Here is a 124141-nt window from a genome sequence, read left to right as displayed (position 1 = left end):
CTTGTATAAAAGTCCTCTTTCTACAACAAACCTGGATCGATTAGAAGAGCTGAGAGGCGGTGGGTTGCTCCGTGCCGCCCTCCAAGCTCTCTGGAGGCTTTCATCTGCTTCCTGTTCGGTCTGGAACTGTTCCCTTGATGCTGGAGACATCAGTTCCTCATTGGATTGGGGACCTAGGCTTGGTCCCTCTGGAAGCGATATAGGGGATGGAGCTGTTTCTGTTGACTGTGAACCACGCTCCGCTGGTGCACTATGTTGGGATTCAGGCTCTGGCTGAGCCTCTTGTGTAGGGTTATCGGCTGCTGCCAGTTCAGGTTCGGTGGGGCCCTCTGGTGTTGAGGTTGCAAGTACTGGATTCAGTGCTGACACTGGGTCTGGTGTTGGTTGTTCGGCTGGTTCCGGTTCTGGGACTGGTTCCGTCTGGGTCTCTGGGACTGGATCCACTACTGCTGTTGCAGACATTGGCCTGGGGTCTGGGTCCATCACCTCTGACCGGGTCCTGATAGAAGTTTCCGGAACAGAGCTAGGCCTTATGGCTTGTTTAGCCTGGCTGCGGGTGACCATTCCCACCCTCTTGGCCTGCTTCACATGATTGGCCAAGTCTCCCCCCAACAGCATGCGGATGGGATAATCATCATAGACTGCAAAAGGCCACGTTCCTGACCAGCCCTGGTACTGGACAGGCAACTTGGCTGTAGGCAAATTGAAAGAGTTGGACTTGAAGGGTTGAATCATCACTTGGATCTCTGGGTTGATTAAACTGGGGTCCACTAAGGAAGCATGGATAGCTGACACTTGTGCTCCGGTGTTCCTCCACGCGGTGACCTTCTTCCCGCCCACACTCACAGTTTCCCTCCGCTCCAAGGGTATCTGGGAGGTATCTGGGCTTGCGGACCTCTGGTGTGATTCCGGTGCAATGAACTGTAATCTGTTGGGGTTCTTGGGGCAGTTGGCCTTTACATGCCCCAGCTCGTTACATTTAAAGCATCGTCCAGCTGACAGGTCACTGGGGCGTGGTGGGTTGCTGGAGAATGGGGTGGTGGGACGATAAGGGGTCTGGAGGGTTCTTTGGGAGGTAGGTGGGGCCTTGGGCGGCCCCCGGTAATAGGGTGTGGTCTGGGGTTGTCCCTTCTGGTCTCCGCTCCAACTGCGACCAGTTTTCTTCTTCTCTGCCACCTCCACCCATCTGGCTCCAATCTCTCCTGCCTCGATTACAGTTTTGGGCTTCCCATCTAGGATGTATCTTTCTATTTCCTCAGGAACACCCTCTAGGAATTCAGAGTAACAGCCGTGTTAGTCTGTATTCGCAAAAAGAAAAGGAGGACTTGTGGCACCTTAGAGACTAACCAATTTATTAGAGCATAAGCTTTCGTGAATTGTTCCATTTGCATTAGGAAGGGCAAATTTACTGGAGATTCAACACTTGCTCCTGATATCCAGGCATCCCAATGTTTCACAATGTGGTAGGCATGTCGGGTAAACGACACGTCTGGTTTCCACCTTAGGGCTCGGAACCTCCAACGAGACTGCTCGGGTGTTTTCGCCATTCTGACTCTCGTCTTGGATTTAAACAGTTCATACTTGTTCATGTGTTCTTTATGCATTTCAGCTGCCACCTCAGCTAAGGGTCCACTGAGCTGCGGCCTCAGCTCTACCATGTATTGGTCAGTAGAGATGTTGTACCCAAGGCAGGCCCTTTCAAAGTTTTCTAGGAAGGCCTCAGTATCATCGCCTGCCTTGTAGGTGGGGAACTTTCTGGGATGGGAAGTGGTACTTGGAGAAGGATTACTAGAGTTTGTTGGGATATTCTGCTGAGCCTTTATCTTCTCCATCTCCTCCACATACTTCCTCTCTTTTTCCTTCTCCTCCAGTTCTTTGTCCCTTGCTTCCATAGCTCTCCTGTGAGCAGCCGCTTGGTGTTGTTCTGCCTCTCTCGCTGCCTCCCTTTCTTGTTCCTTCTCCTCCTTCTTCAGCCTCATGAGTTCTATCTGTCTTTCATGTTCCCTTTGTCTTTCCGCAGCCTGAAATCTGGCTAATTCCAGCTTGTGTCGAGCCGTGGATTTTGTCATTCTAACCTCTCTGTTTTAACTAACTTTACACCCAAGGTTTAGAAATAAACAAAACTTGGCTGTAAAATTTTGCTGTGCTGGAATAGAATACCTATTCTCTGATAGTGATTGTCAGCCTACAGAAAAAGACAATTCCCTTGTCTCTGCTCTGGGCCCAAATCAAAGCAAAACACCTCCAACTACTTGGAAACCTGCTAACCAGCAGCCCAAAGGAAAAAAAAAATTCCTTTTTAAACTTGTGCTCCTTGTAAAAAATCAAAATCCAAAAAAAAAACAAAAAAAAAAAAACCAACCCTGCCCTTTTTGTCTCCAGGCAAACGGGTAGAACACCCCCCTCCCTATTTACTTTTAGGGGAAAAAAAGAAAAAACTCTGGGTTGGAAGACTGAATTTCCCTGCAGGAGTTAAGTACCCTGCCTTCAGGCAAAGAAAATGTGCAATTCACAAAGATAATCCCCTTTTGTCTCAGCTCTGGCTCCAAAGCAGAGAGAAAACAAGCTGCTTTTCTAGCAGCTCCAAAGGAAAAAAAATCCTTTTTAAAGTCTGTATTTCTAGTTCAAAAAATCTCAAATTGATCTCAAAATGATTTCAGGTTAATCCCACCACTATGCCACCATGTCAAGGTTCCTCCCCCACTCTGAACTCTAGGGTACAGATGTGGGGACCTGCATGAAAAACCTCCTAAGCTTATCTTTACCAGCTTAGGTCAAAACTTCCCCAAGGTACAAAATATTCCACCCTTTGTCTTTGGATTGGCCGCTACCACCACCAAACTAATACTGGTTACTGGGCAAGAGCTGTTTGGACGCGTCTTTCCCCCCAAAATACTTCCCAAAACCTTGCACCCCACTTCCTGGACAAGGTTTGGAAAAAAGCCTCACCAATTTGCCTAGGTGACTACAGACCCAGACCCTTGGATCTTAAGAACAATGAACAATCCTCCCAACACATGCACCCCCCCTTTCCTGGGAAATGTTGGATAAAAAGCCTCACCAATTTGCATAGGTGACCACAGACCCAAACCTTGGATCTGAGAACAATGAAAAAGCATTCAGTTTTCTTACAAGAAGACTTTTAATAAAAGTAGAAGTAAATAGAAATAAAGAAATCCCCCCTGTAAAATCAGGATGGTAGATACCTTACAGGGTAATTAGATTCAAAATATAGAGAACCCCTCTAGGCAAAACCTTAAGTTACAAAAAAGATGCACAGACAGAAATAGTTATTCTATTCAGCACAGTTCTTTTCTCAGCCATTTAAAGGAATCATAATCTAACACGTACCTAGCTAGATTACTTACTAAAAGTTCTAAGACTCCATTCCTGGTCTATCCCCAGCAGAAACCAGCATACAGACAGACCCACAGACCCTTTGTTTCTCTCCCTCCTCCCAGCTTTTGAAAGTATCTTGTCTCCTCATTGGTCATTTTGGTCAGGTGCCAGAGAGGTTACCTTTAGCTTCTTAACCCTTTACAGGTGAGAGGAGCTTTCCCCTGGCCAGGAAGGATTTCAAAGGGGTTTACCCTTCCCTTCACCCACCTTGTCTCTCTAATATCCTGGGAATAACCTAGCTACAACAACACTGCATATAAGAGGATGACTGTCACTTTTTGGAACGTTTTCTAATATTCTGTCAGGACAGCATCTCTCAAAAATCGCTTGGTGCAGAAACATCACAGTTCCCGTATGTGTTTGTTCTCAGTGATATCTAGTACCCAGGGCAGTTTGTAGACAGCTTATTATTTCTGGAATAATTCTGAATGGGCGCAATCCTGAGTCCTTTATTCTGTTTCTACTCAGTCTGTACAAAGCAAACTCACATCAAAGTCACTAGCCGATTGCCTGAGTAAGGAACCCTGGTTTGGTCCTATGTCCTTGCCCTTGCCCTGCACCTCTATCAGGGAAGATGGGGCTTAGCGACAGGAATGGACATAACTATATGGGCCATGGAAAGACTCCTCCTCTCCAGCCTCCAGCTTGGGGATGGGGAACAACCCTGACTTTATTCCCACTGCAAACGTGCAGCTCCAGCTGAGACGCAGCAGCCGTTTTACAGAAAGGTGCAGAGACGGGACGTCTGCTCTGATACCCCTTGGTTCGTGTGCAGCTCCCTCCTCCTGCTGAGGTTAAGAAGAGAGGGATGCCCTGCTGGGCACTTGCTGGGTGTGCAACACCAGGCATTGAGCAGTTCTTATGACCAGAATAGGGGGGTTACATCTGCAAGAGACAATATATTTTAAGTCTCTAGAGATTCAAAGTCCTGGCAATGAAGCGCCTTTTTACTAAGTTCTTTTCTCCGATCTTTTTTATTTATTTTTAAAGACTAAAAAAGTGCATAAAACACCCTCTGCTTCTGCCCCTCTCACCATGTTAAGAGAATTTCAAGGTTTGTCATTGAAACACTCAAAATCCAAGAAAGGGCCAAGATTAAACACAACCTTTGGCTCCCATTGCAAACAGCAGCTGCTAAAACTTTTGGAACTATAGGAAAATATTCTCTCTTCAGTGTGCTATATTCGGAGGAAGATATTATTCCGACCAAATATTAAGAAGAGAAGAGTTTAAAATAACTCATAATGGGCCTGTAGTTGTAAGGTTAACAATTGAGTCACAACAAGTGTCTCCATGATATGATATTCTCTAGGCTAGATCTACAGGGTATCAGAGATTTTGTAATTTTCTGTTAACTGGTTGGTCCAAAACATGAAAAGTAACAAAAACAGGCTGGGGTCAGGGGGGTGCTTTGGGCTAACTCTAATTCCGGTCAAGCCAGGAGGATCCTCCCATTCCCTGGTCATGCTATGAGGGGGGGCCAGGGTTTATATAAATGCCCCACCCTCTATGCACCTTCCCTCTCCCTTGGCTGGGTGCCTAGGTCTGGATTTGAGTCTAAGGGTAACATTTTCAAAAGTGCCTCAATGACTTAGGAGTTTATGTACTATTTTCAAAAATGACTCAGGGCCAGATTTCAAAGGGCATTCAGCTGCCTGGAAATGCACAAAGGTGCCCAGGGGGATTTTCCAAAACTCCTGGGAGTTTGGCACCAGGCACATTTGAAAATCCTACTGGGCACCTATCTGCAGCTTTAGACACCTAAATATCTTTAAAAATTTGGCCCTAGGGCACTTATGATCAATTGTCTCATTGAAAGTCAATGCAAGTTGGACACCAAACTCTTGTTGACTTCTTTGGAAATCCCAATGGAAAATCATATACAAATTTTGAATGCATGTTTATCTATAACCATTAACTGACGGATTATTGGGAAACAGGCAAGTTTGCTAATTCAATGATTTTGTTTTATTTTTTCCCTGACAATGACAGTTTCCCCAAATATTTCCCCCAAAAAATGGCAGCTGCCAACCGCAGCCACAAGGCCTTGTGGGGCAGGCAGCCCCAGCACCACTAGTGCCCTAATGAACAACTGCATCATAAAGAAACCTTCAGCCCTGCAGAGTAAGAAAGATGTGGCACTGGAACAACTGGAAATGACAAAATGAAAATGCTTCACAGTCACACAGGGGGATCCTCAGTGGCCGGTGACATGCTTTGGTTTTTGTTCATTTCTAATTCATGTCACAGGATGCCTTCTGGGTTCAAGCCCTTTTGTCTCAGGGGATTTGCCTTTTAGGACTGAGCTGGCTGATTCTTACCTGAACAGGTCACTCCAGCATCCTCTCCATGATAGCAGTCATTCTTACCCCTTCTCTTGTTCCCACAGTGCCAGAGAGCAGACTCGGTACCATCACAGGCAACTTCATCCAGCCAAAATTATTCCAGATCCTGGTCCAAATGGAGCCAAGCCAGGGGCACTGACAGCAGCTCCACATCTCAACAGCTTACAAACAACCCCAGCATCTGCCATGTCCCAGGCATCATCACACACCGTCCCCCACTGATCCTGGTGTTTAATCTCCACTCTCCCGGCACAGGGGCTGCCTCCATCCACCAGCCTCAGCTCCTCAGCACCTTCAAAGAGAGACACAGAGCAGGGTCAGAGCAAGCAGGGAGCTCCCTCCCCAGTGTTATCACAGCAAAGTCTGCACCTGGCAACGGGGGCTCCGCGCCCAGAGCCAGGAGAATGGGACACACCCAGAGCTGCCTCATGGTGCCACCTTCTCACATCTCAGGGCCTCCCACTCGGGGCTGTCAGTGCTGCAGCTCTCACCATTTTATCCCCACTCTGGTGATTTGGGGTGTTTTTACCTGTCTCATGAGAACACGATGAAAGGAGCCAACTCACTGAGTTTCCCTTATTCCAAATGGTGCCATCTCCTGTCACTGTCACTGGGGCTGTGATAAATAAAGTGGGGGGATAGTTCCCTTTGATGGACACCCAGCCAGCCAGTTAGTTAGCTGTAAAATCCCTCTTGGGAGAAAGAAACTTTCCCTTTGTCCGTTGCTCTCCGGGAAAGATGGGAACAAAGGGCAGAGGGAATGCTGTGTAAAGCTTAAGCCAGGTATGATCATAAATCATCAGATCATACCTAGAACTACTTATCTGAACTCCAAATGTGTAAGTAGATCAGAATGTTTAGCTAGATGTGATCAGGATTATTTTGGTTTATTTTTAAGGCTTGTGGATTTCCTCTGTGCTAACCCCTGATGCTTTTGTTTGCTTGTAACCTTTAAGCTGAACCCCCCAAGAAAACTGTTTCTGGTGCTTAATTTTTGTAATTGTTTCTTTTAAGATCTAGCAAAAAGTCTGAATTCCAGATGTATTTTTCCCCTTTTTGTTTTTAATAAAATTTACCTTTTTTAAGAGCAGGATTGGATTTTTGGTGTCCTAAAAAGTTTGTGCGTGTTGTTTGATTAGCTGATAGAAAATAAAGGAAATTAGCTTTGGCTTTCTCAGCTCCCCCCCGGAGTTGGGGGTGGAAGGACTTGCGGGTACCCCACAGGGAGGGATTCCCAAGTGTTCCTTCCTGGGTTCAAAGGGGATTTTTTGCATTTGGGTGGGTGGTGGCAGCATTGACCAAGCCAAGGTCAGAGAAAAGCTGTAACCTTGGGAGTGTAATACAAGCCTGGAGTGGCACATACTAATTTTTAGAATCCTTGCAGGCCCCCACCTTCTGCTCTCAGAGTGACAGAGTAGAGATTCAGCCTTGACGGGGCAGAATCCAGTGAAATGCCACCATCTCCCTACAGTCTGTGGGCATGTGGGAGTGAGGCTGCCCTGAGTAAATCTGGCTGCCACCTCCCACTGTTTTCAGTGAGACAGAAACCCGCAGGGAACACAGCTGCCCTTGTGTGGCTCAGGGAGCTGGACAGGACCCAGGGACTGTGATGGGCAGCACAGACCCTGTGAAAGGACAATGGAGAGAGTGAGGGGAGCAGGGCACTGGGGAGGGCAGGAGGCAGAGTTAAGGTGTGCAGGGGGATGGGGTGTAGGTGGTGTGCGGGCAGGAAAGAGGAGTGGGGGGCAGGATCTGGGTGAGGAGAAGACATGGGGAAGGTAATGTCTGGAGCAGGGGGGCAGGAGGGAGGGATATAGAAGGGAGAGGATCTGTAGTGGGGGACAGGAGGAAGAAAGGGGAGGAGGGTCTAGAAAGTGGGATTGGAGGGAGGCGAGTGGGGTCAGGGACAAGAGGGTGCAGTGGAGAGGGAGCAGGAGGGAAGAATGGTTTAGAGAAGAGGGTCAAGAAGGAGGAGTGGGAAGAGGAGGAGGTCTGGAATGGGTGGCAGGAGAGAGGAATGAGGAGGGGAGGGGAGAGGAGTTGGGGGCAGGAGGCTTGACTGGGGAGGGGAGAGAAAGCAGAGTGGGGGTTGGAGGGAGGGATGAGGAGAGAAGGGGATCAGGAAAAGGGGGAAGGAGGGAGATAGGGTTGGGGAAGAGAGATCTTGTACAGGGGGCAAGAGCAAGGGGTGGTTTGGAGACAGTGATCAGGAGGGTAGGGGGGATTGGAACGGGGCCAGGAAAGAGGAGATATGATGGGAGGTGGGGGTATGGAGCAGGGAGACAGGAAGTGGCGGAGCTGGGTCTGGAGTCAGGGGAAGGAGGGGAGGTAGAGTGGAGTGCGGGTGGGAAGGAGGGATAGGGAAAGGAGGGGATATGGAAAAGGGGGAATGAAGAAGGAAGAGTGTGGAGGGGGAATCTTGTGCAGAGAGGGGAGGGGAGTCTGGAACAGGGTCAGGAGGGAGGGGGTGTAGAGCAGGGGGTGGGAATGAGCAGAAGGGGCCTGGAGTAGGAGGGTAGAATGGAGGGATGCATGGGGAGGGGAAGTGGGGATCTGTATCAGAAGGAAGGGGAGGGAAATGGGATCTGGAGTATGAGGGCAGGAGGGAGAGATAGTGAGGGGAGGGAGGTTTGGAGCAGGAGGCAAGAGGGAAGGAAGGGGATGGGGCTCTAGAGCGGAGGGATGGAAGAGAAGTTGAGGCTCGGAAGAGGTCAGGGAAGTGTTGCTGTTTGCAAATGGCTAAACTAATCCTGGTAGTGTTTATGGTGACATTATAGTTGATGTCAATGGTTGATGTCAGTGTGAAGATCTCCAGTATCTCTGTCTGTAACTCACTTCTCAACAATAACAAAAGTTCTGTGTGTGAGTGTGAACCTTGCTTCCTTAATTAGCTCAGTGGGTCTCAAGCTCTTTCCCAGCCAGCCCTTCTTCTGTCAGAGGAACTGAACCAGGAGGGGAGAGCGAAGGCAGTGCTGGGCAATGGACGGCAGTTCCCAGTCTCAGGCGTGAGGGGAGGGTAAGCGCAGTCTCCAGCTGAGCAGCCAGGGAGAGTCATGCAGTTTGGGTGCTGTCACGGTTCCTTCCCCACTCTGAATTCCAGGGTACAGATGTGGGGACCTCCATGAAAACCTCCTAAGCTTACTTTTACCAGCTTAGGTTAAAACTTCCCCAAGGTACAAACTATTTTACCCTTTGCCCTTGGACTTTTGCTGCCACCACCAAACATCTATTATTAGGAAAGAGTCCATTTGGAATGGTCTTCCCCCCAAAAAAATCCTCCCAAACGTTACCCCCCCCCCCGTTTCTGGGGAAGGTTTGATAAAAATCCTCACCAATTTGCATAGGTGACCACAGACCCAAACCCTTGGATCTTAAGAACAATGAAAAAAGTAATCAGGTTCTTAAAAGAAGAATTTTAATAGAAGTAAAAAGAATCCCCTCTGTAAAATCAGGATGGTAAATACCTTACAGGGTAATTAGATTCAAAACATAGAGAATCCCTCTAGGCAAAACCTTAAGTTACAAAAAGATGCAAAAACAGGAATCTACATCCCATTCAGCACAGGTTATTTTCTCAGCTATTTAAAGAAATCAGAATGTAACACATATCTAGCTAGATTACTTACTAAGTTCTAAGACTCCATTCCTGTTCTGTCCCAGGCAAAAGCATCACACAGACAGAGAGAAAGGCTTTGTTTCTCCCTCCCCCCAGCTTTTGAAAGTATCTTGTCTCCTCATTGGTCATTTTGGTCAGGTGCCAGTGAGGTTATCCTAGCTTCTTAACCCTTTACAGGTGAAAGGGTTTTTCCTCTGGCCAGGAGGGATTTTAAAGGTGTTTACCCTTCCCTTTATATTTATGACAGGTGCATTAAATGGTGACTTTTCAGCCTGCAATTCTCACTCCCACCTCGGCAGAGGAGTAGAGGGGGGTTCTAAAGCCCATAGACAGGCTGAATAACATGACTAGATGGTTTTTATAACCTCATCATTTTTGTTCTGTGGCTCTTGGCATTACAGCCTTGTGCTCCTCATCCCCAGGACAGGATGTGAAGACCCAGGACTGTCCTTGCTACTGGGAGCATGTACGGGTATCGTTACAATGACCTTGAGCTATGGCTACATGCAGAGTTCTTCTGTGACCCCTGGAACGGGCTGGTTGCAGCAGTGGATGGCTGAGCTGGGGACACCATGTTTCTGGAGCCTCCATGGAGCTCAGAAAACAGTGCAGTTCATTGCATAACACCAGTACATGTCCAGACCATCCTGTTCCTTTAATGCCAAGCAAATATAAATCACTTGCTTTGCTGCACTCCAAAGGGAAGGTTATTCAGGTGTGGTTCATTTCAATCCAGTCCCAAAGGAAATCCCTTGGGCCTGGTCTGCACTAGGAAAAAAGGGGCTTTCTATCCAAGACCCTGTGATGGCAGCCATTTAGGGTGACTAGACAGCAAATGTGAAAAATCGGGATGGGGTTGGGGGTAATAGGAGCCTATATAAGAAAAAGGCCCCAAAATCAGGATTATCCCTATAAAATAGGAATATCTGGTCACCCTACAGCCATCAGCACCTTTCAGAATAACAGTCACATTTACATACTGTACCTATCATATACTGGCTCCACTTCTCTGGCCCAACTTGGAATAATGACCCCACCCAGCACTCTGAACTTTGGGGAAGTTCAGCTCTGGATCTGGGGGTGAAACCTGAGGCTTTGGTCCATCCCTGATATTTTCTCATTTGTTTGCCTGAACCCCACATCATTTTACAAATTTGCTTTCCTGTTTAAACAGGTCAAAAACTGTGAAACACGATCTTCTGGCAAAGATTGACCTGGCCTCTACTCAGGGCTCAAGGAGGAAGATTGGGGCATGGAGGGAAAAGTAGCTACATGGTGATATCCCCTGCCCTGTAAACTCCCCAGCGTCAATGTGTCTGCATCATGTGAAGCAAACTCAAATTTCCCATAGAAAATTGAATATATCTAGGGGTCAATGCACAAAAATATATTCGAGCTGAACATGTGCTTGGCATCACTACATGACACTATCTCACAAATAACTGTGCAGTAATTTATTGCCCATCTCCTGCAATGTCACTCTGATCACCGAGGCCTCAACACAGAATTATCTGCTTTTCGGTCATGGGCTCTAACCCCAGCACATTATATCTGAACTTCTTGAAAATCTGAAATATAAACTCCAAGTAACCTGCTAGACAGTTTGGTTTGCTCAGGATTTTCTGGTTATCAGCCCCCTACTCACCACACAGTTACTGAGCTGTTTGTGAAATATACATTAGGGCAGGTTTTTCTCTCAGACAATAATTTAAACTGCTATTTTTGATGAGCAGTTTCAGTGTCAGTTTCTTCCATAGGTGCTGGAACTAAGGGTGCAGGGGGGTGCAGGGGTGCAGTAACACCCCCTATCCACGCTTGCCAAGTAGGCTTAAAACAAGCTGTCATAAATATAAAGGGAAGGGTAAACTGCTTTAAAATCCCTCCTGGCCAGAGGAAAAATCCTCTCACCTGTAAAGGGTTAAGAAGCTAAAGGTAACCTCGCTGGCACCTGACCAAAATGACCAATGAGGAGACAAGATACTTTCAAAAGCTGGGAGGAGGGAGAAAAACAAAGGGTCTGGGTCTGTCTGTGTGATGCTTTTGCCGGAGACAGAACAGGAATGGAGTCTTAGAATTTAGTAAGTAATCTAGCTAGATATGTGTTAGATTATGATTTCTTTAAATGCCTGAGAAAATAGCTGTGCTGAATAGAATGAATATTCCTGTCTGTGTGTCTTTTTTGTAACTTAAGATTTTGCCTAGAGGGATTCTCTATGTTTTGAATCTAATTATGCTGTAAGGTATTTACCATCCTGATTTTACAGGGGTGATTCTTTTTTTTTCTTCTATTAAAAGTCTTCTTGTAAGGAAACTGAATGCTCTTTTATTGCCCTAAGATCCAAGGGTTTGGGTCTGCGGTCACCTATGCAAATTGGTGAGGATTTTTACCAAACCTTCCCCAGGAAGTGGGGTGCAAGAGTTGGGAAGATTTTGGGGGGAAAGATGTTTCCAAACAATGTTTTCTCAGGAACCAGATAAATTTGGTGGTGGCAGTGAAAGCCCAAGGGCAAAGGGTAAAATAGTTTGTACCTTGGGGAACTTTTAACCTAAGCTGGTAAAAGTAAGCTTAGGAGGTTTTCATGCAGGTCCCCACATCTGTACCCTAGAGTTCAGAGTGCGGAAGGAACCTTGACACAAGCCAATTTCTGGACTTGGCTTGCAATATTTTTGAGTTGCTTGTTGTTTGCCTTTGGGCTTTTCCGGCTCTTTAAGTGGCTTGTTGCTTCTTGCTTTCAGTGGCTTATTGAGTGTTGTTTGTTTGGGCCTTCCAAAGGATTGGCTGCTGCTTTTTTTTTTTTTTTTTTTTTTTTAAATTTCACACTGGAGAGCATGATTAGCTCCTGGTTGCACAGTCCCTCTAACAGAAAAAAAGGATCTGGGAGAGACTGGCAGTCCACAGGGCCAATGGGGAGAAGCCAACGCTCCAGGTCAGCTTGATCGACAGGGCACTACAGGCCAATGAAGGAAGGGAGTCAGGGAACCAAGAGCCCAGGAGACACGGGATCCTCCTGCTGCAGCTCAAGGTTTGATTTCTGAACCATGGATCTTCTCTCTCCCTAGATCAGCTTGCTTTCTCTAAACTTGGTTGGTCTTGCAGCTAAACTACCTCCTGCTCACACTAAAAGGCATGTCCCTCTTTTCCTTTCTACTCTCCTTTTGTCTCTCTGTGACTTTCCCCCCGCAGTGAGTCCTTTTTAAACCCTTGCTCTGTCACTTCTGTCTCTCTGTTCTGTTTGGGAATTTTCCATTTTCCAAATCCCAGCCCCTTGTTTAGGGTGTGGAGAAAACTGGTTCTCCTCACTTCAACCAACCTCCTTAGCATATCTGTTATGTAATCAGAGTAAGTTGTTAAGGTTAACCACTCTCCATTGTCCTTAGTCTAGTGGGTAAATGCTACAGGCCCTGAAAGTCCATTGTGGATTCCACATTTACATAGAGGCATTCACATGATACAGTTGTTTTCATAGTGACAACTTCATAATATCAACCAGAATTCTTTAGTTGTACAGAAAATTTCCCCAAATTGTCACACTGGGAAAATACATTTAGTTTTCAGATAGTGAATTCCTACTTTCAGGATGCATATCCCCTTCTCACGTTGGCCATCTGGAATCCCTGGGACTTCACTAAATCCAGGCCCCTCCTTGTAATCAAAATACATCTGAGGATCATCAGAGGGAGCTACCCTTGTAACAGCAAACACCACACTCAGCCCATATCATCCTGTGCTTCTCTTCAACGAAGGTGGCCCTTATAATTAGAGCCGTTGCTCATGACATTTTTCAGGGAAAGTCAGAGCGACCATGGTGAGAAGGGCACTAGTTAGTGACCTACAGTAAGACAGTAGTTGTGCCACCATTATTTCCACATAAATAAGTAGGGGTCAATCCTGTCCCTGCAGAATCCAACAGCAGCTCTTTTATGTGTTTCATTGGGAGCAGGAGTTTGAATTTTCCTGTTTACAGTGGGGAGGGGGAACCTCCGCTCTGCGGGAATTAAAGCTCCTGCTGGGAAGTGACCGGCCTGATCCTTTGTGAGCTCCTGCTCTCCACTAGCCTCTCAGGCAGCCCAGGGATGAGCTTGGCAGTTGTGACGTTATTGATTTGAACTGGGACCATATAGATCATTGTTGCAACCAAGGACCTGTAGTGGCACCAAATCTTATATGAAGTGTGACAAATGAGGTGTCTCAGACAAGGTTATGGTTTGCTGGTATTGATTATGCTGTCTATATGTGTGTATCGTTTTTGTAGTTGAAGTTATGAATATTGGCTCTATACTGTCTGAATTTCAAACTTGTGCTATGCTTCTGGGTGACACCCCAGACAAGTTGGTGTCAGCTCTGCCTAGCCTGCTTGATGGCCCATTAAGGACCATCAGCCACACAACTGACCCATTGAGAGAAGGCAGACACACCTTGCGACTCAGCAAGGTATGCAGGGACCTGCCTATGGACAGAACTCTGAGGTTTCTCCATGCCATGTGATGGACAGCTTGTCTTTGGAACAAAGAAAGAAAGATTACATGGCAAGAGAATATAAAAAGCTGCAGCAGCTCCTCCATCTTGTCTTCAATACTGCTTCATACCTCTGGAGGGACTTGGCTACACTGAAGCTTTGAACCAAGGACTGAATGACCCATCCCAACTGTGGATGTTCTCCAGAGACTTGATTTGAACCTGCAGTTTATTCCATCACGGCTGCAAGCCTGAACCAAGAACTTAGCCATTACTGTATTCCATTTAACCAATTCTAACTCTCATCTATATTTCTTTCCTTTTATGAATAAACCTTTATATTTTAGATTCTAAAGGATTGGCAACAGCGTGATTTGTGAGTAAGATCTGATTTGTATATTGACCTGGGTCTGGGGCTTGGCCCTTTGGGATCGAGAGAACCTTTTTTCTTTTACTGGGGTATTGGTTTTCATAACTATTTGTCCCCTTAACAAGTGGCACTGGTGGTGATACTGGGAAACTGGAGTGTCTAAGGGAATTGATTGTGTGACTTGCGGTTAGCCAGTGGGGTAAAACCAAAGTCTTCTCTGTTTGGCTGGTTTGGTTTGCCTTGGTGTGCACAGAAACCCCAGCCTTGGGCTGTAACTGCCCTGCTTTTAAGCAATTTGTCCTGAATTGGCACTCGCAGTTGGGTCCCGCCAGAACCAGCCTTGTTACAGTGCCATAGTCACGCTAGGATCCACAGAACCAGGTCAATTAAGCTTTGGGTCAGAACCACACGCTATCCAAATTTGAATTTTGGGATTGAGAGTTTGGTTGGTTAAAAAGCAGTTGCAATGGGTGAGCGAAGAGCATATGAGGACCTTAGCAAAAAAGCCCTGGAAGGTTTGTGTTCAGAAAAGGGGACAAGCTTTAGAAAGAAAGCTACAAGTCAAGAACTGAGAAATCTGTTAGTGGCCAGTAATCAGGAGGCAGGAGCACAGCCCTTACCTGAGGCTACAGAAGCTGCAGAAAAAATTAGAGTGCAAAAGGCAACAAATAAACTGCAACTGGAGCATGAACAGAATCTAGCAGATCTTCAATTGCTGGAAAGGCAAAAATAGCTGAATTAGAAAAAGAAGCCAAAGAAAGGCACGCTGAACTAGAAAGAGAAGCTGCTGAGAGAGAAAGAAAGAAGCTGATGAAAGGAAGAATAAAGCTCAACAGATGTAGCAGGAGACGGCCAAACTTCAGTTCCGAGTATTAGAAGAGCAGAGAAAGTCGCCACCTCCTGGTGCTCCACTTCCCCACCACCACGAGAAACTGGGAAAGGATGTGTCCCATTTACAATGATACTGAGAATATAGAGGAGTTTTTGTCTACCTTTGAACGCCTCTGCAATCTGTACCAGATCCCCGATGATCAGCGAATGCCTGTCCTGCTGACCAGACTGACTGGGAAAGCCAGGGAAGTATTTAATGAACTGGGGGAACAAGAAGCCTTGGATTATGAGCGGTTTAAAGATTCTCTGAGGTGGTTCAAGGTTACTCCTGATTCTTACAGTTAAGTTTAGAAAGTTTAAAATGTTCAATGATTGTCCTTTTGTAGAATGTACTCATAAGCTGATGGGTTTTGTTAAAAAGGGGGTTGTGGGAGCAAAGGCGCAGGGGAGTTTTGAAAACCTGATGGATTTAATAACTTTGGAACAGTTCTTAGACATTGTGCCTGACCACGTGAGAGCAGCTGTGTGTGACAGGGACCCTGAGTCAGTCCTACGGGCTGCAGAGATTGCAGATGCCCATACCCAAAACAGGGCTCGGGAGGGGTATAAACCCCAGGGGAGAAATTAATCACCGTTCTCCCCAGCTCAAGAGGAGGGAATGATTTAAAAGTAAACCTGGCAGTGATTCTTATAAAGGAGCTCATGGGGGCCCAGAGGGTAGGGACTCTTACCACAGAATAAACAGGTTGAATGCTATCTCTCTGGTGTGCTGGGCCACATGAGACCAGATTGCCCAACCCTGAAGGGCAGCCCAAAACCAGCAACCCCAAATGCCATGGCAAATGCTAATCCTGTTATGATAAACTCACAGGCAAGCCACAAAGAGCCCAGCGCTGGTGCCTTGTGTGCAAATCCTGTTTCTGTGGTCTCTAAAGAATTTGACCTTAAAACTCCTAGTAAAGCTAGATATGGGGAAAATTAATGCAGATTTTATTAGCAGTGCAGAAGTGAATGGAGTAAGGTGTATGGCATGGAGGGACACTGCAGCAGATATTACTTTGGTTAAAGCAAGTCTAGTCAGGGAGGAAGATAATTGGCAGATAAAAGCGTAACTTTTGTAGTCCTATCTGAGTATTTTGTCAGGGTGCCTTTGGCTAAAATCCACCTTAAATGGAAGGGATTTGAGGGCACCATGGTTGTGGGAGTGAAGAACACAATCCCTAAGGATATTATGGTTGGAAATGATATTTAAAGCTATGTTTAATCAAGTTAACACAAACCAGGCACAGGAGAGGATTAATCCTAAAGTTGTGTCTATGGAGGGTTTTTCCAAAAACTTATCTTTGGAAAGTAGCTGTTTGTCTGTGAATGAAGTTTCTGACTGTCTAATATCTGAGAAGTGAATCTGGAATTAGATCAAGCACAGAAAGAACTCATTGGTCAGGACAATGTTTCTCAGGAGCAGATTAAAGTGAATGGTCAGGTTGACGCCCTAACTGAGGAAGGAAAGGGTAGAATTTTGATGGGTGGTGGATTGTTGGCTAGTACAGCTTATAAAAGTGAACCTGAAAAGGATAACTGTGATTTTGCTGGAAGTAGCTTAGGGTAGTGAGAAGAGCAGCAGTTTCTGTGGGGAGTGGCAATGTGCCTGGAAAGGAAAGTTTGGATGAGCCTAGGCAGCCTTGTGAGCTGATGGCTTTATCTAGTCAGCAGTTTGGGAAGGCAAGGACAGTGGAAGGAGTGTCCCTATACCTTACCTGTTACCTGTGTGGAGAAGTGTGACAGTGAAAGAAATGTGCCTGTGTCTGTCAGGGGTATTGACTTGCCTGTGGAGGGAGCGACCCCAATCTCCAAGCAGTTGTCTGTGAACAGCCCTGTGTGCTGGGACAAGGGAAATGAGATCCCAAGCTGTGTGTCTGGGAAAGGAGAATGTATCTCTGGCCCTTCTTTGTCTGTGGAGCAGACAGAAGGTGCCTTTCAGCCTGTGATGGTTGAGAGTAGTGCAGTTGTCTCAGAGTTGGTTCTGGATTCAGTTAAAGTTCAGGAAGGGAATGGTCCTAAGTTTGTGTTTGCTAGGAAGAATGGCACTGTAACTAGGGTGTATCCACTTAGGGTCCTAGCAAAATCCCAGAGACCAGACAATTCTGGTGCTTGGATTTTGCCTGTTGCTAATGTGTTGTTGGGAAAGGGTGTAGCAACTCTGTCTAATCAGGGTGATAGGCTAGCCAGGGCACAAGGAGAGCAGAAAGGTGATTTGATTGTGTTACCTACTGATGGTGTGGAAACTTGAAGCAAGAAGGAAAAGATTCCTGAGCTTGTGTGTGGCAAAGGGAAGGTGAATGCTTCTATCTAGGAAGTCTAGAAGTTTGCCTGAAGGGGGATTGTGTAGGAATCCATCCGATGGGCCAGAGGTGATTCTGGATGTAAGTGAGACCTAGAAAGAGTCTGTTGTTGTTCAGGGAAGTGTTCCTTTAGAGCAAGCCCTAGGTGAAGAGGGTAAAGGCAGAATTTCTGTGAGGGGTGAATTTCTGCTTAGACAAGCTCCTGGGGAAAGGAATCCTCATGGTAGTCTTTGCAAGCAGTTTATGGCAACTGAAGGTTGTGAAAGTGATTTAATCAAGAAAGCTTCAGTTTCTAACCGCCAGACATTTTCTTTTACTGGGGTATTGGTTTTCATAACCATCTGTCCCCAAAACAAGTGGCACTGGTGGTGATACTGGGAAACTGGAGTGTCTACAGGAATTGCTTGTGTGACTTGTGGTTAGCCAGTGGGGTAAAACCAAAGTCTTCTCTGTTTGGCTGGTTTGGTTTGCCTTGGTGTGCACAGAAACCCCAGCCTTGGGCTGTAACTGCCCTGCTTTAAGCAATTTGTCCTGAATTGGCACCCTCAGTTGGGTCCCACCAGAACCAGCCTCATTACAGCAGTGCTTCAGCTTCTCAGCAGAACTGGCTCATCTGTTCAGTGTGTCCTCCCCCCAGCCACAGGCTAAACTCCCAGTGGGCCAAAATTCATGGACTCCCTTGAGAGCAACTGGGGTAGAAATACTACCCCGTTTACAATTAGAGATGAGCCCAGGCCAGGAAGTTCAGATCCAGAGTTCTGGTTCAACTTGTTATAGTGACAGGTGCCAGCTGCATAACTGAGATCCAGAATCTGTGAATCCTTCCTTCCCCAGAGTTCTGGTGGGTTTAGATCAGTGAGTTGGGCTGAGCCCATCTGTAATTAAAACACAGGACAATCTTCCTCTCTTTCTCAGGGGTGTAAGATGAGCCCTGCTGGGCACTGATGCTTCCACTGAAAGAGACTGACCCATCTCCTCCTGCTGCTCACCTGGGGGGGTCACTGGGAGGCATTCCCAGGGATCTGTGCTCATGAGATGGTCACATGTTCCCATCCTGAGATTCTGACAGAAATCCTGTTCAATGGGATTAGACCTGACTCTGTAAAATGGGAATTGTGTGAGGGGAAATGGCTGTGATTGCAGAAAGTATGATAGAAATTCTGTTCTCCAGATTTGGGTCTTTTGGCCTGAGTCTTCCCCTCCCCTTTTACCTTGTTCTGATCCAGGATCATTTTCCCCCTTGCTGTCCCCAATGTAATACTGCAGCTTCATCATTGAATCATCTGAGTAGGAGACTGGAGAAATGAGAACCAGAAATTCATCACAGTGAGAACAGTTGAACTCCGGGACTGGCAAAAACATTTGGGTCCTGGAACAGGATTTCCAGTCTGTCTATTCCTTCTTCTATAGGAGATGGTGACTCACCCTGACTCTGAGCAGTGAGAGGGGACACAAACTTTCCAAGAGAAATCTCCATGTTACTGTGGTAAATGTGGCTGCTACAATCTGACCTGAAAGATGCTGGGAATTCCCATACCCTGTGGGGTGAGTGGATGACAAGTCTCTGGCTGCTGGTCCAGGGAAGTTCCACAATGGTCCTGGCCTTCTCAACCACAGAGAAGGAGGAGGAGTCCCCAAGGGTAAATACCCGCCTCCCCCATGAATTAGTTGGTCAGCTCTCTGTGGTGTTTCCAGATTAGGTCAAGACTGTGGTATTGGGTACTGTATCTTTTTGTTGTTCACTGTTCCAGATAGCTGTGGGGAGGGGCACTCCAGAAGCCCATAATCTCTAGCAGAGACAGTTTGAATTGGTGATTTAATACTAAGGATCTTTTTACAGGCACCTGGGGCTCAAAGTGACTGCTGAACACTACATCTGCCATGGAGCAAGGAACCTAAAATCCCTGAGAAGCCCAACTCAAGCCAGAGCTCCCAGGGATTCCAAGCCCAATGGATCCTCAGCAGGGATCCTGAAAGCTCTGGGGTTCCCGATCTCAGGCAGTCAACTGGCCGAAAGCTACAGATCCTAGAAGCCTGGGCTCCCGAGGAGCCCACCAGATGAGCTGGCAAGAAACCAGAAAGGTTTGCGATGGATTCCAGCCCGGGGGGGGGGGGGGGGGTTCCTTCAGAACCAGCCTGTATTTCAGTCACAGATTGTCAGAACCAAGGAAGTTTCCATAAGACATTTTGGTTTCATTAAATTGGTGTCTTCCAGTGAAAACCATCTAATCGAAAAATTCCCTGGGAGCTCTAGTGCTGTTAACCCCAGCCAAACAAGTTCTGACCATGTATTATTTAAATCATATCTGGGTCCCACATTAGATTTTAACCTGATTTTCAATATGTTTTGGAGACTTGGGGCCAGATTCACTCCCTGAGTTGCACCAGCACTTGCTGTTGTAACCTATGTTCTCCCTCCGCCCCCCAACTGGTGTTAAATCTGCTTGGAGCTGGGACACAACATGGCAAAGAGCCTGCAATCCCTCCATACTGAAAGAATCAGAGCAGCCTGAAACTGGGCAGGGGCGGCCTTGAGGGAATGAAACCAATGTGGCCGTGAGAGGCCCTGCTACAGCACCTCTGCCATGCAGCTTGTGCTGGACAGGCTTCTCTGGACTCCAGCTAGGATTCAAAGCTTCTCTGCTCCAGCAGAAACCCTGGGTGAGGGAGGCAGGGCTCCTGCAGGATAAATCTTCCCACTAGCACAACTTCCAGTACCCTTGTGGGTAAAGGCCTTGCACGTTGCACCCCAACACATGCACGCACACACATCCCACCCTCTGCGGGAGGAAGCAGCTCAGGCCTTATTTGGGTCAAACCCTGCTCACCTCACACTTGCAAAACTTCTACTGGCTTCAGTGAGTAAATGGGGGAGTGATGAGTCAGGATTTGGTCCTTGGAGCTGTTGGATTTGGACCAAACAAATATTTCTGTTGGAGCCCAAATTATTGACACATTTATTTGGATTTAGAATACTAAAGTGATACCTAGCGAAGGCTCTAGGCTCCTGGATGGCATTGATAACACATTCACATCCCAGAAGCATTAAGTGACCGTTTCACCAGGAACCCAGCCAGACTCTGCAGAAACTCCTTCCACCCCTTTCTCGCTTTGTGAAGAGGATCCTGGGTCATCTCCAACTGCCCCATCACACAGGGCATGGGGGCGGGGACTTACACCTATTAGCAAAGGATATAAAGAGTCGAGGTGATCTCCTAAACTGCTTAGTCCTACCCAAGTAAAAGGCTAAAGCCCTGTAATGATGCTGGTATTGGTGGGACCCAACTGAGAGTGCCAATTCAGGACAAATTGCTTAAAAGCAGGGCAGTTATAGCCCAAGGCTGGGGTTTCTGTGCACACCAAGGCAAACCAAACCAGCCAAATAGAGAAAACTTTGGTTTTACCCCACTGGCTAACCACAAGTCACACAATCAATTCCCTTAGACACTCCAGTTTCCCAGTATCACCACCAGTGCTGCTTGTTATGGGGACAGATGGTTATGAAAACCAAAACCCCAGTAAAAGAAAAAAGAGTTTCTCTATCCCAAAGGACCAAGCCCCAGACCCAGGTCAATATACAAATCAGATCTTACTCACAAATCACGCTGTTGCCAATCCTTTAGAATCTAAAATATAAAGGTTTATTCATAAAAGGAAAGAAATATAGATGAGAGTTAGAATTGGTTAAATGGAATACAGTAATGGCTAAGTTCTTGGTTCCGGCTTGCAGCAGTGATGGAATAAACTGCAGGTTCAAATCAAGTCTCTGGAGAACATCCACAGTTGGGATGGGTCATTCAGTCCTTGGTTCAAAGTTTCAGTGTAGTCAAGTCCCCCCAGAGGTATGAAGCAGTATTGAAGACAAGATGGAGGAGCTGCTGCAGCTTTTTATATTCTCTTGCCATGTCATCTTTCTTTCTTTGTTTCAAAGACAAGCTGTCCATCACATGGCCTGGAGAAACCTCAGAGTTCTGTCCATAGGCAGGTCCCTGCATACCTTGCTGAGCCACAAGGTGTGTCTGCCTTCTCTCAGTGGATCAGTTGTATGGCTGATGGTCCTTAATGGGCCATCAAGCAGGCTAGGCAGAGCTGACACCAACTTGTCTGGGGTGTCACCCAGAAGCATAGCATAAATTTGAAATACAGACAGTATAGAGCCAATATTCATAACTTCAGCTACAAAAATGATACATATAGACAGCATAATCATAACCAGCAAACCATAACCTTGTCTGAGACACCTCATTTAACCCACTTTATATAAAATTCGGTGCTACTACAGAACCTTGGTTGCAAGCATGTTCTATTACGTCCCAGTTCAAGTCAATAACGTGACAGGCCCCTCTAACATCCAGGGTATGGAAGCAGGATTCCTGCTGAGAACTGAGAGATTTTGGAATAAATACTGGTAGATGGATCAATTCGCTAAGATGGCAGGTCCAAAGCAACCTTGGGCAGCAACCTGGGATGTGGGACATAAATAGACCTTATCACAAAAAACATGTGGTACAGAGTGGATCCACCATCAAAGACCCCCCTACTCTATGGGCTGATGTGTTGATAACTACAGAGGTCACCTTCACAGACAAATGAGGAAGGGATCAGGTAGCCATTGGTTCACATGGGGGCCTCATGAGGTGGTTGAGAACTTGATTGAGGTCCAAGAAGAAATGGGGTGTTTAATGTGGGGAAAGAGATTAGTCAGACCCCTTAATAAATCTGGACCATATCAGGTGAGCAAAAATGGAAACATCACTTGACCGGGGGATGAAAGGCTGATGCAGCCAGGTGTACCTCAATGGAAATGATGGATAACCCAGATGTGTTCAGATCCAGCAAGTAAATCAGGATGAGGGAAAGGGGAACCCAACTCAGGCTGAAGATAACAATGACCGCACCAGTGGGTGAAACTCTTCCACTTCTGCAGGTAAGTCGTGTGGGTTGATGTTTTTCTGCTGAGCAATAACACCTGCTCTATACCAATGGAGCAGGAGTGTACTGCCGAGAACCATCCAGGAGCCAGACTCTGAGATGTTGAACTGCCAGGTTTGGGTGAAGTGCATGACTTGCATCCTGAGACAGGAGATAGGGAATGGCTGGGAGCTTGATCTGCTGTTGGACACAGCTGAAGCAGGTAAGGGTACTGTGACGGATTGCCCCCCTCCCCATACACTGCGAGGTGCCACCTCATGTACTGGGAGTCCCTCTGAGCCTGCCCATTCCAGCAGCCTGGGCTCCCTTACCCTGTCCTGCTGTGCCAGGCCCTCAAGCCTCCTCTAGCACACACACAGGTAGGGACACACCCAGCTGCAGAAAGACACAGACACTGAAATCAGCTCTGCATGGGAAGACTCAGCTAGGGGATTGCCCGGTACTCAAGTGCGTATCCCCTCCCCCCAGGGTGCAAACCTAAAATTACACTGTCTTGCACTGCACAGAAAACTATACAACATAAGCTCTTCACTCCCTCCCTCAATGTGGAGGAACATATGCACAGATTTTGCCCCCCAAAACAAAACAAGTTTATTAATTACAAAAGATAAATTTTAAGCGATTATAAGGGTTAGCAAACAGAGCAAAGCAGATTACTGACAAAATAAAACAAACACAAACTAAGCTCAATACACTAAAGAAACTGGTTACAAGTCATAATTTCTCACCTTAAATGTTGTTTTAGGCATTTCTTTCACAAGCGAGACACCTTTTCCAGCCCGGGCTCAGCTTTTCCCCCCTTCCCCCGCCCGCCTCTCCCCCGAGTCCTTTTTTCTTAGATGTTGTCAGCAATCATCCTGGGCAGGGATGAACCAAGATTAACTCACTTACCTGCCTTAAATAGGATTTACTTATGGTGGGAATCTTTTGTTTCCCAGTTTGGTCCCTACCCCCTATTAATGGAAAAATACTAGTAGGCCAAAATGGGGTCCAGTACCAAGTGACACAATCACATGACCCTGCAGTGACAAAGCAGCATCCCAGGAAACTTGTCAGGAAGGTGGGAGATTAGCATCTTCCATGTTCCTATTGTTTTCCCTAATGGCCTATTGATTAACCAGACAGCCTGATTGCATTTTGTCTGGTGAGCGTTCCTCAGGTGCAAACACTTTTGTAATGATACATAGTCCATATTCCTAGCTTCAGATACAGAAAAGATAAATGCATACAAATAGGATAATCATATTCAGTAAATCATAACCTTTCCAATGATATCTTACATGACCCATCTTGCATAGAACACATCTTAGTTATACCATATTCATATCATAACAATATCTCTATGAATAATATATGGTGTAGGGTCACAGGTACCAAGCTTGTCTTGGCCAGGTAGGTACCATGAGAATAACTCTGGCCTTGTCCTGCCTGATCCTGTTCATCACCCTTAGAATTAATGACATTGAGGGAAAGGCATAGAACAGATTCCTCTTCCACAGTAGCAGGAAAGCAATCCCCAAGCAGCAGTGCCCCCCATGCCCTCTTGAACAGAAGAGAGGACACTTCCTGTTCTCGGAGGTGGAGAAAAGATCAATCTCTGGCCATTCCCATCTCTGGAATAGGTCCTGGAGGATCTGAGTATCCAGCTCCCATTTGTAGTCATGGGAGAAGTGTCTGCTGAGGGCACCAGCAGTGGTATTCCAGATGCCTGGAAGGTCGGCTGCTCAAAGCTGGATGTGGTTGACTATGCACCAGTTTCAGAGCTTTATAGCTTCGGAGCACAAAGAGGGGGATCTTGCGCCTCCCTTCTTGTACATCATTATCCAGATCACTCTGCCCCGATCAAGGGCAGGAAACGGAGACAAATGTCTTTGGCCACCTTGAGCTCCAACAGGTTGATGTGGAGACTGGACTCATAAGCTGTCTATCCACCCTGAACTGTGAGGGTGCCAAGCTAGGTTCTCGACCCTGACAGGGATGCAGCAGCTGTTATAGTCACTAATGGGTTTGGGTTGCAGAAAGGGATGCCTACACAAGTGGAGTTACTCCTTCTACCAATTCAGGGAGTTCTTTATATGGAAGTGGATGACCACTTGCCTTCCCAGGGCATCTTTGGTCAGAGAGTTCTCAACCAACCTTGCAAATAGCAGGTGTGTAACCTTCCATGATTGGTCACAAAGGCGCACTCTGCCATGTGGCCTAGGAGTTGAAGACAGTCCCTAATTGATGTCCAAGGGCTTCCCTGAGTTGTTCTTACCAGACCTGACAGAATCACAAATCTGTCTAAAGGGAGGTATGCTCGGCTGTCACTAAGTCCAAGCATGCCCCTATGAACTGAATTCTGTGCACTGGTACTAACATGGATTTCTTTATGTTTAGCTATAGGCCCAACTCTTGGAATACTGCAAAGGCATTCTGAGTGGATGACAACACTGCCTCAAAAGAATAGCCTTTGAGAAGCCAGTCATCAATGTATGGGAAGATGAGAATCGCTTCCTGTCCATGGTAAGACACCACTACCACTAGAACCTTCAAGAACACCCTTGGAGCCTTGAAGACCAAAGGGAAGCATTCTGTACTGGAAATTATATTGGCCCTCAGTGAATCAGGTGTTTCCTGTGTGTGATGGGTGAATGGCTATATGGAAGTAGACATCTTGTAGATCGAGGGATGAAAACCAATCCCCTTCTTCTAGAGCAGGAATTATAGTTGTGAAAATCACCATCCTGAACTTCTGGGGCTTCGCAGACTTGTTCAGCTGTCTTAGATCTAAGATCGACCTCCAACCTCTATCCTTTTTCGGTACTAGGAAGTATAATACCTTGCCCCTGTAAGGGAAAGGAACCATCTATATCTCTCCTAGCCAGAGGAGAGAGACCACTTGCCTTAGTAGAAGCTTGTGAGAGAGGGACGGGGAAGAGGGATGGGGAAGTGTGGTGGAAGGGAGGGAGTATGTCAAAAACTAAACTATGTAGCCCAAAGTTATGACCTCCAAGACCCATTGGTCCATGGTAATCTGCTCACAATCCTGATGGAAATGGACAAGGTGATCCCCAAAGTAAGGGAGATGGGCTAAAGGGTTCAACTGTAAAATCAGAGGAGCAGGAGGACTTGAACCCTTGACCAATCATCAAAACTGTTATTTAGATTATGTCTGGATGTCCCAGAGGGAAGATGGGTGGCCCTCCTCCTCTGAAACCTGTCTCTCTTTCTGGAGGGTTCTGCAGGTCTCTGGTACTCTGAGAACTGAGCAGGGTTTGATCTCTGAGCAGTCTGTGACCTCCTGAAATGCTTCTTACTTATAGATGTATACATGCCCAAGGAACATAAGATGGCCCTGGAGTCCTTAAGCGTGAGCAGGGAGTCATTCGGGGTCTCCAAGAAAAGCTTGTGACAATCAAAGGGGAGGTCCTCTCCTGTATTTTAGACCTTTCTCAGAAACCCTGAAAACTGGAGCCAGGATGCCCTGTGCATAACTACTGTTGTGGAGATGGACCTGGCCGCAGTATCTGTAGCATCTAAGGATGCCTAAAGAGCCATTCTGGCCAACAGCTGACCCTCAGCAACAATTGATTGGAATTGTTCCCTGCTGTGGCAGGTGTTTGCTAAAGACCAGGAGTTTGCTATAATTAGTAAAGTTATATTTAGCCATGACCACCTGATAGGTTACGATCAGAACTGCAAGCTTGTGGATGAGTAAGACTTTCCTCCAAGGAGGTCCAATCATTTTGGTCCTTGTCATATGGTGTAGCCCTGAAACAGTGATATCTACCCTGCTCATTCACAGCATCCATCATGAGGGAGTGGGGTGGGGGATGGGAAAAGAAAAGGTCACAGTCCTTAGCAGGCTCATACTACTACTTGTCTGCCCATTTACACCCCGTGGAATAGTGTCTGCCATACCATCTTAGGTGGATCCAGGAGGGAGCTGCAGAGTGTCCGCTACCCTTCTAATGAGGTTCTGGAACTGTCTGAAGTCGTCGGTGATGGAAGGAGGGGCAGACATAAGCACCTTATCTGGCAATTACTATGAAATAGGAGTTTCAGGGGCAACTTCCTCATCTACCCTAGCTTCCAACTCCTCAAATGTCTTTGCCTGTCTTGAAAGGGTGAAGGGAGGATGTGGACCTCCGGTCTCCCTCCAGGATGGTACCAGTGGTTTATTGTTACATATAGGCAACCCAGTGGTTCCAAGATTGCCATTGCAGGGGGTCCATAAGGGAGAGGGAGATGGCATATAGGGCTGGTTCCACCATGCTTGATGCACTGCAACATCCTCCCTGAGAGAAGGCAGATTTCTGGAGGGGTTGTAGGAAAACCCCTAACAGAAACCGAGGAGACAAACTGGGAGTCTTCTTCCTCCTCGTCCCCCCCATGGGGGAGCAGTCAATGGAAGAAACAGAAAGAAACAACATTTATAGCCTGGGGAATTAGGCATACCCTACCAGAAGAAGACAGATCTCACAGGAGTAAAGAGAGGGGAAAAAGCAATCCTCTTACGTTAATTATACTAATGCTAACAACAATGCTAAACTAAACTAACTTTACAAGAAGTGAAGAGAGAGGCTGAGTATGCTCAAGATAGACACATTATTGCGCTGCCTTGGGCCAAGGTGGTAGAGAAGGAACTCCGGGTGGTTCACTCCACGCACTCCTATATAGCCTCGGTGTCTGCCATGAGGAAGCAAAGGGCGCATGTGTGGGTTGAACAGGCGCTGCTTGCTAGAAATCTCTGATCAAGGCCTCGAGAGGTATATGTGCACCTGTAATGGAGCACCCCGATGGACATTACTTGAAGAGCTATCAGGTAGTTTCCAGTGCATAGAGGGCAAGTGGGAAGCGAGTAGGTAGATATGCCAGGAGATACAGAAGCAGGACATTGTGGGAATGGCATTAGGGGACTATCTAAACATGAGGCCAGGTGCCTGTCCTTTTTGCTGTCTCCACACTGCAAAGTGGGCAGGTAAGGAAGTAGGTCAAGTATTAACATATGCTTGGCCTCATGCTACCAGCCAAACACACCAGCATGGATTCAGGGCCCTTGTAGCAAGGGGGCATGGCCTCCCTCTGAGACTGATGGGGAGGAACAACTGTCCACCCCCTGGAAGCAGAGGGGCAGGACAGAAAGTATAAAAGGTGGGCCCAGCATCTCAGTTGGGCTGGAGCTGCTGAGGGAGACATATGCCTCCCACCCACTGCTAGAGCAGGAGCCTGAAGAGGACCTCTACAGTGCTAAGGACTCGCCAGGATCACCAGAACTGCCAGCTGAGTTGGACACTGAGGAGCTACTGGGAATGCCGCTGGTGGTGTACCCTGGGGAGATGGAGAAAAACCCCAACATACAGGTACCCAGCGAGGGGAGTGTAGGAAGTAGCCCAGGGACACCGGACTATAGTCTGGTTGTGTTGTTGCCTGAATCCAAGTCAGCGTGTTTTGGCTGGAACCCTGGTGATCCAGTGGCAGAATACTCCACCGCTATTAGGGCCCTGGGCTGGGACCCAGTGGAATAGGATGGGCCGAGTCTCCCCTACCTTCTGCTGCCAACACCACCTCTGGGGTGGCAGCCTCCACCCACCTTTGGTCAGGAGGCCTGTGTTTGTCTGCTGTATGCCAGACCTAGGACGTTAGACTGTTTGTTGCTCCACCCTGCCTGTGGGCCTGAGCTTCTAGATTTGCTGCTCTGCCCTGCCTGAGGCAGAGTGCTGGATTACTTGCCTCTTGGCCCTGCCTAGAGGGCCAGGGCCTTAGAGACCACTAATCATCCAATAATCCTTGCCTTCCGAGGGATCCGAGAGTGATGGGGCATAGCCTCCTTCCATGGCTGATGTGGAGGGACAACCACAAATTCCTACACATGGTGCAGAATGCGGGCAGCCCTCGCCCCTTGAGACAGAGGGGGACTGCACTTGTTCATAACCCGCCACCAGGCCGAGTGTTACCCCTGGAACTGGATCAGCTGATGAAATGGTGAACTGAGAGCCAGCAGCAGCAATAGGCCACCCAGCTCTAACAACAACAACAGCTGCTCCAGGAACTTGGGGGCCTAGCAGCAGCAGCTGATCTGGCAGCTGGAGGCCCAGCAGCTGGAGTACCAGCAGCTGTGTTTCCAGCAACTGTCTGCCCTTCTGCCTAGCCCCTCCAGCCCAGCTCCCAGAGGAGCGACTACTTCTGTACCCCCGTGTTGTCAGTACACCTCACAAAAATGGGACCAGAAGATGACCCAGAGACCTTTCTAATAGTCTTTGAGTGGGTCATCTCGGCTGACAGGTGGGCCCCAAACCAATGGGCCACACTCTTGGCCCCCTACCTAACGGGGGAAGCCCAGGCCATATATCGTAACCTCCCCAATGATGAGACCCACGACAACAGGGCGGTAAGGATGGCTATCCTGGACAACCTAGACATCACCCACAAAACCTTTTGGTGCCAGTTTTGGGGAAAGACCTGTCCACTCTTAGGAACTTAAGGACACCTGTTGGTGGTAGCTCCAACCTAAGTGGCACTCCACCACCAGAGTAGCCGAGCAGGTGGTTGTTGAATAGTTTGTGCATATCCTCTCGCCCCGAGGGAGTGCCTGCGTCCTGCGACATCCACCCACCGCCCTAAAGGTGGCAACTGGCCTCATGGAGGACTTCCTGGCCACAGAGGCTCCTGTGATGCCTGTGTAACCCCTTTGAGGTTTAGAGAGCATGGCCTCTTTAAATCTTTTTCCTAGGGGGGCGGGGGAGCAGTGAGAGAAAGATGGGAAACTTGGGGGTGTGGCTCTGGAGCTCTGGGGAGAGGGGGGCTGCAGGCTGGAGGCCCTGGACAAAAGGAAAGCAGCAGCGAACCTGCCTGAAGCCTGAGAGGGACAGGGCGCTTGATCGGGGACACCCCAGGACAGGAGCCAGGAGGAGCACTGTGCCAGGGAGGAATTGCCCGAGAAGGACAGGCCGGAGCTGGATCCAGTATCACTGCTGCCCAGAGCTGCATGGGGCCGTGAGTACTGGGGCTTGTGACTCTGCACTGGGAATAAGGAGGGAGGCTGCTAGCTAGTTAAGTGGGGAGGTGGTTGCTCTGTGGCTTTGCAAAGAGCAGCAGAAGAGGGCACCGGAGGGGTTTGTTGGGGAAAGTTCACTGGTGGTGAAGATGACCAGGAGCACCCAAGACTCAGCACTGGACTGGAACTTTGCTCAGGACTTCCAGACTGTGTGCAGACACATTGCTCAGCGTCTGCCCTTTCAGACTGTGCTACCACTGGGCCTGAGGGGCCTTGGTTTGAATGCAACCCTGTTCTACTGCTCCCCCTATACTTCCCCTTGTTGTTTTTCTCCCCTCATGCCTCTGTACATAAATATCTCACGTTGTTATATCCATTGTACTTTTCCGGTGGGTGGGTGTGTTCACTCTGGCGGGTTTGGAACAGGTGCCCCTGGGGTGGAAGGGATTTTTCCTTCTGCATTCCTGCGCACACCGTCTCTTGGCCAGAGTTGCCTACAGAGCAGACTCCATCTTGGCCACAAGGGCGCTAAAGTTACACCTGGAACCGCAGTGGCGGCTCAAAACCCCCCAACCCCCGCCTCAGAAAGACCCTCCAGTCCTAAGATAGCAGCCCGCTGGGACTCGAACCATGACAAGGGCCATCACAATGGTCCCCTGCCACAACCCATCCCAAAGTCCCATGGGATGCTTGCAAGCCACAGCGGGGGGCGGGGGGGAGCCAAGGCCCAGACTGTCCCTGCCAAGATTGGGCCCTGTTTCACTTGCGGCAGCTTTGGGCACCTCCAGCGACAGTGCCCAACCATGGACTGCTCCTTTGTGCAAGTTTACACAGAGGAGACCCATGCCTGCTGGTGCTCGACTGCCAAGGTGATGATTCCCATGGATCTTGTCAGGAAACAGGTACACACCCTAGTGGACTCGGGCTGTGGGCAGACTTTAGTGTGTCAGGGGCTTGCCCTGGCAAGTGACCTGGCCAGATTTGGCTCCTCTGTATCCATGGGAATGTGAAGGTGTATCCGAGTACTCGAGTGCCATTAACTGTGGATGGAGTGACCTGGGTAATAATAGTAGGGGTCACCCTGAAGCTGCCTTACCCTATCATCCTTGGACTTGACTGGACCGAGTTCACCAGGATTCTGCACACCACAAGCCTTTGGGACCTGCCAGAGCAGATGGCCCTTGAGGGAGACCCCCTTGAGGGCAGGCTGAGGTATGCAGGGAGGCTCACCCAGGTGACCCACCAGCCCCACATGGGTGTCTCAGCACTCCAACCCAGTCAGACGACCGGGAAGCCCTCCTGAACATGGGGGTTGACTTCAGCCGGAACCAAAGGGAGGACTCCACCCTCAGCTGGGCTTATAAGTAGCTGGCCTACATGGCCAGGGCGGCAATGAACCTATAGCGCACAGCCCAGTGGCCACGATTTGAGCTGACAGGGAAGCGCCTACAAGGGTTTCCCAGGATCCTCAGACCTGCAAGCCCTGGTCCCAGCTAGTCATGCCACCAGTGTCACTGTCAGACTGTACATAGGATGGCTTATGATGTCCCCACAGCCAGCCATTTGGATCAGGTGAAGACCCTGGCTTGGGTCTTGGCCTGGTTCTTATAGCTGGGCGTACACCGAGATGTCAAAGATTACTGCGCTTCCTACCTGGATTGCCAACTGCCAGTACCTCCGGGGGTACCGAAAGCTCCCCTGGTCTCATTTCCGGTGGTGGGAACACCCTTTGAGAGGGTCATGATGGACCTGGTGGGGCCTCTTGCTAAAAGCACTGCTGGCTACCACTACATCCTGGTAGTGATGGATTAGGCCACCTACTTTCCCGAGGCAGTCCCCCTATGGAACACCACCACATGCAGCATCGTGGCAGAACTCCTGAAGATCATTGCTTAGGTGGGCTTACCCTGGGAGATTGTGACACACCAGGGGACAAACTTCACCTCCTGGCTGCTCAGTGAAGTTTACGGCCTCCTAGGGATCAAGAAGCTGCGGACATCAGTCTGTCACCCCCAGGTGGACAGACTGGTTGAGGGCTTCAATTGGATCCTCAAGGAGATGCTCTGAAAGTTCCACCTTGCACTCTTGGGACTAACTGATCCTCCCCCTCTACTGCTTGCCATGAGAGAGGCACCGCAAGCCTCCACCTAGTTCTCGCTATCTGACCTACTGTATGGGCGTCAACCTCAGGGTTTGCTCGGCCTAATATGGGAGACCTGGGAACAGGCACCGACCCAGACCCAGGGGCTCCTACAGTATGTCATGCAACTGCAACAGCACCTAACCTGGGCTGGGGACCTAGTGAGGAAGAATTTGCAGGCCGTCCAGGGGGCCTGGGCCAGGATTTACAACCGGGAAGCGCACTCGGACCTTTGAACCAGGGTATCAGGGCCACGTACTGGTCCCCTCCGAGGAGGCCAAGCTTGTAGCCCAGTTGAAGGGCTCATATGAGGTAATGCGCTAGGCAGGCCCCGTTATCTATGAGGTCCATCAGCCGGATCAGCGAAAAGGGTGCCAAATCTATCATGTGACCCTCCTGAAATCATGGTGCAAGCAAGAGGGGCTGCTGATCACCCTGTAATGCCTCCCCCACACTGAACAGGCATTGGAATCCCTGGTCCCTGCAACTGCCGAGCCCGAAGCGCCCGTTTGGGGATACCCTCACCGAGGAACAAATCCAGGCCTAAAAACCACTCATTCTCCACTAATGGTTTTTCAGCTATTCATGTGCTGTTCTGAACTAGCTTAATCTAACAATTTATAAAACTTAAGTTCCTTCATGGAGCTGGGTATGAGCTGGGTAGAGCAGTTTGAGATTATTTTTTACATCTTTTTTATTATTCAACCAATTCTACTATGAAGCCTGCACTCTGGAGAAATTAAGGTCACATGAGGTCACCAGTTTTATTGAATCAGATTTATCCAAGAGAATTGCCAAAACCGAGTGAATTCATAACAAGAGCTGACCACTGAGAGCCACATCCAGCTGTGTGGGGGATGGTCGTCTTCTTGTGTGTATTGTAGGTGGAGTGCAGAGCAACACCTGTGCTCCAGACTACAGTTAACCTTGCCTGGGCATTTCCATTTTAAAGGGATCCTTTCCACCTCTTTATAACTTTTTATCTTTAAGGCAGAAATTTTCTAACCTAGACTCTCCTTAAGGTGATTAAAGAACAAAATCAGCCAAAACAGGCCAGACGTTTGAAGAAAAAGAAAAAAATACAATTTTACCATTGTTTAGAAAAAAAAACCACCACCACCTTCAATTGAACAGCAATAGCATCTCTGGGGTTTGGTGTAGAAACTAGAAATTTCTCAGAATGGTTGCAGATACGCTTTTAGCACAAAAAATCTTTTAGAGAATTGGTCTAGTGCTAAGAATTTAAAAAATGGATTTTGTTAATGACCTATTAATACAGTAATACAAATAATTACAGATAATTTTAGTGTTCAGACGCCCCCATCAGGATTAGGGTCCCACTGTACATTGAGGACTGTACAGACATATATGATAAAAGATATCCCCTGCCCTGCAAACTCTTACAGTCTAAAAATATATATGGAGAGAGAGAGCACACACTCCCCAAGAGCCAAATTACCGGGGTTTCATAGTTCTGTTTACAGCTGTATGTTTTTATGAGTGCACGGTTGATTTTCAGCAGCTGTTATCTCTTATAAGGATGTTTATGTAAGAGATGGAACTAATAGCAGGGAGGAAGGAGCAACATTGCTTGAGGGGAAATGAGTGGTGGGAAAGAAACCACTTTCTTCCTCACTCAGGCCTTGAGGGAGTTTGAGACTTGTATAGATGAGGTACTGTGGTTTCTGCAGTTCAGTCTGAGTTTATAAGGATTAATCTCTGTATCTCAAATGAGAGAATGTTGGGACCCTTTTTTTAAACACACACCTGAGACAAATCTCTCTGGATCAGGGGGGGTGTGCATGCTTTCCTGTATGCACCAGTCTGTTTCAAAAACTTCCTCTGCTAGTCAGAAATGTACTAACTCCTGCAAGAGCCAAACATGTCAGGGGAGAGCTGATGAAATATTTTTCTAATGAAAAATTATTCATCACAATTGCTGTTTTGAAGACTACAGATGCCAAAGAAATTTCCTTTTTGTGAAAAAAAAATCAATTAGAATTTTTGTTTAATTATTTTCAAATATTTGATTTTTTTTAATTCACACTTTAATTTTTTTTTATTTTTTTTTGTCTCCTTGTTCCTTCTGTTTGGTGACTGATCTTTGTCCCATGCTGCCTGCTGGTGTTCCTTGATCGGTGAGTGTGCCCCCACATACTGGGAGAGTGTGGGATCAGCTCAGCTGACCTGCAGGTCACAGAGGGTGAACTGCTGCTGCTCTGGCTGTGATGAGCATTGGGGCTCGGCCAACACACAGTAAATGACAGACCATTTGCTTATGAGGTTCCCTATAGGGCAGCTGAGCCACACTCCCTCCAATCTTTGGAGCAAAGGAAAAGTTTGGGGGCTGGTGATTGCCTCACTCTTTGCAGCTGCTTGGCCCAGGGTTTTCATTACACAGGCCTGGATTCTAGACAGGCCTTAAACATTGCGGAGCTGGGCATCTGCTGGCAGGGTTCTCTGCTGGGCTGCTGAGCCGTGCCCTTTCCCCATCCTTTCACATCAGCCTCCCCCTCCTCTTCCTTCTCTCCCACCCTCGTGCCCTCTTCCCACCCTTTCACACTCCATAGGGGTTATAGCTGTGACATTTTCAGTATTGCCAACCCAGAAGTTCAAAAATCATGAGTCCGGGCCCAATCATTGGCCCAAAACCAAGTTTTTTAAAAAAGATTGTATTGCATTTTTGCCTAACTTTTGATTGTTGAATGACCCCTGCTTATACCCAGTGGGTCTGTGTCTGTCCATCTGTGTGTTTGTGTGTGTCCATGTGACAATTTAGTGTAGCCCCCTCACCTGAATTTATTAAGGTGATTTTTGGCCCCTGCTACAGGGACTCACCCCCCACATCAGCCTGTCCCCTGCCCAGCAATTCATTCTGCTTTTCAACCCTGCTCCCACATCAGTTCTGCCCTCCCACCTCACCTTTGCTCCCCCTTCAATTCCAGTATGATGTTGTCCCACTGGAACAATCCCAGGCTTAAGAACAGTCTGATATTGCACCCAATCCTATCTTCCAGGAATAATGAAGAACTTGGGAAACACATGAGCATGCCATGAAAGTAGCTGTTCTAATCCTGTCCTTTCATTGCTTTCTACGGCTGAGCTACCACAGGGTATCACCCTGTAGGCATGGTAGAGGCACCTCAAAGGTCCAAGAGTTGCCCTCCAGCATCCACCCCAGGATTTTGTGATTCCCTAGATGAAATCTACTCCCAGTACAACATCACCGGAAATGTTGGTCACCAGAAGAGCCCATTTAGTAGGGTGGCCCTACTGTAGCAGCAACTTTTAGTTTCCCTAGGTATGGCTTCCCCCTGTTTGGGGAATTTAATCTCCCAAGGCCTTTGCCTCTACATCACCCACAAATGTCATCTGGCCTGGGACCCACTCGAGAAATAGTCTCTCTCTGACCCACCAGATGTCCATGCACAGCTTGCACCTGGGCCTCCACTTTTTTAGCCATTTCCCTTGCAATCTTTCCCAGAGTTGCTGCACAGGAGTCACACCGGGGCTGGAAATTAACAGCTGATACCTTTAAGGAAACATCACTTTCTGCTTCCACATTTGCAACTCTGTGTATAATCTGGCCCTTAGGTTTGTCCAGTATGTGATCTTTCTTCACCATCAGCTTATGAAGATCCTCTGCTGAACAGTTTATAAACTACTTTTCACACGGGATTCTCTCACAGCTCGCCACTAGGCATACGCCTCCTCTCTGCATTGCCAGTTCCAGATTCGGTGCAACAGATTCTGCTTCATTTGAGCCATCTCCCAGGCAGGGTGGTGCAGGGAAAGTCCTTTCGAACAGTGTCTGCAATGCACTCAAATACCTACACAGATGTTCCCCTCCCTGCCACTTCCTGGCTTACCATTCCTTCCAGTATTTCAAAATGATGAATCTCTTCCCCCCCACCCCCCACATGGTGGTCATACAAATGTTCCTGTTACTGTCTCTAAAAACCATGATCCACACTGGAAAGGTGCTGGTAAAATTAGTTGGAGTCACCATCCAAACACACTGCTAGGTACGTGCTGCTTTTTCACCAGACCACTCATTAACAGAGAGCAACAGCTGAGAGTCTGCCAACTATTCACAGACTCCAGTCTCATCTGCACGATCAGCACATTTCTTCTCAGGCAGAACTGATTTTGCCATCTTGAAGCTGGTGCCACCAGTTGTAATACTTGCTTGTAGAACCCAAAGTATTTATTGGGACACGGCTAGTAATAACTCCAGCACCACAGGCAGGACTGAATTCCCAGCTAAATTCCCCACATCAACATACACAACACACAAGACAACAACATAACACTAAGATAAAGATACAGCAGCATCTATTGGTGGAAATACTGTCTACACTAATCATTACTGTATTTTCATTATTTTTTCTCTAAAATAAATGTCTACATGGCCCTGCAATTTGAAGTGGAGGGGTGCAAACTGCCCTGTGCACTAGTATTCTTTCCTGTAACTGCCCCCATATAAACCCTACAGGTGCAAATAAAAGGTACATAATTTGCACTGCCATACTCCTGAAACAGGACTACATTAATGTAAATGATGTAACTTTTAGTTTGGCTCACAGGGTCTACACGGGGCAGTTATAGTGTAGCACATTAGTATGCACTGTTACACCCCTGTACTTCCAACTGCAGGGCCATGTAGGCATGCCCACAGCATTTAACCCTAGAGTCAGCCTTGCTAGCTTGTTACTATTATGACAAAGTCAGGCTGGGGTCCTGTTGGGTTCTGGGAAGTGGGCGGGTATATTAGCCTCTCTCATTCTGGGGCAAGAAGCTGAAAAGGGGTTACCTCAGGTCAACTAGGGACACCTGAGTCTAATTAAGGGCTACCTGAGACTTTTAAAAATGCCTCCTCAGGTGAGAGACAAGCTGCTGCAGGGCTAGTGGCAGCAGGGAGAAAGGCTTTGCCAGGTTGTATGGTTGCTCTCCTCTTTACAGTGGAAGCTACCTGCCTGCCTGTTTAGGGGAAGAACTGGTACTCCAGGGCCAATAAGAGGCAACACGCCTCCAGAGAAGGATAGGAAAAGGTATTCCCTTTTGCTTTGTGTTATGAACGTATTTATTTTTGTTTGGTGGAGGGGCACTCCTTGGGCCTGCTCTGAGACCTACTTGGAAAATATTGAGAAATAAATCCCAAGCAGGAGAATAAACACCATCCGGAGCAGGGCTGACTTACTCCAGGCCCCCACTGCCAGAGGGGGAAGCAGTGAGCCTGCTGGGGTGAAGGAGATGCCTTGCCACACTATCTAGTAGTCAGTCAGGACCTCCCCTCCTTGTTTTAATGCTCTGATGTGAAGGGGTACTGGGAACAAACTAGACGGTATGTGTTGGTCCCAGAAATATGATGTGGGTCAGACTGACAAGGGGACAGTCGCATGACAGGGGCCCCATAATCGTTGGCTCTAGCTGTATCATAGACACAAGCAACACACTGATTGTGTGGGTCCTGTCCTGCATTAGGGTAATTGTGGTATTCTCTGAACTGAGTACTGACCTAAAGCTGGTACAACCTAGGGACAAGGATCAAGGGAAGGGGGGTGGGGGGGAGGAGTGACTGATTCAGCACTGAATGAGGCCAAATGGAATGAGGCCAAATGGAATGGTGCCAACTTTCCCTTTTGTTTTTCCTGTAATGGACTGAGTAATTGGGAAGGTGCTGTGAGGTGGATAAGGCAGAGGGATGCTCTGTCCTTTAAATGGCACAGTCCCCTTCTTACTTACCCTTCCCTTACTTACAAAAGGAGGGGTGTGTGGGGTTTTTTAATTCCACAGTGATCAGGTTATATGTAGTATGGAAATTTGTGGAAGACTTAGTGAATAGTGCTCTTAAGAGATGACTAGGACTGGACTAGCAGGGAGGCTGTAGGCAGGACTGAGGGGCACTGGCAGAGCTGTGTAGGGAGCCCAGGACTGGAATAGCAGGGGGTTGCAGGGCAGGACTGAGGGGCATTGGCAGAGCTGTGAAGCAGGTACTTTGTCTTGCCCACAATATTCCTGACGATTCATCCAAGAGTCATGCATAACTCAATTGCCCTTTTGTTACTTTCTTTTTGGGATTGCCTCTAGCTCTAATAGAAATTGCACACATCATTGCTTACATAGGCCCAGCAATCCACCTAAGGGAGAGACAGCAGCATATTAAACAGCTGCCTGTGATTTGTGTATGCAGCAGCAGGGGGCACCAGAGATTTCTCTGCCCGCAGCACCAAATGGGCATCCTGTATGCCTGACTTTAAATCACACATGTACCAGTGGAAAATCAGGCTTTTCCAGTTGTCCATGTTTCTTCAAAATCTGCAGGGTTCTGCCCACTGATGTCTAGAACATTCCCTGAAATTTTGGAATTGGTCAGCAGGGGTATTTATAAGTTATTATTGCACTACAAAAGAGAAATGCCATTGAGTTTACTAGCAAAAAAATGTTCTTCAGTTTCATGCCACTAAAGTGTGTGGCGAGAACAAGATAACCAGGACCCAGGTATGTGGAATATGAGAAGTTTATTATGGGAAATGTTACATGCTTTGACCAATTACTGTTCTCAGTCTGACCGTGGAACCAGGGTAGTGTGTGGTCTTCTAGATCTGGGGGGAGTTCATGGAGGGGACCTACACACTAGAGCTGAATCTAGCCAAGTCACCTACTGCACAGTCACAGTGTGCGGTCTGTCAGACTGTAAGTGTAACATTTACTAACAGTCTATAGTCAGAGGGAAATAAGCTGTCTGGCTTCTTTCCTCAGTTCACATTCCACGCTTGTCCTGTGAAGAAGAGAAAAAACAGAGTAAAAACCATGAGTGATTATAACAGGGTGATGCTCTGTCCATCCTCTGATGCTCCAGAAACTGCTCAGACCCACTTTCTTTTAGTGTTCAGTCTGTATTTTATTCCAAACCCTTCCACCAACACCAGTACAGAGCAACATCACAGTTTTTAATCCTACATGTTTAACTCCATCTTTACCAGGATCCTAGGAGGAAAAGAGATTTCCCTCTCTTGGGAACTTTCAGCCTGGACTCAGCTAGCCAAGTCCTCCTTCCCTTGTAGCACTTCCTTCCTGGCTTCTATCAGGTTAGCCAGCTGAGGGCTAATGTGTTCCTTGCCTCCCCTTCTGATTAGCTAATTGCCCTAGCAGCTGTCCCCAGGGGAACTAATGGAGGCTAAAGCCATGAGGGTGCTGTTCAGCCTCAGCACTCTGTCACCACAATGAAAAGGGGGAGTCTGCACCAAAAAAAAAAAAAGCCCAATTTTCTCCCCAGAAAATGATGTCATTCTGTACAGCTAAACAGGCCAGTCCTGAAAGGGGGGTTCTATTAATTACATGAAACAGTCTGTTGGGCCCATGCAGAGCAATCCTACATCCCCACCCATGTTCTCTCCTTCATTGCTGTAACTCAGTGGACTTCATGGGAGTTACTCTTGATTTATGCTGGAGCAAGAGAAATCAGAATCTGCCCCATGGGCTTTAATGGGAATTCTGGTTGTGCCAGGAGGGAAAAATCCACACTTAATCCCACTTCCTTTCATCTCCTGCTCTACAAATCACTGCAGCTGCATGAAACTGCAGCTGTAGAAGTCAGCACAGAGATTTTCACCGTGTTTGAGGCAATTTCATGCCCCACGTTTCACTTTTCCATGAAGTTCCCTGAAGTGGCTGTTACAGCATCAGCACTGTGAGACGTTTCAAATCCTGAATATGCAAGAGTTCCGATTCCAGAGTTGCTTTCAGCTGATGTGCGGGACTTTCAAAAGTGCCTCAAGAGTACATGGCCCACAGACTTTCAGTAGCACGTGTGCTCCTAAGTCATTTAGTTGCTTTTGAAAATCCCTCCTGATGGGCCCATTTTCTCCTCAGGAATAGGTTTACTTTCACTGTAAAAAGGGATTCACTTCCAAGCCCAACATCTGCAAAATCTTGTATATTTTTCCAGTGACATGGGCTCATTTTCAAATACCTCAGAGCATTCTGGATTTGGAACAACTCTTCCTTTCTTTTAATTACATCTCCGCATGCCACCCACTCTCTCCTCCCCCCACCTTCCCCTCTCCCTATTCTTATCGCTCTCTATGTAAAGTATCACTCACATGTTACTCTAATCGCTGCAGACTTGCAGCTGCTTTCCGGGTGAGATGTCTGACCACAGGCTGTGCTGCACTCAGCAAGACGTGTTTGCTTGGAAAAGAAAAAACCCAAATGTCACATTCTATCAAACCCCTGCTGTAACCGCCATATGAATGTCCCCTGCCCCCATTACAGAGTATTCCCAACTCACAAAAACCTTTGAGAAGTTGAAGCCTGTGTGATGCTTCCCAGGGGTATCCATGGATAAAAGGGACCTAGCTACCACTCACCCTGAGCATGAGGAAGCCTTGTCTGTACCTGCTGTGGGGCGGTTCTCCACCACCACCAGCCTGGGGCAAGACAAGCGCTACCTTCCAAGCCCCACTCTCTGTACTGGTTAATGATAGATACGCTCCAACCCCTGAGCCCTCCAAGCATCCACCTGCAGTGCGAAGCCCCTGATCCACTGGACACTCTCAGCTTCTCCAGATCTGCCATTCCCAAAGAGCAGTACAGCACAGCTCTGCTTTACACACAGCACTTAGATTTGTCTATAGAGAAAGTTTTTTGTTTTGTTTTTTAAACAAAGAGCAGAGAGTCAAGTGATAATAAGCAGACATTTTGGAAACAAAGTGTTACATATAAAATAAAATCGTAACATGCATTCTAGAGCCTATACTTTACTTGTCATCTCAGACAGAGCAAAAACTCACCCAAAATCCTTCCAGCGTATTACAGCCAAGCTAGGCTGTGATCTTCCATTCATAATACAAGTATGCTGACCTCTTGCCTCCTCAGTGGAAAAGTGCAGAGTTTGTTTCTGTCCCTACAGCTGTAGTAAAAAAGAAATCCATTGTCTTCACTGGAGACTTTGCAATCACTTGATTAGCATTTTGCTCAGACTGTAAATAGGTGTTCATTCTGAAGTATACAATATCCAATTGAATTGTAGACAGACCAATAGATAAACATTTTCTGGCTGAAATAAACTTGTTTATCCACTGCTGGTGGGTGCATTCAACTCACAGAACTTAAAACATAATTTTCATTATATATGCATACCTCTTTACATATTAACCATACGTATATTTTGCAATGATTATGATGGCCAGTGTGACAAGATTTCAGTAGAGACCTTGCATCAGACTCTGACAAAGTAGTATGTAAATACCAGACCCAGAGGGATCCCTGTAACATTTATGCATCCCTGTGTCTTCCACCAGTTGGCACCAAGAGTTCCCCCTGCTTCACAGCCTCCCTTGTTTCAGAATGACCTGTCTTCACAGCTGATCTATAAACTCTTGGGCAGAATCTGACATTTTCATCAAATATTTAGTGACTTTCTGAACCTCTCTTGAAATCTCCCCATTTTGGACTGATCCATTCCCAAGGCAGAGCTACAAAAACCAGGCAGTGTCTGGTGAGTTCCAATGAGTCTACTGGTCGCATCTGGGAGGGGCATGGGGCTAACATCCAACACACAGACTGGTTGTGGCCTTTTGTCAATTGTGGTAAGGTACCAGCAGGAAAGGGCAAATAAACATCACCCAGTTTAGTGGAAATAGACAAGGATCTCAGCCAGGCCTCCTACCTCTTTTATAGTAATTACATATCAGCACTGAAGCTGGTTTGATGTTTGACAAAGAAAGTTCTTGCTCAGCTGAGAAAGAGAAACTGATATTCTTTTGTGAGACCTGGGAATGGGAGGACAGAGGAGGGCATTATATGTTTTCTTTTAATATCAATTTCTCTCTACCAAAGACCTACTGAGGTGGATTCCAAATACACGGGGCTCCCACCTTGCATGGCACCATCACCCCAGAGAGTCCCTGTTCATCCAATCAGTTTCTTTACAGTTGTCTTGTTAAGATTTTTGGCCCTGAGACTAAAAATTTTCAAGAGGCATCTGTTTAAAGCTTGTAGACATATATAACACCAGGGGGAAAATCTCTCTTTGAATTTATGTTCTCCATGTAAAAGGGGACACAGTTGTTCTTGGTTTCCATCTGCATCATCACACAATCATCCTGAAGCTTTAAACAAAGAAATGGGAAAGAGGATCCATTATTAACAAGCATTAAACATAAGAGGCGTCCCAGATCCTGCAGAAATGCCCATGTGATGATATTATGACCCACCACTTCCTTAGCTACTGGGAGTAGTGGCAGTTCTATTCCTGTGAAAGAACAATGGCATCTAGTGGTCAAAATGGGAACTGCAAAATAATCACTGGGGGCAAATTTTCAAAGGTATTTAAATACCTAGATACCTGTAAAATCGGTCTCTAGGTTGTATGTGTGTGGCCTAAGCTAGTCTGCAGCAGTTTGACAGGAAATCTACACACAACTTGAGTATAATGTTTGTTTCATTAAGTGGGTTACTGGTTGTATGTAATGAAGGGGATGGTAATGTGTCCTGAGCCAAGTGGGCTCCAGTGAATGCCCACAATGCTCAGAACACTGGTTGGCTGACCCGGTCCTCTCCTTTTATCCAGCCCAGGGTATAACAGCCTGTAACCCCCTCTGCCCCTGGGGTGGTTTATTCATGTCGCTTCCATCGTTTACCTTCCGCAGGGATGATCTGAGAGAAATGAAGCCTTACAGCATCTTGCCATCAACAGTGGCCATGCTGGAGCTATTGCATATCCGGCATTACTGAAACCAGGGAGACTGGATCAGTCTACATCATGAATGAGGAGGAAACGTTCTGCTCCAGAGCACGAATAGCCTGTGAAGACCTTTCTGATTTACCTGTTGCACTGTGGCTACTTAATGACATGGAGGAGAGAGAGGGTAGCGAAGGGCCCCCTGGAAGGACCGGGCATGAGAGGAGGCCTATTAATACAGTGCCTGGTTTCTATGGTGCTGGTGCTCTATAAATACCTAGAGACAGAAACTGTGCTTTATGGAAACACCCTAAGTTCCATGCAGGGTGAGGGAACTAATGTTCTAAGTGTTTGACTAGGACCATAGTACAGGGACACGATCCAAAATTATTGGACTTTGTTATCTGGGGGCCTGTGATGGGGTGGAGTAGGCCCAAAGGCCCCGGCTGGAGGCCTCAGGGTTTGCCACACCCATCCCAGGAAAGGAGCTGTGGAGAGATCCTCCACGAGGCCTAGAGTGGTTGAGAGGAAGCAACCAATCAGAGGGGCTGCTGGAATGGCCAATCAGGGGCCAGGAGGGCCATATAAAAGGAGCTGCAGAACAGATCATCAGTTAGTTGCTGTTTGGAGCTGGAGAAGAAAGGACTGTGTGCCTGGCTGGAAAAGCGGCAGGAGCACAGGCAGCTAAGCAGGGGCAGGGACCGGGGGAGTAAGAGGCTCCTGCCTGGCTGCTAGGACTGAGCCAAAGACAATTTGCTAGCAGGGACTGGGGGAGCAATGAAGGAGCTCCCGGCTGGCTGCTGGGACTGAGAAAGGACTGAGCCCAGCTGTAGGAAGATAGTGTCTCCAGGGAGGAAGCCCTGGGGATATGGCCCCATACCAGGGCTGGGACTACTTAACGATTGAGCCCAGGGAGGAATCATCCCCATTATAAAACAGCACTAACACTGTACTCAACTATTTTGTGTATATGTGCACTCTAGGGCATTGCTGGATAGAATCAGAAATGCTTAGTTATTTACCATAGACTCTATACTGCTAACATCTAGTGGAGAATCTCCTTTTGCTCCAGTCATTGAGGCCCAGATTTTTGGGGCAGGAGAAGCCAAGTCCTATGCACACAGACACAGTGCAGCCCTCAGGGGCCATGCAGTTCATCAGAATGACAACAGGGAAGTCCTTGGATGCTCCAGATTTGTAACAATATTTATAATCGATAGTCCTGTTTTAAACCCTCTCCTCCCCCGTTTCCCAGTTGGCTGGTTCTTATCACCCAGGGAGCTGGGGCAATGGTGGGAAGTGACCTGGCTGAAAGGAGCAGATCAAACTGTGCTCCAAGGCTGCTGTGCAGGAAGCATTCACTGTCTGCAGAGAGAGATTGAACCCAGATATCTTTTTGGGCATGAGGATGTTGTATCTCAGGACTGTCTATAACAAAGAGAAAATAATCCTGACAATAAAACCCCAATCACTCCCATCCTGCATTTAACACGCTGGCAGTTCTCAAACACCTTTCTGACAGATCTGCCTCTATCCTCTCTATTAGCTCTTTAGAGTAGAAGTAACTGTTTTTACTAATGTAACCCTTCTGCCAGGTGAGGTTGGGTTCAATATCTAGGGATCCCTCTTAACAACAGAATACAGAACTGGCCTGAGTCCCCACCGGTAATCTGGGAAAAATTACACCGCCCTTGGGCACCTCTAAGGGTCAATACTTCCCCTCTGGCAAGTACTGAGTCTGAATGTAGAAAAGAAAACTTTCAATAAAAAGGAGAAAGGAAGCCAGCATTAATTTGGGGAACCACCACAAGCATGTGACCATGAGCAAAACCCCCACCCCACAATACACTGGGCAGTGTTCTTTGCCTCAGGTTCTCACCTTGCAGTGTGAAAGTCCGACAAAGTGTTCCATTAACATGCCACTCCCCTCTCCCTCCACCACATTGCACTCACAGTTGTTGTGCTTGGTCAGCAAAGATGAAGAATTCAGAGGTGCGTTCGGGTGAGTTCACCTCCCACCACAGTGGGTATGGGGGAGGGGCTGAACAGTGCCTCAGCGGCTTGCTCCACCCTTCACTCTGCCTTGCTGCCTGCTGCCGCCACTGCTTCATCGTTCACCCTGCCGCTGGCCACGTCGCTGCCAGTCCCTCGGCCGCTGGCCGCCTCGTTGTTCACGCCACCACTGTGCCGCTCTACTGCCACCTCTGCGATGCCTTGACGTCCCGCCCCTTAACACAGCTCTCAGTAATTTCAGCCGTTAGAAGAGCAGCCTTGCTCCTAAAGCAGACTGGTCAGTCTCTTGTACGGGAGATACTGCCCCACAGCAGGTCACACGCACCTGGGCATCAGCCACTTCAGAGCTAGTGATCTGTAACAAAACAAGAGACTCCCAAATGAGTATAATCCACTTAGTTATTAAACTGTAGAGAGCAAAAGGGTCAGAACAATGTCTGGGACTCTCTGGGCAAAGCCTATACCTATTATACCACCTCAGTCAGTCACCCCCAAATCACCTCTCCGCTAGCCTTTGGCACCCCACCCCTGCTTAGTGAGTGCAGTAAAGTTGAGGGTGACCGCGCTCAATCAGGGCAGGCCAAGCACAGTCCTGCTGCCCCCACTCATACAACGAGGACAACAACCTTTCCTCACCCCTGCACCCAACACCAAAGTAACCTGCAGTCCTACACCAGCCAAAAGTGGTCATTTGGGCAAAGCTGCTCCATCACTCACGCTGCACATCTTGGCACAATAGGCATGCCTATGCAAACAAGGCTGGTTCCTGAAGTCTTTCCCCCCAGCTAATCACTAGATGTCAGTGAAGAGCTCATTCAGACCCTGCTTAAATCAACTTCAGGAGCCACACCCTATAATTGTACTGAGCCTTTATCTGGTAACAATGAATGCCTCTTCATTTCCCCCACGCCCCCTTTTACCTCTACCAGATGTGTCACTGATCCCAATATCTGCTTTACCACACCTTCTTCCCACTTCATCCGCCCCTTGTAATTTTGTACCAATACTCTCTACCCTAGACAGAAAAACCTGGGGGAAGGGCTGTCAGGAAACCAGTATAGGCTGTAACACAATATGGACAAAAAGCTAAAATCCAGGTAAGGCTCATTCTGCTGGACCCAGGCTTCAGACATCTTTCCCTCTTCATTCCCTGCTTCTCATGAAAATGTCATTACTGCCTTACACAGGACTAGGGTTGCCAACTTTCTAATCACACAATACCAAACGTCCTTACCCCATCCCTTCTCTGAGGCCCTACCCCTGCCCCTTCTCTGCGGTCCCACCCTGCACTCCATTTCCCCCTCCTTCTGTCGCTTGCTCTCCCCCACCCTCGCTCACTCACTCATTTTTACCGTGCTAGGGTAGGGGGTTGGGGTGTGAGAGGGGGTGGGGGCTCTAGCTGGGGGTGCGGGCTCTGGGGTGGGGCTGGAGATGATGGGTTTGGGGTGCAGGAGGAGGCTCTGGGCGGGGCAGAGGGGTTTGGAGTGTGGAAGGGGGCTCCAGATTGGGGCAGGGTGTGGGAGGGGGTACAGGCTCTGGGCTGGTGGTGTGGGCTCCACAGAAATGAGAGGTTTGGGGTGCAGGACGGCGCTCCAGGCTGGGGTAGGGGTTTGGGAAGGGGAGGTTTGGGAGGGAGTTTGGGTGCAGGAGGGGGCTCAGGGATGGGGCAAGAAGTTGGGGCACGAGAGGAGGTTCGGGATGTGGACTTTGGGTGGCACTCACCTCAGGCAGCTCTCAGAAGCAGCATCTCCTCCCTCTGGCTCCTAGGTGGAGGTGCGGCAAGGCAGCTCCGCGCACTGCCCCTGCCTGCAGGCGCCATCCCCACAGCTCCCATTGGCTGGGGTTCTTGGCCAACAGGAGCTGCAGAACCGGCGCTCGGGGTGGGGGCAGCATGCAGAGCCCCTGTGGCCACCCCTATGCCTTGGAGCCAGACGGATATGCTGGCAGCTTCCCAGGAGCTGCTGTGGGTGGCCAACTGGAATTTTAAAGGCCTGGTCAGCAGTGCTGACGAGAGCCGCCAGGGTCCCTTTTCGACAGGGCATTCTGGTCAAAAACTGGACACCAGGCAACCCTAGTCCCCATAGTAAACAACCATCCTACAGGGATAACTCCAGTTCCCTGAAATAGTAAGGGCTAAGTTGTTCTTCGGTTATGTGATTTGGCCACCCTGATAGTGCATAGTGCATCACTTTAAAAGATCCCATTTTGGTTCTTATTTCCAGAGCAATATCATTAGCTGAAATAGGAAGGTCATCTAGGAAAGAGACTCGATATGCAGAGTTTTCCTCTCTGTTTCCCTGTGTAAAGGGGCAAATAGGACAGTGCTTCTGCAGTAGCATGTATTTCTGATGGTCTATAATAAATGGCATACGGGTACGCTGCTAAGATCAAATCCCATCGCTTCAGCCTTGCTGCCACTAATGGTGGAACGCCTTTGGACCCAGTATTTTTACCAGTGGATTAAACTTCCTAACACTAATAACAGTAGGACAATGGAACAGACTGCCTCGGGAGGTTGTGGAAGAGTCTTCACTGGAGGTTTTCAAAAGGAGGCTGGATAACATCGGTCTTGGATGGTTTAGACACAACAAATCCTGCATCTTAGCAGGGGGTTAGACTAGATGACCCTTGCGGTCCCTTCCAACCCTATACTTCTAAATCAGCGATTAAGGTCAATTGTTTCCTAAACAGGTATTCATGGAATTTAATAACCTCCCAAATGATGCTAAAGCTTCTTTTTTAATTTGAGAGTCTTTTCTCTCAGCCTTTGATAATGTTCTGCCAGCAAATGCTATGGATTTTTCACTCCCATCTTTACAAATGTGTGAAATGACAGGCCCAATTCCTACAGGAGAGGCATCACAGGCTAAGTTATGGGTAGGGCCCTGAGAAAATCTTGGGTTTTTTTTGTTTTTGTTTGTTTTTTAATTACAGCAGTCACAGGTAAAATAGCAAATTTCACAGGATGTACACAGAATGCCATCAGTAAAAGGTCACTGCTGCATTCCTTTGTATAAAAACAGACACTGAATCACCCCAAACTGCTGCGATTTCCCCTACAATGGAGCGACAGAAGCAGGCATCCATGGGCAGTTTTACGTTGAAGCACAAGTTCAGGTGAGGCTATAGATTTCCCCAAGCATGAGAACATACAGGTGCCCACTTTTACTTTCCTACTGTAGGAAAAATTGCAGTACTGGGCTAATTCCACAATTTCTGTGCAGTCACAATTTTCTCAGGGCCCTAATTATGGATAGCTCAGTTTTACAATCTACCAATAAACTGGAACTAGTTTCTTTTTCACTACCTTAAAAGTTTTATGTTCCTTTTCCATCCAAACCCACTTTATAGTTTCTGCAATTAATGTTGCTAAATTTGGAATGAATCTTCCATAATAATTTAACATGGTCAGAAACAATCTAAGCTCTGAGACAGCGTACAGCACTGGAGCGTTCTCAATGGATTTTGTATTCTCTTTTAATAGGTAAACCTCTTCTGCATCTACACAATGCCTCAAACAAGTAACCTGATTTTGAAAAAGAGCACACTTATCTCTGTTAACTTTACAATTTTTTTGCAATCTCTTTAAAGTCCCCTCTAGATATTTTTAATGTTCCTCTGAAGTCCTCCCAGTTATTAATAGATCTTCTAAATAACAGACACCACCATTTACCTCCTGCAGTGCCTGATCTGTTATTCATTGAAACAGAACAGGCGTGCTAGCTCCCCATAGGGTAATCTTTCATACCTAAATACCCTTGTGTGTGTTTTGTGGACAGAAATGTTTTTGCATCTGGCTACATTGCCATCTGCTGGTAAGCTTGGGGCAAGTCTAGTTTGCTCGACTTCATTCCCTCTGTCAGCTTTTGCAAATAAATCTTGTGGTTTAGGAAATAGATATTTATCCATCTCCAGCCCAGGGTTTATAGTGACTTTATAATCCCTACAAATTCTTAACACTACCATCACCTTTTGGGATACACACAATTAGTACAGTTCTTTCACTGGACTCCATAGAGAAATTATACCCTGCTTTTGCAAGTCATCCAGTTGCTTTTCCATGGGCTCTTAACGGAGCATATGGAACAGGTGTAGTCTTCAGAAATTTAGGACTGGCCTTTGCTTTGCTGGTGTATGTCTTTAACCAAACCCGTATCTGCACTAATTACACTGGTCTTTTAGTACCCCCACTCTGTCTGGCAGATGATGTACCACAATCCAATTTAATCTTGTATAGCCAGTCTCTGACTATTACTAGGAGGCCATTTCCTTCCATTACAATTAATTCTAATGGTGAACAGACACCTTTATAAGTTACAGTGACAGGGAGACACCTTAATACCCCTCTCTGCCTTTATTGCAATTCTGTAAAAGCACAATAGTTTCTTACCTCAGATAACATTTTTTTTGTAAGCGCCCTCAGAGATCATGGTCATTGCCACTCCTGTATCTCTCTCCATTGTCAATATCACATCATTAACCTTTACATTAACATAATACAGGTGATGACATCTGTTCAGTCTCCACCATATACAGTTCTGTGAAATGGTACAGCTCACATATCCTTTCATCTGGAGACAACCTGCCTCTGGACCCGACTCCTCCTAGTCACTTAACTAGTTCCGTGGCTCCTATCTGCAGTCATTGATGGCTTCTGCTCAGCGTATTCTTTGCTGTTCTGTGGGGCACTGTGGAAAGACCAGGTGACGTTTTCCCTCTTACCGCACTTCTTGCAGTGCGGAGAAATAGTGCTCCTGCTGGTGTGATATCCCTAAACCATGGCTCCCTCTGTTTTATCTGGAACCTGTGAGATGTGCTGACCCATGTTGTCATCTTCTTCCTCCCCTGCTGAGTCCCTTCTTTCCAGGCCTGGCATGATGGGGAGAGTTTATTTTCAAATTTTGGTGCATTTTTCTTTATGGATTCAAACAACAGAACAGTCTCCACAGCTCCCTCTAGTAGCAGGTGTCACAATTCAGGGCAACTGCACCTCCCCTCAGGGGTTCAGCAAGGGCAACCACTCTATGGGGTAGTAAGAATATTTCCCCTTAAAATACCAAGGAAATTAACTGCCCCAAACCTTCATTAATACAGAGTTAGGTTTACTCAGTGGGGCCTAATGCCCTTCCAGAATGTGGACAGTGGGTAACCTTAAACCTCTGAAAACAAGGAAATAAAAAGTTAAGGTACAAACCATTTGTGCAATGCAACCTTTACTCTGCCCTCTGAGTGATACTCCAACATGCCAACAACACACTGCCCTTACAGATACCACAGACATAACAGAGCACATAAGCACTGTAGGACAAAGTCTAGCATCTACTCTTTGCTAAGGCAAAACTCAAGTTTAGATCAGACATAGCCAACAGCAGCTACCTACACACAAACACTAACCATCCCAGATTTGCTAAATGTTACTACCTCTTCACCCTTGCCCTGAGGATTCCTTCTGAGACATTGCCTTCACTGACTCCTCACTAAGGACTGGAGACTAGTCATGCAGACCACCAGATGGCTGACAATCGCCATAGCAAGACACACTCCCGGCACCCCCTACTGACAAAGCCTATAAACTCAATGCTGAAATGAGGAATACTTGATCCCTCAAAGTACAGACGCAACTCTCCTCATACCACAGTGACAGAGCAGCCAATTTGCTCCAACTGCTCCACCATTCAATACAGTTACACCTAGGGCAGCTGGTGTGCATGCAGATAAACGGTGCAGCTCAAACCACTGGAACACAACAGAACACAGTGGCATGTTCTCTTAGTCATTCCTCATGTCTATTTATTATGGCATTATCTTTACTGAACCACCTTATCTCTTATTCCAAAAGGTAAAGAGAGAGAAACTTGTATCTGTCCCAGAGTGTAGTAAAAGTGCAAAGATCAAATGACTCATTATCTAATGTGACTTATCAATATCCATCTTTCTTATCTAGCATAATAAATATGCTTTTTTACCAGCTAGTCAGGACATCTGCTGGTGTGGGGATAGAATAATGCTGTATCAGTATAGTCTTAGTAAGGCATCTGGGATCCAAACAAATCCTAATCTTGCCGTATTTTGTCCCAGTTATGATTAAACTGCTAACCCATGGAGTGGGTGACTTCACTTTGGCTAGGACTCTCCTTTTCTAACTGTCTGAGTGAATTTCTGAGTCTGTCACTGCAAAAGGTGTAGTTCCGCAGCCATGCACTGTATGACAAGGGTGACTGATGGGTCTGTATATATGCGATGCTTCCCACAGAACTCTCCTCCTCCCCTGGAGAATTCCAGGTGTTGTGCAAGCAATTCTTCTTAGTGCTGTGTGCTTTTGTGTGCAGCATACTCATTCATACATACTAGGTGTACCCGTATGCAGGCTTCTCTGCCTATCAGTAGTGTTGTAAATGTCTTAGTGATTAAGTCTTCATCACTAAGGTGAAGTCTTCAATTGAAGACTGACCTTAGCTTTAACAGTTGCTGTTGTTAAAGTGACTTCCCCTTCAGAGTATATTCTGGAATCACCATATGCTATAAGCACATCATCAGACTGCTTTATCTAGATGGGACCTGCTATCTTTCTCAAACACTGAATTGGAAAACATTTAGCTTCCACCCCAATATCAAGATTAAAACTTCATAAGTACCTTCCTTACCTACAGTGTAGGATACCAAGGTTCTGTGAGTAAGCTATATGATTTCTGACAGAGCTATAGGATTTTTGTTTCTCTGTGACACTGTATACACAAAAAGAGATTGTTCACATTCTAGTTCAGTCAGAGATTTGTGGCTTTGCCTTTTGGGTAAGTGTGTTGCTCTGCAAATAGAATAGTGATTTAATTTTCCACATTTGTGGCATATTTTTCCATAGGCTAGGTGTGTTGTACCACAGTGTGTACAGAGTTTGTGTGTGAGTGGTTGGTGTGCCTGCTTTGCTCTGACTCACCAGCGGCTGGGCCCTCCCCATAAGTCTTCTTTTGTGTAACAGCCTCTACAAACTTGCCAGTATGTGGCCCAGACGGGATCTCTAGTTGTGTCTTTGCGGCTTGGGAGGCTCTGCGAATGCCTATTCCTTTCTGCAAGCCCAAATCAGGTTTCCACTTTCCTCAACAACCTTTCCTTTAGCCCTTTATCAGTGACACTAAGCACAGTACTCGCAAAAAGAAAAGGAGGACTTGTGGCACCTTAGAGACTAACCAATTTATTTGACCATAAGCTTTCCTGAGCTACAGCTCCCGATGAAGTGAGCTGCAGCTCACAAAAGCTCATGCTCAAATAAACTGGTTAGTCTCCAAGGTGCCACAAGTCCTCCTTTTCTTTTTGCGAATACAGACTAACACGGCTGCTCCTCTGAAACCTAAGCACAGCACCGTAGCTGAGAATATCCTTTTCAGTGTTTCCAAACTCAAACGCTTGCTTTTTGCCTCAGCTCTGTGACATACTTGTCTATCTGCTCTTCCCCTAAGTGTAGCTGAGGCCACTACAGAACTGGTGCCGTTCAAACACAACATTTTTCTTACGGTTACCATAGTTCCTAAGCATTGTGAAGGCCTCATCCAAAAGAGAAGCATTTTCAGCGGGCTGCTGTAAGAATGTTATAAACTTCCAGAGCTTCCGGTAAAATGGCTACTCTTATCCCCTGTTCTTTTGTATCTGCTCCCGAAGTTTTCATATAGATCCGGAAGGTTTGTTCCCATCTCCAGCAGGATTACAACAGAAAGATACAGGTGGGGTTGGCTTGCAGTCCTCCCTCTTCCGGATTTTTTTTTTTTTTTTGAAAATTGCCTATTCTAGTTCAACGGCTTTAATTTGGCCCTCACTTGTGTGTACTCACTGTGTCTTTATTCTCTGCGCCTTCTGTGTGGTTTCTGCGGGTCTGTGCACGGCAGCTTCTTCTTGCCTGTGTCTGTGTGGCGCAGTCCGCACCATTTGCGGATACGCCGCGTCCTGGCAGAAGCGGCTACTTCCCGCAGCCCGAGGCCCCCGGCCGGCAGCGCCGCGGCCCTGGGGTGCGGCCAGCGGGGGACCGAGGCGCGCCCGCCGCAGCGCTTCGACCCCGGGCACGGCAAGGGGGCGCCCGCAGGCGGAGCGGGGCAGCCGCCGGGTGTCTCTGCCCCGCGGGAGGGCGCCCGGGCGCCGGCCGCGGGGCCCGTTGTCAAGGGACAGCGGCGCCGCCCGCCCCCGCCCCGGGCCTCGCTCACACACAGCTGTGGGCACAGGCTACAGCGCAGCCGCCCTGCGGCACGGAGGGAAAGAGGCTGAACGCGCCCGGGAGAGGAAGGATTTCACCGCGGACACTGCACCCCCCTGCCCCGGCCAAGGGAGATCGCGCCGAGCCCCGGGGCCTGGATGCGGGGACGTGGCAGGGTCTCCTCCCAGCCGGGAGGTGGGGGCGAGGAGCTCTGATGTTTCTGCTTCAGAGACGCCAGAGATAAGGGTCTGGTGGGACCCAAGGAGGTGGCTGGGGTGTCTTTTCCAGGTGGTTTCCGATGGTAGCCGTGCTAGTGAGGAAGTGGGGGCTAGCCCGCGGAAGCTTCTGCCCAAATGAATGTGTTAGTCTCTAAGGGGCCACAAGGCCGCCTCCTTGTTTTTCCAGCTGGCTGGAATGACAGCTCCACTCACGACAGAGGAGAAATAACAGTGTACGTTTTCTGAGCTCCGTTCTGTCTTTCCTGGTACTTGAGGGCAGTGTGTCGGGCCAGGGAGACCAGGGTAGGTTGCAGAAGTGAGGGCAATGTGGAGAGACTTGGAGCAGGGCTGGGGGTTGGGTTCAGGAAGGAAGGAACGCATTGCACCTGGGTGGGAGGAGGGACAGAGCATGCAGAAGCTGTGTGTTAAAGGACACCTGACATCATTTTGGGAGGAGGCATGGAGGTGCAGCAGATTCTGGGACACAAGGTATAGTTTCAGCATGACTCCCAGTGCTTTTGGAGAGAAAACGGGTTCACAGTAAGGTGGGAGGCTTAATTCTGAGGCTTTTTCTAGCAATCCAGAGTTACACTAAGGAACAAAGGCTCTGCACCATTTTGCTTCTCTGACAAAGCCTGGTGGATTTCACATGCTAACCTCTCTCTTTCAACTCAGCTTGCTACAGAAGACTGTAACATCTACCAATCTGCCTCTGAAGCCATGTGTCATGACTAATGATGGTGTGTAAGGGTCTGCTTAGGGTGGGGAATGGATGTAGGGAGGTACTGCTTGTGGAGACGAGTTAGAGAGAAGGAAACATGGCAGATTCAGAAAAAGATGCAGGAACCTTGGGATACAAAGGGTTCATTCGAACACTCCCAAGGTGTGGGTGGGTTTGCGGTAATGTTGGGATGGAAGGCCATTCCACTGGATAGTTTTCTGGGGAAAAGGGAACACTGTAAAACCTTAAACCCATTCCGATCCTCATGAGAGTCACAGCTCCAGCATGAAGGGGGCCATGATTGAGGGGCTACCTGTGGAGCAGCTTACTGTATACAGGAAGCCCTCCTACAGATGCACCTCAATCACACCCCCTTAACTACCCCCAGTTCTTCCCAAAACAAGTGAAATTCACATGCAAAATTCTTTACAGCCTCAAAAGAAGAAAAGAAAAACAAAAACTAACTAACCAAACAAACAAAAACCCTCAAACTCAAACAAACAACAAACATAAAGCAAGGAAAAGCAAAGTTAAAGTGACACTTCCAACACAAAAAGAAAAGGAGTACTTGTGGCACCTTAGAGACTAACCAATTTATTTGAGCATAAGTGTTCGTGAGCTACAGCTCACTTCATCGGATGCATACTGTGGAAAGTATAGAAGATCTTTTTTTCACAGCATAGCTCTACAACTGTAAATCTGTGGGAAGATAACAGTATGCTCCTCCCTAATTTTGTTTTTTTAAAAAGCCATTTTCTGGCAGTATATGTGAGAGACACAGAGAAACTTAGTCAATCTTTGGTATATCAGAAATGCTCAGCCTCTTGCTCACTCATCTCTGTTGAGTTGCTGGATTTTTCCTTCACTTTCTAAATCTAGATATTTTTTTTTTCCCCATTCTGAGAACAAACTCTCCTTATTTCTGGAATTCATGTCACACGCACTGAACTCAGATAGTTTGTCATACATAACTCATAGACAACTTTCAAACACTTCTATTCGGCTGAAGAATGATCAGCAAAAACTTTTTTCAGAGTAACAGCCGTGTTAGTCTGTATTCGCAAAAAGAAAAGGAGGACTTGTGGCTTAGTCTCTAAGGTGCCACAAGTCCTCCTTTTCTTTTTGCAAAAACTTTTTTGTGAGCACAAATCTTTTAAAAATGCATTTGAACCCAGATTCAAAAGGCTTCACAGAAGCTTGGGGTTCTCAAAAAAAGGAAACGTGGCACAAAATGGGTTTTGGAAGAGACTGACACAGCAGAGTTTTATCTAAAAAAAACAATTCAGAGAGTAAAACAGCCTCCCACACACTGCTTTGCTGATGCCCCTCAATCCTAACCTGCGGTCTCCCATTATCTAGTTCTCAAGTGTTTCAGGCTATCCGGCTCCTCTCTTAGGTAAGGAAGGAGTTAATATTCTCCAGTCTGTTTTTGGTTGTCAGAGTGAAAGTGAAAGGAAAGGCTCTGGCAGTCTGAAGACTCATTCAGAGTTTGATTCTAGCACAGACGCCTGATGTTTTAGGGTGTCTGGAACCCCTTGTTTGGGGCACAGAATGAATCTAGGGCTCATCCTCATCTGTGGAGTGCTGGCTCTGAAGGCTGGTGAGTTTAGGAGGTGTCAGGGATTCTGGCTAGTCTACAGGGATGCCTCTTCAGAAGGCCCATTATAGCAGGGGTGGCCAAACCCTCCCAGCCGCATAGCACAATCTTCAGAAGTTCCAGAGCCAGGGCGCACCTGCCAGGGCTCCCCTTGGTCCTTCAGCCCTGCTTCCGCTGAAGCCTTGAGACCCGCCTCCCCTCTGGGCAGAAGCCCCTACCTCACCACCCTGCTGCAAGGCAGAGGGCCTGAGCTCCTCCCCACCCCCCAGTCTGTTAAGTGGAGAATGGGGGGAAGGGAAGGGGGCTCTGTGAGCTGCACTTTACGGTAAAAGGGCCACATGTGGCTCATGAGCCACAGTTTGGCCACCCCTGCATTATAGGCTCAGGGAGCAAGAGGGGGAACAGTTTGATTAGCAGCTTGTGTCCCAGAAGGGATTAGACAAGTGAGCCCCCGTACCCCCCCCAAGGATGGATGGACCAGAGGGAGGTGTGATAGTATAAGCTGATAATCTTGGGGGGGGGGGTGCTTGGGGTCTTCCAAAAGGATGATAGCAGTGGGGAACAGGGAAGTAATACCAAACTGGGAAGAGGTACTTCAGGGGAGGTGTTTCAGGGAAGGAGGGGAATTGTATGGTGGTAGCGTGCCCCAGGGCTCACCTGGATCATCCCTGTTTCTATAGGGCTGCCCCAGCAAAGGGCAAGATGTCAGTGCCAAATGTCTTGTCCCGATGGGGCAGCAGGTATGTGTATGTATGTGTGTGCACCCCACCTCTCAGCTGGTTCTTCTCCTTCTCAGCAGAGCTGCCAGTGGAGCTGGCCCCGGGGTCCCAATTACGCTCTGTGGATGTGGTCTTGGACTGTCATTATATAGAGGAAGCTGTGGGTGGATTTCCGGGTGCCTTTGCCGGATCATTCTCCTCAGACCCTGCCACCCTAGTGCTGAGAGGTGTCAGCGTTGCCGATGATGGAAGCTTGGACAGTGTCACCAATTATGAGGCGCCAGGCACAGATACTGACTCCGCTTCTCCCATCATCTTTGAAGTCTCAGGTGAGTGAGGAGCTGGGGAATTGCCATGCCAGCCACAGTAAGCCATGAGTGAACTGAAATCTGCACAGACTCAAAACACAGAGCCCTGCCCCAGGGGCTCACAGGACATGTGATGGACAAAGGGATAGCAGGATGAAGGGCACTGTGTAAATAGAGACAGAGTCACTATCTATCAACTTACATTAGAGGGACAAGGTGAGTGAGGTAAAATCTGTTATTGGAGCAACTTCTGTTGGTGAGCGAGACAAGCTTTTGACCTACACAGAGCTCTTCTTCAGCCCTCCTTGAGATCCGAAGAAGAGCTCTGTGTAGCTTGAAAGCTTGTCTCTTTCACTAACAGAAGTTGCTACAATAAAAGATATTACTTCAGCCACTTTGTCTCTCTAAAATCCTGGGACCAGCATGGCTACAAGAACACTACTTACCCACATGACCCCACCACCACAATATCTGAGCACCGCATACTTATTAATGAATTACCATCACAATGCCCTTCTGAGATAATTGCATTGGTACTCCTAGTGAAAAAAGGGAAAGCCATTATTTTCACTGATGGAGATTGAAACCCGAATAAACTGCCCTGGTGATAATCAGGCTTCACCTGTATAAATTGTATCATACAGAAGGCAGTTTGCACTCTGGCTAAAATCCCAATTATATCAGTAGCTAAAGTCTCAAGATATACAAGGCCGTAGACCAGAATATTCATAGATTTTAATTAATATATTCATCTATTTAAGGCGAGAAGGGACCATTAGATAATCTAGTTCAGGGGTTCTCAAACTTCAATGCACCGCAACCCCTTTCTGACAACAAAAATTACTACATGACCCCAGGAGGGGGGACCGAAGCCTGAGTCTGTATGATTCCCACTGTCCCAAGTGGGGAGCCAAAGCCTGAGCCACAATTCCCTGCAAAGGGTAGGGGTCAAAGCCTAAGCCCAAGTGTTACACGAATAAAAATGATACCAACAGGATCTTGTAAGAGGGACAAGGCAAATTGCCATGTTTATTGTAAATACAACAAAATATTCCTATATGCAATTTCTATATTGATCCATTCACACAAACAGACATTCACACACAGGTTCTACATAAAGGTTGTTATAGTTCCCAGCCTAGATGTTGCTCGTGCCAAGTCACTGGCCAGGTGGCCTGGACACGAGAGTGGAACCGAGTCGTTGTCAGATGCGCATCCGATGCTCCTGGAGGGTGGTCGTAGAACCAGACTCAAAGAACACAGTCCCTGGACCCAATTTTTATAGGTCTCTGATTCAGTACAAGTCTATGGAAGTTGCTTCATCATGCTGAATTTACAATTGAGATGACCATCAATCAGCTCAATCAGCAGGTGGTACATCCATGATGGCGAGGTGTTATCTTCTTGTTCTTCCTTGATGCGTTTTGGGTGGATTCCGGTTTGCCCTCCGGGGGTCATCCAGTTATCTCCACTTTGCATATTCTTCGGCCCATCGATATCAAGGTTGAAATTCTTAGGATTAGGCTGGCACCATTTACTAACCAATTATTTCCCTGCTTCAGGCTCTCAATTCCATGCACTCATCATTCATTCTTTTACTTAACAACACAATCTATGACTCTTGATTCATTTAACAAGTTTTATCCCACTATCTATTTTTCCCTCTTTGGATACCAAGATTTACATAGGCATGACAAGGGGCCCCCGCGGGGGAAGAGCATCAGGGTGTTGTTTTAAAGAACAGCATTGTTTCCTCAAAGTTCTTGTCACTTTCCAGCACAGACTCTTTTTCCTGTACCGGCCTGAAATAATTAGACTTTGGCCTTGCATTTGTTACAGCGTGAAATTCAACAGCATGGAACTGATGTTCATACCTTTTTACAATACCTATATACTCTTTTGTCTATCTTTATTTCTACTACTACATAATTATAATTCTATCATACTTATATAACTTTGAGGGCAACCCAACACAAGGGCTTCAGTCCCAGCCAGAGGATCTGTAACCTGAGCCCTGCCGCCCAGGGCTGAATCCCTCGGGCTTCAGCTTCGGCCCCGGGCAGTGGGGCTCAGGTTTCAGCCCCAAGCCCCAGCAAGTCGAAGCCAGCTCTGGCGACCCCATTAAAATGGGGTTGTGACCCACTCTGGGGTCCTGGTCCACAGTTTGAGAACAGCTGATCTAGTTTAACATCCTATATAGTGCAGGCCATAAAATTTCTCCCCTTTATCCCTGTATTGAGCCCAGTCATTGGTGTTTGTCCAGAAAGGCATCCAATCTTGATCTGAAGACTTAAAGAGATGGCGATTGTTCCAAGAGTTAATTACCCTCTCTGTTAGAAAATCTGTCTTATTTTTCATTTGAATTTGGTTGGCTTCAACTTCCAGCCATTAGTTCTTTGTTAGGCCTTTCTCACTAGATTAAAGAGCTCTTTCACACCTGATATTTTCTCCCCGTGGAGGCCCTTATACACAGGAATCAAGTAACCTCTCAGTCTTTTTGATAAACTAAGCAAGTGGAGCTCTTTAAGCCTCTCATTGTAAACATTTTTTCCAGCCCTCAAATAATTTTTGTGGCTCGTCTCTGAACCCTCTGTAAAATTTTCAACGTTTTGTTTAAAATGTGGACATCACGTTTGTACAAGTATTCCATTATCAGTTTCACCAGGGGCATACACACTACACTCCTGTTTATATGTTCAAGGATCACATTAACCCTTTTTGCCACAGCATCACACTGGGAACTCATATTGAATGTTTGTCAACTATAGCCCCTAAATCTGTTGGATGGTCACTAGTTTCAGGATACAGCCTCAATTTTATAACGAGGGCCTGCATCTCCTGTTCCTAGATGTACAGTTTTGCATTTGGCTGTATTCAAATGCAAATTGTTTGCATGCACCCAGGTGTAACAGTGCCTTTGTGGGTCACGACTGAGAATACCAAATTCAGGACAAACTGCTGAGAAATAGGGCGGACATACCCCAGACTAGTGGTTATTCTCCCATGAGATATACCAAACCAGCAACAAAAGTAAACTTCTGTTTCACCACACTGGGTAACAAGAAGTCATAAAAGCAGTTTCCTTAGGCATTCCAGTCCTTGTATCACCACTGTAAACACTAGACTTAGAGATGAGTGGTTCTTTAAAACCAATTTAATCAAACAAAAGCTTCTTCTGATCCCAAAGGACCAGCTACATACCCAGGTCAATAATATATTACTCAGATCTTACCCAAAAATCACGCTGTTGCCAATCCTTTAGTATGCACAATATAAAGGTTTATTTATAAATGAAAAGAAAGAAAGGTGAAAGTTAAAATTGGTTAAAGGAATCAAGTACATAAAATAATTGCAGAGTTCTTCCTTCAGGCTTGTAGCGGTGATGGAATAAACTGCTGGCTTAAGTCAAGTCTCTGGTTGCTTCCAAATCAATGGAAGGTCCTCGATCCCTTGGTTAGAATGCTCCCATTAGTATAAGTCCATACATAGTCCAGAGGTTTGAGCAGGAAAGAGGCAACATGGAGGTGTTTGCAGGGCCTTTTATAGCTTCTGCCATGTGGAGGGAAACCCATTGTTTCAAACAAAGAACTCAGCACAGCTAGTGGAAAATCACAGGTGACAAGATAATGTTTGGAGTCACATGGGCAAGTCACATGTCCATGCATGAATAGACACAGTAGAAGCCATTACCTATACTTCAAACAGCATGTTCACAGGAAAGTCCATTCAGGGTAGGTGGGCGTCTTCCATTGTAAGTTAAATGTTCTTTTGATGGGCCACTCAATTTCAATAGTTCCTCCAAGATGTGCTGGCTAACTACCTTGTGGGCACTACCCCAGGCACAAACATTTGAAATCCAGGTATAGAACCAATGCTCATAACTTCAAATACAAAGTGTTACATGCATACAAATAGCATAATCATATTCAGCAAATCATAGCCTTTCTAGAGACACCTTAATTGACAACCTTCGTACAGTATTTGTTGCAGTTATATAACAGTGATAGCAACAATGATCTATATCAGAGGTGGACAAACTTTTTGGCCCAAGAGCCGCATCTGGGTGGGAAAATTGCATGCAGGGCCATGAATGTAGGGCTGGGGCAGGGGGTTAGGGTGCGGGAGGGAGTGCGGAGTGTGGGAGCGGGTGCGGTGTGTAGGAAGCAGCTCAGGGCAGGGGATTGGGGCAGAGGAGGGGTGCGGAGTGTATGAGGGGGCTCAGGGAAGGGGGTTGGGGTGTAGGAGGGGGTGCGGAGTGCGGGAGGGAGCTCGGGGCAGGGGTGCAGGGAGGAGTGCGGCAGGGGGCTCGCGGCAGGGGGCTCAGGGCAGGGGGTTGGGGTGCAGGCGGGGTGTGGTGGGGTGCAGGTAGGGTCCAGCAGATGGCTCAGGGCAGGGAGTTGGGGTGTGGGGTGCAGGAGGGTTTTAGGGTGCAGGCTCTGGCCTGGCGCTGTTTACCTGGAGCGGCTTCGGGGTGGCAGCAGCATACAGTGGGGCCAGGGCAGGCTCCCTGCCTGCCTGCCCTGTCACCGCGCTGCTCCCAGAAGCAGTGCGGGGCCCACGGGGGTGGCAATCCCAAGGGCCGAATCCGGCCCACGGGCCGTAGTTTGCCCACCCCTAATCTACCTGGTCATATTTTAATCAGATAATGTCACATCAGGTTACCAACTGGTCCAGTTCCTTCTGTATGATTGCCCTATCCTCATTGCTATTTAGCACTCTGCCAGTCTTTGTGTCATCTGAAAATTTTATCAGCAGTGATTTTGTATTTAATTCCATATCATCGACAAAAACGTTCTTAATTCATGTAACATGTGCTGTATTGGTATTGTATTCATGCTAATTTTTAGAATCACATTGGCATGCAGTACTGAGCCAAACACCTTACAAAAGTCTAAATGTCTTACGTCTGCTTTTGTCAACCAAACTTGCAATCACATCAAAGAATGAATTCAGGTTTGTTTGACAAAATCTATTTAAAATAAAAGCCTCTGGAAAGGCATTAATTATATTTCTGTCCTTTAATTCTTTTATTAATTGAATTAATTGTATCAGAGATTCTGTTATTTTGCCGGGGACTAATATCAAGCTAACTGCCCTATAGCTGCCTGTGTCATCCTGCTTGCTGTTTTGGAAACGTGGCACAACATTAGCACTCTTCCAGTCTTCTGGAATTTCCCATGTGACAGGATGTACCTGGCCCTTCGAGGCCCCTTGCTGGAGGCCTTGTGGTCCTACTGCACCCTGCCCCAGGAAAGGAGCAGTGAAGGTGGGTCCTACAGGCCTGCTTCGAGGGGTTGCATAGAAGCAGCCAATCAGAGCCCCGCAGGATCAAATAAAAGCTGCTGCTGGGCCTGAGCAGGTCAGTTCCTAGCTGGGCCCAGAGGAGCAAGGCAGGGTGCGCCTTGCTGGTCACAGGAGCTTGAGGGAGAACTAGAGGGAGGGTTCTGGTGCTACTTGTGTTCTGTGAGAAGGAAGAAGATCTGAGAACTTCAGCCCTAAGGGAAGGGTGAAGAGAAGGGGGCTATGTGGGAAAAGGCCCAGGGAACAGCAGGAGCACACCAGAGGCAGCAGTATGTGGCTGCGGTTTATAGGATTCCTGGGTTGGGACCTGGAGTAGTGCATGGGCCTGTGTTCCCCCACTGGCCACTAGCAAAGTGGCCTAAGCCCCAATAAGGGGACAAGCTTCCTTTAGAAGCCTGAGCGAAGGGACTGGATTTAAAGGTCCCAGAGGTGGGTCTGAAGACCCTCATGTGGGCAGATAGTTTGTTGGACATTTGCTACCCCGGAAGGGGTTCATCTGTTGAGGACAGTGAGTTGGCCAGAGGGCTGAGCCACTGAAGACCTGCCTAGTGTGGCTGACAACCTATAGAGGGTACCACGAGTGGGGAAAAGAGGATTGCAGTACCACACCCAGCCAATAGGAGGCATTCAGGAGATGAGTACCCCATCGCACCCCAATATTCCAAGCTTTATTAAAAATGAACATCAGTGGGCCAGAGATATCCTCAGCCAACACTTTTTTATGACTCTTGGGTGCTGGGGACCTGGTGATTTAAATTATTTTGTGCTTTATAGATATTGGTTAACATACTTCCTAGTTACTAAGTTCTTGAAAATACTTCATCATCCTCATGTGATATGAGTATGTCATCCTGCTTCTTTTAAAATACAGAACAGAAATATTTATTGAACACTTCTGCCTTTTCAGCATCATTATTAACAATGTTACCATCTCCATCTAGTAATGGGCCTATACCATTGCTAGGATTTCTTTTGTTCTTCATATACTTACAAAACTCCTTATTGTCCTTGCCCCTGCCAGCCATGCATTTTTTCTTGATGTCTGTAACTTTCTTTATCAATTTTCTACACTTCATAACTTCAAAACTGGAGCCCCTCTGAGTTTCAAAATATGCCCTTGACTGGCACCAGACCCAATGCTCGTAGAGGCATCAACATTGATGTTGGCACCATCGGCCCTAGCATTGGAGCCATTGTCACAACTATCAGCATTGCCATTTCCTGAGAGCTACTTTTCATCCCTGTCACCAATATACTCCTTCTCTACCACACTGAGCAGGGACCCTCACCTGAGGAGTGAGGTCGATTCCGCCAAGGGTACTCTGAAGCATGCAGTACTGAGTCCTGGTGCAGAACTAGCATTGGATGGGGCATACCCAGTTATGCCAGTATCAGTACAACCTGCCACCATGGCCTCATTGGCCTGCCCTCCCATAGATCTTGGAGCAGGGTCCCCTCCCGTGTCTCAGCAAAGAGGAGAAGATTTCAGTTGCCTCTGGTGTTGCTGGCCAGAGCACCCCCATCAGAACTGGAGGGAGTCTCTGAAGATGTGATAGAAGCAGTGAGGGAAATGCTCCAGCTGCCTTCACCACCAGAAGAATCTTCTTTGTCCCTGGACAAGACAGTTATAGTGGCTCTGATACCAGCTGTTGATGACTTCAGCTGGGCATCCCAGGAGATACTCTCGAGGACAGTGGATACAGGACACTGTGGTCCAGGAAAACGCACGCAAGGTATTCAGCAGCCTCAGCACCTGCAAGAATTGCCCTCCTGATCAGTGAGGACATCCTAGATCCAGCCAAGATCTGCTGAATACTCCTAGCCTCACCCCCTCTCATTGCAGTGGGGGAGCTGTCTTCACCCAAATTCCATTACTTAGGCAAGGACAGCAAACCAGCAGCCTGCAGCACTGGCTTCCTCAAGGGGTTAATATTGGTCTGTCAATCACCTTGCTTCCTTTCCTGATTGGCTAAATCTGTCCTGATGTTACCGCCTTAGGCCCTTTGTGAGACATTGCTAGGCAGGATAGCAGTGAGGGCTGGCTCTGCCCACCTGATATTTCCATTGGTGTGGTTTTGTGATTGCCACATGTTCCATGTTGCTGGGTAGAAAAAAAACACTCTTTCTCTGGCACTGTAATTGGCAGAGGAGGCTGAGCTTGGAGCCTAATGATTGGCCAGGGCAAAATCATATTTCGATTGGCTGCTGCCCTCCCCGCCTGAATTTTTTATTGGTGGGTGAGACCTGTTGCTAGGCGGAGTAGCCGGCACTGGGACTTTGCAAGGGTAATACAGGATCGCGGGAGAACTTAAAAAATGGGGGCCAGGTGTGGGGTATCTTGGGATGGATGTTTTTGCACACTCTGCCCCAGGTGGTCCTGCCCATGCAAGTCAGTGCATATCCAGGCGTGATTTCTGTAGGTGTACTTACACTCCTGGACCCCAGGAGCTGCTACTGCGTGGCAATTTTGCAGTGTGCAACCCTGGGCTCCTGAACTCTAGTCCACCACTGCCATAATCACATAACCACATAAATAAAGACAGAGGCACACTCAGCGAGAGAGAGAGAGTGCAAAGTTGCATGGTGGAGTTGATGGTAGAGAGGTAGAGAGCAGGGATAAGTAAGAGCAAGAGGGAAGGTGTGGGATGAAGATAAGGAAGAAGGTGGGAATGAGGGAGGATAGGAAGGGGGAGAGTGGGGCAAAGGAGAACATTGTTGCCGGCACCCAGTGCCGAGAGGCTAAACAACAGCTCGGGTTGGTTCGCCACCCGGTGTGCTACACCCAATAATCACAACGAGGTGGAGAAGCAGAAAAGTTTATTTGCAGCTGCAAAAAGGTACAGGGAAAATAGAATCTCAAATCCTGTATACAGAGCAGGAAGTTAAACAGGCTTTTATACATCCTTTTTCCCAGCATATTTATCCAATAGCAAGCTGTCCTAAGTATTCATATAGCCAGCCAATCCAGTTCCCAGCTAGTTCCCTGGTTCTCTGTATCATTTGTTAAACTATACATTAAGCTGCTTTATTCAGCATTTTTCTTCCATATCTGTCCTGTTTGGCCTTGTTTAGTTTCAGGCATTCTGACTCTGCAACATATTGTTGCAGATCCTCAGCATAACTGCTGCGAGTGCCTCCAGGCGGGAGGGCCAAGGACACTTGGGCCTAGTACGCAGAGCTGCTGTGAGTGCCTCCAGGCGGGAGGGGGGGGGGGCAAGGACACTTGGGCCTAGTGTGAGGGGGCTTCATCGACACTCGTGGTCTTCCATCCCCTCGAGTTACCTAGTGGCCATGCCCCAGTGTCCCCAACAACATGATGAAGGGGGACACATAACTTATGAGGAGAGGCTCAGGGAACTGGGGTTATTTAGTCTGCAGAAGAGAAGAGTGAGGGGAGATTTGATAGCAGCCTTCAAATACCTGAAGGAGGGTTCCAAAAAGGATGGAGCTAGGTTGTTCTCAGTGGTGGCAGATGACAGAACAAGAAGCAATGGTCTCAAGTTGCAGTGGGGGAGGTTTAGGTTGGATATCAGGAAACACTATTTCACTAGGAGAGTGGTGAAGCACTGGAATGGGTTACCTAGGAAGGTGGTGGAATCTCCATCCTTAGAGGTTTTTAACGCCCAGCTTGGCTGAGATGATTTAGTGGGGGTTGGTCCTGCTTTGAGCAGGAGGTTGGACTAGATGACCTCCAGAGGTCTCTTCCAACCCTAATCTTCCATGATTCTATGACACACTTGGATGGGATATGGGGCTGCTGAAATGGTTAGTGGAGGAAAGCTACAGGTGAGAGATCCCGGCTTCATTGATAGTGAAGAAGGAGGAGAAGATAGCAAAAGGAAAGGAAAGGGTGGCCTTTTCTAATCTTGCCGAAAAAATCAGCAAGATTTTGAATGGAAAAGTGGAAATGGCAGGAGAGGGAAGAGTTTAAGGATGGACATGAGAGTGGCAAAGAAGTGGTGGGGATTTGAGGATGGTCTGCAATGAGAGTGCAGAAGTGCTGTTTGGCTAGAGAGAATGTAGGAGGAGAGAGCCTGAGAATCCTGATACCCACAGTTCTGTGCTGTCAAGCAAGCAGCTATGTAACCTGCTAGCAAAGTATGTCACGCTACCCTCTTGTGCCTGGTCCGTAGGCTCGACTGGATACTTCTCCTTCCACTTACTGCTTCCTTGGGTTTGTCTACACTGCAATTAAAAACCCATGGCTGGCCCGTGCCAGCTGACTGGGCCTCAGGGACTCAAGCAGCAGGGCTGTTTAATTGCTGAGTAGGCTTCTGGGCTTGGGCTGGAGCCCAGACTCTGTGACCCTCCCACCTTGCAGGGTCCTGGAGCCAGGGCTCCAGCCCAAGCACGGACGACTACACTGCAGTTAAATAGCCCTGCAGCCTGATCCCCATGAGCCTGAGTCAGCTGGCACAGGCCAGCTGGGGGTGTCTACTTGCAGCATAGACATACCCAGTGAGATCAAGTGGTAGAAGTCTGTGTTGTTGATCTGAAAGTCCTGAGTTCAAACCAGTTGATGATACATGCAGAGAAAAATCATGGGTAATGATGTAATTTAAAAATGTAATCATATCATCGTAATGAATATGCATCAAACCCAGCAGCAAAATTACAGGTACTCTGTTCCCCGGACTCTGCAAGCACCTTCCTCACTGTGCACCTTTCAAACTGGCTGCATGTTATACATTTGGACTATCTGTGAAACATCTCAGTATGCTCATGCTCTGTACTATACATTTCCTTGCCCTCATGTCCCACCTAGACACCAAGCAGCAGAACCTGCTGCCTTCAACTGAGGACAGAGTTCCTTCGTGGAAGAATGTACACTTCACCCTGGATCTGCAACTTGCCAGGGATATAAGGGAGGGATACAAGGAGAGGAGAGGGTGCAAGAAAGGGAGTATCACAGCTACAGGACTAGCTGCACTTCAGTCCTCTTTCTAGTCTCTCTCAGAGAACCTAAATCAGGTCTTGGGCCTCTTGCCCTTGTCTGTTTTGGGATGGAATCTTGTGACTCTTCCATACTTGGATCAGGTCTGGGACCACTGCCCCATGTATGACAACTGCTTATCACCGTGCAGGTCCAGCTAGGTTTGGGGCACCTGTGTTTCCTTCCCATGGGAACCTGTGACCAGTGATAATGACCAACAAAATAATCAAATATTTTAAAACAAAATCATAGAATCATAGAATATAAGGGTTGGAAGGGACCTCAGGAGGTCATCTAGTCCAACCCCCTGCTCAAAGAATATTTACTTAGCAGTTGAAACAAAGTTTTTCTCCTCAATCATAACAGTTAGAAACTTACCTTTTTAATCGAAGCTGAAATTCTCATGCAATTGTTTGATTTCAGCGGGGGCTATAAGAAAAAGTTGGCAAAGCTGTTACAGGATCATCTTGAGCCATCTTCTCCTTTCTGCCTGGACCATCCCAGATGGTTACCTGTTGGGAAGCCCTTAATCGAAGACATTCTCACAAAAACCACCTCACCAGAGTGTTAGCCGACGGCCAAGGATGTTTGGTGAGGTGCCAGCTATGCCCGTTTATACCATCCGTGACTTTAACCGCTAGGACGCACTGTCCCTTCGCGGCGGGCAGCCCGGGCTAGGCTGACGGATGCCCCAAGGTCCTAACCACCCGTGACTTTAACTGCTAGAGCTCAGAGCTCCTTCGCAGCGGGCAGTCAATACTGACTGACAGGTGCCCCAATGGCAGCACTAAGAGCCTCTCCACACCCGTGACTTTAACTGCTAGAGCTCAGAGCTCCTTCGCAGCGGGCAGCCAGGATTGACTGACAGGTGCCCCAAGAGTTTGCCCCGTGGAGGCGGCACAACTCAACGCTAGGCTCTTAGTACTCTCACCTAATGGCCAGGCTTTAGAGCCAAAACGGCTGAGGTTCTTTAATTGTGTTGGCTGCTTTACAGTAAACCAGAGAAAACAAGTCAGGCTTATGCATAAATGGTTACCAAAAATTTATTAAGCTAGATTCTAATCATGTGGTTACAAAATTGCTAGTGCCTACTTATTTAAATGTAGAGATGTTACACACACAAACAAGTTACAAAACTGAAGCCACAATTCCAAAGAAAGAAAACAAAGTATAGAGCTCTATTTCAAAATATGTGTACACTAAAGATAGGAGATCAGGTGTGGGTGCTTCTTACCCTCCTTGCATCTCTCGATTCCAGCGGTGCCAAGCCAGGATCGGTCACTCAATTCCGCGGAAAGACGAATAAGGGACAAGGCGTAGGGACCCTCTTAGCTGCAGAAGCCTTGGGAGGCTGTCACTTATCTGACCAGCAGATAGATAGTGAAAGCACTCAAAAATCATGGTGCTGTAGGTCCCCTACTTATACCTCTGTACTCCTTTATTCTCTTTCTCCTTTCTTATGCCAAATTGAGGCTGGTCTGTCGGGGTGACGCCAGCTTTCGCAAGAGTAGTTTACACTTGCAAAGGAGAGAAACAATAAGTGTCGACGACTGGACATTTCTTTTATCAGGGTAAATATTTTCCCAACTAGGATGTTGGTGTGTGTGCATCACGCTATTTAGTAGGGGCTAACAGCCATGTCTGTCACAGGGCCTCTGCCTGCTGTGAGCTTAATCGTTGTATCTGTTCCCAGAGGCACATTGTAGCAGCACACCTGTGCTTTCACAGCTTCAAAGGCTGTGCTGGAATATATGTTAAGTGCCCTGTTCCTGCTTCCTCCTGTGTTTCCAGCAATGCTGGTCTGAGAGGGGGGGGCTGGCTGTCTGGCTACATTCCACCCCCTGATGCACCACACTACATCCCAGATTGCAAGGTGGCGGTGATGCCAGCACCTCTTGCCCTCCTTGGGGAAATCTAGAAATACCCAACAACCAAATTAGAGGATGAGGGTTCGCGGAATTGGGTAGGATCCCTTTTTAGCTCTAGGTATCTGATTTGTGTGGAGGACAGAGCAGTTTGAATCAAACGCTTCATAATACATAAAGTTACACAAAAAACAATTACAATAATTAAAATGGTTAAAACAGTATTCACAACCGAATGTAAAAACGGGGAGAGGGAGAATCCCAAGTGTTGAGCTAACCATCGCATCCATGAGGTTTGTCCATTCTCAGCCACTGCATGTAGTGGTACCAATTGAAGTCCCAGTCCATTGGTTGAATCTAGCAAGGTGCACATCCAGCAATTTGTAGCACCAGCAGCTGAGGCGATGGTTTGGATTGCTCCCCGAAGAGGATGTTCTGGTATTGCCAAGGTGACTGGAGCCAACAGAAGGATCATGAGGGCTTGCAGGAACATATCTCTGGTGGGTCGTGTTCTAGCTAAAAAAACTTATTTTAAAACCAAAAGCAAAAATTACACCTGCTATTATAAGTAATGGCAAATATATCAACAGTCCATAGTAGTCTCTAGTGATCAAACAGGTCTGCTGCATGGTCCATTTTGCTGACAGGTTAGCTGGCAGGTTGCTCGGAACGATGGGACCATTCCTGCAATAAATCACATGGTCAGCCGGTCTTGGATGCGATCCAAGCCTCTGTAATGGTTATTAGCCTTTTATCAGCATTTAAGGCACTCCATACACCTTTCTCTTTATAGGCATGCAAAACGCAGGTAAAGGTTCCCAGGGCTGGGTGTTTAATCACAACAGTATCTCCGGGAGCATACTTGGAACTGTGCAGTGGTGTTCTGGCAGGGGAGATAGCTTTCCCTGTAGGGAAGAATCCCCTGCTGATTGGACTTCCTGTAGGAGTCTGTCTGTTGTTTAATCTCTGCACCACTTCGTCCAGTCTGTCTCCCCATGTGCCATCAGTAGGCTTCAAGTGATTCTTTAGCAACCCATTCCATCGCTCGACCATGCCATTAGATTGAGGTCGATATGGAAGGTGGAAGGTCCATTGGACTCCATGGTTAAGGGTCCATTCCCTTACAAGTTTATTCTTAAAATGCGAACCATTATCTGATTGGATTTCTTGAGGCATTGGGACAATTGCTGTTAAGCGGTTTAGTCCCATAACTGTGGACAACCCTGTTGCCAATCGGGTTGGATATGCAAAACCAATCCCTGAAACAATTTCTACTCCAGTCAAGATGTATTTCCACCTCTGCCTTGTAGTGGGCAGTGGTCCGACATAGTCAACCTGCCAGGTTGCCCATAGTGTTTTTCCATCTCTTAGCCTGGCAAACCTTTGTCCTTCTACTATATGTTTTCTAGTCTCAGCACAAATAGTGCAGGCTTGTACCAGGTCTCTAGCCTGTCTGTGGGTGATAGGCCACCCCCTGATATGTGCTTGCCGCACTAACTCATCACTTCCTGTGTGTCCTAAATTATCATGTAACCATGAATATAAGCGTTCCCATTCTACTTGTGTGGTAAAGAGCTGGGCAGCTGCATCAGCTAAATTGTTTAACTGTGCAGCTGGGGTATTATTCCTCTGATGAGCTGAGACATGTCCTATAGACAGGGGTTGTTGCAGGGCATGCTGATATAACCACTTCCAGTATTCCAGTCCCCAGACTGGTTTACCTCCTATTTCCCAGTGGTTATTTTTCCAGTTAGTGATCCACTGAGTGGCACCTGCCCATACTGCATAGGAGTCCGTATATACTGTGGTGGCTCCTGCTTCACAGGCCAGTTTAATTGCAGCCAATTCTGCAAGTTGTGCTGACCCATCAATTTCAGCAGTTAGGGGTGATGCAGAGGTGTCTGCAGGCACTGCTGCAGCTTTTCCCTTCCATTTTCCTTTTACCAGCCTGGCACTGCCATCAGTGAACCATACTCCCTCAGGCTTAGAAGGATCAAATGGGGCAGCATCCTTAATGGGAGACTGCTGTGGAGGCAGGCGGTATTCATCAGGCATTCCTACTTTCCATAGGGATTCCTGAATCATAGTGGGGTTTTGTGCAGTGTCTGCACTCCCTACCCTGTGGTGTATGTAAAGTGCCCATCTTTGGATAGTCATCTTTTGTGCTACACCAGGTGGTAACTCTTTCCCTTCCAATATAGGTTTAATGATTGGAAGAGGAGTGTGAATTGTGATGTCCTTATCCTGAGTTAATTCCTCAGTTTCTCTCAAGGCTGTGTAAGCTGCCAGAAGCACCTTCTCATAAGGCGTGTAGTTAGCCTGTGACCCTTGCCATGACTTGGAACCAAACTGAATTGGTCGTCTGGGAGCAGTGTCACTTTCTTGCCAGAGAGCATAAGACATTCCAGTGGCTCCCACAGTTAGGTACAAATGGAATGGGGCTTCAGGATGTATGGGACCCAGAGCCTGATAGGTGTGTATCTCCCCTATCAGTTGCCTGAGGGCTTCCTCATGGGCAGGAGCCCATTCCCAGGCAGCACTTTTCTTTAACAAATTGTACAATGGTCTGGCTATAATGGCAAAGCCAGGTACATGTTTTCTCCAAAACCCCAGGGTTCCCAAAATATGTCTCAATTGATCTTTACTTTCAGGGGAGGGTGCCTGATTTAGCTCTTGCACAGGGTCATTAGGCACAGACCTCCTACCTCCCATCCATACAGTACCTAAGAATTTTATCTCTTGGGAGGGACCTTGGCATTTCTCAGCTGGTAACTCTAAATTAAGGGCTTCTAGTGCTCCTTTGATTTGATTCATAGCCTCCTGTACCTCTTCTGGGGTTTTCCCACCTATTAAGATGTTATCAATGTATTGCACAGTTTGTACATTGTGTGGCAGTATAAGGTCATCTAGGACCTTTGCCAGTGCCCCATGGCAAATAGTGGGTGAGTGTTTAAACCCTTGTGGCATTCGGGTAAAAGTGTATTGTACACCTTTCCAAGTAAAAGCAAATCTTTCCTGGTCAGCTGGTTGCAAAGGGACCATGAAGAACATGTCCTTTACATCTAATACTGCTAGCCAGGGTTTATCCCAGGTTTGTATGGTGTTTACAATATCTGTTATGCTAGGGACTGCTGCAGTTAATGGTCCAGTGTTACTGTTTAGCTTCCTATAGTCTATAGTGAGTCTCCATTTGCCATTTGGTTTCTTGATGGGCCACACAGGAGAATTAAAGCGAGAGTGGGTACGAATTAAAATTCCTCGCTGTTCCAAATCTTTGATCAGGTCAGTAACAGGGCTTATGGCCTCAGCTGGGACATTATACTGCTTTGTGTTTGTTACTGTTGAGGGCGGGAGAGCAGGCGCGCTGCTAAGTAAGTTTACAGAATAGTGGGGAGGGCTTTCCTCTTCCAGGTGGGTGGCATGAGGAACAGAACTGACTCCAAAAGCCCATCTTTCCCCATTAATCCTTCCCTTCTTTCCTCTTAAAACGTCCATGCCCAGTATGTTGGCATTGCCCAAAATCACCTCATATTTTCGGGGCTGATGGTGGGGTTGCAAGGGGATATCCAGTTTTATCTTAACTAATGGGTAAGTTATGGTACTGCCATTTACCCCTGTAACAAGTACCTGTTTTCCGCCAGTAGGTGGCAAGCCCTGAAAACTTTCTCGCTTAATCATGGACCTTTGAGCCCCTGTGTCCATTAAGAAAGGAATAATGTGTTTGTCATTTACAGTTACATGTATCCGGGGGTCTTTTGCTGTTGTTTTCTCCTCTTTGGATTTAAGCTGGTTTATTAGGAGAGGAGATTGACCCCCGCAAGTTAGTTTCCCTGCTCTGGTAACTCTTGTAGTTGCTGCAGCAATGGAGTATACCGGGTGTCTGCAGGTGGGGAAAGAGGAGAGAGCTGCAGAGATGCACTGGGAGTAGCATTAGTTGTCTCCCAGTCAGCTCTTTTAAAGGTGGTGAATAATTTTAGCCGCTCTGTGGGCAGTCCATTTATCACATCTCTGGGATAACCTAAAGCCAGACATTGTCTCCACAACTTGGCTCTAAGCTCCTTTTCCTCCTGGGTTGGCTCTCGCTTGTTTTTATGTCCTTTAGATGGTGCCCCCTTGTTTCCCTGAAGGGAACGCATCTTAGCTTTGCCTGTCAGTGCTCTGATGTCTCCGAATTCTCTAAAGTATGACACCAGAAGGTTTAGCAGTGCCCGAAAGGTACTGTTATGTGCTGCAGCTTCTGATCTAAGGGACAGTGCCATAGCCCTGTGGTTACTCGGAACTCCCTTAAGCAGGGGTCTGAGATCATCTACATCTACCTGACCCTCCCATGGGCTTTCATAGGCTAACTCTTGAGGGTTTTGGCCAAGCATGCTAATGACAGCCACAGTTAATAGAGCTGTTTTTACCTCATCTATGTTGGTCCAGTGCATTACTGTGGGTTCATCTCGGTCTGCTGGGTAAATTCCTCTTGCCCATCGACAAGCCAGAGACCAAAGTGTTTTAGGGGTGTTCCCCTCTGAGTGTTCCAGGAATATCCCTGCACCTAAGTTAAGGCGCTCAGTTTCTTGGGCTGTCAGGCGTATATATCCACCCCCAGTGTCCCAGAGGCGGACCAGCCACTCTATTATACCTTCCTCAGGCTTTTTAGCAAAATCTCCCTGGATTGTTTTTAACTCCATGGGAGTATATTGGCGGGTGGTAATTTTGGTAAAGTGTGTTGGAGCTTTACTCCCTTTTCCCTTTTTACCTCCCTTCTTTGTTTTTGAAGAGGTGGATGGATAATTGTCATCCCCTTCTTCATCTAGCTCTGCCCCACTCAAATTTTCCTCATGTTCTTCTGATTTGTGATGTGTGATAGCTGGTCTTAATTTTACAGAGGGACCTTCCTCCTCAGAGGAGGGGGACTCATTTGCTGAATCCCAAATGTCTCCATCCCATTCCTCAGGGTCTAGCCAGAGAGCAGTCTCAACTTTAGCCCGGTTGATACTGCGTGTTTTAGTCTCCAGTTTTTCCCTTCGTTCTATCCCTTCTTTCTCAATTAAGGGAAGTAATCTTTTCTGAAGATGTTCCATATCCCTATTCAGTGTTCTTACTCTGGTATCTAAATTCTGGCATTCCTTGCACAGTGTGTCCCTTTCCTGTTGCAGCCTATTAAATTCTATTGCCAGACCATGATAATCCTTACAGGCAGCTTGCCAAACGTTAGTAAGCAGCCATATACAAGCACCTTTTCCTTTCCCTTTCTTCATCTTGCAGGCAGTTCTCCAGTTACAGAAATGCTGCCAGATCTCTGCTGGTTTTCCCCAATATTTCTCCAGCAGTTCTTTGCTCCACAGAGGGTTTCCCCATCCCTCTTGGGTCAAACTTTTCTCTAGCTCAGGGAATTCTGTGGTGTTTATCATGACTGGTTTCATTGTGTTACTGTAGTGCAGCCTATATCACAATCCTGTTCGTGACGCCAATTTCTGTTAGCCGACGGCCAAGGATGTTTGGTGAGGTGCCAGCTATGCCCGTTTATACCATCCGTGACTTTAACCACTAGGACGCACTGTCCCTTCGCGGCGGGCAGCCCGGGCTAGGCTGACGGATGCCCCAAGGTCCTAACCACCCGTGACTTTAACTGCTAGAGCTCAGAGCTCCTTCGCAGCGGGCAGTCAATACTGACTGACAGGTGCCCCAATGGCAGCACTAAGAGCCTCTCCACACCCGTGACTTTAACTGCTAGAGCTCAGAGCTCCTTCGCAGCGGGCAGCCAGGATTGACTGACAGGTGCCCCAAGAGTTTGCCCCGTGGAGGCGGCACAACTCAACGCTAGGCTCTTAGTACTCTCACCTAATGGCCAGGCTTTAGAGCCAAAACGGCTGAGGTTCTTTAATTGTGTTGGCTGCTTTACAGTAAACCAGAGAAAACAAGTCAGGCTTATGCATAAATGGTTACCAAAAATTTATTAAGCTAGATTCTAATCATGTGGTTACAAAATTGCTAGTGCCTACTTATTTAAATGTAGAGATGTTACACACACAAACAAGTTACAAAACTGAAGCCACAATTCCAAAGAAAGAAAACAAAGTATAGAGCTCTATTTCAAAATATGTGTACACTAAAGATAGGAGATCAGGTGTGGGTGCTTCTTACCCTCCTTGCATCTCTCGATTCCAGCGGTGCCAAGCCAGGATCGGTCACTCAATTCCGCGGAAAGACGAATAAGGGACAAGGCGTAGGGACCCTCTTAGCTGCAGAAGCCTTGGGAGGCTGTCACTTATCTGACCAGCAGATAGATAGTGAAAGCACTCAAAAATCATGGTGCTGTAGGTCCCCTACTTATACCTCTGTACTCCTTTATTCTCTTTCTCCTTTCTTATGCCAAATTGAGGCTGGTCTGTCGGGGTGACGCCAGCTTTCGCAAGAGTAGTTTACACTTGCAAAGGAGAGAAACAATAAGTGTCGACGACTGGACATTTCTTTTATCAGGGTAAATATTTTCCCAACTAGGATGTTGGTGTGTGTGCATCACGCTATTTAGTAGGGGCTAACAGCCATGTCTGTCACAGGGCCTCTGCCTGCTGTGAGCTTAATCGTTGTATCTGTTCCCAGAGGCACATTGTAGCAGCACACCTGTGCTTTCACAGCTTCAAAGGCTGTGCTGGAATATATGTTAAGTGCCCTGTTCCTGCTTCCTCCTGTGTTTCCAGCAATGCTGGTCTGAGAGGGGGGGGGGGCTGGCTGTCTGGCTACATACCTGTTGGGAAGCCCTTAATCGAAGACATTCTCACAAAAACCACCTCACCAGAGCCAGGCCAATATACAGTATTAACAAATTATTTAAAGTGCTCCCATATTTTGTCATGGGGAGTATAGCTGAAGAGAGTGCAGGGCAACAAGAAAGATTGGCATGTGCTTCAGTAACAATAATGGATTTGGCAGGTAGATTTTCTCTTTGACAAACACTCATCTCTAGCTGTTGCTGCACCCTCAATACCTCTTCCTTTTTTAGGCTGGAACCTTTAAGGTTTCAGCATCCCCTTTGCTCCTAGGTTTAGGCTTGGGAAGAATAAACCTTGCTAGCATGGTTGGTATGTAGGCAGGTAGGTATTTCCCAATTTATAGCTCTCCCTATTGTTCCCTTAAGGTATCGTCTGTCTGTTATTGTTTTGTTCCCTGTTGTTTTTCCCCAACAGCCTTTGAGCTTATCCAGTCTGGCTGCAAAGTTAAAGCAAACAGGTAAACTGAGGAATATATGAAACAAGCTGGGAGACCAATGTTACATGCTAAGGCTCTTGTGTTTGCATAGCAGAAGCCTGACCCCATTTTACACTAGGTGTAGACACAGCCCTTGGTGTCTCACCAGATTAGGTCCCTACTGAAACTTGATCCTGTTTTTCCTGTTCCATTCATCAAACTACATGTCTTCTCTTTCTCATTACAGAAACTTTGGTACCCATCCCATATGCGGAATCCCTGCTGCATGCAGACTGTGCTGGGGAGAAAGTGACCTGTGAGATCTCTCCATACAGCTTACACCTGGCAGATGAGGGGCCCAGCCAGGCCTCCTGGTTCATGGGGACCCTGAAGTTATCCAGTGGGATCAGCATAGCCCTGGTGCTGAAGGTCAGCAATGTCAGGGAAGAAGATGAGAGAATGGCTGTACTGCACCCAAGGCTGAAGGTTCCTATAAGCAAGGAGGGCACAGTGCTGACCACAGGTAAAGAAAGTGGCGAATGAGGGGAAAAGACTTTAGGGTTGATGAGAGAATTCACCTACTGCACCAGGGAGCACTAGGGGAGCCAGACACTCCAGGGCTGAAGCCTCCACATTAAGGAGTGCTAGGGGAACTAGAGACCCCAGGAATAGCACCCCACTCTGTAGTCTGGGACTTAAGGGAACTAGAGAAAAGGACTGCACGTGCTGTGAGTCAGCAGGATAGATATCCTTCCCTTCTTGAGGGAAGCTCAAATGTACGGGGCCCTCCTGCTATCTGCTGGATGTAACCGCTGGGCCACCAGTGTGATCCCTTGATCACTCTGCCCTTGCACTTCTGTGCCCCTTGACTCCCCAGTTCTGGCCCCGCTGTTCTCCCCACCACTGTCACTATAAGACTATAACAGGGTTTGAAAAAGGGCTAGATAAGTTCATGGAGGATAGGTTCATCAATGGCTATTAGCCAGGATGGGCAGGGATGGTGTCTCTAGCCTCTGTTTGCCAGAAGCTGGGAATGTGCGACAGGGGATGGATCACTTGATGATTACCTGTTCTGTTCATTGCCTCTGGGGCACCTGGCATTGGCCACTGTCAGAAGACAGGATACTGGGTTAGATGGACCTTTGGTCTGACCCAGTATGGCCGTTCTTATGTTCATTATTTGCCACACCACTGTGACCCTTGGCAAGTGCTGTGTCTGCTCTCCAAGAGTTCGGTGTAGCAAGGAGAGCAATATACACTTACTCCCCGTATCCTGCTAATAGCTCTGCAGCCTGCAGGATGGGATCTTCTTGTGGGGAGACACATGTCCAACCCTTCAACCCAGCATGGCCAGTCAGTCCACAGCATGCTTTCTCCAGGTGGGTGGAGCTGTGACCCAGTCCCTGGTGTCCTGCCAGGGGGAGTCTTCCATAACCACATATATTTAACACTCTCTCAGTCTATTTGTCTTTCTCCTTCTCTTTGTTCCTAGTTGAATTCCAGTTGTCATCTCGCACCCCTACTTTGCGTACCCGACTTGGCACCTCCGTCACCCTGGACTGCAGCTTTGCCTTGGCTTCCAGCTCTCCGCTGGCCTCGCTGGAGTGGAGGCTGCAGTACCGAGGCAGCGGGCGTAGAGTTTTCCACTACCAGGCGGGGGACGTGGCACAAGCAGAACAGTCAACGGCCCACGTGGATGTGGTGCAGCTGCTGGAGACTGGAGATGCATCGCTTAGCCTGCAAGGAGTGGGTGTGGGGGATGAAGGGACATACATCTGTTTAGTGTCCACCCCCCAGCACCAGGCCCAGAACATCATCCAGCTGCAGTTGGTCGGTGAGGCAATGATGCTTTAAGAATACCTAGTCAGGGGGCAATAGGGGAGACAGGCCCCATTCACTGGAACCTGACCATTCCCCGTATCTCTCTGCTCCCCTCCTTGCTTCCCCAGCCCCACCCAGTGGGGATGAGGGACTCCTCTGTACTACTCCATTCCCTCAAACACAGTTTATCACCAGCTGGATTTAATTTCCTGTTTGCCCCCCTCCAGAGCCCCCGAGAGTCCGTTTGTTCCCAGAGTTGGTGTCACGTGAGGGGGATGGAGCCACTACCCTGACCTGTGAGATCTCTGGCTATTACCCCCTGGATGTGTCAGTGAAGTGGACACGGGAGGCCCCTGACGACAAGGACAAGATCCCTATCTCAGGCTCAAGCACATACTTCTCCAGCCATAGGCAAGCCCAGGATGGCACCTATGGCATCAATTCATACCTGAGTATCAACACAGCCATAGAGCTGGGACCTGTCACCTACAGCTGCCATGTCTCACATCTGGCCCTTGAAGAGCCAATTACAGCTAGTGCCCAGCTCAGGACACCAGGTAAACAGGGGGAAAGTAGGGCGAGTTCTCCTTATTGCCCCTGCCTCTCAGCTTTTGCTTCAACCCTCTGATCTCCTAGCTCCAGCTTTTCCCTCACCTCTCAATTCTGGGGTACTGAAGCCCCATCCCATTTGGAGCACCCTCCCATTTCCCCTGCCTGCCCTCATTCCCCATCCGTTCTTTCCTCTCCTGGCTTCTCCTGGCAGTCGCACTTCCTCAGCTCTCATTGCACCCTCTACAGCTCTTTGTAAAGCATGTTCTCTGCATCATGCAGCACCTTACACTGTTAAGGGGGCAGTGATTTCAAGGGAGCAAAAAGGCAGCACACGGACTCCTTATTGGGAACCTAGACAAATTGGAGGATTGGGCCAAAAGAAATCTGGTGAGATTCAATAAGGATAAGTGCAGGGTCCTGCACTTAGGACGGAAGAACCCAATGCACAGCTACAGACTAGGGACCAAATGGCTAGGCAGCAGTTCTGCAGAAAAGGACCTAGGGGTGACAGTGGACGAGAAGCTGGATATGAGTCAGCAGTGTGCCCTTGTTGCCAAGAAGGCCAATGGCATTTTGGGATGTATAAGTAGGGGCATAGCGAGCAGATCGAGGGACGTGATCGTCCCCCTCTATTCGACATTGGTGAGGCCTCATCTGGAGTACTGTGTCCAGTTTTGGGCCCCACACTACAAGAAGGATGTGGATAAATTGGAGAGAGTTCAGCGAAGGGCAACAAAAATGATTAGGGGTCTGGAACACATGACTTATGAGGAGAGGCTGAGGGAACTGGGATTGTTTAGTCTGCGGAAGAGAAGAATGAGGGGGGATTTGATAGCTGCTTTCAACTATCTGAGAGGTGGTTCCAGAGAAGATGGTTCTAGACTATTCTCAGTGGTAGAAGAGGACAAGACAAGGAGTAATGGTCTCAAGTTGCAGTGGGGGAAATTTAGGTTGGATATTAGGAAAAACTTTTTCACTAGGAGGGTGGTGAAACACTAGAATGCGTTACCTAGGGAGGTGGTAGAATCTCCTTCCTTAGAAGTTTTTAAGGTCAAGCTTGACAAAGCCCTGGCTGGGATGATTTAACTGGGAATTGGTCCTGCTTCGAGCAGGGGGTTGGACTAGATGACCTTCTGGGGTCCCTTCCAACCCTGATATTCTATGGTTCTAACCCAACCATGCCCCAAGGACCCCTATACACTGTTGTCTCCAAGGGAACCAGGACCTTCTTTGCCCCCACCCCCTTCCTTCCCCAATAGGAACTCAGCTTAGTCCCTGCTCCCTGTAGCACTGTTCTAATGAGATCCTAATCTTTCCCCAGAAACCTTGCACATCTCTCCTCCAACAGGATCCCAGCTCTGCCCTGTGTGTGATCTGTGTGAAGAATTTTAGCTCTCTCAAACAGACTCAGATGAGCTTCACATCACTGACTCCCCCTCTTTCTCCAACAGAGCAAAAAACATCTAATGGGCTTGTGGGAACCTTCATTGCTACTTTCATCTTCCTTGCTGCTCTCGTTGGCCTCATGCTCAGGAGAAGAAAAACAGGTAAGAGTGTAAAGCACTTCAGCCCTCTCCCTAGACTGAGGTTCCACAGTCAGAGCTCATCTCCTGCTCCCTATGGTGCCGCTGGCTGTGAGACGCAGAGACTGGAGTAGCCTGGAGCACCTGCTACAGCCAGCACTCCTGCCACTCTAATTACAGTGCTTCCTGTAGGGAGTCGCATAGCTGGAAGCTCCGTCACAACCAGCTGTCCTGCCTCCTTCCCTACAGCAGCCTTGCTGGGAGAAGCCTGGACCGGAGTATTTGGGAGCTCCCCTCGTACTTCGTGCGCCTACTTCCTTTCCATTTTGCCTCCTTGAGGGAGAAGCTGGAAATGGAGTAACTGGGAGACGATTCCATAGCTAGTTCTCCAGCTTCTCTTCTTACAGTGTCTCTTGCTGGGTAGGAGAGGGGGTAGCTCTTAGGAGTGTTAGTGATGATAATGTAGTACTCAGACCTGTATATTTGCCTGAGATAGAATTTTGGGTCTTGTTTGCTCATTTGACTTTTGATATTTTTATATTCTTACTAATATGTATGAACAAAGAACAAAGATACTGGGTGTTACATCTGCCCACAAGCAGATCAGGTGAAAAGAGATAAGAGATAGTGCTAAAGTGTTGTTGGGCAGAATGGGTGTGTAATATAAAAGCAGTCACTTGAAGGACAGTCCTGCCTCAACTCCTCTCCCGAGATAAGGTCAAGCAACCAGTCGGGAGGGCAAGGGGGATGGGAGGGGAAGGTATAAGAAACACTAAAAGCCAAAGAAATCCCTGTCCCTGACTGGAGCACAACCTCACTCCTTACTCCTCCCATGGGATATGAAAGAAGTGGTACTGAAGCCCCCAGACCCAGAACCCTCCAAAATGACCATACATTATAAGGGGTAGGATCAGAGGTGCACTACTTCTGCTCTTCTACTTTCTGTCTGCATGACAAGAACCAGGGCAGGGTGAAGGGAAAGCTCTTAATAGTAGTACCATCGCCCTGGTAGCTGCAGATCATGGAAGAGAATGACATTTTACTGATTGTTTTTGTCTTCCTGAATCAATTATTTTTCTTTCTTTTCAGTTGATCCAAAATCTGAGGAATCTCTGGAGACTTCAGGGTAAAAGGGACAGTTAACTCAGTTACCCTTATTCCTGCGCCCCCTCTGACAGACCCCGTACCAGATGAAGACCCAGCCACTCAGAAATTAACCTCCCATTTTACATTAATGGAGCTATCACCATTTCTAGGGACCCTCTTTGTTAGCCGACGGCCAAGGATGTTTGGTGAGGTGCCAGCTATGCCCGTTTATACCATCCGTGACTTTAACCGCTAGGACGCACTGTCCCTTCGCGGCGGGCAGCCCGGGCTAGGCTGACGGATGCCCCAAGGTCCTAACCACCCGTGACTTTAACTGCTAGAGCTCAGAGCTCCTTCGTAGCGGGCAGTCAATACTGACTGACAGGTGCCCCAATGGCAGCACTAAGAGCCTCTCCACACCCGTGACTTTAACTGCTAGAGCTCAGAGCTCCTTCGCAGCGGGCAGCCAGGATTGACTGACAGGTGCCCCAAGAGTTTGCCCCGTGGAGGCAGCACAACTCAACGCTAGGCTCTTAGTACTCTCACCTAATGGCCAGGCTTTAGAGCCAAAATGGCTGAGGTTCTTTAATTGTGTTGGCTGCTTTACAGTAAACCAGAGAAAACAAGTCAGGCTTATGCATAAATGGTTACCAAAATTTATTAAGCTAGATTCTAATCATGCGGTTACAAAATTGCTAGTGCCTACTTATTTAAATGTAGAGATGTTACACACACAAACAAGTTACAAAACTGAAGCCACAATCCCAAAGAAAGAAAAGAAAGTATAGAGCTCTATTTCAAAATATGTGTACACTAAAGATAGGAGATCAGGTGTGGGTGCTTCTTACCCTCCTTGCATCTCTCGATTCCAGCGGTGCCAAGCCAGGATCGGTCACTCAATTCCGCGGAAAGACGAATAAGGGACAAGGCGTAGGGACCCTCTTAGCTGCAGAAGCCTTGGGAGGCTGTCACTTATCTGACCAGCAGATAGATAGTGAAAAGCACTCAAAAATCATGGTGCTGTAGGTCCCCTACTTATACCTCTGTACTCCTTTATTCTCTTTCTCCTTTCTTATGCCAAATTGAGGCTGGTCTGTCGGGGTGACGCCAGCTTTCGCAAGAGTAGTTTACACTTGCAAAGGAGAGAAACAATAAGTTTCGACTACTGGACATTTCTTTTATCAGGGTAAATATTTTCCCACCTAGGATGTTGGTGTGTGTGCATCACGCTATTTAGTAGGGGCTAAGAGCCATGTCTGTCACAGGGCCTCTGCCTGCTGTGAGCTTAATCCTTGTATCTGCTCCCAGAGGCACATTGTAGCAGCACACCTATGCTTTCACAGCTTCAAAGGCTGTGCTGGAATATATGTTAAGTGCCCTGTTCCTGCTTCCTCCTGTGTTTCCAGCAATGCTGGTCTGGGGGGTGGGTGGCTGTCTGGCTACACTCTTGCAGCTCTATAGGAAGGGATTGGAGGACCCTTGTGACCCTGGAAAGGTGGAGTCAGAGAAAGGGGGTGTCTCCATCATGTGAGTGGGGGTAATACCATTAACCTCACTGGAACACTGTTCTTCTCACACTTTCAGGTACACAGAGCTAGATACACAAAGGGATGTAGACATTTTAGGTGCCTAAGACCAACATTTAGGCACCACTGAGATCCTCAAACCTCTGCTCAGCTGGTGCCTAATCCTTTAGCTACCTAAATTCCTTAAGTACCTAAATTTCTGCCTGTGGACATACTCAAAATCACCTAATTCCTGATGCCATTGAGCTGCTTGGTTCCCTAGCTCATGCATAACCCCTGGTAGGATTGTCAACCTAGGCAATACCCTGCCTTTGTCGCCTGCAGGGCCTGATCCCAGAGGCATGCTCAGAGCATACCTATCAGAGCAGGCCTTGAACAGAGACAGCTAGGAACAAGCAGGTCAGAAATTTGGTGGGTGTGTGTATGCACATATGTGTGTACTGTCATTTTGCCCATGTCATCCCTAGCTTTTAATCCCTCCACTGGCTCTCCCTTCTCTATCACATCAAATATAAACTGCTTATATTCACCTTCTAGTCCTTTCTTGGCCATTTCCCACCCTACCTATCATCTCTCATTTGCTATTGAACTGTTGATGCTCATCTCTGATGGGCCCATCATGCCAGCCTCCATTGGCCACAGGTTACATTTTCAGACAAGCATCTTTCTACTTTCTCCCATGCTGTTCAGCACAGTTGGGAGGGGCTCCCTGAAAACATCCATAAAGCATCCACCGTCAAATACATCCACAAAACTCTCCTTTGCCGCGATGCCTGTAATATATTGACAATGGTTAGAATGCCAATCGTCCTGACCATTATTGTCTCATTGCTTCCTTTTATTCCCCTACAAGTCTCTTGCTTTACGCTCAAGATTGTAAGCTCTTTGGGGCAGGAATTGTCTTTTTGTTCTGTTTGTACAGTGCCTAGCACAATGGGGTCCTGGTCCACAACTAGGGATCCTATGTGCTACAGTAATGCAACTAATAACCTTATTAGCTTAGTGGACAGAGCACTCCCCTATAATGTGAGAGACCCAGTCTATATCCCTGTTCTGCCTGAGTTGGAGCAGGGACTTGAAGTCAGTTCTCCCACATCCCAGGTGAGTGCTCTAACCACTGAGTCGTTGAATATTCTGGGGTGGTTATGTCTCAGTCTCCCCTGCTGCAGCTGTTCCACTTGATATAAATGAAATATTTTTGGAGCCGGGCCTCTCCCACATCTCAGGGGATTGCCTTGACCACTGAGCTACAGAGTCAAACTCCTGCTTTGACTCCTCTTTCTTAAATAATTATTTAATTATTTATAATGAAGAGGTTCTTCAGCAGGAGAGATTGAGAGCCAGTTACATCCCTTGTTAGTATCTTGATGAAGAGCTGTGTTGGGAAGCTCAGGGTGGAGAGGGAGTGGGCGAGAATTGGGGCTCACTCTGTAACTGGCTCAAACAAGATACGGTATTCACTGCACTTTGTGCTAGTTTTAATTTGACCTCTGAATAAAACCGTGTTGTTATTTTTCTAACACATTTCCACTTTAACTCCAAACTCATCTGAATTGGAAAGTCTGGGGAGGGAGAAGCATCATGCCACCACTTCTCAGGAGGGGTGGAAGGGTGAAATTGCAGTGACAGATCACAGTAAAGGTTTACTGGTTATTATACAATTCTCTTCTTTGTCCTTTTCTTCAGAAGTAATAAGGTAAAAAGAAGTATTTAATTCCCAGCCTCATTCTGTAAAGGGCAATATGAAGTGTAACTGATAGGAAACAAACTGGGGTAAAGGCTGTCTCAGTAATGATCCCCATCCCCATGCAGGAGTTTCAACCACGACAGCAGAAAGAAAACTCAGCAAAAAGAAATGGGGGGAGGGGAGGAAGACTTCAGGACCGGACTATATTTGCATACACACACCTAGGTGTTCAGCAGACAGAGCTGCATTGCCAAAATGATGAATTTTGGCTGGTTTTGGGATACAAAACACTTTGAATGCAGGGATAATGAAATGTTGTTATCCTTACTGTATGAATAAAGGGCAGCAGAACTGTGCTTAGCATGCCCTGATTGAAGGGGTCACCCTAACCTCAAACCCACTTGCTAAGCAGGGGGTAGGGATGTCACATCCCAGTGAAAGTTAGAGGGGTTAGGGATAGATGTTTTTATCTAGTGGGGGGGCTCTGCTTTAAAGGGTTCTAGATACTATTTGATTCTCTTCTCTTTAGTGTTCAAAGGGAGAGTTGAATAAACTCAATTAAAAGTTCTTGTTTCTGTTGGGTGGTTACTAGAGCTGAAATCACTGATGAGCAGCTCTAAGCCTTCAACCTGGTGTGAGGACAGTGTTGTAATGAAAGACAAGAAGCAACAGTAGAGAGGTTTCTCGCTGTCCAGGGAAATCACTAAGGGTATGTCTACACTATTCACCGGATGGCGATTGATCCAGCGGGGATCGATTTATCGCGTCTAGTCTAGACGCGATAAATCGACCCCCCAAGCGCTCTCCCGTTGACTCCTGTACTCCACCGCCATGAGAGGCGCAGGCGGAGTCGGCGGGGGAGCGGCAGCAGTCGACTCACGGCGGTGAAGACACCACAGTAAGTCGATCTAAGTACGTCGACTTCAGCTACGTTATTCACACAGCTGAAGTTGCGTAACTTAGATCGATCCCACCCCAAGTGTAGACCAGGGCTAAGAGCTGGGCTAAGTGGTGGAACCTCAAAATGGGGCATTGCAGAAGTGGTAGTGAGTGGCAAGCAGCACTGATGACAGCAGCATTGCTGAACAGCGGCAGAGGTAACAGCAACAGAGGTAGTAGCACATAGCTAATGGCGGCAGAGTACAGTGGAAGCAGCAGCAGAGACACTGCTCGACAACTCCCCCTCCCTTTTCAGGGGTGGGAGGTGAATCCAGGTGAGTGCACCTCTGAACTAAGGGTCTTCACTGACTAAGAACAGCCAACTGTGAGTAGGGTGCAGTGCAGGGAGAGGGGAGTGGTATGTTAAAGGGACATTTATTTGTCAGACTTCCATGCTGCAAGATGGGAAATTGAAACAAAGGACACTGCCCGAAGGGACTGTGAGGTGCGTGTTGCTTATGGTTACGTGCTTTTGAATCATGGTTGTGGTGTTTTCCCAAAGTAATGCTGGGTTCTATTTCCCTTTTAACAAAAGTTTTCTTGTGTTATACACAGACTCAATGCTTCTGAGTGGGTAAGTATTGACTCTTAGAGGTGCCCAAGGGTGCTAATTAGTTTTATCAGATTACTGGGTAGAGGCTTGAAATGGTTCTGTTTTGTACTGGTAAGAGGAATCCCTAAACATTGAACCCCAGCCCTTGTTGCTGCCAATTCCATCTGGCAGATATATCTATGGAAAAAAGTGAGGCGGATGGCAAACAATATACATTAGAAGTTATGAAGTGTAGAAAATTGATAAGGAAAGCTAAAGCCATCCGGAAAAAATCCATGGCTGGCAGAACTAAGGACAATAAGGAGTGGTTTTAAAGTATACCAGGAACAAAAGAAATCCCAATAATGGGACAAGCCCATTACTAGGTGAAAATGGTAAAATTGTTAATAAAATGATACAGAAAAGGCAGAAGTGTTTAATAAATATTTCTGTTCTATATTTGGAAAGAAGCCAACTGATGTATTCGGATTATAGGAGGATGATGAACTGCTTCCCCGCCTTTTAGTAACTAAGGGGGATGTTAAAACAGCATCTACTAGGGATAAGTGTTCTAAAAGCATCAGGACCAGATAACAAGAGCTCTGAAAGAGCTGGCTGGTGAAATGTAGACAATATCAATAAAACTCATGCTACATGGACAGACATAACTGACAGATTTCAAAAAGGAATAATCAGTGGGAATAATCTTTGAATGGAGGTGTTTCTAGTGGGGTTCTACAAAGCTGATGATATTTAATATTTTTACCAATGATCTGGAAGTAAATATGAAATCACTGCTGATGAAATTGGCAGATGACCCAGAGATTAGCAGAGTGGTAAATGAGGACAAGGCAGTCATCCAGATGGTCTGGATTTCTCAGAAAATAGAGCTCATTCAAACCAAATGCATTTTAATACAGCAAAAGTTTAGGTCCTATATCTAAGAAGAAAGAATGCAACCAAATGAGATCTCCTGGAAAAAGGATATAGGGATCATGAGATCCCAAAGCAATGTTGTGGCAAAAAGTTCCTTGGAGGGGAGTAATGAGTAGTACTAGGGAAGTATATACTGGTAGACTTCATTGGTAAAACCGCTACTAAAATACTGCTATGAAGAAACTGGGAGATATCTGTATTAATTTTATGAAAGTTATCTCCCTGGGTTTGGTGGTTGGTGTACTGCAGGCTAAAAAGTAACTGTGAGGGCATGTCTACACTACAAAGTTAAGTCAACTTAAGGTAAGTTGACATCCGGCCGCTGCAGTAATTAAGTTGATTGTGCCAGTCCATGCCATGCTCATTGTGTTGGTGGAGTGCGTCCTCACTAGCAGCGCTTGCATCAGTGCACAGAGCAGTGCACTGTGGGTAGCTATCCCACAGTGCAACTAGCCACAGGGGGTTTGGGGAAGAGCTTACAACACCTCATGGGACCAAAACATCGATGCAGGGGGGAATGGGAACATGGCTTTGGCTTCCCGTGATGCAGTTTCCTCCCTCCCTCCTTACCTTGATATCAATGGCAAACAACCCATACTTTCTCATGCCTTTTTTCGAAAACCTGGCTTAGCCGTGTGTCTGCCGTAGCCCAAGAAGCATGGACCCCACTCAGCTGTGCACTCCTGCTGTGAGCATTACAAACACCTTGCACCTTATCCTGCAGTATTTCCAGAGCTGAGAAAGGCACCGCCGTGTGGAACATTGCAATGTCATGCAAGCAGCCCTGCCGCAAGCCATAGGATGAAAAAATTCCTGGTTGCTGCTGGCAGTCGTGCAGCAGCTGAACAGGCTGGAGCGCCATTTCTGGTCCGGGAAAACAAGCACTGAGTGATGGGATTGCACTGTTAGGCAGCTATGGGATGACGAGCAGTGGCTACAGAACTTTTGAATGCATAAGTCCACTTTCCAGGAACTTTGTGCAGAGCTTTCCCCAGCCCTGAAGCACAGCAACACTAACATGAGACCTGCTCTGACTATGGGGAAGCAAGTGGTGATTGCTCTGTGGAAGCTTGCAATGCCAGACTGCTACCAGTCAGTGGGGAATCAATTCAGAGTTGGTAAATCCACCATGGGATCCATTGTGATCCAAGCATGCAGGGCGTTAATCGACTTCTGCTAAGAAGGATAGTGACTCTGGGCAACGTGCAGGACATAGTGGATGGTTTTGCCACGATGGGGTTCCCTAACGGCGGTGGGGTGATAGATGGCACGCATATGCCTATCTTGGCAGCAGACCACCTTGCCAAAGAGTACGTAAACTGTAAGGCATAATTTTCAATGATGTTACAAGCACGGGTGGATCATAGGGGGAGTTTCATCGACATCAATGTGGGAGGATCAGGAAAGGTGCATGATGCGCGCATCTTTAGGAACACAGGTCTGTTCAGAAAGCTGCAATCAGGGACTTTTTTCCAGATCGCAAAATAAGCACTGACAATGTTGACATGCCAATTGTGATCCTGGGAGACCCAGCCTACCCCTTGCTCCTATGGCACACGAAGCCGAACATCGGCCACCTGGACAGCAGTAAGGAGCATTTCAACAAAAGGTTGAGCAAGTGCAGAATGGTGGTGGAATGTGCCTTTGGATGTTTAAAGGGTTGCTGGCACAATTTGCTTACTAGGTTGGATTTCAGTGAAAGCAATATCCCCATTGTTATCACTGTCTGCCGTGTGCTCCATAATATCTGTTAGGCAAAGGGAGAGACGTTTCAGCAGAGGTGGGGTATGGAGGCAGATAGATTGGCAGCTAATTTTGAGCAGCCAGATACCAGGGCAATAAGAAGAGCTCACCAAGGAGCTCTGCATCTCCTAGATGCTTTGAAAACTTGTTTCAGTAATGTGCACCGCTTATCTGTGTTGTGCCTTCCCCTACCATCCCCTCCATTGCATCAATTTCTCTGTACCCTCCCCCCCACCCCAATGATTGGAATAAATAAAGAGCATTTAATTCTCAAAACAATTACCTTTATTGCACACACATACATTATTTTCCTGTTCTTTCTATTTCTTTAACCTTGGGCAAATGGTGGGATAATATTGGGAGGGGAGAAACCAAATCAGTTTGTCTGTGAAAGCACAGAAGTCTTGCCCATCAAAGATCTTTGAATGGTTGCCTTTTGTTCTTAGTACCCTCCCCAGTGTTGAGTGGAAGGGATACTGCACATCCCACTCCCAGCTCCTGGAACGTTTGTGGGAGAGGGATTGGGAACAGGGCAATGCTTGCAGGCAGTTCTGCATGGGCTGCAGAAAGAGTTTAGCCTCAAGCTGCTTTTCCTGAAGCTCAACCAGATGCCTCAACATGTCTAATTGGTCCTTCATAATCCACAGCATCTCATCCTGCATGGGATGTTCTCCTGCTCTCCATGTCCATGTCCAGTTTTTCAGACAATGAAATCCTCCAGGCTCTTAGCCCTGTCTCAGCTGTCTCAGAGGCCTTATTGTCTTTCTAAACATGTCATCATGCTGTGATGGGATCCCTGGCGTGCAGCCTGGGACTGTGGGACCGCTGTGCCCCCTGAATTCTCCATACTGGGCTATCTCTTACAATGCTTTGCTAGTGACAAGCAGCAAACCCCTCCAGGTGCTGTTATCACTCAGCACAACAGCATGTGGAGCCCCACACCCAGGTAGATTGCATGAATGCTCCCAGACCCGCTCATGAATCACACAGAGAAAGGCACCAGACAAATCCTCCCAGCCTTGTACCTCAGGAATATACTGTCTGATGAGCAGTGCAAGTTTATTAATTGGTTCACCGCTTCATCAATGGAAAGTGGATATACACCAGCCTCTGTAAACCTGTGCAGATTTACCAAACACTTCAGGCAAACTCACTGGTAAAGATAAACAGTAAAACAAGTTTATTGACTACAAAAGATAGATTTTAAGTGATTATAAGTGGTAGGCAAAACATCAGAGTGGTTACCAAAATAAAATAAAATATAAGTATGCAGTCTAAACTCTCAACCCAATTAGACTGGGCAACATCTAGATTAAGCAGTTTTTCTCACCCCACTAGATATTGCAGTTCATGGTACACAGGTTTCACCCGTGAAACTTGGGCCAGTCTCCTCTGTTGGAGTCTTCAGTCTTCTCAATGTCCTTGTTGCTTGTAGCATTTGTGGGGGGAAGAGAAAAGGCAAAGTATAGGGTCACTGTGTTCTGTTTTATATCCTTAGTCCCACCATGTGGTTGGAGAACACAAGTCCAGGCATGTCAGGGTACATTGCTGAGTCACCAGGCAAGGTTGAGCAATTCCCCTAGTGTGGTCTTGCGCGGCTGAGTCATTGCATTGTAGCTCTTTCGCTGGACAATGGCTTTTGATGGTTGTTCGACACCCACATGGGTGTTGGTTATCCCCTGGTTATTGTCTTTGAGGAGCTAGTATCCTGATACTTCCCAAACCCACACCAGATATTTGTGACAATCATACAACACAATTCTCATAACTTCAAATGTATTAATGATATGCATATTTAGATGGAACAGTGGCTTTGAGCAGATCATAATCTTTCCCACGATACCTCATATGGCATGCTCTGCATAAAATATCACAATTTGTATACAAATGATGAATATGGGGGTTACAGGGCATTTCCCTGGGGTGTAGAGTGTCACACACACATCCTCTTTCACTCCCTTCTAATTACAGCCCTGTGCAGATACAAATTTATACCTGCAGATGCAGATATACACAGATATACATCGGTATCCACAGAACCCGCAGGGCTCTCCTGGGAACTGCAGTGGCAAAAGGAGCAAAACATGGAACTGCCACTCTCAGGAGCCAGCGCCCCACACTGGCAACTCCTCCGGTGCCACTGTACTGCCCCCAGGCCTGTCCTCTGGTGGGGCTGTACAGACCCCAGACAGGAGATGCAGTCATGCAGACAGCTGCATGGAAGGGACAGGGGTGGGGCTGGGGGCAGTACAGCCACGCCGGAGGTAGTAGTTGCCTTAGACGTGCAGAATCTGAGGTCAATGCCAATCCCTGCCAACCAAACCACCCACATGTTAGGGAAAACATGGTTGAGGGACCCTGAAATCACTATGGGTGGTGGATCACATGCTCTATTGTTTGCAGTACGAGCACTTGTAATGAAAACTTCCCCCGTTTCCCCTAGGTGACCCTATGTGATATCAGTCTCCTGAGGGTTACAGGGGTGGCAAGGGAGTGGATGCTGCAAGCGTCTGGGTACAGACCTGGTCCTTATGCTGCTATGCTGTGTACCACAATGATACCAGGAGAGTTAATACTGGAGTGGCGCGGGAAAGTGTCCTACCGTGGTGGAAGAAATAAGGCAGCCCTCCTCAGAAACCTTCTGTAAAGGATTGCAGAGTGCCTCCATGAAAGTTTCCTAGAAGTCTCCATGGAGGATTCCTGGGCATCCCTGTGCACATAAACGGTCTTTTCCAGGGGGCCACCCTCTGCGTAGCTGGAGCAGCCATTGGAAAGCAGATACTCACTACACTTCACTTTTTCTTTACATTAAACATAAAATATAAGAGCATGTAACCCCTACAGTTTGATTGGAATTGCATACTTATCAGAGGTGCCTTCCCCAGCATCATGCTCAGCCACCATGCTGTCCTGCAAACAGCTGGACTCTGGGGTTAAAAATAGCTCCTGGCTGTTGGGGAGAATGGACCCACAGCTCGCTTGTCTCCCATTCTCCTCCTCTTCCTCGTCTAGAATGTTCTCCTCATTGTTGCCTGAGGTAGCCCGAGACTCAGACTCCTGGGGTGTATCCATGCTGTGTTTGGGGGTAGTGGTGGGGTCGCCGCCAAGAATCACATGCAGCTCATTGTAGAGCAGCATGTTTGTGATGCAGAACCAGAATAACTGTTTGCCTTCCTTGTCTTCTGGTATGCCTGCCAAAGTTCCTTGATTTTCACGTGGCACTGCTGCGTATCCCTGCTGTAGCCCTTCTCTCCCATGCCCCATGTGATCTTTTCATAAATGTCTAGTTTATTGTGCCGCATTGGAGCTGTGCCTGCACAGACTCTTCTCCTCACAGACCAATAAGTCCCACCATCTCCTGTGTACTACAGACTGGAGCACATTTGAGGCGTTGAGTCACCATGATCACCTGGGCTGCCGAGCTCTCCATGCTGATCAAATAGGAAATGGGAATTCAAAGTTTCTGGGGCTTTAACGGGGAGGGGCTGTTTCCTGGGTATCTGGATTCTGTGCAGTGGAGTTGATAATGATGTCCAGAGAAGTCACAGTGGAGCATTGTGGGACACCTCCTGGAGGCCAATTCAGTCAACTTACATAAGACTGCGTCTTCACTGCCTCTCTGTCAACTCATCAACACTGAATTAAGTCTCTCGCAGGGGCAGAGTAATTAAGTCAACATTACAGGTGAGTTAGGTCAGTGGAAGGGACCTGGTAGTATAGACACATACATTATTAGGTCAATGTAAGGCGGCTTTGTGATATTACTCACATAACCTGTAACCGTATAGATCATTGTTGCAAACACTGTTATATATTTGCAGCAAATATTGTACAAAAGTTGTCATGTAAAGTGTCTATGGAAAGGTTATGATGTGCTGATTATGATTATGCTATCTGTATAGGTGTATCATTTTTGTAGTTGAAGTTATGAATATTGGCTATGTACTTGTATATCAATGTGTTTTTATTCTAAGTAGCCTCACTGAAGCATTTGGTCAGCTTCTTGAGAAGGGACTATTCGCAGTAAGTGCCCAGTCAAGAAACACTTAACTGACAATGAACTTTGGTAGACGCCAATCCACATCTGAGCTTTCCTGGGAACATTCAAACTAATATGTAAACAATGGCGTGGGACTGCAAAGAACTGAGTCATGCATGGACATGTGACTTGCCCATGTGACTCCAAACTCCATCTTGCTGCTGGGATTTTCCACAGTAAGAACAAAGGGGGGGTCCTTCCACAGGGCAAAGAATATAAAAGGTCCTGGAAACCCCTCCAATCCTGCTTCTTACTTCTGGAGGAACTTTGCTACAAACTGAAGCTCTGAACAAAGGACTGAATGACCCATCTCAGCTGTGGATGTACTCCAGAGACTTGATTTGAGCCTGCAGTTTATTCCATCACTGCTACAAGCCTGAACCAAGAACTTTGCCATTGCTGTATGTAACTGATTCCATTTAATCAATTTTAACTCTCATCTGTATTTCTTTCTTTTATGAATAAACCTTTAGATTTTAGATTCTAAAGGATTGGCAACAGTGTAATTTGTGGGTAAGATCTAACTTGTATATTGACCTGGGTCTGGGGCTTGGTCCTTTGGGATTGAGAAAACCTTTTTTCTTTTACAGGGGCATTAGTTTTCATAACATTCGTCCCCATAAAAAGTGGCTGCTGGTGGTGGTACTGGGGAACTGGAGTGTCTGAGGGAATTGCTTGTATGACTTGTAGTTAGCCAGTGGGGTAAAACCAAAGTCCTCCCTGTCTGGCTGGTTTGGTTTGCCTTAGAAGTGGAGAAACCCCAGCCGTGGGCTGTAATTGCCCTGCACTAAGCAATTTGTCCAGAATTGACACTCTCAGTTGTGTCCTGCCAGAGGCAGCATCATTACAGTATGTGATGTTTGCTTTTCAGCTGGCAGTGGCTGAACATGCAAAATTGCTGATGGCAGTACTATTAAATTCTGGGGTACATGCAGGGATGCCAAATTCTGGGGTAACAGTCCAACCTGTTCTTAAAAACCTGAAATGACAGAGATTCCATCTCCCTTAATAACCTATTCCGGTACTTTATTATCCTTATAGTTAGAAAGTTTCCCCTAAGGTCTAACCTCAATCTCACTTGCTGCAGATTATGCCCATTGCTTCTTGTCCTACCTTCAGTGGACATGGAGAAAAATTGATCACCATACTCTTTATAACAGGGGTGGGCAAACTATGGCCCACAGGCCGCGTCCAGCCCATCAGACCTTTTAATCCAGCCCTCAAGCTCCATTGCCCTGCTCCGGCGCTCCAGCTGGGGAGCGGGGTCAGGGGCTTGCCCTGCTCTGCCCACCTGGCACTCCTGCATGTTCAGGACCTGCATGACAGGCGTGAGGGCCTGTATATTACTCCAGCTGCACAACCCAATTGCGCCTCACATGCCATTAGAGCCTGGAACGTGCAAGCCCATGTGCCTGCTAGTTGTTGTCTTAGGTGACTATGATGTTTTAGTAGTGTTAATTTTCCGTTGTTAATTTTGTGAGCGTTGATGGCCTGCCATACAATTTCCATACCCAGATGTGGCCCTTAGGCCAAAAAGTTTGCCCACCCCTGCTTTCTAACAGCCCTTAACATATTTGAAGATGGTTTTCAGGTCTCCCCTCAACCTTTTTTTCTCAAGAATAAACATGCCCAGTTTCTTTAACCTTTCCTCACAGATCAGGTTTTCTAAACCTTTTATCATTTTTTGTTGCTCTCCTCTGGAATCTCTCCAAATTGTCCACATGTTTCTTAAAATGTGGCACCCCAAACGGGACACAGTGCTTCAACTATGGCCTCACCTGTGCCAAGTAGGGCAGAACAGTTAGCTTCCGTGCCTTACCACATGACACTCCAGAATGGTATTAGCCTTTTTTTCCAACTTCACCACATTGTTGACTCGTATTTCAATTCAGCAGTACTACCACCTAGCCAATTATTCCCTATTTAGTACCTGTGTATTTAAATTTTCCTTACTAAGTGTAGGACTGTGCACTTGTCTTAGCTGAATTGCATCTTGTTGACTTCAGACCACTACTCCAATTTATCAAGGTCATTTTGAATTCTAACACTGTTCTCCAAAGTGCTTGCAACCCCTCCTAGCTTGGTGTCATCTGCAGATTTTATAAGCATACTCTCCACTCCATATCCAATTCATTAATGAAAATGACAAACTTTTATAGGACCCCACTAGATATGCCCTCTCAGCTCAACAGCAAACCATTGATAACCACACTTTGTGTATGGTCTTTCGACCTGTTGTGTACCCTTTGTGACAAAGTGGAGATTTTCTGTACTATTTTTATGAATCCTAGGCATGCTTCAGTTTCCTTCTGTTCATGTCATTGCTAGCCAGAGGGTAAAAAGGGTTATCACTACTCCTGAAACAGTGCAATAGACAGGAGGTTTGTGTGTTTCACCTCACTGGGGGGAATGAATACAGTCACTAAAGAACTGGCTCAAACTGATCCAAATCAGCCGAGTCCAGCAAGACAAAGAGATGCTCCAACAACTGAACAATCAATACCTAACGGCAGAAAACTCCAGCAGCTAGGATTTGGGAACTGAGCTGGAGAAGGTGTCAGGTGACTGGAAGAAAGGGATTCAGGAGCCAGACCTGGGGAGACAAAGGGGTAAACAGAGAGAGACAGAGATGGAGTTCATCACAGCGTGGCTGGCCCATCAGGGCACTAGTTGGACCAAGGTGGACTATGGATTAACTTTGGCTTCTCTGTGTTAATCGAAGGTCTTTAAAATTCTGTGTGCTAAATGACTAATAAATGATTACCTTGTTTTGAAAAGGCTGCCTGCATCGCTGTAAATACTCACTGAGAGCATTGCACACTTTGAAGGGGCACAGTACAAGCCTCTCAGAGGAGTTTGTCTTGGCTGGATTCACTGCAGGGACCCACAGAGGCAGGGAACACTGGTGCTGAAGGCCCAGTCTTGGAGGCCAGGGGCCTGCCCTATGGAACTGTGTGGGTCCTAAAAGTGTCACTCCCAGAAGCCTGGTGACAGGCTTGGGCATAGACCAGACCCTGTAACTCCGTGACACTGTCTTCATTGTAATTTCATCTTGACCATATTTCCTTAGTTTGCTAACATTGTGGTTGGTTTCACATGATTTGTTCTTGACAAATCCACGTCGGCTATTACTTATCACCATATTTGTCCTCTAGGTGCTTACAAATTGGTTGTTTAATAATTTGTTTCACCATCTTTCCAGGTATTGAAATTAGGCTGACTGGTCTGTAAGTCCCTGGATCTTCTTTGTTCCCCTTTATAAAGTTAGGTACTATGTTTGCCCTTCTCCATGACCTCACCCATCCTCCATGAGTTCTTGAAGATAATTGCTAATGGTTCCAAGATTGCTTCAACTAGTTCCTTAAGTACCCTAAGGTGAATTTGTCAAGCTTTGCTGACTTGAATACATCTAACTTATCTAAATATTCTGTTCTTTCCTTCTTCTGGTGTGTGTTCCTTTCCCCTTTTTGTTAATATTGTGCTAAGCACCAGGCCACAATTAACTTCTTCAGTGAAGACTGAAGCAAAAATGGACATTAAATACTTCAGCCTTCTTGGTGTCATCCATTAATATCTCTCCTTTGTGGAGCTACGCTTCCCCTCGTCTTTCTCTTGCTCCTAATGTATTAATGAAACCTCTCTTATTGCCCTTTTGTCCCTTACTAGGTGTAACTCATTTTTGCCTTAGCCTTTATGATTTTTTCCCTACATGCTTGTGGTTATTTTTTGTTGTTGTTTTTTTTATTCACCTTTAGCAACTGTGATAAACTCAGGACAGACAGCTGAAAGGAGGGGGTAGAAAACAGTCCCAGAAGGTTAAAAGGCCCTCCCCCCATCAACTGTGATCAGCTGATTCCAACTAAGGGCTGCCTGAGACCTTTTTAAACCCTCCCCTGTTGAGAGAGAGGGGGAGGGAAGGAGTCAAGCTGCCAGTAGGTTAGGAGCAGCAAGACAGTAAGCCTCACCAGGAGGGGAGGCTGCATTCCTTCCCATAAGGGAGAAAAACAAGCCCAAAAGACTAGCGGAGAGAAGGAATGGACTGACCCTGTGCAGCTAAGAGGGACTGTTTTACCCAAGCCATCTCGCCAAGGCTAAAAACAGCTGAGGCTGGTGAGACCAAGAAGGTGCCTTGCCACACAATGTGTTCGTGTTTCCACTTTTTGTAGGATTCCTTTTTGATTTTCAGGTCATTAAAGAGCTTTTGATGCAGCCATATTGGCCTCTTTCTATTCTTTCTACCTTTCTTTTTCATTGGGATAGTTTGCAGTTTTGCCGTTGGTATTGTCTGTTTAAAAAACTTTCAGATCTCCTCAACTCCTTTTTCCCTTACATTTTCTTCTCAGGGGGCATTATCTACCTGTTCACTGAATCTGTTTTTCTGAAGTCCATTGACTGCTGCTCTCACTCCTTCTGTTCCTTAGAATCATGAAAGTTATCATTTAATAATCACTTTCACCCATGTTGCACCCCCCTTCACATTGGCAATCAATTCCTCTCTGTAAATCAGAATCAAGTGTAAAATGGCCACCCATCTTCCAAGTTAATTTCTCCACATTCCAAAACAAGAAGTTATCCCCAACAGATTGCAAGAACTTATTAGACATTTTGTGTTTTTTCTATATTACTTTTCCAACAGATGCCTGCGTAGCTAAAGTCTCCCATTACTGCCAAGTCTTGAGTTTGGGATATTTTTTCCATTTTTCTCTAGAAATGCCTCCTCCTGATTTGGTAGTCTGTAGAGCCCTACCATACATACTTATTTTTTTTAACAATATGCACTTAAATATGTGTTTTATCTATGGTATTCTGAAAAGAAGAATAAAAATATATACAGACAGATCAGTTTTCAACTTCGCATACGGCAGCTCACTGGTGCAACATTTATTCACAGAAAATCAATAGAAAAAAATCTAAGTCAACAAATATATAAATTAATAATGCTAAAAATCACAAGAATAACAATAAACACATGCAAACTTTGGGAAAAATACTGGTTAAATGATACTAATCTCTAATTACTTTAAATCAGAGAGTGTACTGTATTACATTTTAAAATTAGCCATTTGCACACACAAAAGAAATTAAACAACACACACACACACACACACACACACTATTTAAAGCAAAATAAACAACTGACCAAATCTAAGTAAGTACCCCTTTTTTCCCTAGTCGATCAAGCCCGTATTTGCATTCCAGTCAAATCAAAACCCAATCAAATACATACAATCTGAAAATTCAAAACATTTTTAAAGCTGTTTTTTGAGGGAAAAAGACCACAAACAAATCCCAGGGTTTGTATTCCACAATTCACTATTCAAAAGAACAGATCTGACCTGAGAGCAGGACAGACATAGTGGTGTGGTGCAGGCTGCATGTGACACAGGTGCTGCTGCTCTGCTCAAGGGGTGAGCTTTGGAGGAGCTCCCGTCACCCCCATCTCGGCTGGAACTCAGTAGTCACCCTACAGGACAGTAATGTCAGGGCGGGGGAGGGGAGGAGGAGAAAGGGAGGGTTAGAAGCAAAGGTCTTGAGAGAAGACAAACTGAGCTCCCTCTCACTCATGTCCAGCAGGTTCCCAGCACTGCCATGGCAAGGCAGTACCGCACACGGGGAGGCACTAGCTGGCTATTTACAGGATAAAAATTACACAGTAGCGACGTTAGCATTAAATGTTATGAAATAGCAAGGGCCTAAATCCTAAAGGTGTTTAGGCACCTTTAAGGATCAGGGTAAGGTATTTATAGGAGCAAGTGCTAGGTAGTGATTGAAGATTTAACAGGGATGGGAGTGCTGAGTATTAATATCCATGAGGAATACATGATCATTACTTCTGCCTCAACTAAGTATGTGACCAAACCAAGACACGGATTGCAGAATAAAATAGATAGATAGCTATAGATATTATACAGGGACATTTTGTGAACTATTTATAGCTTCAGATGCTACTGATTAGCTGGGTATTTACAGGATAAAAGTCACACAGAGTGGTTGGGGTTTATCTCCAGGGTCAAGTTCTGTTGGTTAGGGACGTCGGGGTTAAATGTTAAGAAGCAGCAAGGACCCAGCCATCAGTTTAACACTGGGGATTCTGTTTGGCATTCAATGTTACCTGCCCTATAACATTTCCTGTGTTGTGACTTAAACTAAGTCATGATATCTGCATAAACCCTCCCCCAACTCCCCACTAGTTGATAGGCCAAATCACATCCACATCCCATACAATAATAGAGACAGATTGATTAGTAATCAATCAATTATATGTCTCCCACCCATCCCTCCTTCCTGCATTACTCTGGGGCTCTGATCCTCCACAGACACCATCGCCACAGAAAGAGAGAGGGGTGTTTGGACATTATGACTCTGGCACATGACTGGCTTCTGTAGCCGAGAGTTGATAAAAATCTTTAGTCCCACATCCTTGCAAAAGAAAAATCAGGTATGTCACCTCCTCTCATTCTAGTCAGCAAAAGCAACATGTCCAGGTTGATCTGCCTATTTCTCCCCTTCCATACAAGCCCCACACTTACACCCCTTTAATTACCCTGGTGTGTGCAACACCGTAAGTGGCTGTCTAAACTCCAAGCACTCAATGATACTATCACTGCCCCACTGGACTCTTTAATAGTTCACAGTGCCACCTGCTGGTGAGACAAGAGCACTGATAACACAGCTAATGGAACTCCATTTTTTATTGGAGAAAAGTGTTGTGGTGACACTAGGCCAAAGAATATGTGTGTTCAGATAAGGGGGGAAATATAGTCTTCTTTTAGGGAACAAGTTCCAGTCAGTACCCCCTTGTTGTTCCAAAATGCAGAGTTCCTTATTATTTATTTAACAGGAGTGCGTGGGAGCCACAATCAAGGAGTAGAAACCCATTGTACTCACAGGAAAAGAGGGGGAAAGTATTATCTCAATTTTACAGAGAGGGAACAGAGATAGAGAGAAATAAACTAACTTGCTCGAGGTGGTCACACAGGAACCTATGACAGAGCAAGCAACTGAATCCATCTCTGTTGAGCCCCAGCCCAGGGCACGTACCACAAGACCATCCAGGAGATGAACACAACCCCCGACTTGAAGGAATCTGATTGGTGTGTGTTACCAGACAGAGATGTGTGGGGAGGTGCACTGTGATGAGTGCAACTGGAGGAAGAGAGTCTGGCGTTTGGAGGGATCTAGTAAAGGGCTGGCAGCACAGGCATCAGCATGGGCTGTACCAGCCTGACCGGGATCCTGAGTATGTCCTCACATCACTAGCCTGTGCTGGGGTCTATGCCTCCATGTCTTCATGCTCTTTTTAGCTGTGCTAGCTAGATTAAAGCTAGTGTGGCCTGCCTACCAGAGCTGCAATCACACCTAAGACTGCAGTGTAGACAAACCCACTCTCTAATATAGCGGGAGTTGTGAGGCAGCAGCCATGTTGTGTTTCAGTTCAGATGCAGAATGTTACCTAGCAAATCACTGCACTATACTCTCTCTCTGTCTCTCTCTCAACCTGGAATGAAAATTTTACTCTTCAGCTGGAATTTCCAAAGGGGTGCAAGGGAGTTAGCAGTACCAGCTTGCATTACGTTATTGCAAGTCTTGTAATATTTGATGTTGCCTGGATCCATGTGGTTGCAGGAGAATCTCAACTTTCGTAGATGTGGGTTTAACTCCTACCAACCTGTGCTGGAGTCATTTGGAATTAGGATCATACAGAACATGCATACATTTGGGACTTGTAGGGACATGAATAAATATTGTGCTGCGTAGAATGAGTTATTATTAAACATGCTTTCTACAATGCCCTAAATTTATACTGTGTTTACAAACACAGATAAGGTGAGTTCCCTGCCCTGAAGAGCTGAGGATCTAAGCAAGACAAGTGAAATAAAAAGATGATATTGGGCAACAGGATAAGAGAAGTTGGGGGTTATTGGTGAGGTGCAGTGGGTTTTCAGCAGGGATTTGAAGCAGGAGATGAAGGGCTGTTAGTGTATGAGAACAGGGAGAAGGTTCAAGGCATCAGGGGCAGCATGACACAAGGCACAAAGCTGACAGGGAGAAGGAAATGAAGCAGAAGTCTTAAGGACATCTGATAATGATGATGACCGTGGTCCTTTAGAATCTCCTCTAACACTAATCATCTAGTTTTTAGCAGGAAGCCCTAAGAAACTCTGCTACCATTAAGCCTCAGTGCTTTAGAAGGATGCTCTGTGATGTACCATTACCCCTACCAGTGATGATCACAACCTAAGCTGGAGATACTGAGAACAAATGTTACAACTCACAGTCAACTGACAGTCATGGTACATGCATAATTTTAGAGTTGGATCCTGACCTTAGGGTCTCCCGAGAAGCGACAGTGCAGAGCTATGGAGCCACCCAGCAATTACATTAATTTGGGGGTTGGAGCCTGGTCTCAGGTGTGCTATCTCGCAGCCCAACAATGAGATTAATGCTGAGTTTGGAGCTAGGCCTCATGGTCACTCTGCAGAAGTAGGAGGCAACCGTCACACCCCAATGGCCTCCTCCCACAGGAGGTCCCCTGCGGGATGCAGATCAGCATTGTATATTGCTATTGCTGTTGCAAGCATTGCAGGGCATTTTGGGGAGGGTCAAAGGTGTAAGTGTGGAGTGGAAGATTCCTTTGCAGGCTGCGAGAGGCCAAAGGGGGAAGGAGGAAGAGAGCAGAGAACGGGTTAACTCAACACTGCAGCTAGCAAGCTCAGTCTGAAAATAAAAAACTGACTACAGCCCAAGACCAGCTACTACCTGCCAAGACAAAAAAAAAAATAATAAAAAAAAAAAAAATTCAACCCCCACAACCAGCCATAAAAAAAAAATTATTAAACAAAATGCAGGGGCCGCGAAAAAAAGCGAGACGGCAAAGGCCAGCCAGGAACAAATAGAACTGTCTCTGGCCCTGAAACCAGTGTGTTTTAAAAAAGCTAAAGAAGCCATGGAAGGCCAGTTTGGACTGGTACACAGAGTATGGGGAACAAAGATCTCTGAAGAAGATGCCCCCAAGAGACCCCAGGCCTTAAAACCCTCCCGAGAGCTGAGGCAAATCGGAATCAACAGTGGACCCTGGATGACCTGGGTGTGCACAGGGCAGAACTCCCATCCACCCTTCCCCCTTTTCTTCTTACATTACACCCAGACCTGGCCACCCTCGGGTATTAAGTGTGTGAGTATGAAAGTGGGTTAGGGCTTGGGGCACTAACACTTTCTTCCTTCCTCTGAGTGACATGGGGAGCTCTCACTCTCCACTGTTATTTCATTATTTTATTAATAAAGCTTTATAATTAGACACTTGGTGTGTTCCATCATCTCCTCCCCAAACGATCCTGCAGCCTCAGCCTGATCACCTGATGGCTCAAGCAAATTAATATCAAAAATCCAGAGCTGTGTTTTGGGTCAGCAGTGATGTCAGTAGTGGGTGGAACCAGGTCTTGGTGTTTGAAAGACTGGTGGTGTTTGAAAGACTGCTCACCTGCCAGAGCTCATGTTAGAGTTGGGGTGGTTTTTGGTAAGCTTATTAACATGCATGTTAATTTGTTATTGTTTTAATATGTTTTTTTCTGTAATGCTTTTACTTTAAGAATAAATGTGCTTGCTTAGAAAGGGCTGTATGGTAGCTTAACTGGAGGTAATTATGCTGTTTACAATCTCTGAAGAGAAGGCAAAACAGGCAGGCTTAGGCAGTCTGTTTTGTTGAGGAATTCACAGTGTAGTCAGGAAACTGTGCAACTTATAAATGCCCTGGTCAGAAGGGAGAGACACATAGGTTTCCACTCAGGTGACAGCTGGATGTCTGAGATTGGTGGACCATAGAGGGAGAATACAGGTGCCCCTGAACTGTGACACCCAGTTCTCATCCAGGCCTGTTGTAGGAACCCCAAGTTTATGCTCCAGATGCTCACAGGCAAGTGATATTTGTGAAGTGCCGGCAGCCCCCTTGTTAGGACCATTCCAGGCCAGTGAGATCATTGCTGCATCAGGTAGTGAGAGCTTGGGGTGGGGCTCTGGCATTAAACAGCCAGCAATGGGCCCCCAGGGCTCTCGTGATAACACTTGATGCTGAGAGCCAGGTCAGGCTGAGAGGGGGTCTAGGGAGGAGCAGAGGGAGTGCACCAATGAGGGTACATGCTCTGGGAAGGCACTGAGGGCACTTCTCCCACATCACCCTCTAGTGGTGGCCCCCTGTTCTTGTGGAGAGAGGGAGGCTGTTCCTTGACCATATTCAACTTCTCAGTTGTACTTTACTAAGACTGATGGTCCCATTCCTTCAGGAAAGGCCCTGTTGGTTCAGACTCCCAGCTGGGTTTGGAAACATGTCACTCAGGCCTCAGTCAATAGCAAATGGACAGCTACTGTCAATATGTGCCCCTCTCCACCATCATACCTTGATTCATTAACAAACAGAGAGCAGAAATAGGGGCTGGGGGACAACAAGAATAATGGGGATCAGAAAAGAGCATTAAAGGTTTTGGGCTGGTGAGGTCTGATGTGGGGCAGGAGAGATGTCTTGTTATTATCATTGCAGGTCTGGAGGGGCAAGAAGCTCCCATCTGGGCATATTACCACTTCCCCCAGCTTGAAGGAAGAAGGGAAGGATGGGGACCTTCCCGTACCCCCGGAACCATCAGCTGGTCCAAAGAAGAGCTTACCTGGCTCAACAGAGCCTGGGAGAGTCTGGGCATCAAGATCTGGCTAAGAGAGAACTGGGATTGACTCCCTGCTGACAGCTGCAATGTCCTTGGGACATCCCCTTCCAGATTCCTCCACCCCACAGATTCCTGCCAGGAGTTTGGAACCACCAAAGAAGAAATGGACCCAGAATATCCAGCTCAGGTCTTGTACTGAGCTTTTTGCCTGGTGGGAGTTTCTTATGCAGTGAAATCCGCAAAGTATTATGGGGCAATGGTGACACAGGGAGAGGATCCACCCCCTGCAGCCTCAGCTACAGTCCCCAGAGCACCAGAGATCCAAACAAGAGGCGCTCAAGCATAGGAATGTCTGAGATGTCACAATGAGGGAGATGATGCTGCATTGCCTGAGCCTCCCCAACCCTCCTCTGCAGTGAATGTTGAGGAAATGTTACAATTATATTTCCTGTGGTCTGCACCTTTAAATGTGAGGAGTCTTCCTACCTTCCTCCTGGATGGGCCAGGCCTGGAACACAGCATGGACCCCACACTGTGGTCTCTCTTCATGGGGAAATTATACTGATCTCTTCTCTGGTGTTTTTCTGACTGTGAAATAAACCGAGACTGACAGGGCCTTTGGAAAAGGTTCTTCTCTATCTGGGGGAGCAAACCAAGGCAAATACAAAAATACATCATTGTACAGGAGTAAATGGGAAATTCAAACAGCAGGAAATGATTAAGGTAACTAGCCACATAGAGACAGAGGCAAAAATATTATCAACCCTCCCCCTCCCCCAATGTAAGCACACACACACACATTGTCAATATAGAACAAAGCCCAGTACGCTTTCTGGCTTAAGGCATACCCTAGACTCATGAGAGTTATGAGAGCCCAGTAGCAGGAACCTATACATATTTTGTGTGTTCTGGGAGTGGGATTTAGAAGCTTTCAGGACTTCTCCCACACTTCTGACCCCAGATCAGCAATGTCCTAAGGTGCAGTCTGGCACAGGCCCATGCTGTCACCCTGCCTCAGTTTACTCTCTGACAGTTCCATAAAGTCTCCACACCTGGTAGGGGGCAGTTAAGTTCCCCTGTCTTGGGGCAGCTACAGCACAGAAACATATTCCCTTCTTCACCCTCACAGCAGGGCTTCCCCACCCAATCTCTTTAGCCCTGTCCTGCTATACTTGGGGCAGGACTTCACCAGCTCGTGTGGCCCCTTTCCTAGAGTTCCATAGCTACCCCTCATGTCCAGGTTTCAGATCCTGTCTTCTCATCTCCCAGCCACTGGCTCACCTGCCAGTCCTGCCTTTGGTTCCTGCCCCAGCTTTCCTCAGGCAGGGAGCTCTGCCGGCCACATTCCAGATGCTAGGCTCTGAGCACAGACCTGCTCCAGGTCTTTCCCAAACCCTGATCTCCACTGACTGGGCAACAGACACTGCCTGGCTGTTTCTGCCTTGCTCCTGGGATCAGCCAAATGACATGGTCACCCGATTCCTCTGCTCCTGATGGGGGAGCTGCAGGACCCAGGACACCTATTCTGAAGGGGATGGCCTGGGAGCAGCCGTCACAGCACCGCCAGCTCTGGTGATCTGCTCCCAGTGACGGGATTTCAGCGAGGTAGGACCCAATCTGGCAATAAGGTGAGTGAGACGCTCCTGCCTGCTAGCAAATTTGGGCCCTCTGATTGGCTGCCTGCCCCACTTGCCCCCCTCCTGGGGCAAAGGAACCAATCAGACCTGCTGCAAGGAGAATTCCTCCCTGAAGTAACCTGAAGCCATTCTTATGGGAAGGGAGCAGGGAGTGGAGCTAAAGAGCCCGGCAGCTCAGGGCAGCTCCAGTCCCTCCTTCCTTTCTGTTAGTCCTGGGGGAATTCTGTGTCTCTGCAGCTCAGCAGAAAAATGCCCCCCTGCAGATTCTCTTTACTTTCTGCCAAAAATGTTTTCTGTGTGGAAGCAAAGAGAAGCTGCACCAGTGCTCACTCTACCCTCCCAGGCAGCTCAGACGCGTCTGTTCGGGCAGCCAGGGGAGAGGTAAATCACTGAGGGGGGCCTGGGGATGTCCCGGCTGCCCAGGGATGTTAGTCCTGGCTGGGCGGGGTGCAAGGGGGAAAGAGTAAAGAGACAGAGTTCAGGGGGTGGCTCAGTGAGGTGGGGGTTCTGAGTGTGGAGGGGTGAAGCTCAACAGGGGAGGGGGATTGGGCGGACGGGGGAACAGCTCCCTATATATTGACCCCTCCCCCCACTGCACACCCAGAACCCCCCCACACACACACCGAGCCCCTCCCTGCATCAGGAGTGCCCCGCATCCAGAACCCCCCCACACTAAGCCCTCCAGACCTCCACCCCCCGAGCCTCACCCCCTGCATCAGGAGCCCCCCTGCACACAGACCTTCCTGCACCGAGAACCCTCCACTGAGCTCCCCACACCCAAACCCCACCTCTCAAACCCTCCCCTGCATTGGGAGCCCCCCACACCTGGAACCCTCCCCACCGAGCCCCCCACATCAGGAGCCCCCCTCACACAGAACCCCCCACCAAGCCCACTGAACTCCCACCCTGCTGAGTGTCACCTGCTGCATTGGGAGCCCCCCCACACCTGGACCCCCACCCCACTGAGCCCCAACCAGATGCACCCTGACCCCCCACCCCATCAAGCCCCACTCTACCAACCCCCCAGCCACTGAGCCCTAACCACCTTCACCTGGACTCCCCTGCGGGGACCCATTGCCCCTGCACCCAGAACTCCGCACCGAGCCCATATGCATCCAGATTCCCTCCCACAGCCGGACCCCCTCACCGAGCTGCCCACACCCAGATTGCACCACACAGAACCCTGGTACTGTTGAGGTAATTCTGTGCCAAATTTAAAAAAAAAAATTGTGCAAAGTTCTGCATATTTTATTTGTCAAAATAACACAATAACAATATAATCACACCATTTTCAATTATTTTGGTAATTTATTTCAAAATACTTGTCAGCAAACAATTGAAAATGGTATGATTATATTGTTATTGTTTTATTTTGACAAATAAAATATGCAGAATTTTAAAATATTTTGCACAGAATTGTTAATTTTTTGGTGCAGATTTCCCTCAGGAGTATCCTGTGAGCAACAAGCAGAACATGGGTCACTTGCTCCTCTCCTCACCCCACAGCACAAGCCTAGGGATGAGGAGGAGTTGAAGAGCCCATGGAGCTGCCCCAGCATCCTGGAAAGTGGAGGGGTGGACCCTAGTGCAGCCCCCAGGCCTGAGAGAGAGAGTGAAGAACCCCAGGGGTTGAGCAGATGTGGAGACAGAGAATGGGCAGAACTGACAGGGTAGGGTGGGGAAACAGAACTGATGAAGGGACTGGAGGGACAGGATTGACTTGGAAGTTGGAGGAAGAATTAGTTGGTGGGGCAGAGATGGGCAGATGTGGGGGTGAGAGCTCCTGGAGCAGGAGCCAAAATCACCTTACCCAAGAAATTTGGGAGATGGGTAACAATAATTGTCTCTCACACACACTGGGGATGGGCAGAGGGAGTTCAACAGTCAAAAACAGATAACACAATATAGTCTTTTTTTTTAATCTTATGATTTTTTGGATCAAGCTCGTGCTTTCGCGGGGATTGACTCATGATTTCTGATCTCCAGAGGTTGGCCATACTGGAACAGGACTGGCTGACCTTGGACCACAGCTCCCACTAAGGGGACAGATTTCCGTGTTCCAAGTAAGAATTGCAATATCCAGCTCCTAGTTCTGAGTGTCTCTTTGATGTAAAGGATCCTGAGGATTCTACAAAGGATCAGACATTGGTGTGAACAACAAGAACAGCCAAAATAATAACAATAAATACTGTGACATCAGGGGATCTGAATGAATGCAGAGAGACAGTATTTGTCTAAAACCCCAACAGACTCTAATGAAGCCAGAGCCCTGACACAGCAGAGGTAGGGACATGCAACAGCCTCACACACAAGAAAGAACAGTCACTTAACTTCTAGTAACTGTGGCTCTTCAACACGTCCTATCCGTGTGAATGCCACTGTCAGTGCCAGGGCCTCATGCATATAAGACCTGAACTTTCTAACAAACTGTGTCTGTGCGAGCACACATCTTCCATTGTCAGGCAGTTCTTCAATTCTCCGACCTGTGTTCTGGTTATTCAGGGTCAGGGGCTGCACTGTGCTCTACTGGCCCTGGCATGGTGAGCCGCTGACAAGGACGGTAGTTAAGGCAGAGCTGGGGTAGCTGCCGCATGGTTCCTGGTCTTTGCTGCTCTCTGGATGGGTGAGAGAGAACTTCCTGTGCTGAGTCAGAGTTCTTGCCACTCAATAAGATGGCGTCTGGCTGGGGAAACATCCTGTTGTTCATGACCAAGGAGCTCACGCTGTGACACTTTGGCCTTCATGAGGTAGGGGTGGCAAAGTGCCAGAGATGCCTGCGTTAGAGCTGTTTCCTACAAGGCCGCCTTTCTCTTTGGTACCACAATTGCTGCGATGGGCTGATTTCAGATTCCATTCTAAATGCCTCTGTTAGGCCTGTTCTAACACACACCTCCACACGGCTCCTTCAGGCTGGATTTTACCTTTGATTGCCCCCTCCCCCAGCTGCTTTTCCACTGGACATCGGCTATGTTGTTTTCCTGGTTAACTTGCTGCTGTCTCCCGGGAAGCTTGTGTCCTACAGCCAATGTGCTGCTCTTCACTGTAGAGAAGAGACGGGTTTCAGCTGCATGGACTATTGTGGAGATTCTCTATTCAGACGGATGGAAATGGCCAGGACCCTGCGATTCTCTCTTGCTCCCAGACTGACTAACGCAGCCTGTGCTGCCTGGAGTTACCACACAGGGCAGTCCTAGCACTGGCCTGGGCAGAGAGTCCTGGAGTGGGTTGCTACCTACACTACGGTATCCGAGATGGTCACTCAGAACCTAGTCAGTCCGTGTTAAGAACAAACTCTGACACGGTGAACAGGAAGCCCTCTGAGACTCTGCTGCCACTGATGGTCACCACTGAAGAAGGAAGCTCCATGACACACTCCTACCACTAATGTACCACTGCCATTCAGCCCCAAGCAGTCTGGGTTCCACAAAGGTAGCAGGGGTTGTTCCCCTCTCCTTTTGGATACAGCTGACCCCAGTGGTAACATCCCAGCTCTGTGGTTTTAGTGGCCTGGCTACAATTGGACACACACAGCTCTGAGGGGTTCAATTTTAGAGGTTTCCTTTTTCCCTACATTTGTTTTCTTAATTAATTTATCAGAGGAACAGCATTCAAGGCTCACTTTTATTTGCCTAAAAAGACAGAATCATTTTTCACACTGTTCTGCCCTACGCCAAGGAGGGTGGTTACATGATGATCCGAGACTGAAGCGAACATGACATCAGAAGCGGACTCGTCACTCATATATGGTCACAGCCAGAGTTTTAGAATTGTATTGGATGTTTTAGCTGCACAAAGATTTAGATAAACCCTCTGATAATGTCTAAAAAGGTGAATATTTTTTCTATTGGTTCCTTCTCGCAGCTGATGCCAGCCTCTGAATCTATATATTTCCCTTCCACTGCTTTGTTGTCACTTGTCAGACACAGAGGAGCCCTGGCAGGTGCTTAGGTGCAGCCAGTGCAGTGTCAGGAGGGGACAGCAGGTCCGTCTAGCAATGAAGGGACATCTCTCCACTCAGCTGCTTTGGTTTCTCCTCTTTCTTCAAGACACCATGGGTAAGTGCCTGCTTTATTTCACTGGATGAGTTGGGCAGACAAGAACTAGAAAGAGAGTTTTGAATCCACTAGAAATGGAGTTTTATTCCAGAAATCAATGAAACAAAGGGAAAGCAGGCAATTGGGTTTAAGTAAATGTGTATGTGTAATTATCTCCCTGTTGGTTATTCTGAGAGAGGAGGTTTATATATTTGCAATAATCATAGATTTGACCCAATCCCAGACTGTGTGTACTTTATAAAATACCCCAGTCTTGTAGCACTCTGAGCCCAGAGTTGGTTTTAGTGAACTAATGGCTTCAGTGCTTAGAAATTCCTGCTAAACAAATGAACCACAAGAAAAGGAAAGTGAGCTTCTGTATTGTGACCTCCAGCCTCATCTTCTGTCCAGCTCTGTGCCTGTGTATGGAACCTGTGAATAATTCCAGATATACACTCCATACCATTTAAAATAACACCACTGTCCTGTGTGCATCCAACATGCTGGGCAACTTCAGCAGGGTTTGAATGATGCACTTGTCAGGACATTGAACTGTTCAGTAGCAGCCTGTTTCTGTGAGTTGCTGCAGTCTGAGACGCTGCTGTTCTGTAGCTGCAGTGTGAACAGGTGAAGCTGAAGATGAAAGTCAGATTTTAGAAACCTCAAATATTTAGCTAGAGACAAACTGCGGTACCACAGCTGGTAGGTAGAGATTGCAGATAGCTCTGCAATGTGTCTGTGCCTCGGAGGGTAGGTGCTGAGGATTCCAGAGCAAGGACATTTTCTGAAGTGGGAGTTTGTACCTGAACTTCCCAAGAAAGTTACACAGAAGATGCTGAGTTTGATCTCATGATAAAACTGAACTTTACGAGAGTGAAAACGCAGAGAATTCCACTGGGATTCCTGGGTAACCAAATTGCCATGGTATGCGCCATGTTAAATCAAGGGGCCCTATTCTCCCTGCAGTGTGGAGTGACTCCCATTACCTACAATGGGTGGAACTCGTACCCTGTAGGGAGAGAAGGTGGCCCTGGACTCCGCTGGTCAACAGTCTGGTCAGAGTAATAATAGAGGCTGGTTTCAACCTTCCTTTTTTTGTCTTTAAATTTGACTCCATGTGGAACAGGAATGTCTGTCTCACACCTGTGTCCAGTTAAAAGCTCATAACCCAACAGTCCATGAGAATGTTTATCAGCTGGATTTAAATGCAGCTTAGAAGAGGTGCTGAACTCCCTGCCACCCTCCATCAATAACGGGGCAGTTTACAAATCTACAAATGGACACCTACCAAACGGGCTGGATTCTGGTTCCACCCAAAAGTTTCACAGTGGTGAAACCGACAAACTTGCAGGTTAACATTTTCATCTTTGATTGTCAAAACTTTCGGAAAACAAAATAAATTGCAGCAGAACAGAAATTGTTTTGTGAAATTGTTGCCCATCTTTCTTCCTGCCATTGCTGAGCCCTCTGTGACAGGAGCAGTCCCAGGGAGGCCAGTGTAGTCAGTGGGACGACTCCTGGGAGTTCCACAATCTGGACTTAAATAAAAAAGAGTCTCAAGGAGGGAGAGGACTCAAATACAGCCAGGGACTACAGCACAAAGGGATTTAAAAACAACAGGGACATCTTAAAATCAACCCATCACTCTATAGGAGCTAATGTACATTATAAGCTCCCTTCCAACAAAACACTTAAATACGAGCTTAACATTAAGCACATGAGTTAGTCCCCTGTGACTAAAAGCCTTTGCTGGTTCAGGGCCACAAAGATCAAGAGGCAGGTGTAACGTGACGGTGGCTTCTCAAACCAGAGCACAAATATGCTGCAGTGGATATGCCCTTCTGGGAACGGCACTAAGAGGAAATAATAATAATTAACCCCCAGTCACTGCTGTGGCGAGGACACCATGGAATACATGAGTCCACAGTCTCTGCCCCCTGTGTAAATTACAGATGGTTCTATGGTGAAAACCCTGCACTGGGAATCCGGCAATTAGGGTCTGTTCTTGTCTCTGCCACAGATTTAGTGTGTGACCCTGGGGCATCTCACTTAATTTCTCACTGCCTCAGGTTCCCTTTTTGTGAAAAAGGGAACAATACCTACCTGTGTGATTGAGGGTGGAGAGATAATGTGGGGATAAAATTCACCAGACAGAAAAAACCTTTAAATAAATTGAAATGAACAAAGTAAACTCTTTAGTCCCAAGCCCAACATGTGGGTTCCCACAGAGATGGGAAGGGTCGGAAGAGACATCAAGTTTCTTAATTGGACTCAGTGTCACAGAATGAATCCCCTCAACAAGAGGGGACATGGAGGTGGGTCCAGAGCTCCTGGACTTCCCATAATAGTCACTGTGCTCTGGGGAAGGGGTTTGTTTTCACCATGAGATTATATGGAACAGTGTCCCCCCCCCACCACACACACATGGCTCCCCATCACTATACAGCTATAATTGCAGTTAGGGGAAGCTCTCTGCTCTGAGGCTTCTGATGTCCCCTCACCCCCAGGATGGAGTTACAGCCCCTGTTACTGGAGAAGAAATGTGCTTTATAAAAACGGAGGATAAAATATGCATAACCCAAATCTGCAGTTACACTTTGTAACCAGCAGGTAAATGCAGATGTGGAAAAACATTTTCTCTAATTCCTTATGAGAAAGATTTGAAGCGGGTGTAGGAGGACAGTTCTGGGAGGAGCAGTGACTCAGACAGCGGAGGAAGGCAAGTAGCAGTGAGTGGCAGGGGGCTGCATGTGGAAGCATGGCACTGAATGGGCCGAGCAGCAGCAAGTCTGAGGGGAGGGGGAGCAGGATAGTGGGATATGTCTGGCTCTCCATGTTATGTTCACAGCAGAAACACAGAGAAGTTAGATAAACATATGAAATACTATTTCTGGAAGATTGCAATGTAATGTGACTCTATTACTTAGAATGCAGAACCCTCACACACAAGAACCCCAAAACAGAGAGAGACAAAGTAGACTGCTTCACAAGTCAGAGAGGCACAACTTACCCCACCTAGGTTTAGGTGGGCTCTCTGCAGTCTGTCTGCTGAAGGCCCAGATTGCCAATTCCTTACAAAGCTCTCGGTCCTGAGCCTGCAAACAGGACCAGGAAGCCTCTTACTCTTAAAGTGGCAGCAGGTTGTCATTTTAACAGTTTTCAATACACCACACTCCTTTCCAGGCAGGAGAGGTTGTTGGAGATGGTTGGAGGAGCTGGTGCCAGGGAGAGGTGGGGTGGGGAAACATGTTTTGGTGGGGAAACAAGTGAGTGATGGGGGAGGAGGGTCGAAGGAAGGAGATGGGGTGGTGAGGGAGGGTGGTGAATCACACAGCAGTGAAGGTGCTCACGGTCCACCAGCCCAGAGAGCTCAGAGGGGAGGAGATACCTCATGCTGTCTCCCCAGTGACAAGCCTGACTGGGGGATCAGGGAGTAAAACCCAGGGCCCTTGTGTGATACTGTCCAAGCCAGAGGGGATGGGCTCTGCGCTGTCTGCAACCCTGCTCTGTGTCTCTTTGAAGGTGCTGATGAGCTGAGACTGGTGAATGGAAGCAGCCCCTGTGCCGGGAGAGTAGAGGTTAAACACCACGGTCTGTGGGGGACAGTGTGTGATAATGCCTGGGACATGGAAGATGCTGAGGTGGTGTGTAAGCAGCTGGGATGTGGATCTGCTGTCAGTGCCCCTGGCTGGGCTCATTTTGGAGAAGGATCTGGACCAACTTGGCTGATTGTACCTGATTGTGATGGTGACGAGTCAGCTCTCTGGGACTGCAGACATATAGGATGGGGTGCAGTCAATTACTCTCATATTGCTGATACCGGAGTGATCTGCTCAGGTAAGAACTCCACCAACATGCCCCTGTAGGAAACTCCCCATGAGGGAGAAGGGACAGAATCCATGTGTGACATTCCTGGTGACTCAGAGCTGGAGGGTGCCCTGCACTGAGGTCTGTGTGGAGCTGCCCAGTCTCTCCCTGAGCTGTCCTGGGTAGACTGGGGATGAGCAGGCTGTTTCATCCTCTGGGCAGGTCAGACAGCTATCATGGAGTAAGGGTGGGGCAGGGGGCAGCTCCATTAGCAGGTCTGTGCTGGTAGGTGCCTATGTATAGAAGCCCAGTGTCTCCCAAGGGCAGCAGCAGCAGATGTGACCCTGCCTGTGGCTGCTGGAGCTGGGACGGGAGCCGGGGGGTACGACTGCTGTGGAGATTTCCCTAGAGTTCCCTGAGGCAGCAGGAGAGGAGCCCTGAGCTTGACAGTGGAAAGGGGGAGGGGCCAAAACAGCTGGGGGTAGGTGCAGGGGGCAAAAACTGGCTATGCTTCTCCACATGGCTGCCCTCCTTCCCCGAATCCCCCCACAGGGTCAGGCAGAAAACTCCCACATGGTGCGTAGCTCTTTGTTCTGCAGCCCACCTGGCTCCTGCCAATGTAACTTGCCTACTACACCGACATAATAACTCCACCTCCATGAGAAGTGTAGCACTTAGGTCGATGTAGTTCGATCAACACAGTGTCAGTGTAGATGCTGCATTGCTTACATTGACCGTTGCTGCCTTTCTGAAGTCATCCCAAAATGCTCCACACTGACAGTTAAATCGATGCAAGCATGGGCAGTGGGTATGGTAGGCCAGGGGAGGCTGTCTCCCAAAACAGCCAGCATGGCCCCACCCATGCTCCACTGCAAACCCCCTCCGGCTTCCTGCTGCTTCCCCCTGGTCTCAGCCCAGGCAGGCTGCTCCTCTTCCCCAAGGGGGCTGGGGCTAGCATGTGCCAGCCTGGGGCCCCGGGACTTGGGGCAGTTGGGGACCCCAGTGCTCTGGTGCTGGGGACGCTCGGGTGGGCTGGTCAGGGTGGCCCGGCACTGCAGCGGGGGGGGGAGTGGCCATGGTCGGGGGTTCAAGGTTCTGGCAGGGGATGGGGGGCGGAAAGGGTGGAGGAGGGGCAGGGCCTCAGGCAGAAGGGGCAGGGATAGGGGCGCCCCTGGTTAGGATGCGCACCACCAACACAAGGAGTGTAGTGTGGACACGCAAAAGCGATTTAATTACAGTGGCAGCTATACATTCACATAACTTAGGTCAACTACATTTTGTACTGTAGACTTGCCCTCAGTGTAGGACATTGGTCGCTGCAGCTGGCTGAACAGTGACAACACCTCTTTGTTCTGATTAGCTCAGTTTGCATCTCTCTGCTAGTCCCTGATCATTGCTAATGGTGAGGTCACGTATGATCACTGGGGTCAGTGCTTTGTATGTCTCCCCCTCACACCCTGCCACTCACTTACCATCCTGTTGTAGCAACCAGGCAAGGTACTAAAAACTTCAACAGGACTTTATTTTTAAAGTGGAAACCTCTTTACCAAGCTGCTGCTGCACCCTCGGTAGCTCTCACTCCGCCTCCTCAACTCCCCCTCTCCTTCCTGTTTCCTGTCCTTTCAGACTCCCAACAGCCAGTGCTCCCAGTCCTAATAATTACAAGCAGCATCTAAACATTACACATCCTCAGTGACAGGATCCCCAGAAACTATGGGGGAGGTCACCCCTCCCCTGTGCCCTCTTGGCCCTGTGTCAGAACACAGGGGCCACAGTCACCATAAGCCCCCCCAACCTTCCTTCAGAAATATGCCGGGCACAGTGGGGGCCTCCTCAACAGGGCCTAAAGTGGAGTAACCCTCAGCACATGGAGATGCATTGGCTCCCCTCTCAATCTCTGTGCCAGGCTCAGCACAGGTGCATGGATCTACTGGGGCTGAGGTGAAGGGTCTCTCTCTGGGCTTCATTCTGGGTTTCCTGTGTGCAGTGAGCTCTGCAGCTGCAGTGTCTCAGCTGAGGTGTAACTGCCTGAGCTGCACCACCCTTATTTCCACTGTTTCTATACCAGAAATGCACAAGTGATACTAAACTGGGAGGAGTGGTAGATACGCTGGAGGGGAGGGATAGGATACAGAAGGACCTAGACCAATTGGAAGATTGGGCCAAAAGGAATCTGATGAGGTTCAATAAGGATAAGTGCAGGGTCCTGCACTTAGGACGGAAGAACCCAATGCACAGCTACAGACTAGGGACCGAATGGCTAGGCAGCAGTTCTGCAGAAAAGGACCTAGGGGTGACAGTGGACGAGAAGCTGGATATGAGTCAGCAGTGTGCCCTTGTTGCCAAGAAGGCCAATGGCATTTTGGGATGTATAAGTAGGGGCATAGCGAGCAGATCGAGGGACGTGATCGTTCCCCTCTATTCGACATTGGTGAGGCCTCATCTGGAGTACTGTGTCCAGTTTTGGGCCCCACACTTCAAGAAGGATGTGGATAAATTGGAGAGAGTCCAGCGAAGGGCAACAAAAATGATTAGGGGACTGGAACACATGAGTTATGAGGAGAGGCTGAGGGAGCTGGGATTGTTTAGCCTGCAGAAGAGAAGAATGAGGGGGGATTTGATAGCTGCTTTCAACTACCTGAAAGGGGGTTCCAAAGAGGATGGCTCTAGACTGTTCTCAATGGTAGCAGATGACAGAACGAGGAGTAATGGTCTCAAGTTGCAGTGGGGGAGGTTTAGATTGGATATTAGGAAAAACTTTTTCACTAAGAGGGTGGTGAAACACTGGAATGCGTTACCTAGGGAGGTGGTAGAATCTCCTTCCTTAGAGGTTTTTAAGGTCAGGCTTGACAAAGCCCTGGCTGGGATGATTTAACTGGGAATTGGTCCTGCTTTGAGCAGGGGGTTGGACTAGATGACCTTCTGGGGTCCCTTCCAACCCTGATATTCTATGATTCTATGATTCTAAGTGCAGAGAGGAGCTCCTTTGCATAATGGGAGGAGCCAAAAGTGGGAGCCTGGCAGCCACACCCCCATTCCCTGCTGGGCCTGTTCTTGTCTCTGCAGCCGCAGCTCTGGGCTTGTAAACCCTGAACTTCTGGGCCTATTGGTGCTGCTTGGAGGATTTGGGGAGGATCCAGAGGGTACAAAGGAACTCGACCAGCTGTCTGGGAATTAGGCACAAGCATTTACAAGGTAGATGCTGAATAAACATGAAATGGAAACCTACTTGTCTGAGAAACCCTAACTCCATCCATCCTACTCCAGTGTACCTCCTGTAACTCATCTTGGTACCAAAGCAACCAATGAACTGAGTGTCCCCTCACAGTTACTATTGACAATAATTTACCTCAGAAATAAAGAATCATTGCTCTGAGGTTACAGAAAGAGACATTTACACTAAAGGAAAAGATTCCTTGGCATTTTAAGTTCCCTGCATGAATGCTCAGTGTGTGTCCTTCATTTTGGGTCTGTATCACTGTCATAAATATAAAGAGAAGGGTAAACCCCTTTAAAATCCCTCCTGGTCAGAGGAAAAATCCTCTCACCTGTAAAGGGTTAAGAAGCTAAAGGTAACCTCGCTGGCACCTGACCAAAATGACCCATGAGGAGACAAGATACTTTCAAAAGCTGGGAGGAGGGAGAGAAACAAAGGGTCTGGGTCTGTTGGTATGCTGTTTTTGCTGGGGATAGAGCAGGAATGGAGTCCTAGAACTTTTAGTAAGTAATCTAGCTAGGTATGTGTTAGATTATGATTTCTTTAAATGGCTGAGAAAAGAACTCTGCTGAATAGAATGACTATTTCTGTCTGTGTGTCTTTTTTGTAACTTAAGGTTTTGCCTAGAGGGATTCTATATGTTTTGAATCTAATTACCCTGTAAGGTATCTACCATCCTGATTTTACAGAGGGAATTTCTTTATTTCTATTAAAAGTCTTCTTGTAAGAGAACTGAATGCTTCTTCATTGTTCTCAGATCCAAGGGTTTGGGTCTGTGGTCACCTATGCAAATTGGTGAGGATTTTTACCAAACTTTTCCCAGGAAGTGGGGTGCAAGGGTTGGGAGGATTCTGGGGGGAAAGACATGTCCAAACTACGTTTCCCAGTAAACCCAGTTAGAGTTTGGTGGTGGCAGTGGATATTCCAAGGGCAAAGGATAAAATTAATTTGTACCTTGGGGAAGTTTTAACCTAAGCTGCTAAAGGTAAGCTTAGGAGGTTTTCATGCAGGTCCCCACATCTGTACCCTAGAGTTCAGAGTGGGGGAGGAACCTTGACAATCACACATTGGCACCACATTTGGCCCTTGGTAGACTGAGAGCTCTGCTCCCCAGACACAGCTGCTGTAAAGTTGCCCTGAGTCTGTGCTAGGGTAATGCTCACATGTACTAGTCTGCACAATGACCCTCCCCACACCTGACAAGTGCTGGCTGGATGTTGAAAGGCCCTATTTTACCAGTCAGTAATCAGCTCAGTGGCTTTGCCACTTTCCCTCTCTCCCACCTCTGATGTCTGCATGGCCCCTCCCTGGCTTTCACACCCTGCACCCACACAAAACCTATCTGGCCAATTGCCTGTATTGCACCAAGGGAAATGCATCACATTTCCCTTCATCTACACACCAGACCGCAACCCTGTACACACCAGGAGGAGAGCAGAGAGGCCAACACACAGCATGGCATTGTTAAATATTGCTATGGAATAGGATCCCTGTCCACCAGCTTTGCACTTCTCTTTTGAGCAGCCTTGTGGCTTCTCCAGTTTACACCATCCACTTACATCCAGGCTCTCATCTGCAAATAAGCACAGTATGGATTTTGCTAACAGCTCCCTTCTGGAGAGTGCCTCTCATCTCACAGAGCCAGCTGGTCTTGCTTCAACTACATCTACTTTTCACAGGCAACAGTCAGCTTAGAGGTGGCGAGTGGGTGCAGTTGACTAGCGGTGATGTGTAAGGCCCACTTTACACCACTGTTACACCAATGCAGCTTCCTACACAAAGCACTATGGAGGACAGAGACCTCTGTGTGCACATAGCCCTGCAGTCACTGCTAGAGTTGAACATTTCTCACACTATTTATTGTCACTGGTGCTCTCAGAGACAGAAGGCCATTGTTCGTTCATTGTGATGAAGGCCAGACTCTCCTTACTGCCTGTGGACAGACAACTTTGCATATCAGTAACTGTGGAATTAAGTTAAAATTCACTAACAAAAATCCTCATTAATGCACCTGGTGGGAGATGAAGGCAGTCTGTGTGTTTAATGATGGGTTTACCTAGGTTCCTGGGGCTCCGTATGCTAGTACCTCAGGGAGAGGCACTGTACCTGGGAGTCAGGGGGCAGACCCAGAGTGTGTGAGGCTACCAAGAGAGAGAGTGGAGAGATGGGTGCCGTGTCCGTGATAGGTGCCGTGTCAGGTCAGGGGAGGATAGCAGTTGTATCTGGGTGGCCACCAGCCCGCTGCTCAGAGGAGGGGCCATGTCTGAGAGAAAGGAGGGGGCAGAGTCAAGTGACTGACAAGAGAAAGCCTGGGAACATGAGCAAATCTGACCAATAGGATATGAGATGCCCAGCACTGGAGAGACAAGAAGCCAATTTCGAGCAGTCTGGAGCCAGCTATGGAAAGGTCAGGACTGGCTGTGTGGTGAGTCCCAGGCCTGCGTGCAGGGTCCCCCTTAGAACTGGCCCCTGGGCAGCAACATCCCTCAGCCTGGGCCTTTCCCTTTTCAAGGTGACTCCCCGGTTGAAGAGTTTTATTGGGAATATTCCCCACCCAGCCAGGCTGAATTAGTGCTTCAGCTACCAAGGTAAAATCCACCACCACATGGCAAACTTTGCTCTGACTGCGAGTCAAAGCTGCCTGCCTGCTATGAGTGTGTCTGAGCACTAGGGAAGGAGACTAAAGTTAGGATTTTTAGTAATGTTATTGCAATGTGCACCTTGAGCCCTGCACCCCTTTGTGATGAGGGGAAATCCCAGGAGCAGAAGCAGCCTGACTCCTGCATGAAGAGGATGCCTGAGAGCAGCGATCATCAGCCCCTGTGCAGTGACTGAGGAGTTTAGATTCATGGGAAACTAATGGGTACTATCAGCATGGGCACCAGTGGCCCTGAGAGCAGTGTTTTACCATGTTGTGCTATATTTACTTCCTGTGAAATGTAATTACTGTGTTGAATATGTTGTATGTGTTTGTGTTATTTCTTGGGAGTCTCCAACTGTCTGGCAAGTAAGTGGGGGTTACCCTCTGGTTAGAATTTTCCTTCCAGCTTCCATATGACCCTACTAGGAAGGAGTGAAGAGAGTGGAGGCACTGCCAAATAAATTCATATGGGAAGAATATAAGGAAGTTGAACCCTGCTGAGCTGGAGGTGAGATTCAAAAGAACCCAGGCCTATCCCTCAAAACCTGTAAGGAGATTGGTGCCAAAGGAGGTAATTGAGTGGACAGGGGGTCCTACATAAGGGTGAATGGGTTGTAAGAGGATTTTCACAGGGTAGCTGGTCCCTGTGGATAGGCTAAGCCAGCTACCCTGGACCAGAGTAGGTGAGTCCAATCCAACCAATTGAAGAGGGCTGAGTTACACCTGGGCCTGTAAAGGGCTGCTCGTGGGCAGTTAGGGAAGATAGACTGAGACAGGCTGCAGCCTGGGGAGGGGAAGACACACCAGAGTGGAGTTAGCTCCTGTGGTGTATCCCGCCAACAAGGGGCCAGGGGCTTGTGGAAGCAGCTAGGGTCCGAGAAGGGAGCAGAGGTGACTGAAACTGGGAAGCTGCCAGGAGCAGCAGTGCCAGAGACCCCTGGATGGGGTGGCCCTGAGACCAAGGAAGGAAAAAAAAAAATTCCTGTTGGTTTGCTAACTGGACTATCGAGATGCTCAAAGAGAACTCAAAGACGATAAGGCCTTTGCAGAGAAACGAAATTAATTCTTTGCATCGGTCTTCACTGTTGAAGATGTGAGGGAGTTTCCCAAACCTGAGCCATTCTTTTTGGGTGACAGATCTGAGGAACTGTCCCAAATTGAGGTGTCATTAGAGGAGGTTTTGGAACAAATTGATAAACTAAACAGTAATAAGTCTCCAGGACCTGATGGTATGCACCCAAGAGTTCTGAAGGAACTCAAATGTGAAATTGCAGGACTACTAACTGTCCATCTGTAACCTATCATTTAAATCAGCTTCTGTACCAAATGACTGGATAAGATGCCAATTTTTAAAAACGGGCTCCAGAGATGACCCTGGCAACTACAGGCCAGTAAGCCTCACTTCAGTACCAGGGAAATTGGTTGAAACTATCGTAAAGGAGAAAATTGTCAGACACATAGATGAACATAATTTGTTGGGAAATAGTCAACATGGTTTTTGTAAAGGGAAATCATGCCTCACCAATCTACTAGAATTCTTTGAGGGGGTCAACAAGCATGCGGACAAAGAAGATCCAGTGGATATAGTGTATTTAGATTTTCAGAAAGCCTTTGCCAAGGTCCCTCACCAAAGGTTCTTAAGCAAAATAAGCAGTCATGGGATAAGAGGGAAGGTTCTCTCATGGATTGGTAACTGGTTAAAAGATATGAAACAAAGGGTAGGAATAAATGGTCAGTTTTCAGAATGGAGAGAGGTAAATGGTGTCCCTCAGGGATCTGTACTGGGCCCAGTCCTATTTAACATATTCATAAACGATCTGGAAAAAGGGGTAAACAGTGAGGTGGCAAAATTTGCAAATGATACAAAACTACTCAAGATAGTTAAGTCCCAGGCAGACTGCGAAGAGCTATAGAAGGATCTCACAAAACTGGGTGACTGGGCAACAAAATGGCAGATGAAATTTAATGTTGAAAAATGCAAAATAATGCACATTGGAAAACATAATCCTAACTTTACACATGCCGTGATGGGGTCTAAATTAGCTGTTACTATGCAAGAAAGAGATCTTGGAGTCATTGTGGATAGTTCTCTGAAAACACCCACTCAATGTGCAGCGGCAGTCAAAAAAATGAACAGAATGTTAGGAATCATCAAGAAAGGGGTAGATAAAAAGACAGAAAATATCATATTGCCTCTATATAAATCTATGATATGCCCACACCTTGAATACTGCCTGCAGATGTGGTCTTCCCATCTCAAAAAAGATATATTGGAATTGGAAAAGGTTCAGAAAAGGGCAACAAAAATGATGAGGGGTATAGAACGGCTTCCATATGGGGAGAGATTAATAAGACTGGGACTTTTCAGCTTGGAAAAGAGGCGACTAAGGGGAGATATGATAGAGGTCTATAAAATCATGAGTGGTATAGAGAAGGTAAATAAGGAAGCGTTATTTACCCCTTCTCATAATACAAGAACAAGGGGCCACCAAATGAAATTAATTGGTAGCAGGTTTAAAACAAACACAAGAAAGTATTTTTTCATGCAATGCACTGTCAACCTCTGGAACTCCTTTCCAGAGTGTGTTGCGAAGGCCAATACTATAATGGGGTTCAAAAGGGAGCTAGATAGATTCATGGAAGATAGGTCCATCAATGGCTATTAGCCAGGATGGGCAGGTATGGTGTCCCTAGCTTCTGTTTGCCAAAAGCTGGGATTGGGTGACAGGGGATGGATCACTTGATGATAATCTGTCTGTTCATTCCCTTTGGGGCACCTGCCATTGGCCACTGTCAGAGGACAAGATACTGGGCTTGATGGACCTTTGGTCTGACCCAGTATGGCCATTCTTATGTTCTAACTTCTGTTAAGAAAATAAACATTCTCCCAAAAGACTGGGTGTGACAGTGCATTCTTTGGAGCTGGGGGAGAAGCATGATTGGGTGACAAGGGTGAAAAAAGGTTGTCAAATTTAACAGGTTTGTGGTTCTTTCTGGGGGTACACTGAGTATTTGAGTGTTGGACAGATGTAGGGTTGTGAGTATAGGCTGTTCAGTACAGTTCACCTGAAAACAAGTTGTATCTTAACAAAGAATATGCATTTGCTTCAGTGATACTCTTGTCATGTGCCCTATTCCCTGAGTGATATTTTCAAAGGCAAAGTGTGCATGTTTGTGCTATGGCTGTGTTGGATCACAGCTCAAAGAGGGGAGAGTTAATGTTGCATGGGTGTGCACCTTAACATTATGTTTTCAGGGGGTTGAGTTTACTGAACTCAGCATTCTGGAAGAGCACAAGATACCTCCGGGCAACCTTACCCCTGCACTAATGAAGGTTTCCGTCAGTGAATTTCTTAGGTTTTTTTTTAAAAGAAAGAGAAGTGTTTGTTGTCAGAGTTGGTGATCATTTATACAGTTGTAGTACTCACCTAGGTTTGCAGTTGACACAAACTGTAGCTAGGTAATGACAAAAAGACCTAAATTTTATATAGCGCTTTTCATCACTAGATCACAAACAGCTTTACCTCACTATCCCCATTATACAGATGGGAAACTGAGGCACAGAGTGGTGAAGTGATTTGCTCAAGGACACTTAGAAGTCCAGAGGCAGAGCTAGGAATAGTCGCAGTCCAGGGGTCTCTATACTAGGCCACATGGTTGCTTGGTGATTCCTTAGTGCTCCTACCCGCCTTTGTACCTTTTGTCACAATGGAATGGAAATACTGCTTGTGCTTTGAAATGTTTGCAACGGGTATTTGCTAAGAAGGTCAGTAAGAAAAATTCCATCTGTCTGTCCCAAAACCATTAAAGTCTTTTTTTCACATGGTTGTTACAGTAACTTTGTGTGTGAGAGGAGACTGCCATTTTTCTCTCCTTCTCCACGCCCTGCCCCACGAGTCTCTGTAAAATTTAGTCCTCTTCAACGTTTCCAGCTCCCCCTCCCCTTCCTATCCCAGTAAGCCATTAGTTGGCACTCTAGAAGCCATTAACATGTAAGAAGTTGTTCCTTGCTGTCTCCTGCCCTATGTTACTGCATAAACATATCACAGCAGCAGATCACTGGAGGGCTACACCCTACCTTGGTTATGTAGCCTGAGCCACACATTGAGCTGGGGCCCCCATTCCCCTGACCGACCTGGGACTCCTTCCCCAGCCATGCCCCAGGCCAATCCAGTCCAACCCCCTCCAAACTGCCTCCCCCTGCACACACCCACCTGTGACCTGTACCTTCACTAATCATTTCCTAAATTTCAGAGGTGGAACATTTAAAATGGAACAGCTTCAACAGGAGACATTGAGAGCCTTCCAGCCTGGAATAGTTCACGGCCTGGTGAGTAGCACACTCACCTGTGGATCAGGGATAGAGTACCTGAATTCAAGCTCCTGCTCCTGAGCAGGGATTCAAACCAGTGTCTCCCAGACAAGTGCCCTAATCACTGTCTAAAGGTTATAAGAGGGAGCACACACAGTTTCTGTATGACCTACAATGCACTCTTCTGATTTGCGACAAGTTCCAAACAGTTTCAGGGCTGAATCAAATATTATTTCTGATTTTTCGGTTTTCTGTCTGAACCAAAACAGCAATTACTGCCCTGGATGTAGCTAGGACTGGTGACATGAGAGGACTGGAAGCAGTGGTTAGTATGGGTGTGGAGGTGGACAGAGTTGGTGGGTGTGACACTCATAGCGTCTCAATGCCAGGGGGCAAAGGGCTCACTGGTATCAGGTAAAGAGTTTGAGATGTCCGGGCCAGTTCAGTGTCCCCAATTCACTAATGTCATAATCTGTGTCTGATAGGTGGCATGTATAATATTGGAAAACTAATATGTCACTGATATTGATATTCTTACATATTGTATGTATGAAGTGTATACAAGGAGTTATGAGTACAGGCTGGAATAATGACTAAAGTGTGTTTAAACCAGGCATGTCAGGGGGAGTTGGCAAACAGGTCTGCCAAAGGAATGTGTTTGCTTCTCTGACCAGCCCGGTCATCAGGTAGAGATGAAAAAGGTCCATTTACATATTAGGCAAAACTATGAAGCTCCAAGTTGGGGAGGAGACATCATGGCATCAAATGCAGCAGGCGAGAGAAGCTTGGTCTGAGTTTTACTTCTCAAAGAGTACATTGCAAAGGTTTACTGGGCTATAAAGACAGGGGAGCTGAACCTCAAGCAATAAGCAATTGAATCAACTGATTGTATACAATATTATATACAATATCACTGAGTGAGATGTTCAATGAAAGCCTATGACACACATAATATCATCATGAAATCTCTGTATTACAACTATATGAAGAATTATGGATTCTCAGTGATATTGGGGTTTAAAGTGTGTGTCCAAACAAAGGGTTTCTCACAGGCAGGACGGAAGGCAACTATCTACCTGTCCTCAGTGAAATTAAGCAAAGGGTCCCCCAAAACAAGGGAAGCTCTATTTGCATAGAAATCAGCAGGGGAATGGGAGTCCACAGGAAAGAAAAAACAGCTTAAGGTCATCCTGCCTCTGGAAACAAGATCATTGAACTTTGGAAGATATATGCAAGAACAGAAACCATCTTTGCCATCCATCACTAGACAAACACAAGACAACAGTTGAAAATTGACCCAGGTGAAAACTAGACAATGGTTAGGCTGTTGGTGTGCTGAGAGCACAATCTGTCATGCTGACCATGTACTCCCCTGTCCGTCTGTTTGTATCCCTCTGTTGTTTCTTGCCTTCTACTTAGATTTTAAGTTCTTTGGGGTACAGACTGTCTTTCTCTTCTGTGTTTGTACAGCACCTAGTACAATGGAGCCCTAGACCATGAGTAGGGCTCCCAGATGCTTTGATACTACTACTAATGTGCCTGGTGTGATAAGTGCCTATTGGATGTTGCACAACATCTGTGAGACCCAGGTTGAAATCCTGGAGGATGGAAGGGGTAGGAACTGGATAAAACTTCTCAAAATTATGGGCAGCCAGAGAGGGCCCCTTGCAAAATGGTCCAAGTGGTTAAGGGAAGAGAGTGAGGATGTCTTGTGCTTCTGCTAGGATGCCACAGGAATTTGTGGTTAATGAACATTGTGAGCAAGTAAAGGAGTTTTGGTTTGATTACATTCTGAATTAATAGCATGGGATGGGAGGTATTATGCCATTTACGGGCTGAGCTCTGAGTTTTTCAGACAAAATGGTAGCTAACAGAGGAGAGCAACAAAAGTGATTAAAGGCCTGGAAAACATCAACTACGAGGAAAGATGGAAAAAATGGGCTGGTTTAGTCTGGAGAAGAGAAGGTCGATGGGGGGACATCCTAACATTCTTCAAGTACATAAAAGGCTGCTATAAATAGGAGGGCACTAAATTTTTCTCCTTAACAACTGAGGATGGGGCTAGAAGTAAAAGGATTAAATTGAAGCAAGAGAGATTTAGATTAGACATTGGGGAAAACTTCCTAACCGTAAGACTTGTTAAGCAGTGGAACAAATTACTTAGGGAGGTTGTGGAATCTCTGTCATTGGACATTTTTAAGAAAGGGTCAGACAAACATCTGTCGGGGTGGTCTAGATAATACTTAGGCTATGCTTTCACTGCAGACCTTACAGTGGCACAGCTGTAAGGCATCCCATGTAGCCACTCTATGCCGATGGGAGAG

General features: G+C 47.3%; 1 protein-coding gene and 1 long non-coding RNA gene across 7 annotated transcripts; one reads left to right on the top strand and one right to left on the bottom strand.

Moving 5' to 3' along the window:
• Nucleotides 1–37914: 37914 nt before the first annotated feature.
• Nucleotides 37915–52344, bottom strand: LOC140898957 (uncharacterized). 2 transcript variants are annotated; one of them, XR_012155156.2, is made up of 5 exons: nucleotides 51933–52344; nucleotides 44051–44465; nucleotides 40206–40324; nucleotides 39516–39603; nucleotides 37915–38191 (listed from the first exon to the last, which is right to left on the bottom strand). It is a non-coding gene; the product is annotated as an uncharacterized LOC140898957 (long non-coding RNA). The 2 variants fall into 2 exon arrangements; XR_012155158.1 differs by lacking the exon at nucleotides 51933–52344 and adding an exon at nucleotides 48501–48519.
• On the top strand, nucleotides 51907–85970 carry LOC140898889 (tapasin-related protein). Of its 5 annotated transcripts, XM_073313426.2 has the most exons (8): nucleotides 51908–52740; nucleotides 53183–53247; nucleotides 55625–55873; nucleotides 75378–75653; nucleotides 76623–76964; nucleotides 77179–77508; nucleotides 78955–79050; nucleotides 80116–85970. In XM_073313426.2, the coding sequence occupies exons 1-8, from the start codon at nucleotides 52643–52645 to the stop codon at nucleotides 80154–80156; spliced, it is 1497 nt and encodes a 498-aa protein (XP_073169527.1). In that variant the 5' UTR covers nucleotides 51908–52642; the 3' UTR covers nucleotides 80157–85970. The 5 variants fall into 5 exon arrangements, with proteins under 5 accessions (XP_073169518.1, XP_073169527.1, XP_073169535.1 ...); XM_073313417.2 differs by lacking the exon at nucleotides 80116–85970 and having other exon boundaries at nucleotides 51907–52740; nucleotides 78955–79160; XM_073313450.2 differs by lacking the exons at nucleotides 51908–52740; nucleotides 53183–53247 and adding an exon at nucleotides 54641–54828 and having other exon boundaries at nucleotides 55622–55873.
• Nucleotides 85971–124141: the final 38171 nt, after the last annotated feature.

This window comes from Lepidochelys kempii, chromosome 1, assembly GCF_965140285.1.
Source record: "Lepidochelys kempii isolate rLepKem1 chromosome 1, rLepKem1.hap1, whole genome shotgun sequence".
In the NCBI taxonomy this organism is placed as follows: Eukaryota; Metazoa; Chordata; order Testudines; family Cheloniidae; genus Lepidochelys; species Lepidochelys kempii.
This window is presented reverse-complemented; position numbering and strand designations above follow the sequence as displayed.

Coding starts and splice junctions, on each gene's coding strand:
- LOC140898889 (XM_073313417.2), top strand. CDS start 52,643: ATGAATGTGTTAGTCTCTAAGGGGCCACAAGGCCGCCTCCTTGTTTTT. Junction 55,874..75,377: donor CATCATCTTTGAAGTCTCAG/GTGAGTGAGGAG, acceptor TTCTCATTACAG/AAACTTTGGTACCCATCCCA. Junction 75,654..76,622: donor GGGCACAGTGCTGACCACAG/GTAAAGAAAGTG, acceptor CTTTGTTCCTAG/TTGAATTCCAGTTGTCATCT.